General features: G+C 34.3%; 1 protein-coding gene and 1 pseudogene across 2 annotated transcripts; one reads left to right on the top strand and one right to left on the bottom strand.

Moving 5' to 3' along the window:
• Positions 1-5760: 5760 nt before the first annotated feature.
• Positions 5761-75696, bottom strand: LOC132699065 (uncharacterized). 2 transcript variants are annotated; one of them, XM_060665527.1, is made up of 4 exons: positions 75561-75696; positions 16501-16841; positions 12715-12925; positions 5761-12664 (listed from the first exon to the last, which is right to left on the bottom strand). In XM_060665527.1, the coding sequence occupies exons 1-4, from the start codon at positions 75581-75583 to the stop codon at positions 12580-12582; spliced, it is 660 nt and encodes a 219-aa protein (XP_060521510.1). In that variant the 5' UTR covers positions 75584-75696; the 3' UTR covers positions 5761-12579. The 2 variants fall into 2 exon arrangements, with proteins under 2 accessions (XP_060521510.1, XP_060521512.1); XM_060665529.1 differs by lacking the exon at positions 75561-75696 and adding an exon at positions 17003-17469.
• On the top strand, positions 24018-24893 carry LOC132698926 (uncharacterized; annotated as a pseudogene).
• Positions 75697-124080: the final 48384 nt, after the last annotated feature.

Raw genomic sequence — 124080 nt, 5'->3', positions numbered from 1 at the left:
TAAAGTTCGACCCCATATTTATGAGTTTTTTTGCTGGCAGGTATTGACGTGAAGTTCATCAATAACCAGGTTTTTCCCAGGTGAAACTTCTTGTTAATTGTTGACAAATAAGATTCATCACTCTTCTAACTTTGAAAAGGATCATCATTTGGATAAGAGTATTCGTTTTTACAGACGTTTTTGGGATGAGTCAGTTTTCAAACATCTGATCGCCGCTCCAATACAGGCGCATCTTTGGCAAGACGTTCATACCCATAATAAGCAAAATGCCCATAATTTTTTTTAATAGATGGACGACGAATACAATGCGTGGTGATATACTGAGATTCACACCGATTTGTTTACTTTACGATATCTAATACTTCATCTGGTACAAACTGTCTATATGTAACGTAGGGGTTGCTTAGGTCACGTGTTAGGTATCAATTTTGAAGAACTTGATAACGTTCTTCAAAAATATGGATTCAAAGCTATACAGCATGGATGGAAAGGGATACAGACTAAGTCTGCATCATCGACATTGCTAAAAAGCGAGTCCACCTGGTTGCTCCAGAAAATTGTACTGTTGCTACCTGGGCAAACGTATTAGGAAATGCTATACCACCTATGAAATTGTTTAAAGGGCAGAGGCTGAAACCAAGTTCTTGGTGACGGATAACCACCGGAATCTCAAGTGAAGGTATCCCCAAATGGTAGCATTAAGGACCACTACCATATTTAATGAATGGCTCCGTCATTTTGCCAAGTTTATCCAGCCTCCAGTGCCGGCGCTGCGTCACTCGAGGTTTCAATAGTTGAAGTTGCCGGCCAATAAGGAAAGATTTTCTGAAGTTTTTAAGCCAATTTGGAGGAGATGTATCATCATCGATAATATTACACGTGGATTCAGAGCCACAGGGATTTACCCAGTTGAAAAAAGTGTAAATCCTAACCATGCATATAGGCCAAGTTTTCGCGAACAGTAAAGATAAGTTTAACATGAACCCGAGATTAATGTTCGAAACGCTTCTGACTCAGACGAAGTTGTGCCTATTGAATCGTATAAAAGAAAACAGATTCTCGGAAATTCTTGTAACTCCTTCAACAGAAAGAAATAATTTAATTGCAGGGCACAAGAGGTCACAAGAGACATTTTTTATTCGATTTCAAATGAGAAACGTGTAAAGAAGGCATTCATCCTATAAGCAAAAAAAAAAAGCATCTTGAAAAAAAAAGGTCAGAAGATTCCTATGTGAACCATGACCTACCTGTCGCCAGCAGGAAATTTAAGGGGTCCTTATTACTTTCTAGGTTTGGAAATAATGCCCAATAACGAGTTTGCGTTTAAGTTTCCTTCTTCCAAATATTACAGCGTGATACTTTATGATAATACTAGCAATCACAATACTTTGGCTAAAAAGTACCATGATCAGAAGCAAAAAAGACTAGCTAACCTTTCGCCAATCATCCTGTTGGCTTCTTCACAGCTTGTCTGAAACTGGCTCACAATTTACTCTGTACCTGCTATTAAATTGTTTGAGGCGGAGCTAATGGAGGAGTATAAATTCCCATATTGGTGACAGGTAGAGACCTGAGTCGTGGTTAAAATTGTTAGGTTGCTTATAAATTTTTATAGACTCTCGGATTTTCCGTTGGTAAAAGAATTGAGTACATGTAAGAATTTGAGTTATAGCAAATAAAATTTTATGTCCGGTTTCGTGATTGTGTTCGGCAACTCCTGATGAGTTTATTTGTTTTAGTCTTAATGCTCTTTCATGTTCTTTGAGTCTAGTTATTTCTCGTCCGGTCTCTCTAATGCCGCATATATATGGAATGTGTAAACTCCTGGTATCTCAAATCGAATTTTGTTGAGAGATTTTTGGACAAGTGGTAAATATTTCTTTAGAACTTTTGATTTGTGGTGTGAACAGTGGCAAGTGTGGGATTGCTAACGGTTTCATTGGTATTGGTGGGTTGTGGTAAAGTGTATTTTGTGATGGAACGCTTAATATCTTTAATGTTGAAATTAGAGACAAGAGCAGAGGTAAGGTATTCTGAGTTCATTGACTCGGGCTGAGATAGATTTACGGCTCTGCAAACAAGAGAGTTGATAACCGATGATTTTTGGTCCGGATGGTGATGTGACATTAAGGTCTGAGTGCGTATGTTTTCTGTAAACACAAGGACCCAATGTTAGGTCTGATTTTCTATTGGTACGAATATCTAAGAATGGAAAGTTGTTATTATTTTCTATTTTTATGCCAAAACGTATGTTAGGGTGTATAGAGTTTAAATGTCTAAGAAAATCCACAACGGATCCCTGATCATGAGGCTAAATAACAAAAGTATCATCGATGTAGCGTTTTCATAATTTTGGTTTTAGATGGAAGGTGTCGAGAGCTTTCTTCTCAAAGGCTTCTATAAATACATTGGCGATGACCCATAGGTGTTCCCAACGTTCCCAGACAAGAATTTTTCAATTCAGGTCAGAAGTTTTATTTCCAGATTCTCGGATTTTAATATATCTGAAATGATGGTGAGACTTTTAGGAATAGTAACTTTAGTAAAGAGGGATTCTACGTTGAAACTAACCAGAATATCTTACGTATCTAATGTAATGTTTTTTTATTTGTTTAATGAAGTGAAAGGAATTAACTACGAAACTATCAGTTTTCCCTGTAAAGGGCTTTAATAAGGAAACTAGATATTTTGCTATAGAATATGTTGGAGAACCAATGGTTCTGACAATAGGTCGTAGAAACGAGGAATTTTAGAGTTCTGAGGGGTGACAGATTTCTTCACGGAGTCTGATAGAGAAGAAGCCCTAATGATATATTTAAGGTTGCGTTCCAGGATAGGATCTATTTTAAGTTGACGATTTGATCCGTCTGTAAGAATATCTTGAAACTTTTCCTGATATTCATTTGTGTTCATGACAACCGTAGCATTTCCTTTATCTGCTTTTAGGATTACGATGTCGGGATTAGATTGTAGAGATTTTAGGGCAATGGGCATTACAATATTAGATTTACGGGTTTTGATTTTTTAAGGATTTTTGAAGTTTCAAATCCAATTTCATTAGCTGTATGAGATGGTAGTTTGTTTAGGATAGACTCGACATTTGAAATGATTTCCTCTTTTGGTATAATTCGTGAGGCAAGGACAAAGTTGGAACCTTTTGAAAAACTATCGTCAACACTAGGGAAACCATCAAACTCTTCTCAACTACCAACCACTGTGATAAATTTTTCAAAAGGTTCCAACTTCGTCCTTGCCCCACGTATTGTTCCAGAAGAGGAAATTATTTCAAATGTCGAGTCTATGATAAACAAACTACCATCTCAAACAGCTAATGAAATTCGATTTGAAACCGCAAAAATCCTTAAAAAATCAAAACCCCATAAAACTAATATTGCAAAGCCTGAACGCATTGTCCTAAAATCAAGAAAGTTTTATAAAAAGTAAATAGTAGCCTGTAGAAGTTTCTTTGAAAAATTAGCAAAAAAGACGTATTGCAAGATTTCCTTTACTTTAAAAATGCTTATACAAAAAGTAAATAGTTGGGAGTTTTAAGAACCAAATTGCGTGATAAAATTTATTTGATAGACTGGGTCATAAAAAATTCCGGTGATATACCATCTTATTACTGCGATTTGAATCCTATAGAAATAATATGGGGCCGAATAAAAACAAATTTAGACGCAATAACATATAATTTGTCAAAATAATACGTCTCGTTTATTATTTGCTTTAGAAAAAAAAAGTTAAATACAAAGCTGCACATAGGACAAAAAGAAACAATCTGACAGTATTTTCAAATACACAAGGCGATTCATAAATATGTGAGAAACAAAATATTATTTTTTAAATGGAGCACTCTACTATTGCATTAGTACTCATTGCATTAGTACTCCTTTATATAACTCACAACCCAATGTATGTTTGTTATGGTCTATACTGAGGATTTTCGGATTTATGGCCACTTTTGAAAAACCCTCAATAATTCTAACGTGTTCGGAAACTATCCCGGTAAGAAACTTGAAATGATTTTGCAGCAAGAAACATAACCTAAATATAATTTTTTTGCGAGAAATTTTAATCCAATGAATTTAGTATTGCTTGTTGAAATTGAAATTTAAAGGTAAGTGTTAAATAAAATAGTTTTTTAGACTAAAGATAACCAGTACTAAGGTATCAAATCTTCATTTCCCTATAACGTTAATAAGCAGAAAAACAAATAATTTCTTTATAGACACTGTGTCAAATGCAGATGCAGAAAAGACTATTCCGAAAACTGTAACCAAAGAAAAGACTTTTTAACCAGCAGGCGTCAGACTTCGATCAGCCGCTGTTTGTCAAAAGTGACGGACCAGATCTTGGTCATATAGTAAAGGTTCCCGAAACAGATAAAGAAAAGACAAGCAATTGTGAGTTAAACAACTGCAAATAAAATATTATTTATTTATACATGTATAGATTTATGGAAATAGCTGTTTTTACTGGTATAATAGAGTGTATTATTGATTGTATAATTGTTCCAAATACTGCAAACCCTGAAATCTCCAGTTTAAATGTTCAAATAGTAGGCAAACATTTTAAACTTAAATATTAATCCCAGCTTTCCAGGATAGTGATGACACACCCCAACAGTAAGTAAAAACTTGACGTTAATTTCAACTTTCTTTTTTCAAGTCAAAACTCACTACAGCACACTAAGTTTTTCCAATAAGTTGGTTTAAGTTAATATTTATTGAAATAATTTCAATATTGACATTACAATCAATGTACTTAGTGTATAGCCCCTATTGACCGGTGACAAGTACGATTACAGCGCCATCTACCGAGAGTCAGAAAAACTTAACACTTGGCTTAAGACAAAACCTAACATTTTTGTGGTATAGAGTCCGAATCTGTAATAATATCCTTTCCCTACCACCGGTGGGTTGAGTTTGAGGTTCATGTTTCGTATTATTGAATAGTTTTTTTATTCAATGTTTGAAGGATTTTTTTTTGTTTATTGATTAGTTGTGTAGTTTTCGAGATATTCCACCGGTTCCATTCTTTTTGGAGAGCCGGAAGCATTTTTCCTCAATTCTGGAAACTTTGGAAATAATTCTAAATATTCTAAATAAAAGAAACTTTTCTTTTCATTAACGACCATTCTAACTGTTTCAGCCCTCAAGGCTTATCTAACTATTTTCCTTGACCATAACGCTTAGAGAGGTTCTGCGATATAGTGTGGGCAATCTGGTTAGGGAAATGGATCACATTTTACTGAATTTTTCTGTGGGTTCTTGCAACGAAAGAATCTATAGTAGCTTTAATTAGGGCCTTCCGGTTAAACGCTGGTTTCGTGGGTTGAATCTTGCCAGAAACGAAATAACTAAGGTGTGTAGACTAAGGAGCAACCACTGCTACTACTAGGCCCATATTTACCGGGTTAATCTGAGGGCATCTAACAATGGAACTAATAGAATTACTCCTAATCCCTTTATAGAGAGAGACCTATTTAATGCCCATGTCCCCTCGGTTATTTCCTTACCTCTTGATTTACTACTGCAAAGGCTTTATGTAGCTTTCTTAGTGATATAAATTACCATACATTATGTACCGAGCAAGGAAGAAGAAAATCTTGTGATGATTCACACATGCGCCTTGGGTATTCATCGCTATGAAAATTGTATTGTGCATGTGGGAATAGTCATAAAACCTTTATTCGTAAATGAAACTTGGTGCAGACCATCTCCTGGCTAATGTTTTGATAAATCAAACATTGTTAAACTGCGTTAACTGTTTAATTGCACTAAATTTGAAACATACAAGAATACAAAATGTTATCGTATTAGAAAAATACAATAATAACAATATAGAAAAAGTGTCCAATTTTTATTAAAATGAAATTGTGCCTACGATCCTACTAATAGTCTCTAAAACTGTGCCGAAAACAACCTTTAAAATTTGCAAAGGATTTTTCAAAATATGATATGTTAAAATTTCAAAACTATAAAAATTCCTCACGGTATTGCACTAAAATTAATCTCAAATAGCAACAGACTTATCTTTATCTCCTCTAAATCTAATGGGCGATTTTTTAAGTCGCCACTACGGCGTTGTTTAATGGAATGCCTTAACGTAATCAAATAATAAAAGCATGAAATACTTAAACAACCGTTACAAGTATAAAAAGCGTCAGTCTAAGAATATCAACGGAACAACAACAGGCGTGCAAATATTCGCAAAATGTTATGCACAACTAAAATTAAGTGACTATGAAACTGTTTTTGGAACTCATGAAATGGAGATTTGCAACCTGTAGCCCGAAAAAATTAAGTTTTTCCAGAACTTTCCCTTTTATTATTCTTAAGTTTCAATCTTGTGAGTATCAGAGGATACAGGTCAATTATTTTAAAATAACATAAAATAAACATAAAATGTTAAAAAACAGTTTCAAACTGTTACTTATCATTTGTATAGTTAAATATTTATAGTGTTTAAGATATTGCAACTTGGAAAGTTCCGTTTTTTTTTTATATATTAATTAAGTACCGATCCGTGCAAAATTATACAAGGTTGAACAAAAGAAAGCCGTTCAACTTTCTTTATACAGGGCATCTGTATATTATAAACATTTTAAATTACATTAATAATTCTGAAACTTTCTATGCAGCAGCTTGTTTGGAGACAACAATTACTTTTTAGAAAATTTGCCAAAATAATTTACGAGGAAAATAATTAGTTATTTAATAAACATTTCTTGCCAATAGGCTGCTGTATCATCATATTATCAAATGAAATTTAAAAGCATACAGGGTGTTTATAAAATTGATTGAACATTTCAAAGTAATACCTTAACTGAATATACAATTTAGTATTTAAGAGAAGAGAGTAGAAAAAAAGATGTATTTCTACTTAATATGAAACCAAAAAAGTAATAATGATAATAATAAGCAAATCTTATTGTTGGCAAATATCTTCTTGTGCAGGCGGCAGTTTCATTTACGATTTTAACATCAATATTATACGAATATCTTTATATACCAATTAAACAGGTCTTATTTAACTTATTCTGAACATCTCAGTAAAGTGCTTTTGCAGTTTGGTAATCTTGCTCTTTTAGATTTCCGAGAAATGTTGATAAAAGAAGGGATGTCCTAAAATCTTCACTAGACACTGGACCAATAGGCCCACTTCGCAAGAATAACAAGACAGTTTATGTTAACGGCAATAATTATAGAAAAGTGACAATTTGTCTTAGTCTACCATAACTTTTTTCAATTCGGAACAGAAAATGAAGGTTTAAGCCAATATCTGCAATTTTGGTGCCGTTTTCCTTACAATATGTGTCGGAAATGCCGATTTTCTCTAGAATGTATTTGACATGCAATGGAGGAATGTTGAAGTAACAATAGAAAAAAATTCAACAAAATTACCAAGAAAGTTAAGAAACAGGTATATTATAATAAATAAATTAAATATGCAATTGTAGCACGCAATCAATTTAGTCAGGGATGTCTGCAAAAAGGCTAAAACTGTATTTAGTTACAATCATCGACTTTAATCGGGCGCATTTTAAAACATTAGCATTAAACGTTTTTTTTTAACCATTCGGCTGACAGGTTCTGTCTTTAATGTTAAAAAAAATTGTGATTGAAAGAAATCTAATTTTTATCACTGAAAAATATGGGTGGTGTATGTATTTTTAAAAATATAGTACCAACGCCCATGTTTGGCAAACCTTTCGTTTACACCGGAGACCATACAATGTTGCCGAGTTAACAGTTTTAATTATTCCTGAAAATTTATGATCGATTCGCCTTCGGTTTAATGTGTTTGGATCACTACTAAAAGAGTTATAATGGCTTAAATAGCATTATTCTCGTTTTTTAAGTTAATTTAGAAATGGTTCAGAATAAATATGGTACCCTATAAAACTTTTAGATCAAAATTGATTGACATATTGCAAAATGTGCATAATTCATTGTGCACATATCCTGTATGCGATGATATCTTAAATCCAATGTCATAATATTTGTAAACTTTCCGATATTTAATTATTGTGATGATTAATGATTTTTCCAAAATTTTCTAAACAATAATTTTATCTCAAAAACATGAGACACAAAAAGTTTCAGAATTTTCAAAGAATCTAAAAACGTAATAACACACCGGGCTTTCTATTTAAAAACATGAAGCTGGTGTCTGATTCGAGTAAATGTGGCAACGCTGCAAAGACTGTAAGTATTTTCAAAATAGAGGTCGCCACATTTGTTAAATTGTTACTACATTTTTCCATATAAAAACAACATATTTTTTGTTGTTCTTTAACTTTCTTTCTCTAACTCACCGAACTCTTTATATGTTTTTGGATAACTTTCTGACTTTTACAGAGTAAACCAAATTCATTGTCACTCGAAACGCAACCCTCCGAACACGCTTCTCCGTTACTGTTACGCAACAAAATTCACTTAATAAAAAAATATTTCTGCATCTATTCGTCGGCTACTTAATATAACTACGATCCCGTCGTAATTACATAAGAAAATAGTTCCCTTTCAAACTTACATTAATATACATGATTTTGTACGAGAGTTGGTCTTCCACAGGGCGATCTCCTCTAGAAGAACCTTACAAAGCGCGGAAAATACAAGAGCGATTATGTTCGTTCTACGACACCTAAATTGACATTTGGTGATTTGAGAAAAGAGATTCGTATCACTGGCGACCGAGCGGAAGCTTTTTTCACTTTAGTCACGTACCACCGGAAATTAAATGAGAAACTTTAAACGTTAGTCCATGCGAAGACGTTTTCAGACAACCGGACTTTGTTGGGACCCCAACCGCAAAGTAACGCTTGTGGATGTGGATTATTTGATCTTCGTTCCAACATTCACTGATATACGGTAGAGATTCGATAAGTTGGATAAAAATATAAACTTCGATAATCCGGATTTTTTACTAGTCCACATTAGTCTACAGTATGTGCATATTTTTCGGTACAAAGTTGAAAGAAATAGAGCCAGTTTAAACTTTCAATAAAAGTTCGCTTTATATTTATTTGAAAACATTTTGGTGAGTTTCTGGGTTTATAAGACCATCCTTCTAAAAAATGATGGCAAATGCATTCAAAAGGCGACCGGTACATGAAAACCGTGGAGCAAGAAAAAAACACATGGATTATTGGAACTTCTAAAAACCCATTTAAGTCATCTACCGCTGGCATTAGAAATGTTCCGAAAAGGCTTCAGCCAAGTAATCTGCACGGTAGAGCAGTAAGAAAAATTCCTCTATTATCTTCAAAGAACATTAAACATCGTTTAATGGTGAAATGGGAATTAATATACCATAGAGCAATGAAACAAAAAGAAATTTAGTAGGTCCTGATGCCAGGCAATATGTGTGAAAGATAAGATAAATTTAGATAGAAATTACTCGATAAAAAACTTAACTGATCAAAATGAGTATGTATGTATGTATGTATGTATGTATGTATGTATCATGTTAGCGTTGGTAGAGGATAAAATGTCCTTAATATAGAAATATAACAGGACAATGTTCCAAAACATACTTCTAGAAAAGCAAAACAGTTTTTTTGTGAAAATTTGCAGTTCAGAATCTTTGGACTAAAAATGCAGGGGCAAAAAATAACCAAAAACTTTTGGGAAATAATTAAAGCACAATGGGAAGCAATACCAGTCGAATTTTGTTAAAGGATATTTGTTGATGTTCTATAATGTTTGTTTCTTGATAGGTTCTATGTGGCCAGATATTTTTTGTAGTTTTAATTATTCACTTGTTCAATATTTTAATAACATAAATCGTACGTTGGAATTGTTATTAACTTTTTCCGTTACTAACTGGATGTTTGCAATAAAATTTGTTTTTATTACAAATGCCATACTAAAAGTTTATTCGTCACAAAATATATTGAAATAGCTCTATTTTAATGATTACACTGTATACATGCAGAAGGTTTTTTTTTATAAATGCGTCTATTTACGTATAAAAAAATTGTTATATTTTTGACATAACCGTAACTTCGGGCGTAATTAACATTAAAAAAAAAAATAAAAATGGTTTGCAGTTAACATAAGCAACATTCCTTTTTTTTAGTTTAACGCATCATAAACATATCAGCAATTGGTTGGCTGCTAAGATTTGTCGATAAAAAAAAATTAAATAACAACTTGATAGTGGGAACACAATAACAAGAATCTGGAATAATGGATTAAATAGCGAAGTAAATGACAGTATAGGTGTTGATAGATAGATAGTTACAAGCTATCGATACTGAAATTTTGTTTCAGAATATTCGTCAAATAAAAGAAGTTTATAAATATCTTCTCACGAAAAGTTTGACAGGTGAGCTCACCTCATTACAAAGTTTGACACAGTGCAATTTCAACTCAAGATCATCTCTTAGCATAAAAATATTTCTTTGCAATGTTGTTCTTGGGTTCTGCAATGCCTAGTAAAGTATATCAACACGCAATTTCTTCTTGGTCCCTAATAGTTGAAAATAGGAATATTGTGTATATTTGGGGTATGGCTTTTTCCATTAGTAAAATATGCTAGGGAATGTTCTTGGCGCCTACATATGAATGATCCAGGGCATTTTAGTCAGTCTTGAATGTATATGGAATATTCCGTGGATAATTATAATGGACAGATGTATATTCCTGGAATGTATTGTAATTTTTTACAGAAATATTATTTTGCAATGGGAGTATAAAATGGTTCAAATTATCCTGCCACCAAAATGAAGCATTCAACAAATATTGCGAAAAGAAAATGTTTTTCATTACTTTTTAAAAAACTTTCAGCTTCCAAACTTGGTATGTATTATTGCCACTTAAGAAAAATTGCACAGATAAACTTGTTTTTGTGTAATTAGTGGCGTTCGCGAGGCCGTTTCCATTAATTTAAATAATAAGAAAAGTGACACAGTGCTCAATTCAAAACAAAAATGTTCTCTTCAGTTTTTCTGCTGTAACGAATGTTTTCGAGAAAAAAAAATATTTTCATGAGCACCTAGCTAGCATACCACTATATTTAAAATTATATAAAACAATTAAAAGGGTCTCACGAACGGCACTGGTCAAACAAAAACTTTTTTTAAGGGGAAATAATACCTACCAAGTTTAAAAACAAACGATTTTTTCGAAATATTTTTATTGGCTGAATATGCTTTTAAAGTTTCTAGACTACAATTCCGACCACCCCATACGCCTATGCGGCAGTAAAATTTTTGGAAACGCATATGTTATGTTTATTTTGTCCAGTAGCTTAAAAATATAGTTTAAAACACGTATTTACCTAATTTACACCGTGTAACAAACGTGATTGATAAATATACATAATTCATTGCATTTCTCCTTATCAGACATCATGAAGTAGTAGAGAAGAACTTGTTCCACGATGTACGTCAAAGTTAAAATTTGAAAATTTGTCAGAGCTATTTATCATGTTTCATCTAAAAAAATCTATATCAAAAACTATATCATGTTCAAACGCCATCTGCTGTATGGCGGTGGCACTTTTGACAGCCAAGTGTGGTGCGTCAGTTTCCCATATAATTCAGTGGCATGTGACTTTACTGATTATCTGCGACGTAACGCATACACGTAAGTCATTTGCTTTTCGCACTACTATTAAGAACACAAAAAATTTGGTGCGAATTTAAGTAAGTTATTTATGCATATGCAGTATTCACGTGAAAAGATATTCGAGGTAAACAAAAAAATGTACCTCGTTTAAAATGAATTCTTTCAAATCAAGTAATCGCTGCCTGTACAGTACCCCATCTGATTTGATAAATGGCACCAATTAAGTAAGCTCTTATCTTTTATAAGAGAAATCCAAGCACAAATATGAAAATGCATGTCCACGTCATGGAGTAAAATTTCTACGTTGAAATCAATACCTAATGTTAAATAAAGAAAACGTAGATTTTAATAATAAAATGAATAAGCTTATTCCATTATTTCAAAAAATATCAGTGGAAGGTCATCCTAAAGAATACAAGGTATGATGTTTTTATATTACCAAAGTCACTAAACTAAAATGAGATTCCGTGACATATGGAAGATAATACTTGTACCATTCCAAAGACGGACACGCAACCAATTTTTACAGTTTCAAATTCGGACTATATTGACATTTTCCTAAAATATCTCTCGTCCAAATAATGGTACAATCGCTTTTGCAGTATGTTAACCAAATTGTTGGAGTAAATTTGTATTGCAGGTATTGTATTTTAATACCAAAATAACTATTGATAAAACTGTACCTCAATGTTTGTTGCGTTTTGTTGTAGCACTAACCATATAACCATACATATAAAATCGTCATTAATTGTTCAATAATTAATTCGCCAATTTTAGTCACCAAATATGTAGAGCCCAAATGGACTTACGTGTTTGCGTAAGAATTGCACTAATTAATAAAATATGAAGCTATTTTACGCAGCTAGAAAATGTCGCAATCACTAAAAACTAACCTAGAGGCGGCAAATAAACTGAGTTTGCCGCTAAGTACGTCCTCGATAAATGTCACTATCAAATAATCTCCCTCGACAAAATAACACTCCTTTTTCGTGTTTACCTAAGTCTCTTCGCTCATTGGTGCCTTTAGGGGGCGTAGCACGATCCTCGGATCATTTTCGACCATACGGTCCGGGTCTTCGTTACTAAAACTCCAATTAATTACGCTTCTTGATAAAAACTCCCATTTACTTACTTTATGTCTTTATTTTCCTGTGGCATCAATTTGCTCTGTTCGGTATCTTCAGCTTTGGCAGGCTCATATGCCACTTCTGATACGGGAGCATACTGAGCAGCGACCAGCAGATCGGTAGATGGATTCACCGTTAGAGCTTGACTGCCTGACGCCCCGATATGATCTTTTACGTTCCTCCAGCACATGCGTCTCGTCAAACGCAGGAAAAACACTGGAAAATGATTCCCACTGACTCAATATGACAAACAAAATTTCTTGAGTCAACAGCCGCGAGGTCTGCTGCGACGAGGGGTGTTCCACGAACTTCTCTCCGGACCGCTCTTTTTTACGGTCTCTTAACCTAATCTCGTCCAATATAACGAAATATGTTTGCAGATAACCCGACGCCCAATATGTACAGCACCTTCTCACAACAATTAATTGCCTGGATTTCCAAATATTCCGCCAAAACGAGTGCTACTTTGTTTTCAAAAATTGATATAGACCAGTCCTCATTCGATTAATATTGGTCTAAACAACGTTAATCTCGTATGATATGACGAAGTCAAAGATTTACAGGGTCATCAGACATGAATGCAAAGGGCTGTAACTTTAAAAGTAATTTTTCACTGAGTGTAACAAAAAAATATATGTTTTTAAAAGCTAATTTTTATTCGAATAATTTTTATTTAACCCTTTTTTACGTATCTATCAAAATAAAGTGGTGGGAAGTGATTCAACCCTTTCCTTAAATAAACAGCTGTAACTCCAAAACGACAGATTTAGCGGAAATTCTTCAGACATATGAGACTACTTTTAGAAGTGATAGAAAGGTTAAGCTGCATTATTGGACCCACAACAATCCTCGCTCCAACATAGCGGTCATTGGAGTATCAATGTAAGCTGTGCCAGCCTGGGTGAAACTATTATAGGTCCCTATTTCTTTAATCAAGTACTAAATGGTGAGGTGCTTCACGATTTTCTAGTAGACTAATTGCCTAATTTACTATTTACATATTTACATATTTCTGCAGGAAAAATATTGTTTTTCTCCTTAAAAAATCATTTATGGGAAATATGTTTTTGCAACTAGATGGTTGCCCCGCATTTTCAAGAAATGTGCGAGAACATTGATGCCAAGTATACTACATTTTTATTGAAAAAGTCACACTATTGTATTTAAATTTTTATAGATTCTTACAATTTTCTGTAATATCAAAGAACGCACAGACATATTACAAATAAGATGTGTTTGATAGAGCAATAAAAGTCTTTATAAAGGGACCAAGTTTGTCAAAAACCGTTCAGTCGTTTTGGAGTTACAGCTGTTTATTTAAAAAAAAAAACATTCTTCCCACCACTTTATTTTGATAGATACGTCAAAAAGTGATAAACAAAAATTATTTGAATACAACTTAGTTTTAAAAAAATATATATTTTTTTGGTACATTAAGTGAAGTTATTTTGAAGTTTGAGATGGCTACTACGCTCTCTGCCGACAGTCTTAGAAATCTAAAAACATTTTGCATGCTTTTCTTTGGGTGTTTGACTTACGTCACTTTGCATTCTTATCTGGCCATCCAGCACATAGATAGAAAATTACGTGTTTGGTACTCTCTACATATGCTTATCTTTATATCTTTATATTGTATATGATCCTCTTCTGACAACAAAAAATTTTAATAAATACAGAATACAGACGGTGCAGAATGCTTGTGTTCACTATGTGAAGAATCTACTATCTATGTCATCATGGCATAGAAAATTTTTGGATGATTGTTTCTTGGTACGCTTCTAATAACCTACCCCTAAACACACAATCTGGATAACATATTGTTAAGAAAATATGACAATTTTAAAGACCTGAGTGTAACATTTGACGCAAAACTGTGGAAGTGCACTCCAAATGCTGGGATTTTGCAAGAGAACATACTTTAAAGCTTTTATACTATAGTTATGTGCGCTCGAAACTCGAAACGAGTACGGTTCAACGGTGTGGCAACCAATATTTGGTAAGTATATCACTCAAATTGAAAACTTACAGAGAAAGTTACTGAAATTTCTTCACGTTTCTAAGCGGCTAAAGGAGTGCCAGTGAGAGACTTATTACTTATTATGTTTAAGGTTCCCTCACTGGTGAATTGTAGGAGGTATCTTTCATTTCAGTTTTTATATAAACTTTGCAATTTATTAGTGGATTGCCCTAAGTTGCTGAGCCAGCTGAGCCTCTTGCTTCAAGGACTATAAGGGTAAAACCTGTATTTCATCTAGTAACACCAAAAACCTTTTTTTTATTAAAGGTGTTCTTTATCAGTTGATGAAATTATTTAATGACTTCTGTAATGATATTGACAATTTTTGTCTTAGTCACTCAGAGTTTACCACATTAAACGTAAATTTGAAATATTATAATGGATTGTATGTTTCACTATTACTTTGATGGAGTGAATATAGTTGACTACTTATTATAGTTATAGTTTTTAGGATCAAATTGTCTTCTAAGTGGATGTTAATCTGTTAAGAAATAAAGATTATTATTATTATTATTTTAAAAAAATAGGAAATAAAGATTATTATTATAAGAATCCGAGACTATATTTTTATATAGGGTGTCAGGTGGATAAAATCTTAAAATCGAAAGAACCTAGCTACTTAGCAGAAGTAATATTTGAAAAGAGTGCTGCACAGAGCTGGGGACAGGCTTTTTTTTAACATGTTTTTTATATTACCTTGCGCCCTAATTTATAACTGGTAGTACCTCATTCCTGTAAAGATTGTATTATATATATATTTAAAAATTGTCTGAAAAGATTTGACGATTGACTTTTCAGTGATATGTGGAATTTATGAACCTTTTTAATTAGTTAATAGAATGGTATTTATCACTTTTGGAAGAAAAAATCATTTAACCAAACTTTTCATTATATTTATTTTTATTTCACGAAAGGTAAGACAGGTAGGATTAGTTTCTTTCCTAGAATTCGGACATGAAAGAATATATCGGGTATGCTATATCAAAAAACTCCAAGCACAATTTGGAAACATACAACTTTCTATTTAATTGAACCACAGAACTATTAAGATTTCATCAAGGGTCCAAATTGTTTAAAAATCTAGGAAATTATTATTTAGTGATAGTGATAGGCCACCTCCTCTTACATCACCCTGTATAACTCGAAGTACCCAGCACATAAAAAAATATTTTTGCCTTTACAAACATATAAAAAATACGCCATTTTCTGGACTTTAAAATCACCAAAATTAAAACCGATACTAACCAAAACATAGGGACAAAAAATGCAAATGATAGGAAAGTTTTTTGCAAAAAAAACAATTCATTAACAATAATAAATATTTCTAGCACAGGCATATCTGTAATACATTTTCTTTGCAGAAATACATGTATAAGATAAATTAAATGTGATTACATATAGAGAACTGCTTTTAAAATTCTAAAAACAGATATTTATGTTTCTGCAAAAAAAATGCATTTTTATACCAATTGGAAATTGAAAGCAAAAAGCAATTTTAATGTAACTGATTTTGACTAGTCATTAAAATTTCATGGTAAAATAGAAATGATATATTTCTGCAGGAAAATTATTGTTTTTCTCCTCAGAAAATCATTTAGAATTCAGGCACATTTTATTGTAAACCTATTATTATTATTATTGTAAACCTATGCTAAATGATAGAATGTGGAATTCAAAAGTATTGTATATATTACTCCCCCAAAACAAGTACAAATTTATGTTACCTCATCGAAAAGTATCCCCTACCAACCCGTTACTTAAAAATTGTACTCACTGAACAGAAGAATCGACAAGGCAAAGAACAAAGCCCCAAATATGGTTATGATTAGGTATAAATCTTCCTTGTTTTCTGGCGTTTCCGAGTATCCCAACGCTCCCTGAATTAACATGACCAATCCCAAACAAAAGCAAGCCACACAGGAAGTTATGAGCACCAGAGGAAGAACATTTCTCGATGGTAAGCAGGATATTCCGCAGGGTCTCCTGGCAGTCTGCGAAACGGTGGATGCCAAGTAACTGATGGGTCTGTCTTGCCACCGGTCCCTGGGGCCATTCGACTCGTACGTGACGGTCGTGGGTTGATAAACGGCGCCCGACATCTTTAACTTACGAATTCTAAAAATACAATTGGAAAAAGTGAGGTTACAACATGTAAACTTCCATACAAATATTCAAAATAAAATCTTTCTTTAGCTTCACTAATGATCTCGTTGGCCTTGTACGATTATCTTCCACAGAAGGAAGCTGGATTTTCGAGTTTTTGAGTGAGTACTCACATTTATTCGCGGCGATCGATTTTTCCAGTATTAAAACGGCATTGCGGTACGAACACACTCTCGTTTTCTGTTCTTATTTATTTATTTAAGAAATAAAACCAGTTGCGATTTTACCAGTTCACAACAAAGAAGCCTCGTTTGTTTACGTCAACTGTCTATAAAAACCCATAGGCTATGGTTAAATGGAACCTCTCTCTGCGCCCGATTGCCTGTTTTGGTTTGCTTCCGCCAGCCACGCCAAGCCGTTCCGCTCCGTATGTTTAAAAGTTTGAGCAGTGGCGTAGCTTTAAAAATAATTCAGGGGTTTTATAATTCCTGTCCATTCGCTATCAAGCACGTCGTAACGATTTAATAACCATCTTTTGCTCTTAGATTTTCTATTTTTAAAAGGGTTCAAACAATATAGTTATTAAAATATGGAGCCGTAAGGAAATAATTTCTTGCACGCTTGCTCTTGAATTTCGAACACTAACCTGCACTTTTTTTATTACAATTGGAAAAACTTGCTTCTACCCAATGTAAAAACAGTGGACTAGGTAACGGAAACAGTTCGCCCAAAATACTAACCAAAACTAGCCGCAATATTCTGTGAGTCATTCGATTCCATGCCTTGCGAAAATAATTTAATTTAGTTTTATTTGTTGAGTTAATAAGTAAGTTATTAGACAAATATGCCTAATTTGCCAGACACAACCTGTCACAACTTAAATATATATAATGACTTGCGTGGATTGTTTTTGACATGCAGTCTTAAACAATAAAGGAAAAAGAAAAACCCACGACTCTTTTTAGGATAACTTAGTTCGTTATTTGCAGAAATGTAGAAACTCAACGGCAACTTTGTCCAACGGTTAAACATATAGTGGCTGGTCAAAGACTCGGTACTGTGCATGACGTAGACACAGCGAGGTATTGCCTCCTGGCGACAGGTGGCGCGACAAACAAATTTGTTTTGCGGCAGACGACAGAGATTAATTTTTAATTAAGAATTGTTGTAATATTATTGTTTTGCGGTGAGTTTGACAGGTGTTGCGGATAACTGATAATGAACTGAAAATAAAGGCGTTTCGTTTTTCAACGGAAGCTACCTCCAAGGCGTGGGTAAGGGCTATGCAACAGGAAGTTTTGCTCCATACAAATGTAGTAGAGTAGGTGAATTACATTTTGTCAAAGGGTATTTCATAAGTTCTACAGAAAACGAGAAGTCATACCTACTCAATTTCGCAAGTATACATCTTATTGATCTAACATTGCACCAAAGCCGTCATGCAAAATGGCCGGAAGTGGAAAATCAAAATTTTGCAAAAGGGATTAAAAAAGTGAAGCAGCGTTTGAAAATTATCAAAAATCATTCTTTTGTACAGTGTCTTGCTTGGCTCCGAAATATAAAATGGTTTTAATTTATAAAAGACTTGATTTAAAGACAACATTAATATCTAATGTAGTTAAAAATTTCCTTATTTAACAGAGAAAAAAACCTTTAAACATTGAAGCCAAAAAATGTGATAGAGCTTCAAAGCTCTTAGCCTCTTTACATATACGCCTGACTACGTTTTTAAATTATTGTCGGAGCATAAAAATATGCGATGTTATTAAAGGACAAAATTCACATTAAACAATTTCTATATTATAAAACTGGAACTGTTTATATTAAATTTTGTTTAGCAAATTCCGATTTTGTATTTATATTGTCCAGCGTTATGTCCAGGGTAAAAGAAGTCGTACATACAAGTCCAACCGATAAAATTGAGCACCTTCTAGTATTTTCATTAATTAACACAGTTATTGCTAAGCTAGAGGTAAAATTATTTTTCGTTATTAGCGATAATAATGTTGTAAACAGTAAAGCCGTGAGCAATTTTTCTGACAAGAAAGTATTAAGTAAATATTGTTTCTCACTCCATAATTGGTTTTATTCAACGCCAGACCAAGCATTACATTATCCCGATTTTGAGACTGGTATTGAAAAAGTGGCTGCGTTCCAATCTCTTAAAGCACTTAATCAATTAGAATATGATAAAATGTCAAAAGTTGGGTATTCTCTAATTTATTTTCTACAAATATGGGAAGACACATATTTATTTGGGTATAAGAAATGTTAATGATTTTGTGGCATAAGCGTTTTCCAATTTGGTTCCAAAATGGATAATTCAAAATTCATTGCTGATTTTTAAAGTCGAACTTGCTAACGTTTAGGTTTGGCTTTTGGCTTCTTCAGAGCTTAATTGGTATTAGTTATAATGAATGACAAAAATAATGAAACAAATAAATAATTAATGGTAAAAATATAGATTTCCCACTTAGAATCAGATTCAAATTAGCAATTAGCAATACTTGGAAGTTGAGTCCCTTCCTATATTCCTGCTTAACCCGCTATAAAATTAATATTAGGAATATAGTATATTGTCTGAAGGTTTTCAGTAAAATTGAATACGTAGGGCAATTGCGATTTAAATATTGCATTAATTTTAAAACCAGATGATATAGTAGAGATAGAAATTAATATAACAACAGAAGAGCAAGATATGAATTTCAAATCTAATCGCAAAAAATTAGAGAAAATGTAAACGACGATTCAAATTTTTAGTCATCAAAATCGATGGTAATTTCGCAATTAGCAAGAAATCCTCCTTTGGTGAATTGAATGTTGTAAAAAATTTAGTAATGATTAGTAATTGCTTTTAGCTACTTGCGATGACCAGGAACCAATGCGAAAGAGCATAATAAGAACACGAAGATACAGTGTTGGACGAAATTTCGTCTACAGAACATTCTGAATCAGAGGAATTGACCCTCAATAGTTCTTCAGCGTTACTTCGAAACTTTCACTGAAACTTGTAACGAATTTTTTTGTGGTGCACTTTTGTTTTTAAAAATGGTTAGAAAAATAAACTTCGAAACCCATATTTTTTGATTTTTAATAGTTTTTTTTTTTAATTTTACAAAAATCCGTGAAATCTGTAAAATCTTATGATTGTGTTAAATCTGGTGTTACTAGCATATACTAATAATTATGAAAATAATAGTCTTCTTTTATTTATTTAACTTCTAAAGTAAATAACTTTTCTAAATCTGATCACGGTTTGTTTTTCTCTGCTGTCTCAAAGGCACAAATAACAAGGATATTTGGGATAGCAACTTTCGATGGAAAGTATGCTGTCAAAGATTAATATTTTCGGTTGTAACGTGAGCATAAAAGTTTACTGCCTTCACTGCCACGCCTTGCAGATAATTCCAGACAACTTGGTGACAATTTTAAAGAACAAGGTGAAAAATTCCATCAGGACATGAAATTATGGTTATGATGTGATAGTCTCTACTGATTCAGCGCGACTGCACTATTAGACTTCATTCCAGAAAATCGCAAAAAATAAAATTTGTAATTGATTAGTGACTAATGTATGTAAATCTAATTTTAATAATAAATACTTAAATTCGTGTTTGTGCGTATTTAACGGGTAGTAATATAACAGTAATAATGTATGGTAATGACTTCTGCACCCAAAAATTACGAACACTAAATTGCTCGATGGCCTTTGTCATGAAATGTTTGGGTACGACCGTATTTTAAAGACCGTTATCCTTGAGCTGCTCGCATTTTATACAAATTAATCGAAAATTTGGGAAGCACATTTTCTATTTAGTTTGTGAAAGAATCCTATTCATAAGAGTGAATACCTATAGCAACGTACCGCCAATGCTTTATTAATCAGTGACTCATACAAGAGCAACACGACCGACATAATAAAAGGTTTACGAAGTGTGCCGTAAGTACGTGTAAAAAAAAAACAACGAATAAATCATAAAACGTTCCAACTAATTGGATCGTTTTCTGTATATAATAAAGTTAAATTTACGTTTAATTTTATGTACCGTAATTGTGTTTAAAATCATCAATATTTAAATATGCGATGTTTCGGGTAAAGTGATTAGTTTTCTTAGGCCCAGTGTTGTGTAAACCATCGGTTTTGGCAGTTAACCGATTTGACTATAGCTTTCTGACTCCAATCAATTTCAAGTCTTTTATACACTGTGTCCAAAATAAGCATATCTATCCTGGGTATATTGGAGACCATAAGAGATACGAAGTTTAATAACGTGCTGCTCAGAATACTAAAAGAGAGATATAAAAAAATAAATTTCACTTTTTTTGTGACCATTGTTTAAGCTCTACAAGCGCTGAGAGATTTTAAGTACGACATTTCGTTTCGACGAAGTCATCATTAACTTTATTTTATCATATGGTCTGTGAAAAATCTACATCGTACAACGTTGCACGACACAATATGATTCTACATTGTTTAAGTCATAAAAAAGGTTATTATATTTTCAATGTTTTGGTAGACTAGGCGCTCACATGATTAATAAATAAAAAAAAAAGATGAACGGATAGCGAAACTGGTAGATCACATCACATCTAACAAACTAAACAAATTACTTTAAAAAAATTTACTTAAATTTTCTGCATATAATGTCGTTGCATTGTCCATGCATAATAAATAAATTAATTAAAATAACATTAGAATATTGGTTTTAACGACAAAATTTGCACTACAATCAACAAAGAGTAAATCTTTATTGAACTGTCAAACGGTAAATGAATTATTTAGGATAAGTTGATTTATTCGATACGACAGCTCCGTTTTTAAAAAGAAATTTTTATTAAATGATGGACAGAGTTTGTGCTCTATGGCCGACAAATATCTTACTAACTGAACTACAATGAATAGATAACGATATTAAAAGCGGCCCATCGTTGCAGCGTCAGCGTCTCCGGCGTCAGAATTCCTAGATTTAGGTGATGACATAACTCCTTCGCCATTACAGATAATTATACCGTTAGGGTAGTTATACAGGCGGATGCTCGCGCTGATGGCTCTGGTTGCAAGTCTTCGTTTTCTTCGTTTCTGTAGATCAGGTAGCCACCGGAAATCATAAGCAAAATGTAGATCATAATTGTCTACGTGGAGGGTTTCTTCAAGAGTTCTTCAGGTGAAGTAATTGGCTTGTTTATAATTATACGATCCCTTATTTCTTGAATATCTTCGAGTTAAAGTTTTTCTAAGTGAATACTTAGATTTAATGTAGGTATTAAATCGTTATCTATATTAAAATCGGGAAATAGTATTGGCCTAAACGTGCTGTTTATTTCGCTTTTCGCTCCGTGGATGTGTCGTTGACCAACTGTCAACTGGCATTCAAATGGAACTTCAAACATGAAGGTTCCAAACAGTTTTAATTCTTCAATTTAATTTAGGCCGTAAGTATTAACGATTTTTTACTTTGGAAGTATCAACACTTACTGCACATGGGTTATTTACTTTAATTTCATTCAAATCTTGTTAATTGCAAAGATAATTTTCTAGTTCGACTTCTTGGCAGGTCTTATCTTGGTATACGTAGTGCAAGTTATTTTGTTAAGAGGAATTTATTACGTGGTAATGCAACCTTATGGAATAGAGACGGAAAAGTTCAACGTTTGCTAATAAAGGTATTGGAACATCTAACAAATATTTCATTATTTAAAATGAAGCATTTGATAGCAATTCGTTTTTTATACAGAAATGTGCTTTCAAAATCAACTTTAGTTAACATATTTTCTACTCCAACATTTTAATGTAATCGAGCTAATTCATTATAGAGATCTTCATTAATAATAATACTTGTTTTCAACTTACAAAAAGGTATAGAATTTTTTATATTTTGAAGTATAGAAACAATGACCTCATAAATATTAATAACAAACAAACAAACAAAATGGCTGAAATCGAGTCAAAATTCCAACAAGGTTTGGATAGCCTTAGAAAAGATTATTTATCGATCAAACAAAGGACTGATAGTGCCACCCGAAGTAGTTTTGAAAAAAAAATTAAAATGCACTCGCTTAATGTATTAAGAGGTGAAGTGGATCAGCTGCATAAATCTGTGGACAAAAACCACAAAAACGTAACAAAAATTAAAATAGAATTAAGCTACAAGAAGCTCGTTTTACATGGCACTGAGTTCAAAAATACGCAAGATTTAATAAACGACGTGTGTAACGTCATTAAAAATCATATGAACATTCAAATAAGTCCACAAGATACTAGCTGTTGCTATGGCATAAATAGTACACACGAAAACAATATCAAACAAAATCTCCGAAATAAAAACAAAATGCGACTGGTGATAGTCGAATTCGTAAACCAGTGGAAAACCGATGAAATCTTTTACTCTAAAAAAGTGGTATAATGGTGTGTCAAGTGTTAACTGGTGAAAATTGTGAGCTGTTTCTTAAAGTGCGTAACAGATTTAAAAACAACGCATGGACAAAGGTAAAATTTATATTTTACAAAACAATAAGAAAATTTGGATGCAACAAAATGAAGACCTAGATAAACTGTAACTACTATGTCATAAAGATATAGGGATGCGTGGGAGAACATTTTTTGGTGTGTCTTTATAATATCTGACTTTTTATTTTCGAGTGGAGACTGATTTTTTTTTGTTTGTTATCGGCTCCTCCGGCATTCTAAGTTATCGGCGTCAAGAAACTTTAATATGTTTAGCACATATGCATATAATATTCTTATACCACTATAGTATTTTTTTGTTTGTTGCGTACAATGTATTTTGCTTCATCTATCTGTAATAGTATCATAGTGCTGTTCTAAAATTATATTTTTTCTAAATTATAAACAGTACTAGCTAGTATTAATTTCTTTCAATTTTTATTTCTTTTTTTAAATTATATGAGTAACTTAACCTTCAAGATAGGTCATATTAATATAAGATTTTTAACTTCTAATTTTGATACCTTTAAAGACTTTATACTAAGTCAGGGCTTTGACATAGTCGGAGTTACGGAAACTTGGTTAACATCTAGAATAAGCTCAGAAAATGTTGATATTACAGGAGATACTTTCGTCAGACAGGACTGTGGCTCCAGAGGAAGGGGCGTGGGCCTGTATATTAAAAAATGCTTACGATATTCTTTATTGCCCAATGAATTTACAAAATCACTTTGTCTTCTATTGTTCCGCTCTGTGACGAGTTATTGTGTACAGGTGACTTCAATTTGAATCTACTAGATATTTTTTGTAATGACTTTGTAATTTTTAATCATCTTATTGATTCCATAGGGCTTACTCAATCCAACACATGTCTCAGCGTGTCTCAGCCGTATCTGCATCCCTTATAGATTTCTTCTTAACGTCTAATCAAGATATAATAAAAAACTGTTATATTCTACCAAGCCAAGCCCATAAATTTATATGTTGTGAACTTATACTTCCCAGTGTACAAAAGAAAGTAACTTTTCAACTGTATAGAGATATTAAAAATATTAATTTAACCGATTTTTCAGCAAATTTGCAATAAATTCCCTGGAGAAATATTTATGACTTAGACAGCATCAATCAAAAGGTGGAATTGACCAATAAAAATCTAAACAGTTTATTAGAAATATATGCACCTAAAAAGACTGCAAGATTTACCAGGTCAAATTATGCTTGGATTACCGAAAATGTCAAATGTTTAATAAAGTTAAGAAATAATGAGCTTTGCAGGTATAAAAAAAGTCGGGATAAAATTCACTGGGAATCCTACAAATTTACACGAAATTTTACAACTAATACAATTCGTCACGAAAAGAAAGTTTTTTTTTTAGAATAGATTGGCCTCCTTTAACATTTGGCAAGATTTAAATAAATACAATGTATGTGCTCAGAAAACACAAATAGAAATACCTCAAAATTTAAAGAATCCAGACGCGATAAACAATTTTTTTAGAGCTTCAATACCCAATGCAGTTGGTTCGCAATAATTACTAGATTTTTATGAAAGCAGCAGAAAATTACTTTATACGGAGAACCTACATTTTAAAACGATCTCAGAAATTGATGTGCTATAAATCATTTCTTCCATTGAATCCAACGCTAAGGGTGTTGACGGGCTAAGTAATTATATAATACAAATTTGTTGTTAACTTTTTTGATTTGATTTGAGGCCAATTAGTGTACTACCATGTATGTCAAAACTTGCTGAAAAAATATTTAATCAACAGCTTTCTGTTTATGTGGAACAATACAAAATCATGCCCGAAACCGAGTCGGGTTTTAGGAACAATCATGGATGCTCTGCCAATGTAAGCGATGACATTTTAGGAGCCACAGATGACAGAAAAATTTTCCTTCTTGCAGTTCTAGACTATTCCAAAGCATTCGATACATTAAACCATCAAATTCTGCTTGCAATTCTTCATTATGTTGGTTTTAGCGAGCAAGCGGTATTACCTTTTTTTTTGACTGATTTTACGCAGAGAGTCTGCATTGAAAATAAAATTTCCACGGAGGTGACTGTTGTCAGTGGCGTTCCGCAGGGATCAATACTGAGCCCGCTGTTGTACGCAATATATGCGTCAATTCTGGCTACGGCCCTTGAAAACACTCTTCTTCTTCTTCCTGTGCCTTATCCTCAGTGGACGTTGGCGATTACTATGGCCCATCTGATTTTATTTGCTGCAGCCCGAAATAGATCCATAGATGTCATTCCCGTCCATTGTCTTAGATTTCGCAGCCACGATATTCTTCGTCTTCCAGGACCTCTTTTGCCGTTAAGCTTGCCCTGCATAATAAGCTGGAGTAGGCTATATTTCTGGTTTCGCATAACATGGCCGAAGTATGATAGTTTGCGTTCCTTGATTACGTTTAAGACCTCTTTTTGTTTTCTCATACGCTGTAGGACGGCTTCGTTGGTTACGCGGTAGGTCCATGATATTCTAAGCATGCGTCTGTAGCACCACATCTCAAATGCTTCCAGACGTTTACATGCAGCGTCGGTTAGAGTCCAAGCTTCCACCCCATGTGTTAGTATTGAGAAAACGTAGCATTTAAGAACTCTGACTCTGAGGTGTAAGCCTATATTTAGATTGCACAGCACGCTTCTCATTCGGTTGAAAGCTGTTCTACCCTTCTCAATTCGGATCTTAATTTCATTTATTTGTTCCCATTTATTGTTAAGAAATGTGCCCAAGTAGTTTATCGATGTAACCGTTTCTAATTGGGAGCCATTTGCATAAAACTGGCCATCAATATCTTGTTTGCTTATTATCATGACCTTTGTTTTATTTATGTTTAGGTGCATGTTGTAGGTTTCGCATACTTCCGTTACTCTGTCTATTAGCCTTTGAAGACCCTCAGCTGTGTCTGCAATTAGGACTGTATCGTCAGCGTACCTTAGATTATTAATGAGTACGCCGTTTATTAAAATGCCGTCCTCTGCATTCTCCAGAGCCTCTCTAAACAGTCTCTCTGAGTAAACGTTAAAGAGCAGAGGAGAGAGCACGCATCCCTGTCGAACTCCTTGGCGTACTTCAAACTCTTCAGAGAGTGCATTCTCCACCCGAACACGAGCCTTTTGATTCCAGTAAAGGTTAGATATAATGCGGATATCCCTGTCATCCATGCCTGACTGTCTGAGCGTTTCCAATAGTTTCCTGTGATTTACTCTATCAAAGGCTTTCTCGAAGTCGATGAAACAGGCAAAGACATTGCAGTTAACATCGCGTGCCCTTTGTATTAGAACATTAAGGCTAAACAATGCTTCCCGTGTACCGAGTCCGTTCCTAAATCCGAATTGTGTCTCTCCGATATGTTCTTCGAGTTTGGGATAAATACGTTCATGTATGATTTTTAGGAATGTTTTTAGAACGTGACTCATTAGACTAATGGATCTGTAGTCTTCGCATTTTTTAGCTGTGATTTTTTTCGGTATGGGGATAAATGTTGAAAACAACCATTCTTCTGGGATTGTGCCGCTCTCATAAATGTAATTGAATAGCTCTGTAACGAGGTCTAGGTGGTTTTGTTCTATGAGCTTTAGCAAGTCTGCATAAACTTCATCGGGTCCTGCTGCTTTGTTGTTTTTAAGCTTCCTGATTGCATGCGCAACCTCTTCCGTGGTTATAGAGGGCCCAGTTTCTATGATTTGTTCCTCTAAAGTGCCTCGGTTCTCGTCATTATAGAGTGCCTGCATGTACTCCCTCCATCTTTCTATCTTCTGATCAATCTCCAGTAGTGCCTCGCCATTTATGTTTGTGACCATCCCTGTGTTTCTAGGTCTGAATAAACCTGCAGCTTCTTTGATTCTTTTATGTAGATTAAACGAATCATGTTGGTTTTCCAGTTGCTCGATTTCGGTGCATTTCTCTGCCAGCCAAGCCTCCTTTGTCTCCTTGATCTTTCTTTTAATCAAGCTATGGATTTGTCGATATCTTTCTTCGTTGTTGTTTTTATATTTTCTTCGCTCCTCCATGAGGTCCAATATTTCCTCGGTCATCCATCTGGAGTTTTTCTTCTTCCTTTCTGTGAGAAGTCTAGACTTTGCCGTCTCCACTATGGTGTTCTTTGTATCCATCCATTTTCGTTCAATATGGTTATATGATTTTTCTTTGATTTCAGCTATTTTTCTATTTAATTCCTGTTTTGTTTCGGTTTTAACATTTTCGTCTTTAAGTTTTTGTGTATCCACTCGTTCTGCTCGTTTTGATTTTGCTAGCTTCTTTAATCGTAGTCTTAAAGTGGATAGCAATAGATTATGGTCAGATGGGACGTCTGCACCAGGGTAGGTTTTTACGGTTGTTATCGAGTTTCGGAACCTCTTGTTCACCGTTATAAAATCAATCTGATTCCTTACTATGTGCCGTTCATTATCAGCGGGAGACATCCAGGTATATAGACGCCTGGGTGGTTGTTTAAACCACGTGTTCGTAATTATAAAATTAAATTCTTTACAGAATTGGACAAGTGCTTCTCCTCTCTCGTTTCGCATTCCTATCCCGTATCTTCCGACAACGTCATCATCTTCCCCATAGCCGACCTTGGCATTAAAATCACCCATAAGAAGGGTGATCTCTTCTTTTCGCGTGTGTTTAAGAGCTTTCTTCATGTCCATATAGAACTCATCCATCTCTTCCTCGGTGCTTTGTGTTGTTGGTGCGTAAATCTGGATTATATTTAACTTGCAGGGCTTTGCGTTGATCTTCATTATCGCTACTCTGTCAGAGATGGGTACGAATCCTAGTACGGCACTATCGACCTCTTTCGTTACTATTATTGCGACCCCATTTCGATGTTGAGGGCTATCTTCTCCAGCATAGTAAATCTGATGTTCCTCTATTTCGCACTTCCCAGAACCAGGCCATCGCGTTTCGCTAATTCCGAGTATATCAATTCTCAATCGCAACATTTCCTTAACCGTGTTAGCCGCCTTTCCAGCCTGAAACATGCTCTGCACATTCCATGTGCCTACTCTTCTCTTTGATGTAGCTTTTAGGATACTGGCTGACCGGGAGATTCTTAGCACCCTCTCCCCATTTAAGGGGTGCCCGGGACTGAGGGCCGTGGTATTTTCATTTTCAGCCATAGTAAATATCCTGGGGAAAATTATTGTACCTAGGTAGTTTCCCGTTGCTTTCCTAGGTTTAGGGATCAGCCGCCCAATGTGGGTCAGACGCTGTTGGAGTACCGCTCCTGACATGGAGATCCGTCGTGTCCTGTGCTAGTTTTGGTCCACCCCGGGTATTTTATTTCCCCGGTACCCAGCATATCTGCTGAGCGTTCCCCTATCCGCCACCTGGGGAGGCGCCCGATGGGGGACTAGCAACCCCGCACGGGGTTGCTAGTGAAAACACTCACTATTCTTAAATCCTAAGAAATGTTGTATTATATATTTTTTGGCAGAAAAAATGATCTGGATGGTTTGGAGGCTGAAGTTACAATCAACATTGGGGACATTACTCTACCTAAAAAAAATAACGTAAAAAACCTGGGAGTCTCTGACTGCGTCCGGATGCAAGGTTTAAACTGCTCTATCTCTCAAGTGCTCTTGTGCTTTCTGTGTTCAATCACGAAAAGTGCAGAATTCATGTTTGCAACTAATATAGGGTATTAGACGCCGAGAGAGAATATCACATAAACTAGTAGAGACTAAATGGTTGAACATGGAGAGCAGAAGAAAACTACATGAAGCCTGTTTTTATTACAAAGTTCTATACTACAAAAGTCCTCAGTATCTGTACAGAAGGATTGTGCTCAGATCTCATGTTCATAATTTAAATATTACACAGTTCTACAAATTACAAACGGTTATAGTGTTAAACTAAGTCAGTACTTTGAAACTTACAGTGAAAAAGCATCTATAACATCTAACCTGCCAGCAGGGGTCTTCGGGACGGCTAACACTTTCAAGAATATTATATGCCTTTTCCATAATTGCAATTGTCTTTGAAGTTTTTATTTGGTTCTGCTTCTTTATTTTTCGTACTTGGAATTTGTCAGAGATGTGTGAAATCTCGGTGGTAGGGGAACCCAAATGTGAATTTATTTCAGAGATAGGTCGACTTATATTAATGTCAGATTTTTCCCCGTTAAGCTCATCAATAGCGCCATCAACATGACTTCGTAGTTTCCAGGTTAATCTATACTGGCATTAATGCTTTGGGACAGACCTCCATCAGCAATCAGTGGATTGCACTCACTTACTCTCACATTTCTCCAGTAGTAAAAAATTTTCAAAACACTAGAAGCACCACTTTGTACTTAAGAGAAAAACAATATATATATATATATATATATATATATATATATATATATATATATATATATATATATATATATATATATATAACGGATTAATGCGATTGTCTTCGCTTCTCCGTGCCAAGTTTCCATAATTTTCTATCGCAAAAGGTTTCCGGATTAATATTTATTGCTGCCATTGTTTCTTCCACCTCATCTCTCCAACTGCGCTTTCGTCGACCACGTTTTCGTCTCTGCGGGGGAGTCCATTTTAAAATTCGTATTAACTTTTCTATTTCCTCTGTAATGTATTTTTTTACTTCCATTTCTCTTCTTACATCGATGTTTCTTTTTTCTTTCTAATCGTGATACGCCCAAACTTCTAAGGCCAAAAATCCATTTCCGTAGATAATAATTTATTTTTATTGTCTCTATTCAGATTGCAGATCTCCGCTCCGTATAATGTTTCACTTTCCACAAAGGAAGAGTACATTCGTTGTTTTGTTGTCTTCCGTATGTTCTTCTCCCATAGTACTGAGTTAAGTGATCGGATTATCTTTCTTCCTTTTGCTTCTCTTTCCCGAATTTCTTCCATGCTATCTCCGTCCTACTCCTATCATTTTTTCGTTTTCGAGTGGTAGATCTCTTACTTCGTCATTATCTACAATCATGTATTCTGACTTCGTCATGTTTATGTTCAAACCGGCATGTATATAATACTCGTTCAGTTTCCGTACCATATAGCTCAGATCATCTGCATCTTCGGCTATCACTATTTGATCATCAGCATAGAAGAAGGTCATATGGAGGTTTTCATCTACGGCTATTCTCATACCTTTCCATTGTTTTATCCACGTTCTAAGTTTTTCATTTATATATATCCTAAACAATGTTGGCAATAAGGAGCAGCCTTGTCGTAGTCCTTTATCAGTGGTAAAAGGTTCTGTTAGATGCATATTTGCTATTTTAACTCTCGCAGTGTTGTTCTGGTACAGCTTCTTGGTCGCCTCCATTAATTTTGGCTTGACTCCTATGTCTAACATTGTTTTCCACAGCTTGGGTATAGGGACGGTGTCATATACCTTTTCCAAGTTAATGAAGGCTAAGTGTGTCTCTAGGTTTCTCTGTTTCCTCTTTTCTACAAGGATTTTAAGAGTAAAGATATTGTCTATCACCGATATTTCGGCGCAGAAACCTGACTGCTCTTTCATTTCCCTTGTAGCTATTTGCTGTTCAATTTTTGATTTTATGACCCGCGAGTATAAACGTCCGATTGAACATATAACTGCAATGCCTCTGTAGTTTTTCGGCTCTCTCTTTGATCCTTTTTTATAAATAGGTGTGATATGACAAGTCAGCCAATCCTTTGGGACGTTTTCCCCATTTATGCACCTTCGGAAGAGATTTGTTCTCATTCCTAAAAGTTTTCCTGAACCATGTTTGAGAAGCTCTGATGGAATACCTCCCACGCCGTATATTAAAGCTCAGAAAGGGCGTTTATTAGTTTATAATAATTTAACCTTTCTTTTTGATTCATGTCACATAGTTGGTATAACTGAATTAACTCAATGACGAAAATTAGAACAAGAGCTATTTCGTGAATAAATTCACGAACAGCATCGTGAATTTCTTTGACGAGAATTCGATGTCCCAACACTCGTTAAATTTGTTAGTCAACCAACTTTATGAATTGTGGGTGCAAAACTAGTATAAGAAGTGCCTTAATTGAGCAAGTAACCTTATAGTCCCCAATAAAGATATTTGGAAGTGACCGTGTACAGTGATCATATTCAAAGCAACGAAAAATTCTCTATAAAAAACTGTATTTTCCCTTTCTGTTGCATTTGCAAAAATTTACAGTGCACGTTACAAGCAACTTAAAGATTGAATATACTAATTTAAGATTAGTTTATGGAAGCTATCATTGTCTGAAGGGGATACTAAAAAGCTTCGTGGCGATACTTTAGTGCTGTCACAATTTAATAATTGTAACATGCCTAGTCTAGGTAGTATAAATAAGTATTGTATTTAAAAAGTTCAGCTGTCTTAGACTGAAATGTGGAGTTCGACGTAGAACTTCACGCCCTGTTATTCTATTGCAAAATAATTCAATGGGCGAGATGAGCCTATCTATATAGGGCGAAGAAAAAATATGTTCGACCCTAATAATTTAGTTTTGTAATTAATGTTTCACAAAAAAAAATTAGTTAGAAGAGGATATTATAAAAGTTTAATTCTGCTTAATTTTGGATACACGAGTTGTTGCAGAAAATTCGCAATAACTTCTAAATTACCAATTTTTATAAAGCTATATGTATGGAGTGATACAGAATTAAACATCAAAACCAATAATATAATAATATAGGGTGATTCATGAAAAAATGAGTTTTCCTAATTAGAAAAAACATGTTTTATTGTCATTTTTGTATGTATAATATATTTTCGCAATAGGTAGAAAGGCACAAAATAATAAAAATTCCTCATTTTAGTTTCCAGAGACCTGTTTTCCGCAAAAAATGGAAAAGAGCATTTTTAGCAAAGACAAAAAATACTTAAAATCAAGCGAACCATTAGATTTTTAAAAAACATTCCTAAAATTCTATTTAAAGAAATAAAGTTGATTACTGTCCTGGCGCGACGGAGCACCTTGTATACCTAATAATACTATAACAAAATACATGCTTAGGGTTAAACACTTTTTGTATTTGTATTGTATCTTCCTCAATGTCGTGCTTATTATTAATTGGACCACCCTGTACAATAAAATTAGATTTCAGACGGATGTACGCAGTACCGAAAATCAAATCAAATGCAAGATTTCATTTTCGTTTCTATCTAATTAAACCTTTAATTAAATACTTCCTTGTCTGTAATTCGCACCTACACCTAATTTTGGACGGTAACATAGCTAGGAATATAGGAACATATTTTCCTTCTTATTAGGTCCTGATCACTATTGTCTATACGGTGAGTTTGAAAATCACAACGTTTATTCCTAGTATTCAGTTCTTTTTGAATAAGTCCTCTACTAATAAAAGTTTCATACACATTTTTCACAAGTTGCTTCGCATTAAGCGACAAATGATTTCGACGCGATATTGTTACATTCTTGGAAAATAAGTCTTTCGAAACGCACAGTAAAAACGATTATTCAACGCTGCCAAAAATGGTCAACACTCAAGAAATATATCGGAAAGGAAGAAAAATACCTGGCCCACCCCTGCCATGTCACTTAAATAAGAATAAATTTTTTGTATATAATAATATCGTTAAGTTTTACTGGGGAGTGTCCGTCGAAAGCCAACACGATGAAGATTAAGGCAGACTATACTTCTGAATAATGCCCTATGATGCCTTATTTAGGATCATTTGTAGATAGTTAGTTAAGAATTTTCAACGAAGCAGCTGGGTTGATCTGGATTTATTTTACCCCTATTATATTTTTCGTTCATTTTATTTTAATAAACTGCACCAAGGTTTTGTTTTGCGTTATTTTATTCTAAACAATATATACTTCAACAATTACGGGTGGGGGAACAGGGGGGTACACCCCATGTCCCCCAAGGTCCTAAACCTCCCACCCGAGTTTCATCCCGATCGGGCCTACGGGGGCCGAACTTTGTAACATTTTCCATCTTGACCTCAAAACCTGACGTCAATATTTTTTCTTTCGCCACCGTCCTGTTTCGTACGAAGACGGCTCCGAGTTGAGATAGAACGCGGAGCGAAAAAGATTCAAAAAAAGGAAAAATCCTAACCGACCTCAATTTTGAGGTAACTTCTGAGAAAAACTTCATATAGGTTTAAGGTGGTCCTCGACCCCCAGAATAGGATTTTCCTATCGAAATCGCGAATTTCTCTTCGTAAATGCACGCCAACATGAAAATAATTTTTTGAGGGGGAGAAACTTCCTCACTATATAATCGACCTCATTACGTACCGGGCCGGGCGAAAAGTCCGTCCTTCCTTTATCTAACAAAAATCAGCGCAACAGCCGATCCTATAGCGAGGGAAGAGGAAAAAATCAAAGGGGTCACCGAGGGAGGGTTTCAAACCTCCTTTTTCGACCCTTCCTATATCCTCACCGAATTTCATCCTGATCGGCATAATAGTTTCCGAGATAGCAAACTTTTTCAGATTCGCCCTCCTCAAAACCTCAACACAACAACCCCTCAAAACAACCAACCGGACGAGGTATCGCGCGTCGCACTAGCCCTTCAAATAACCAAAATACCCGCGACCCAACCTCAATTTTGAGGAAATTTGTGAGCAAAACCTAGGTAGTACTCGATCCTCAAAACCCGAAAAAGAGATGGAAATTGTAACACTTCTTTCGTAAGAGCGCCAAATCAAGAAAAGAATTTTTTGAGTGAGAGGAACTCCCTCCCTATGCAACAGCCCTCAACCCGAATCGCGTCAGGAGCAAGGTCCATCCTCCATTTATCAAAAAAAAATTCGGCGTCCCTCACGGCCTTATAGCGAAGAAAGGAGAAAATTCCAAAGAGGGCGGCGCACAAAATTGGTCCCGATGGCCTAAATAGTTTCCGAGGTAGCAAACTTTTTCAGTTTCCACCCCCTTAAAACCTCAATAAAAATCTCTACCTCAAAATCGCGCCTCCGTTTAGCCTTTCGAATTGTGGGAACCGGACGGCGGGTTGCACTTCAATAATCCAAAAATTCGCCGGCACCTGAACATTGAGGAATTTTTGAGGAGGTCGTTCGAAGCGGAATCCGATTCCTTCCGGCGTCATTCCGATGACATAAACGAAATTTTCGATTTTCGACTTTGGGAAAGTAAAATATTCATCTCTTTTTTTCGCACCCCTCAACGCGCTCTTCCTTGTTGAAGGACGAATTTTTTGGAACGGGCCGAAAGGTCACGGGGCCGGCCTCAAAAAAAACTTCACAGATGGGTATAGGATATTAGGATATCTAAGTTCAGAAACATGTCAAGTATAGGCGCTTCCACGTAGGACCGAATTTTTTTCCTCCGGCAAAACCTTCTCAATTTTGAGGAGGAAACTTTTCATCCCCAAACTTAGCCCGGTACCCCCCGATTCCAACGCCGCAAACCTCATCTCGATCCCACAATCCACCTCCTCACAAAAAAATATTTTCTGAATAACTCAATACCTCAGAAGGAGAATTTTTTGAGGTCGAACTTTACATAATTTTTGCTCCCGAATACGATGCCGAAATCGGTTTCGCCGTAGGTGTTACCATATTGAAGGGGAAATCTTTCAGTTTTTCAGTAGTTGGCCCGATCCTAGTATCCCATAAAATTTTCATACCGTTCCGATGAAAAAATCGTATTTCGTAATTTATCTTATGACGGCCTGGACAAGACATCGTAGTCCGGCTGGCTAATATTCCCGATTCGATACAATATGAGCTGGCGGGACGTGGGACTCCGACTCGCTTTATGGCGTTTTTAACGAGCATCAGGAAGTCCGTTCGGACGCGCAGCGACGACGTTCCGATCTGCGGACATTTCTTGCCGGAATGTCATCGGAGCATATCTCGGGAACTTGTGGACACGCTTGGGCCTGCCGGCGATGGAAATAAGCTCGGATTCCAGTTATTCCCTTACGTTTTATTTTAGTTTGAGAGTGATTTTTTTACTGCCTGTATTTTATTTTACTTATTTACTCAAAAGAATAACTTCCTTGTAGAGAGTGGAGTGGGAAGAACCTAAGAGATACAAGAACATATCTCTCTCTCTCTCTCTATCTATCTCTTTATCCCCTGCCGATGTCCGATTTCGTACATTTATGGGGCGGATAATCTTCTTTATGCTTCTCTGTCGTCTGATGACCTCTGACACTGACAAGTTTGTTAGAGCGTTTGTTGCGTTTTCACTCAACTGTACACTGGATGACCAACTTTTCAACAGCGTCACGTCTTATGACGTGGGCAAAAAATACCTGAAGAGCATAGAACGCAAAGAAGAAAACTGCACACCAAGAATTCCCCTTTGCACCACAGATTAGCGCAAGCGTTATATCTTTCGTGCAAAGGCAGTGCTGGAAATTCCGTTTTGTGCATTGAACTGATGTTAAATCTCACTTATTTTCGCGTGTGTAAAAGCACACTTTTATATTCCAAATTCCATTCGGATGTCCAATTGAAACACTATGTTGATGAGACTTTTGTTATTTGGCTTCATTCTTATAATACAAAAATCAGACCTAACGTTCGATCATCTTGTTTACAGCACAGAGTGATACCTTAATTCATTGTCACATTGTTAAGTATAAAAATCACCGGTTATCAACCCTTTTTTGTGCCTATCAAATCACTAGAACAATATTTCGCAATTTTAACTTCAGCAGTAGATGGTCCCAGACGTGCTCGATAATATTCATATTCGGATCTGGAGCAAGCCAATCTGAAACTTCTAATCCGACCTTTTCTAGGCGTTCACTTAATATTTTCTCAGTTAATACTTAAAAAAATAAAATATACTTTAATGACATGCAAAAACACAGCAAGCTTTGAAAAAAATCCCTATAAATACGGGATTCCACAATAACGCACAACCTTTTGCCAATAAGTTAATAGTTGTTAATTATACTTGGGCTCATTTTGTGAAGTAAAATTTTTTTTTATTATTTGAATTAAAAGACTTAAGATATTTTAGATCGGAATGCCACCATGATTAACCTCAAAAACTACTAAATTTATCAAAAATCGTTAGAATTTGTTTTTCTACATACACAATTCAAATAACATCATTCACAAAAATCAGTATCGTAAGTCGGCACTTAATAACTTAATTCACCAGTAATCTTTCTAATAGTCTGCTTGCTTCTTTTAATATCAAAGATTTCCATCTGTCCTCAATATACATTTAAGAAATCGGTTTCTCAAAATCAGTTCTTGAGTGAAAACTAATAATCTAAGTATAAAATGGCATACATTATTTTAGAGTCAAGCCACTTGTAAAAACCAGATACAAAATTTTAATTTCTAGAATGGATAACATTTGACTCAAGTTATTACATTTTCAGATGAAATTTAATCTTTAATATTAACACCCAAACTTTATTGAAAAAACTCGTGGTTTATCTCAATAAACGTTATTCTAATATGAAGAAGTTAAACTTTCTTAAGAATCTCTTGTATTCCCCTTTAATTAGTCAAATGGTAGTTCAAGAAAATTATTTTCAGAATTGAGGGACCCGATTTCTCAATGCGAGAGTACCGTTAAGAAATATATACAGGGGTTAAAAAAGCGGATCTTTACAACAAACATATTTTGTTTAAAACGAAATACGTAATTATAAACATAAAAAGAAACATAAACATAAAATAAACAAATTTTAATTTTAATTTTCAATTTTCAAAGCTTTGTCTCTCACATTTCTTAAAAAAAACATAAAATAAAGTAAAACTAAGTAAAAGTAAGACTTAGCAAACTTAAAAACGCAGGAGCTTGAAATATTAGAAAGTTACCAGATGCATTCCTTTTTTTGTAATATATAATATTAAATATTACAAACTTCCTTGACCTGTCAAAAGTCATAGGCAATGATGCTTGTAAACATATTTTTTAAAATACAGCTTGAGATTATATTGAACAATATAAAATAATGGAATATAGATATACCCTATCTTTCAGTCACTGAAAAGGTTTTTTTCAATATCTATTTCTCAATTGGTATGAGTTCCCAGTTCCCTCATTAACATTTTATCGGCATATAGCTTCTATATATGCTCAATTTCAATTTTGTTAACTAGAAAAAGATGCGTATTTTAGTCATTGTATGTCATATCCACAGTTAGAAGGATATATTTTATAAACTCAAATACGTATGCTAAATGTGAAAGTATAATCACAATTAGTGACCTATGTAATCCTTCTTGATAAGTATATTTATATACCAACATAAATAGTTTTTATGAATTTCTGTTTAAAACCAAAAGCAAAAAAGTTTTGACCCTATTCTGCTTTGGTCTAATTTGCCATGAAATTTTGAGAAAAGAACGAAAAAAGACAAATTAGTGGCATTATTTATTCTCCAAACAACTTCACCTGAAGATCTTCGATAGTATCATAACGATTTTTATACAATAACTAATCATGCATTAAAAAAGTTCTTTTTAAATAAATAGTAACCGCAATGTTCAATTATTGTTTCGTCAGGGGAAAATTGTTACAACTTCACTAATTAACCCACTTCGTAGCTTCAATAATGCCTAAAGAAGTTAACAATCGACTTGAATTTGTTCATGATGAAGTGATTTTTGAAGTATTGTAATAATAATATAAAAGTACTTATGTGTTATAAAATATGAAAAAACTTTAAACGATTTACTGTATACTAAAGATATTGACTGACCAAGTTGTCGATTATATCGAGCAATGCTTCGAACGTTTTGCTATAGTTCGTCATTACTGTGTTGTTAAAAATGGGTTTTACTAATGCAGAAAAACGAGATATGGTAAAATTTTATTATGAAAACGATAGAAACAGTTCAAATGTATTTAAACATTTGAACATATCCTCTAAGACGACAACCTCATCGAACTATTTTTGAATTATTGGATAGAAACCTCGCTGAGTTTGCTTCGTTAGAAAAGCTAAGATAAAATCATTAATGTATAATTAATTAGAAACTCCAGGAGACAATAATAATAGCTATAGGTAAAGATAATAAATAAATTACAAAAGGCGCTCAAAATGTTGTCCGTGATTCTTCAAAGACGGTTCTACTCTTTTCTGTATGTTATACACTGCGCGATGTGTAATCTCCAAAACAACAACGATGTTGATTTGGAGCTCTTCGATATTTTGGTATACACCCTGGCCCTAAATTCTTTTTTTAAGTGTAACAATAACAATGTGTCGAGGACACTGAGATATGGAGACCTGGCTGGCCGTCTTATTAGTCTATTATTCCCAAATCAATGAAATACCTGTATTGAATTGCGAGTTGGGGTGTCATGTGGCTGAAACCACATGCTGTTGTTGTAGGTAAATCATCTAAATAGTCTTCAAGAGTCGACATCAAAAATTCAGAGTGCCGTTAAAAAATAAGGACCCAAAATTTTGACCTTATAAATACCCGTCTGCACATTAAGACTAAATAGAAATTGCGGTCAAATTTATCGAAATTGCCTAGGGTTGTTAATGCTCCAGGTATTTTAATTGTTTCGATTAAATATTTCACGATTTGAAAGTGCTTTCATCTCTCCAAATCACATTTCCTAGGAAAGCTGCAAAAGCGAGTCTCATTTGTACAAAATTTTAATCGGCTTTCGGGATCACCGGGATATAATTTTTAGCATTTAAAATCACTTTTTTTAGGTGTCTTCAAGCACTCGTATGAGAAGAAGCACCTATATCAAACTTGGCGTGCGGATTTTTCCGGTCATATTGTTATGCAAAATGTCAACTTTCATTGAAATGATTAATGGTTTATTATGCAACAAGTGCGGTAAACGGCATTTGACTCACGAGTTTATTGGATACGAGCGGAGCGAGTGTTTAATATACGAGGGACTTAAAAAGTTTACCCAACGTGTTGCATGCTATAGTTTTTCTGCGACCGTTAGTTTTTCTTTACATTTTCGCAAAACAACACGAATACATTCACTGACATGGCCGTCAGAATTGACAAACGTCAAATTCCAGGCGTGGGAAATATCCCCGAAATCATCCGATTGTTCCCAAATCCGTGCGGTAAAATTCTGGAAATGTCCGAAGTGGCTCGGATCCGTGGGAAACGCAACTGACATAGTAAAATGAGACTTCCCGCACGCTTGAACGGTGTGTAATTTGGCATTTTACAGACGGGAGTAGAAAAAATATATTTCCGAAGTCTTGACACCGTTTCTATCGTTTTCATAATAAAGTGTTCCCATATCTCGTTTTCCTTCATTGGTAAAGTTCAATTTTAAGGACACAGTAATGCACTAGATTTGAAAATTCATAGCTTACTAGGGTTTAAAGGTTTTTATTCAATATTCGAATTTGGGGAACACGAATACCACTTGTAATACATCATGCGGGATATTCAACACTCCAAAATCCAATATGTCAACCATAGGAAAAAAATAAACTTGATGATGGTTGGAGAAAAACGAAACGCCGAAAGAGATTTTGGACCTGGCTATAAAATGAAGCCTAGAAAATTCCAATGAGAATGTATTTTCACATAAACACATAAAAAATAAAAACGAAAACCAGGAATTTAATATTTTCTGTCATATTTCCAAGAAAACAACAAAAACAACTTCAATTTTCAACTTTGCCCTAATTTAAGTCGAACTGTCTCGCCGTTACGTAGATCCTAATACTTTACAAACTTCATAACTTGACTGAAACTGAAGAGGTCAACAGGATGATTGGCGAAAAGTCAGCATGTTCGACTCAGCAAAAACCGACGCAGGGGGAATCCAGAAGTTTTGTAAAAAGTATTACAGTAGCCTCTGGAAGTTTCTTTGGAAAATTAAGCCAACAGGAAGATTAACAAAACGTCAGCAATTTTTAAATATTTGTTTTATATTATTCCCTTAAAGCGAAAAAGCCCAAAAATTTACCCCTTTTAACAAAATCATATACTGAAACATTTCCATGTGTTTCATTTTAATTTAAAATATTCTTACCCAAACAAAAAAACCCATTAAAAGAAAACTTTCCTGTGCGAGGTGATGCCTTTACGAGACTCATTTCCTGTCCCATAGGTAGTTAAAATTTATGGCTTGAATAACAATCCATAAATCTTTAAGTACTTTCTTCAAGGCAACGGTTATGGAAATAAAAATTGTATTCGCTTTTTTGTCTGATGCGACAGAAAAATATTAATAGAAGATTTCAGTGTTTACACGACACTCCGGCCCGACATTGCAGATCGAACGATGACGGGTCCATCCATCTTGTCCTATCCCGTTACACTGGTTAGAAGGGCAAAAGGGCAGCATTGGTTTTGGTGCTTGTTACACAAATGCAAAACGACACCGAGAGGAAATCCTTGCAGGGCTGGATAACCAAGAAATATTTGATTGTTGCTTTATTATTATTATTATGTTTATTAATATTATTAAATGAAATCATATCAATCAATACCATCATATCAAATACCAAAAATTATCTTCTTAATATATCAGTTGTAATATTTTGAAAGACTTCAAGAACTAGCCCCCAATCTCAAAAACTCGCTAGTGAACATAACTTTCGCATATAAGGGGTATTTTTGCAATAAAACAACGATGGATTATTCGATTGACATGAATTTTATTTATCCTAAAGATAATCTTGTGACATAAGATTTTAAATGATTTCTGGCATCTGACCGCCACGATGACTTCCTAGTGGGTACGGGTTTGGCGAACCCGAGGTACCCTATGTGAGCCTCATTCTGTTTCAACTTGTCTTGTTTGGGGCTCTCTGTCCATTTCATCTTTCCTATCAGCCCCCTGGGCCAACTCTTGGTATTTTTCCGACCCCGACGCTATTAGGTTGCGAGGGCTAGGGGTCTCTCCTTTTCACCTATTTATACTTCTACCTGGCAGATAGGTATAAAAAGCGCAAAAAAACGGATATGTCCAACGGAAGGCAGAAAAGTACGGTGCAAGGTTTCGGATGCCTAGTACCGGTCCAGAACAGGGGTGGTGAAGCAGGCTCCACTGAACCGTCAGCCAGCGACTGCGGCTCACCCTCAGTGGTATTCCAGGATGAGGAGAGTATTTTTGCTACTGGATACGAAGAGATAAACCCGTTTCAAAGAAGAGACTCTATTCAAAGAACACCACCGAGACGGAGAACCTTCTCGCTCCCAGACGCTATTGGCCCATCAAACAGAAGGCCCTATCACGGAAAATGCAGCTAAAAGAAAGAGACTGGAGGGAACCCCCGATAACTTAAGAAGCAAAAATGTGAACAACAAACAAAAGGACCTTGTCCACACCTTAGACAAAGTATTCGCACAGGTAAGAACTATGGAGAGAATAATCAAAGAAGCATATAAAAAAAAGGAATACTGTGAAATCAGTGGTAAACTATCCTTCTTAACAGAGAAGCTCCGTGCGATGGATCTCGAAAAATGGTTCCATGAAGTGAGTACAAATACTGAAGCAGAAAAGAAACTTCATCTAGAAAATGATGAATGCAGGTCAACGCTATGAAAACGGAACAAAACGGCAAACGACAAAAAAGATCAGAGACTATAAAATGTGACGCGTGTGCACGGGCGGAAAAAAGAGTCTTGAGACAACAGCAGCTCAAAAAAGAGACTTTCGAGTGCTACCAGTCCATCAGTGAAGAGGACTGGGAAGAAAACGTATTTTACGATTTGGAAAGTATCGAGGGACCAGCGCACGACACCGCAACGGAGTGGGACCTAATTCTGCCGTGTAATACTAAATTGGAGTCGCGCAACAAAGAGATCAATAGAACAATGGACAAATTTGGGGCCAAACATGGTCTTATGTCTCAAAACAAGAGAGAAGGTGAGGTTGCCATCATAGTGCACTCCGTGGACTTTCCTGACGTTAGTGGAAAATTAGCGCAGTCCACTAGATGGATATTCTACCCTATCTTGAGCGAAAAATCCAGTCAGTCAGAAGTGGGCGACTCGGAGATGTTCGAGGCTCTACGCAGGATCAAAATCCAAGTCATAAAGCAGGATAGAAGTAATGTAGCGATTCCCGATAACGATGAGATTACCGGAACCATAATGACACGAATGCTGTAGTTCTTATTCTGCGATACGCCAGTACGTATTGCAACAATTCGACGAGAACAGTACCAGCCAAGTCAGCATATAAAACGCAACAAAGAGACGAACCCGAGGAAACCCAAGGAAGACGCGCTGCTGATAGAAATGAAAGACACGAGCTTTGCGGACATCCTTAAGGCCGTAAAAACGGCTGTAGATCCTAGTGCCATAGGCGTCGACGTTGGACAACTTAGAAAAACAAGAAACGGCCAAGTCTTACTTACCGTCAATAATGGATCCGATCGAGCTGAACTAAAAAGGGAAATTGGTGAAAGGGTACCCGGTGCCACTGCACATTTGCTAAAAAGCAAAAAAGTTCTCTACGTTAAAGACCTGGACGAAGTTACCACAACTGATGAAATCAAAGAGGCTGTTTCCACCATAGTGACTGAATGCATCAGGATGAAAATCGGACAATGGAGAGTAGTTGGAACAGAAACGTTAAGTGATCACAACTACATAGCTTTTGAAGTAAAAAATAGTGACCCGACAGTGGTACGGCAAAGAGAATGCAGAGGCTGGTAAGTCAAAAAACTTGACAGAAATAAGCTTCACAATGCAATCGGGTCGCTTGGCGAAGACGGACCATCGGCAAAAGATTTCTCAGAAAAGTTGGCAACGCTGCGTGACATCTCAATGCCAAAGAAAAGGAGTTTCAGGAATAAACAGCCTGCGTACTGGTGGAACAGCGAAATAGCGAGCGGAACTTCGTAGAGACTGTATAAATAAGCGACGGAAATACACAAGAACTGTCAAGCATGGCATTATTCGAGATACACTAAGAACGTGGGAGGGATACAGAGAAAGCAATATAGCGCTCAGAGTCAAAATCAAGAAAGCAAAGAAAGAGTGCTGGACGCGGCTCCTTGACGACGTTGATCGTGACATCTGGGGCGATGGTTACAAAATCGCGATGAAGAGCCTTTTTAGATTTCCGCCATGACCTAACCTAAGCATGAGAAGATCGTACGACATCTATTTGTTGTGTCGTTTGCTCGCGACGATGATGCGAAGCCTGTAGTATTCACCGTGGATGAACTAAGCAACTCTGCCGCGAAACTTAAGAACAAGAAGGCGGCAGGCCCTGGGGGGGTCCCGGCCGAAATCCTTTAGGAGCTGGTGGCGACAAAGCCTAAATATGAATTGACCACCTATAATAAGCTAGCAGAAAAAAGCTGCTTTCCAACGGAGTGGAAGGCAGCTAGGATGATCCTGCTGAGGAAAGGCGACCACGCGGTGGAGAACCCATCGTCCTATAGACCAATCTGCCTGCTGGATGCAGAGGGAAAACTTTACGAGCAACTAGTGGTTGCACACCTGCACAGGGAAATTGAGCTTACTGGTGGTCTGTCGGCTAGGCAGTATGGATTCAGGAGCGGAAGACAAACAGTTGATGCCTTAACAAGGGTTATTGAAATCTCCAACAAGGCTTCAAATTTCGCGCACGCAAATCGTAGACTGGCGGTTATAATAACTCTCGATGTCCGAAATGCCTTTAATAGTGCCTCGTGGCAATTAATCCTGGAGGAATTAAGAAAGCGCCAAATGGACGAAGGCCTAATAAACTTAATAGCGTCATACCTCTCTGGCAGGGAGATCCTATTGGAGGCACAGGGACAGGCCAAGGGGATCGGCATAACAAGCGGAGTACCACAGGGCTCGGTCCTTGGACCCACACTGTGGAACGTGCTCTATGATGGGCTTTTTGCGTTGGAGATGCCAAACGGAGTGACACTAATAGGGTTCGCCGACGACATCGGCATAATTGTGGTAGCAAAGAACGAGGAGCTCCTGATGTGCAACGCAAACACGGCGCTACAGAGAGTTGCGCGATGGCCCGGGCAGAGACGGTTGGCCCTAGGTTGGAGAAAACCAAAGCAGTGTTGTTAACCACAAAACGGAAGATAGGCCATGTTGCTATCGATGTTATGGGTAATGAGATTGGCTTGAGTGATGCTGTCAAATACTTGGGAGTGAGGCTTGACACAAAGCTAAGTTTCGCGGAGCATGTAAAGCGAACTGTGCAAAAATCAGAAAAAGCGACTTCTGCGCTGCTGTGTCTAATGTCAAACATAGGTGGACCAAGATCATCCAAACGGAGACTTCTAACGAGTGTGGTACACTCTCAGATACTGTATGGGACCCCAGTCTGGAGCAAGATTACCGAGAATAAAAGACAAATAGCTGTGTTATCAACACTACAAAGAAAGCTATCACTGAGAGTGTGCAGCGCGTACAGAACGGTGTCCACGGAGGGCATTGGCGTAATAGCGGAGATCCCGCCGATAGCGCTATTTATAGGAACGGCGACCAACCAGCTGGCAAAAGAAATGGGACACGGGGACCTATGGCCGATGGACACACCAGTTAATCCCGGACATACAACAGTGGATTAATCGCCCCCCTGGGGAAGTGGACTACTTTCTCACGCAGGCTCTATCGGGGCATGGTTGCTTTGGAAAATATCTGTCCGACCGAGGGCGCGCCCAGACCAGAGACTGTCAGTACTGCGGCCTGTTGGACGACGTGAAGGATACACTGTTTCACTGCCACAGGCGGAAGGAACAAAGAACCATGTACTCATGTGCAACAGGTACCAACTTCAACGCGCGCAATATGATGGCAAGCCTGATGGGTGAAGAAAATACGTGGAGGGAGGCGTACAGAGTGGTTCGGAAAATTATCGAGACCAAGGAGAAAGATATTAGGGCAAACCGTAGTACATAGGTGAAGAACCTGGGACCGGCCCTTGTACCGAAGTAATGCGTAAGCGGTTTAAGGTACAACGGTGCCTGCGTGGTAGATAGGGTGGATTTTTTTAGTCGGTAGGCAGCCCCACACTCTGCCTACCGCTAGTATCGTCTTTCGAAGATTTTTTTAGCACCCTCCAAAAAAAATTTATATATTTATATATATATATATATATATATATATATATATATATATATATATATATATATATATATATATATATATATATATATATATATATATATATATATATATATATATATATATATATATATATATATATATATATATATATATATATATATATATATATATATATATATATATATATATATATATATATATATATATATATATATATATATATATATATATATATATATATATATATATATATATATATATATATATATATATATATGATGACAGTATATTCCGGGATATCATCCGTTCGCTGGTTGAACTCCGACTGGAATCCTGCAGACGTTTCGCCAAAATCTCACTTGGCATCTTCAATGCTCGCGCTCCGAAAACACTTCGAACACTGCGTTGTTACTGTTGTTAATGTTGTTAATTTATAATATTAAATATTATTTATAATATTTAATATTAGGAGATGGTGGGACACGACGGCCCTCCTAAGCTACTAATAAACTTTTTTGGTATTTAATTTCATCAAAATAAACCTCCAAACGTCGGGACAATTCTGTGAGATCAAGAGGTCGCGAAAATATTTATCCAAAACCAAAAAAATGGATAAAATCGTGCATATGTTGGAAAATACATTTTTCGATAAAATTCCAAAAATGTGCATCGGTTCTACTCAAGAAAAATAACTATAACTAAAAAAAATGAAAAAATCAGGAATATCTCTGGAAATTAATTCAGGAAAAAAATCCAAAAATTTCGAGCGGTCCTTCGTACCCCACCCTCCCCTATTTATAATGTTATATATAATAATTATCATTATTTATTAAAAAGTGTTTAATAAAATAACAAGTTAATGATTAGTAACTATTTTTCTATCGATTAAAACATTTGTTGTTGGTATTTATAAGATTTCCATAGAATTATCCAAAAAATAACAATTTCAATAAATTAATTATGATTCGGTTATAATAATATGGAACAGCTCTTTTATAGAATTTTTAAAGGCTCCATTTTTCCGCTGGTATTACGCAACGGGCTAAAAATGTATAAGTAACCAGAATTTATAATTATTAGAAGAAAAAAAAAATGGTTAATTTTTGAGGTCGGATTGTTTGCCCCAGGGGGGCCGCCTATGCCCCACCCCCCCTATACAATGTGTGGAGTTGCTCAGTTAAACGATTTAACATATGCTTAGAACATAATGGCAATTTGTTTAAACATCTTATGTAATAAATTTGAATTATTATTTGTTTATTTATTCAAATGTAGTTAGACACATGCACTGAATTTGTCTGTCGTTTTGAGTACTTCTTATTTTCTCATTAAACAAAAGTAATAAAAGGCAGTCAAAGTGATTTCTTTTTCTAAAATCACTTAATTACAGTTTTATATGGTAGATTTTGTTTTATTATAACGAGAAAGCAATATTTTTTTATATAATTTATATGTGATCAAAATTCAGAAAATTCACTAGAATAAAGATATGCAATCGATATACATAATAAAGCTACAAGCCCTAAGAAATATATGTTGAAACAAGCAGTGAATAAAATGCTATTTTACCAAAACTCTGGGATAATTGTTTTTCCATTTCTAAACATATGTTTACAAATAAATTTTCTTTAGTTATCAATTACTGCACAGAATAGTTTGTAAATTTCCAAATTGTATCTTTGGCAAGTTGCTATTATCTGAATGATCAGTTGTTTTATTATTACTAATATTTATTTTACTAAAGACAACTACAAAATCGAATTGAAATATACAAAACACATCATGGGAACAACGGATATTTAAAAAAAATTGAAAAACATTTAGTATTACGATTTGTATGCTGTGCAAGTTGCTATTAGATATCGGGATGTATCAGTGGTAATATTGAAAATAATATTTTGCGGCAGTAAGATTTTTAAGTTTTAGATGTTATATTTTGCAAATTTTTTTTTGGTGGGGAGGGGCAAAGAGGCCCACCTCAAAAATGAATCCATTTTTTTTTCAACTTTTCTTCGAATAATTATAAATTTTGGTTATTTGTACCTACATTTTCATCCCTCTGCGTAATACCAGGGGTAAAATGGAGAACTAAAAAATTCTATCAAAAGTTGTATTCATATTATTATAACCCAATCATAATTAATTTATTGAAAGTGTTATATTTTGGATAATTCTATGGATTTAGCTAAAAGCCAGCGCTATCGAAAATCTTATAAATAGCAATATCAAATTTTTTATCGATAGAGAAATAGTTACTAATCAGTAACGTTTTGTTTTTATTAAATACTTTTTAATAAATAATTACAATTACTATATGTAACATTATAATAAGGGGAGAGTGGGGCACGGCAGCCAGAATTTGGGTAAATTTAGTTAAAGTTATAGAAAAATAAATCGACTTGCCATAAAAATAATTAAAAGCTTAAGTGGCCCCACCTTCCCCTAAGTATCATGAATAAAAAAACGTTTGTAATGTTTTTTTTTTATATTTATTGAGAGAGGCATAGGCAAAAAATATAGAATTTCTAAAGAACAGGATTAGTTGTAGTGAAATAATTCTTGTGTTTATTAAAAATAACATTAATGTTCATAATTTTTCATATATTAAAAATAATAAGTTCAATTTTTTTGTTCATTTCGATGCATATATTCTGAAAATTGTAAGTATTTAAATGTACATGTACTGGGGTTTTTCGTGTAGTTTGTCAATTCCCGCCCGTGAGACCGGGCCACCGTACCCACGCCAACCATATCGACCCAACGAGTCCAAAACGTCAAGTCAACATTGGCACAAATTACAATAAACAAACGCGTCCTACATTCCGTTAAGGGATTTTCATCCGCCACCGTCGCACTTCGTTAAACGTGGCAACGTTGTCGCCCGACTCTGCCGCGTTTTCCAACGCCGTCCGCCGCCCCCATTCAGTTCGGCGCCCCTCACACTGGGCATAGCCTCTTCCCCAGAGCACCACTTCCAAACATACACACCAAAAAAAAAACCAACAACATCAACAACCGCGCACACATACACAAACACGTCCCTCTGTTCCTCCCTTGTAATATCGACGTGGCTCTATCAATCTGTAGTTCTATGTTATTTTACTGCTTATTTCCGATCATCAGACACGTTCGCGTTTCTCGTGCTACGATAGAAAAAAAAACGCTGCTGTGTGACTTGTATTGTGTTGTTTCTTCCATTTCTTCATTGATCTCTTCCGCTCAGTTTCGTTGGCCTAAGGTAAATCCCCGTTAACGGTAGTTGGCTGTGCCTGTTCGTTTTAGATGGTTGTCTTTTGTTTTTCTTTTTTTTGTTTTTCTTTTACTAGGCTGCATGGCCGAGATTCCCAGTTTTAAACGTCGAAACGAGAGCTGCAGACTTAGGTAGACCACGTAGGTTAGGAATTTCAGCACCGTGACACTATTACTCGTACAACGCTGAAAGAATTTATAGAACCTGCTAACACGTATTCACCTAGTAAGTCGAATAAATTTCATTCTCGCATTGGTTCCAAAAGTTACGAGAAAATGGTATATACAAAAGATGGAAAGATTGTTGGAATGCTCAATTTAAAATTAATTAAAGTATAGAGGGCGGCTCAAAGTGACGAATAAAACGAAACACGCTATTTTTAAATGTTGTTTTGAATTCCTTTTAAAATTCTTCAACTTTTTTCATTAATAATAGTACAGACGTAGACCTAATAGTTTTTTTCTAATTATTTTAAATTTTCTAAAAAAATACCAGTTTTCGCAATTGCAAAAAAGTTACTGTTGATATTAATATGTCTATTAATATATTTGAATCATTTTGAATTGAAAAATGTCGATTTTCTTAAATGGCACGCCACATCATTTTTTCCGCAACATCTTACAAAACCCTAACAGTTTTATTAGGTGTGTCATTATCATATGCGTATTTTTAATATTTTGCGTTTTATTTGATCTTTTCCAAACCCTTTTTTCTATTGCTAGCGACTGCTACAATATTGGTTGCTATTGCTACAATACGACATTTTCAAGTTTCTACATGTTAGCCGAGTAAATAGATTCATAAAAAATATAATGCGTTGTCAGTAAATTAAAAACCAACCAAGCATGGATTTTCCTAAAGCTGAACTAATGATGTGATTTATATACTAGGCGATACGTAAAAAATACTTTGTTGGTGGTAAACCGGAATGCAACCAATAAAGAAAAATAATTGGAAATTTTATTTAAAGTTCAATATAACGCTCAGGTCAGTGGCCATTAAGTAGTTACAGTTAATCGCACCACTAGAAAACACATATCGAACACCAAGAACTACTATACCATGATTTTGAACAGAAGGTAAACTTCTGCACAGTTATTAATGAAGCAATTTTTGATCCAAATCCGATTTATTATTCAACACTTAGTCTATTCTGGGTACGGGAAGTGCAAAACCAAAATCATTTATCACTTAATCTGTGGTGAGGAATAAAACACTTTAAAGTTATTTGTTAATATTTAAACATTTTGCAGAATGATTTATCACAATTTCTTCGAGAAGTTGATAACATTGACAACTAGTAAATGTGGTTTCAGCAAGATGGAGCTCTACCGCATTACCATCGAGAAGTTTGAGAGTTTTTAAATAAATATTACCCATAGACATGGATGGGTAGAGGTAGATTCATTGCATTACCAAAATTGCTAATAGCTGTTCCTTTATCTACCAGCTCCAACCAAGTTCTCTCTCATGTTCATTTTTTAGTCTTAACTGTTGGCTAATGGTTTTGTCATGTCCAGTTAATATAATAGCAATAGTCTTAGACAGAAGGAAAAGTAAATATTGAAAGAGTTAAAATAAATCTCAAAGGATAATAAATTTGTAAATGAAAGACTTCATTAAAGTTGTAAGTTGTTGTAAGATCCTTCAGAAAAAATTATAATATGTATTTAAGAAAATCGAAAGAGATTTCTCAATTTTAATGATGCAAAAATATTCCTTTATTTTGAACACCCTGTAGTATCTAATTTAAATTCCGTTGCATATATGTTTTACGTCATATTCGAATAATGCTAACCTTAGAAATAATGGTGCTGTCCAAAATATTTCAAAAACTTTAAGGTTAAGGTATGTATTATTATTAATAAAAAAGTGGAAAAATGTATGTTATATTCTTCGTGTTTTTTGAGCCACCTACCATACTCTTACAATATACAACTTTTGTATTTACCATTTTCTTTTTTTCTTTCTTTCTTTTTTTTATCTTTTTTTTTTGTATTTACCAATTAAATAATGAACTTCACTGACTTACCCTGTATACAGCACGGAGTTTTTTGACCAAAGTTCGAAGTTTCATTACAATAACGTTTTAGAATTTTGTTGTAATTTTTAAAAAGAATCTTAATTTTTTGATTCTGCTATCAGAATCAGTGTCTGTTTCAAATTTATTTGATAGAACGCTAATGTATTACTTACGACTTTAGTTAGCCCTGGCAGATTATTTTGAAAACAAAGTAGCACAGTTCTCTCAAATTCTGAAATTTTTGAGATTTGTTTTTGGTAATTTGTGTTACAAACTAAATATGGCGGCCAATATTAAATTTGAAAATTTTTAATTTTAATTAAAAGATTTAATTCACGGATCATTTTGTAAATTCGAAAACAAAGACATTGATGAAATTATCGTGTTGGCTTCATTCCAAATAAATCCAATTAGTTCTTGCAGCAAAGAAGAAAATTTTGTCGGAATTATTAAATCTGGTTCAAAACTTGCATAGAGGTTTGTTATTGCTATTTACATGAAGTAAATTTTGAACATTCCTTTGTATGGTTGTATTTCAAGAATGCTGGTATATTGAATCTACAAATTTCAAGAATTTGGTATCCAGAAAATCAGCGTGTAACATTTCCACGGGAACTTCAGGCCGATCTGGTTTTAATATTTCATGTTGTATAGTGGAAAGAATACATATATGGTAATGCAGTCTTACTGCAAATAAATTTGAGAATTTTCGAAAATATTGTCCCTAAATAGTAGGCGATGTGCTCTTGTCACAAGATTGGAACAGATATACCTACAAGATGACCAACTGGGTCTCCCGATTTATCGATTTTGGATTTCTTTTTGGTGACAATACCTACAAAATTAAATATATACCGTCGGGTATAGTCTGTCCCAATCTTCGTCGTGCTGGCTTTTGACCGCAACTGTGGAAGTTACCTGCCGACGGCCATAAAACTTGGGTCCGGAGGTATCAACGGACAGAACATTAGTCACATTGGTCATAAGACATTTTTTTAAAATTTATTTAGGTGGATATATTCTTATTAAATTAAATTCATAGCTAGGAATATCAATCCATAATTACATTTTTATTCTAAATGTCCAAATCTTTTTCACTATGGGAGTCGTCATTGATATTAATTATAGTAGGATTATAATAAGATTAAGATTGTTTTCTATAGAAATGTAAGAATCCTCAATTTTAATAATATGTTGTACTGAATTTTTCCGGCTTTCTATTGGTATGTTATTCATTACATTTTTTATCTAAGTTATAACTCTGGCTGTGGTGGCTTGCGTTATAACTGTTATTGGGAATATTTTTTAAAAGATTATTTTGAAACCAGTTTTCAAAAAGTTCCAAGCTAGAATTCTTAACATTTTTTGCAGACAACAGCAAGCAGTTCGTCTTCTGACCCGTGTATTATGGTGTCGTGTGTATCGAAACATGTTTCATCAATGTAAATGTTGGTTCTGTTGTCTAATCAATATCTTTTTATTTCTTGAAGGTAGTTAAAGATATAAGTGTGTAATCTGTGTGATTCCATTACTACTTGTCTTTTGTCTATTTTACGGTACTTAAATCCCATTTTACTAACAACTCTATTTATATTGGTTTCATCTTCTTCTAACTTCTTTTTCAGTTTAGCCGACGTAGGAACAACTTCACTTTGAGAAACACAATATATTTATCTTCTTATTAGGCCCTGATCACTATACGGCGAGCTTAAAATCACTCGTTTATTCCTTTTCTGCAATTCTCCACTATTAATATTATCCCTTATCCCTTATCGACGATATCGGCGTTTTTGTAAGTAAACAGTTTTATTTTAAAGCTTCTTGTTTAATAAGCCTATACTGATTAAAGCTTCATACACATTTTTCACAAATTTAATTTAATTTTTTAATTAATAAAGACCATTTTTAGTTCATTAGGTGTCATTATTTTAGATTAGATTTGGATCAGATATTTAAGTTGAGTTTTTTCAAATAACCTGTCATGGGAACTAACAAAAAGTGACTAACAGTAAGTATTCAAAATATAAATATTAACTGAACTTAACTTTTAAAATGTACAAGGTGACCCTTTAAAGAAATCTAATTGTGGTTTATTTGGCGAAAATTATCGAAGATAGAAAAAATCTGAGTGTGCCACTGAGTTCTGTATAAAAAACGACCAAAAACCCAATATTTACTTTTCTAATAAGCCTTAGAATGAAAGAGAAACGCATCCCGTATCTCGCGTAAGACACTCGAAAAATGACATCCGGTATATACCCACAACGAAAGGGACATTATTGTATGTGTCACACGTTGCTGCTTTATACAAAGAAGCCGGAAGTGACAAATACAAATTTTTGGAGGCCGATTCTACTAAGAAAATTATATTGAAGTTTACGCAGTATTGAAGAGTTACGCATTTCACATCAAACCTTAAATGACAAACTTTTTTTATTTTTTTTTTACGAATTTTAAAAGCCTATAATTAGATGATATTAAAAAAATATTCCTTAGTTATACCAACAATAAAATAAACAATATCTTTTATTCTACTCCAAAGGTAAAATTCCAATACAGTGAGGTCTACAGATCTAGCATTCCACTGAAACAAACTGCCTATTCCTATTCCACAGTTTGGATAAGACTGATCTAAATAATTCCAAAATTCATGATAAAAGTCTGCTGGACATTCATCGTATTACAGCCACATACCACTACTCGTTTTTAAAGGAACGTTTTGCAATGAAATCGGTATGTAGTTTCATAAAAAGTTCAAATGAATTTGGCTATTAACTTCACCATTAAATTAGAAAGGTTCTATAATTCGACCGCCCAAAACACTGCACCAGACATTCACATGACACCGATTTGATAATTCACTTCACGCATCCAATGCGACTAGCGACTAGCGACCAATGATGCGTATTATCCAAATTAACTTCTTCAGAATATTCGAGATAGAAAATGGGGACCCTCAGCTACCATAAAATTTAACCACAGTAGTCTAAGTGGTGGGTGTAGAATTCGGAGTATCGATGTTTTACTAATATAAAGTCCAAACTTGTTCTTCTTAAGCTTAAATGGAAATAACATTGATGACGGCATCCATTTGCAAGTTTAAGTCTCAATCTTGATCGTGCTATTGTTATTAGGGAATGTCATTAACATAAAAAATATTCTTAGTTGAGTGACAAGGCAGGGGTGGGCCAGATTTTTCGAACTCACCGTGTAGACAATGGTGTTCAATACCTATAAGAAGGAAAATATATTGTCTAGAAGCTAGACTCTCCATAGAGTTATTTGTAACATGAGATTCAAGACATTAAAAGCAGGCCCATAATTTACCTTGATGAAACATGGTACGATACGAGGCTGTACAAAAAGAATGGGTTGATTCTATTCAAAACTGTCAGACAAAAGCACTTTCAAATAAAGGAAAACGCATCACCATAATACACGCTGGGTCAGAAGACGGATTTATCCCACACTGATTGCTGTTGTCTGCAAAGAATATTAAGAATTCTAGCTTGGATTGTCATGAGGATGCAAGTGTCGAACTTTTTGAAAATTGGTTTCGCAAGAATCTTTTAAAAAATATTCCCAACAACAGCGTTAATGTCATGTATATATTGTCAAGTTACCACAGCCGTCTGCGACGCAAAGCACCAGCCTCATCAATTTACAAAACTGAAATCCAGGAGCATTTGTTAGAAAATGATATTTATTTTGAATTCAGTTACAAAAAAGCCTAACTTTTGGAAAGCAGCATGTATACGATAATTTGACTCAATAGGCTGGGTATACTGTTTTACGTCTTCCTCCGTGTAATTGCATGTTTAACCCATATCGGAACGAAGTAAAATCAAAAGTCAGAGCAGAAAATGTTACTCCAACTTCAAATCCCAGTGTTATAAATGTGATAAAAAATGTAATTAATATCATATCAATTGAGAGATGGAAAAATTACTTACTCTATACAAATAACATAAATCCAATTATAATTAATCTGAATGACAACTCTGATAGTGACACAGAATTAGATTTAGACATTTCGACTAAAAATGTTATTATTTATAGATGTTCTTAGCTATGAACTTATTGTATATACTTAATGTCATTGTTTTTTATTATCAAAACTTTTGAGCGTCCGTCCCTGATGTTCTATCGTTTAATACTTACCGGACCCGAGTTTTATTGCCGTCGGCAGGTAACGTCCATAATTGCGGACAGAAGCCAGCACGATGAAGATTGAGACCGACTATATGTTCCATTCGTTTTGGTTATCCTACAACTTTTTAATAAGGGGTTCATAGTACTCGCCTTCAGATGCAACAAGGTTTCCTGTAGTAGCATTAAAAACAGATCGAAGTACATTTATCAAACCCCTTTTCGATCTTTTCGGATGAGGCAGAATATCTGATATTTTATTTAGAGGTTTAATATAGTTTGGACTATTACCTTGGGTGGGTAATTATTTTTTATGTGGTATTCTCCCTATCCAAGTACACTTCATTAATTTCCAATATTATTGAGTGTAGGTCAAAGTATAGGTGTATTCGATCATTTTCGCGTTTCCTAAATGTACTGCAATAATTCCTGAGTTATCGTCCATTTTTTTTCAAAGTTAACTCGCAAACCTGAAATGTGAAACCTTGTGCTTGATTATTTTAATCATGTTACTGTATGCCGGTCTAAGTTTGAGGATTTTATTTCAGTGGATTGGTGAATTTATCTGCAAGTTTTTTACGTTCACGTTTTCGAACGTAGACCTGCTGGTCTGTTTGACAGACTGGCATTTTTGATTTTCGGAAATCAGCAATAGATTTTTCCAGTTAGTAAATTTCTAGAAATCTGCCATGACTGCGCCAATTAACTTCATTTTACAAGTTGTTCGTTACAACAACATCTCTTAACTAATCCTTGGAATATGACTCCGCTGGCTCAGAACTCTGGATTCTTCGCTGGTGAGATAACTCATGCGTTTTGATAATACTGGGAAAAGACAATCAACATGTCTTAACCTTCGGTAGTCAAATAGGACATTTTCAATGCAATAAACACAATCACAGTACGCCAACTCAAAGGCTAGATAAATTTAAACTATGACTACTAATTAAGACATTTTGTTAAATTTGTCAAAAGAATGTTTTTATGACAATCTCGATAATTAGGAACAAATAATTTCTATCAAAGGAGATGCTTCATTTCTTTTATGGGTTTCTACTTACTACTTAATACATCAGTAATAAATATACTTAGTCTTTGACTATCCAATGCATTTAATTATTTTTTCAGAAACTGTAAACCTCCGCTTTTACGGGACACTAAAAAAGATTTTAAAAAATATTATAATAAAATCTGAAAAAAAAATTTGCTACTTATTTTCTACATATAATAAAAATACTAATTAATTATTTTTATATGTTCTCAGCCTAAAAACAACGGATTAGCGTTACTTTTTTTTTAATTGGAAAGTGGAACAAAGGGTTACTATGCCTCACTTAGAAAAATATGGAATATTCGCTTGTATTCTTCTTGTTGGAGTGTATATTTTCTTTACTATTCCTCAGTGAATGTAAAAAAAAAAATATATAATTTACATTTTTTTTAAGCCAAAAATACGGATATAATTGCAAATAATGTAACAAGTACAAAACAAAGCATTAATTATTACATAAATTGTAATTTAAGTAGCACGTGAAATAGTGGTATAAGAACTTGAATAAAGCGGTATATTTCCTAATAAAAATGTACGTGGTTACCCGTATAGAAAATAGTATCCCGAATAAAAAAATATACACCTAACTAGTCAGCTAACTAGTCCTGTACCTTTTTTCGTTTAGGGCCATTTCATTTTAGCGACTTCTGCATTGAACTTATTATAACCCCATTATTGTCAAGGGAAACAATTGCAAATGGTGGAACTGTCCGTCATAAGAGAATAAAACATCCCACATCGCTTACAACTTCATCAAAATGGAGTCTATTTGTTTTGCGAAATTTCCCTCTTATGATCTTTTTTTCCTTTTCCTGCTTTTTTTTTATGATCATTCAAATTAAGTATAGCTTCCCTACTTTTTCAGTAGAAGGTTCTCTGTTGTCATAGGCTCATCCACTGTTCATCACACCCACTTTTCCTAGGTGATTTACTCAATTTTTTTTCGAATATTAGTATTGGTACTAAACAAGAATCTTTTTGAGTCAAATTATTTCAGGAAAGAAAACCCAACAACATCTATATTGTCTGGACTACTAAGCATGCCGGTTAAAACTTCTTCAACGTTCAAAGGAAAAATTCCGCATTTACGAAAACCTGTTACTAAATTTTCTATGATCATTTTTGTTATATGTGCTGTTTTACTATATTTGTCATTCTAATGGCGTCTTCCGTGTTTTGACAGTCTGATAGCACTTTGCTCCATGCTATTTTGACTGGGCGAAAAGATGCTTCGTCCAGAGTCTGCGTTAGGTGGGTACTATTAAAGGCTTATTTGATTATCTCGACATAATATAGGTGAGTAGACAGTCAATTGGGAAGAAAACTTGTCACATTTTAAAGTTCTACCCAGTCGACAGATATGTTGCTATGAAACTATCCAGAAGAACTAGCGTTGTAGCGACATCCTTTTTGTCCGTTTTAGATACTAGTGGTCTACAACTTGCAAACTCGATAAAACACATGTGGTGACAACAGTTCCCCAACCGCATTTCCTGAGAACATGAAGCATTCTCTTCTGACGATAGCCTTTTTTTTCCGGATCGCTCGTTAGGTTCGTTTCGGTAAAATTCCAAATGTGTGTTGAAGGGACATAAAATTCTCAAACAAGTTCCTTAACATCTATTACTGTCGCGATATTTCTGGGTATCTGACAATAAACGATGTTGTCCATTCTTAACCAGTCAAATTGTTCGGGAATATCTAAACGTCTCTTCCACATCTGTCTAAATAAGCAACAATGCACTGAACAAAATTCGCTTCTTCTGGCGAAGTAAACGCAGGTGGTTTTCCAGTATGCCTTTGAGTTTGTTCAAAATTGTCTTTCTGGGTATATTGTATTTCTTCTCGACTTTGCGATTGGAATCTTTTTGCTCTTATTGCATTTAAACATTCTTGCAATTTTTCTTGGGTGTGGTCAGCATATTCTCCTGACCCAAGCTTTTTATTATATTTTCTGGGCATGTTTGCTGAGGATACCTAGTATACTATCAACAATAATAGGGTATATTATAAAACATAAATAATAATACATAATTCTTAAACATCAGTATGTTTCGGGGTCACCTTGTTACGGAGCAAAGTAACCCAAAGAACATGTTTTGAGGTTACGTTAACCGGGGGAAAACTAACCTCAAAATTGTTCACATGCCTATTTACCTTTTCGGAACAATTTCATTAGGTGGAAAACAATTACAACATAATTCAGTGCAAACCTAGAAATACTTATTGTTACACTGCACCCGAGAAAAAATTATTGGGCATTTGCATTGAATTGCTATTGACCATGCTAGAATGCACGTGAAACAGCAAATATGACCTCTTAATTAAAGGCACATGATTTCATTGCGGATTAACGCACCGTCTGAGTTGGAAACTAAAGTGAAGTTTCTTTTCGCATTGCACATTTCGAGATTCTACCCTGAAGGGTAGAAAGGTAGCAGATTTTTCTGCAATACCTTATTTCGTTGCTCATATAACTCACAATAAAGAGGAAAAGGGGATAAAGGGGTAGTCAAAACATTGATACAATTAGGTGTTAATCACAATAAATGTATTTTATTTCATCTGAGATGAAGCCGAATCCAGAAATACTGAGGCTATGACACAACCCTTTTCGGTCTACGCTGCAATATACAATAACTGTCTTCGAAACAAATTCAGTGAGTTAATCAGATTTAAGCCGCAAACGCTTACGCTAAATATAGGTGTGTTAAATAACCATAATAATAAATTTGTAAATATGTTGTTGGTTGTATATTTGAGGCATCCGGATTAACAAATTAAAAAAATATCACAAAATGATGGCTGTAGAGAAGCTATAATTTTATCCATCAGGATTCACTTAACTTGCTTGAGATACAAATTTTTGGTGTTATCAGGTAAGTATCTGCTACCTTTTGTAGTCTTGAATTTAAACCTAAATTGCGATATAATAAATAATAACAATTAATCAAATATAAAATATAAACATTTTAAATAAGCACAATAAAAAAAACTAAAACTAATAACAGATATACGTAACAAAATTATTCTTAAGGCATTGCTGAACTGAATAAAAACAATTAACAGGTAGTAATAAAAATAATAGTAATATTAAATTATTATTTATTGGTTTAACAATTAATACTAATTAAATATTAACAATTAATATCAATAACCTAGATCAAAGGGTCAAGGGGCCAAGGAAGTCAGACATGTGGCAGAGGTAGAGACTACGCTTGAAGTGTGAGCGACAGGGGAATTAAGAACGGGAAAGTATCTAAGATAAAGTTTCATTGGGTAGAAACGAAACTAAAATGTTGGTAATATCCATTTTTCTCGCACAAAAAAAAGCTATTAATACTAATACTAACGTATTGATTAATCATATCTACAATTTTGTATGACAAGCACTTTTTCAGATGCTCTTTTTGCATATTGTGGCATAGTTATGAAAACCTGTCTACAGAGATTCAAATTCAGCCAAACCAGATATATGAAGTGAAACGTTAGTTCTACGTAGAACTGAATACACCAGGAGACAGGAGTTATCAAGTTTTTCAACACGATACTTCTCTATATGTATTATTAAATGTATACAAGCCATGCTGTAGAATGATTAAACTGTGATGGTACTAGAGTATCGCATAGAAGCCTTTCACTATTATCTATGTAACCTTTAATTTGCTTAATTGTTACAAAAAGGCAAAACAGGGTTCTTTATAGAGAATTTTACGTTGCTTCCAATATTGTTAATTTGATTGACATTTTCAAATAATATTAGTGACGAGATCGTAAAATCTGTTCATTCCAGAATTAATAATATTGCTTGCTTCGTTAAGGCATTTCTCAGAAAGAGTACAGTTGAATGTCATCGGCATGATAATAACAAAACTATAATGATGTAAAAAAAGGTGTGTTCAGTTTATTACAGAGAGTGCAATTTTAAAAATCAGAATGGCAATAATGATGGTCTGTGCTGCAGTACTGTATATTCATAACGAAATGGCATAGGAAATTTTTGAATGTCTTCTTCTTCTCAAGTGAAGTGAAGGCTCTTATTTCTGGTTCAGGATCCAAGTGGCAGTTTATCCAAGTTCCAAGATATTTGAAGTTTTCGACCACTCCGATGTCCTTTCCATTTATTGATATCCTTGGTGGAGGCTCTCGAGATTTGCTAATAACCATTACTTTGGTCTTGCCAACGTTTATTTTGAGGCCAAGCCTTTCTCCCGTTATACTTAGTTTTGTTAGTAGCCCTTGGAGTCCTTCTGGCGTGTCGGCAATGATCACCGTATCGTCTGCATATCGCAGATTGTTAATGATCTGTCCATTGATCTTAATACCATCAGTTTCCTCCTGCAGGGCCTCCGCGAAAATGCTTTCCGAGTACATGTTGAATAATAGGGGCGATAATACACATCCCTGTCGTACCCCTCGTTGGATGTCCACCAGGTCCGTTACCAGGTTACCGAATCTAACATACGCTTGTTGATGCCAGTACAAATTTTTGATAATCTGGATGTCTTGTTTGTCTAATCCCTTTCTTTCTAGCATTTTAATGAGTTGTACATGTTCCACTCTATCAAAAGCCTTTTCAAGCAAACAAGCAAGCGTAAATCTTCCGTTGTCGATCGTTACATTTCTGAAAAAGGACTGTCATGCTATATAAGGCTTCTCTGGTTCCCAAGTTTTCACGGAAGCCGAATTGCGTTCAATGTAGTAGCGCAAATTAATTTCGAGGTTATCTTATTAGAAACATGACATTTAATAAAGCTTCAGAGAATTGATCGGCATGCTGCTAGGGTTGAACAGCAGTGGAAATATAGTGTAAACTATGAAGGAATTATCTTGGAACTTTGTGGAATTGCAAAGAACTTAAGCATCAAAATGCATTTCGCGTTCCTTGAATTACAGACATTACTTCGGACATTTGCGGCATTTTAGTCTGGTGTTTGAGAACGATCGGTAGATTTTTGTCATAGTGTTTTGTCGTTTGTGAGTTCTGACAATCACTCAATAAGGATCCAATCATACACTGATCACGGGTACGCAATCTGTGACTTAAAATGTCATTAAACACTGTCGCTAGTCAATCGAGTGTTTCCTGCTACGAGGGTTGAGATTAATTTTTTTACAAAAAGTGAAACAAATACTGTAGCTAATATTGTAGAAACATGGTTTTGAAAGTGCCCAACAATAGTTTCTGGAGGTGATGAAAATCGCTGTTCGAGCATTTTTTGTTTGACAGTAGGAAACCAGAAAAAGTCACTAGGCGATAAATCGAGTGAATAAGGACAACGAGACATTAATTCGATATTTTAAGGACAACGATGTTTTTTTCTTTCAGATTTTGAGTTGTGTTTTATGGGAGTTGAGATTGTATTACATCATAGATGTTTTCTGTCATGGTGCTTTATCACCAAAAGTTTCACGAAGCGATTCTATGCATTGTTGTTGAGTAATAAAAAAAAATTATCCAACGTAAGCGTTCACGGGAGATTCCCTCATTTCCTCAAGCGATGTCTTAATTGCCGCTGGCTTCGCAATAACAAACATCAATGTTCTACAACTCATCAACGCTAATTATTTTGGTAGTAACATTTTTTTAGTTTTATTTAAAGTACCTAAATTAATTCCCACTTTGTTAAGCATTTTAAAATTCTCTACGGACCAACGTCAGCTTCAATCGTCTTTAATGAAATACAAATTGCAAAGCTCATTGAGATCAAAGCAAATTGATTTTTGAAAAAGTCAATTAAGTTGGGTACCTAGAAGAAATATTTACAAAATTATCACTAAAACACTACACCATGAACTATTAAGTCCTATTCCCTTATTTAAACATAGAAATAAAACAATAAGTCTGTCCATGCCTCAGTCGACTTCATTTATTAACGTTTTTTATTCTAAAAGTCGGACATTGATTATTTGGTGTTGCTCAATTTGATCATATTTTTATAGTTAAACACAACAAAAATGAAAAAGTATAATTCTTACCAAACACTAAAAACTAATCGATTAAAAATGGTATGTTTTGTCTGTGTAAATTAATAGTGTATCTATTTATATGTGGTCAACTTGAAAAGAAACTTATAAAGCAATCTTAGATTAAACTCGTGAAAATAATGATATCGAGCCAAATTAGTGAAATGGCGAATTTTTTGAAATATCGACACGAAAACTTGGATTCGGCGGTTCTTCGAGATGATGGAAAAGATCAAATTCTGTTTTTTCACACAATATGTAAAGGGCTTGGTAACACTCTTTAATCTCCCTATTTCATGCCTTAACTTTCTCTTATTTCCATGTCACTAACTTTAGTTCAGAATTTAATTTGGGCATATACAGGGTGCTACAATGAGCGACAATTTATTTTTGATTCCGTTTTAAAAAAACGGTTAAATATATTTTATTTAGATTAATGATTGTCAACGCTTATATCAATATGGATATGTTCAATTCTGTCCCAGAGCCTACTTATTTTTAATGAAGTGTTTTTGATTCAGCAATTTGCTTGTACTAAAATATAATAAAGCAAATATCTCAGAAAAAAGTAGTATAACTTGTTTGCGTGCAATAATCTTGCAAAAAAAGTAACGGAGTGACACTAACGAAAAAGCATGAAGGATTATATGATGCAACTAGAGCCCTCCACATGCTATCTGATAAAATAGCAGTTTCTAAATTATCGACAACCTATAATCTCGTTATTTCATGCAATGAATTTTTTGTTAGTATCGTCCCGTTACTTATTTTTAAATTATGGTTTCTACGCAAAAAAATTCCAGTCAGAGTAATCGTAATACGTATCAATTTTGATACGTCACAACTGCCCTGGCAGGAGTATGCAATATTTATTCTTATAAAACATGCCGTTTTCGAGATATTTGCACCGTAATTTTTTATTATATAGAATAAGTAGGCTATGGATTAGAAATGGACAAATACATATTTAGGTGGCTTTTGGTTCGTTTGATCTTTGACAGTGGTTTTAAAACTAAATATAAAAATAAAAATAAAAAAAAATACTGGTTAACATGCTATAGATTTAGTAGATTTCACCCTAATTCGGAAACAGGTTAACCCATTGGTGAAACAAGATTTATTAGATTGCTTAATAGTATCTTTAGACTAAAATTATTTTGATTTTAATGGACAGATTTATAACTCTAAAAAAGGTTTGATTATGGGAAACCCACTTAGTCCTTTGTTAGCCGAGATTTTATGGATAATTTGGAAAATATCATACTAGAACATCCTTTAAGTAAAAGTTTTTTATGGTGGTATAGATACGTGGATGATGTCTTTGCTTGCCATGTTGGAACGGACAGACAATTGAATTCTTTTTTAAATTACATTAATTCATTACATAATCGTATAAAACTCACTATCGAGATTGAACAGGATAACTCTATTAATTTTTTAGACTTAACTATTACGAAAGCGCAAAACAAATTAGATTTTTCAATATATCACAAACCTTCACAAACGGATACAGTCATACATAACAGCTCAAATCACCCTTCTACAAACAGACTTCTTAATACGTCACTCTTAATAGAAAATTTCAACAAAGAACTTAATATCATTAAACAAATTGCACTGAACAACGGCTACGACTTGTCCATTATAGATAAAATTATAAATAAAAAACAAATACAGACAACAGTAAACTCTATTTATCCGAAACCTAATACAGAACACGAACAATTTAAAACAATTACATACGTTGGAGAACCTAATGAAAAAGTTTCAAAACATTTGTCCAAATGTGGTGTAAAAATAGCTTTCAGAACTAACAACACAATAGGAAAATATTTAAAAAACAATAAAACGAAATGTCTAAAATCCCAAAAATCAAGTGTCTACAGGTTGAAATGCGGATCTTGTCCTAAAATTTATATTGGACAAACAGGTAGGTAGATCCTTCAAGAAACGCATTAAAGAACATAAAAGAGCGTTTAAAAACAATAGTCTAGATTCTAATTATGCTACATACTTAAACATAGAAAAACACATTTTTGACGACAATTTTGAGATTTTACATACAACCACAAAAAGTAGAAAATTAAATTTATTGAAAGCCATGGAGATTAAGAAAATGAGACATTCAAATGTATTGCTTAATGATCAATTAGATTTAAATACCTCTAGTTTATTGAACTTAAATTCTCACAACAACATTAATTAAAGTTTTAAGGTCATTTTTCGGTATATATAGTAGCAGCTAGTTTGTAAATATTACATTTGATAAAGACACGATGTTGTCGAAACAATTGTCATGTCAAAATATATAATTTCGTGAAAATCTGAACTTTCAGTTCTTATTTATTTTGCCATAGGCATAATGACTGAGGACAGATAATACAAATGTGAGTTGATAAAATACCGCTGTCTGTTGCAACCCGTATATGCCCAAATTAAATTGTGAAAATACTGCTTTGCATTGATTTTTAGCGCATTCATCAGGGACTGCCATGTATATTTCATTATTTGTATTCACTCATTTTGAATTGTAGGTATCTAAATATTGGTTTTGTTTACACCGGTCAACACGATTTTTGGGTCCTACATGTTAAATTTTAATTTCTCCAACACTCAAAACAAGTGAAAAATATTTTTTGAATTAAATTTTGCTTTTCTAGAAACTAGAGCCAATTTTAATTTTTTCTGCAATAATCACTAAATTTTACTTATTCTTTCTAGCTTTACTTTAAGTTATAGTAAAAATGTTTTTTTTTAAATATTTTTTATTCCAAATTTTTCGATAATTCAAATAAAATTTTTTTTAAAGGAATTCCAAATAATTTCCGTGGAATTTCCAACGAATTGCGGTGGAATGCAGTGAAATTCAGTTGGGTTCCGTGGAATTTAAGTGGAACGGCTTGGGATTGCAATGAAATTTCGTAGAATTTCAAGAAATTATTCCTAGAACAGGATTCACTGCATATATCCTTAGCTCTGCGGTTTACCTCTCGGTATGCTGTGGCCAGGACAATTTGTCACTATAATGAAACTCGATAGTTTTGCGCGGTTTCCCACCGCTAACCTCGAGTTATTCGATATTTTTAAAGTTTGAGTATTATCTTCGTTTAAAGAAGATTATTTTCAGTATACCATCTTCGCTTTGCTTATTAATTAATTATCGATTTATAAAAAAATAATTAATTACTAAACGTAATAAGTTAAAATTGAAACCTTTAAGCATATAGGAAGTTTGTTATAGTTTATTTATTTATATATGTTTATATATTAAGAACGAATTAAGAACAGGATTCAGTTCAGTCGTGGTATGAATTTCAATACGGATAGTGTGTAGACTCGCTGTAACAAGGAAGACATTATTCTCCTGTTGTGGCTCCTAGATAATAATTAAATATCTAATATTATTTGGTTGATTTAATTTATTACTATTATTATTATTATTATTATTATTATTATTATTATTATTACTATTATTATTATTGTTGTTGTTGTTGTTGTTGTTGTTGTTGTTATTAGTAGTATTATTATTATGCATTATTATAATGGATCAACCCTGTACGCGGAGTAAACAAGCGATACCCAACTTTTGCACCGGTTTCAATATATACAACAATACACAAAAGCTGATACTGAAATAATATATAATATAAATATACAATATAAACATCGTCGATGAAAATAGTCAACATCGTTTTGATGATGTTAACACTCATAATTAGTTAAACGCTCTGAGTGAGCACGGATTATTATCTTTAAGCAATGTTTATACGCGAATTGAAAGTGACAACGTGTCTGAATCACAAATTTGATAAGGAACTTTTAAGCCAGTTGTATTACACTCCCGCATTTCTGATGATTTTCCAATGCAACTAATGTTACTAATAAAAATATCATGAAAAGTAAAAATAATGAAGAATATGTTATATACAAAAAAGTATATATGCCTAAATAAAAACTCTAGCTGAAAATGAAAACTTCATTTCAGTGTTTTGTAAGGCTGATCCTGATCACGCGGTAAATGAATACATCCAAGACGTTCTAACGATGGTACATCATGCAACTAAAATAATTAGATGTAAAACCAGAAAAAAAAAGAATGGATAACCGCGGGACTGTCAAAAAACAATTAAATTAATTTGTATAAAGACTATATCAGAACTGGTAATATAGAAAAAATTATCAAATTTATAGAATACAGAAGTAAAATATTAAATCTTAAGAGGAAACTAAAAAATAACTAAATAACAAGGCAGGTGCTAGAATGCTGGCGGTATCGTTCGATAAGTATTCTATCAAATATGTAAGTAAAATATTCGAAAGAGTTATAAATATGAAATTGATAAAATTTCTTTTACATAAACAGCTTATTTTGTAACAATCATTTCGGTTTTCCACAAATTGCAATTGTATTAATATCCGGATAGACCTGGGCCTTTGATACAATTTGTCATAGGTTTTTAATAAACAAATTAGGATCAATTGGTGTCAGGGATCTTGCGCTAGATCTATTGAAGAGCTACCTCCATAACAGAAAACAATCAGTTAGAATTAAGAACATTGTAGTAGCCAAGAAACTGTTAACTGTGGAATACCACATGAAACAGTCCCAAGTCCCACTTTATTCAATATCTGCCTGAATGATTTACTTATCATTTGCGCATGATACAGTCGTAATGAGGGAAGCCGACGTTTGGAATAATGTTGAATTACTTAAAATAAATTTGCAAAAAACTCTACCAAGTAAAAATATTGTGGCAAATACAAATAACATACAGTGTCAAATATCTTAGCAGGCAATTGGACAGCCACCTGAAATGGTATATTCACATTCAATCACTAGTTAAAAAAATCACATCCCTAGTATATATTTTTAAGCAAACGAGATAAGTTCTGCAAGTGCATATAAAAGTAATCTGAAACCATTAGAGGTTATTCTCAGAAAAGACTCCTGAAAGTTATATTTCAACTTGATCGACAGTACCCCTCAGATCAGCTTTTTAAGCATTGCAGGATTAACAGAACCATTTGCTAAGAAAAGGATAGGGCAGCGAACATTGGAAATAAATTATATAATATAATTCCTGCTGAAATGAAAAATATTATAACATCTAAAGCGTTGCGCTATCTATAAATTGAATAATTGGTTAGTGAAAAATTGTCCCACAGTTATTGACTAAGTTTAAAGCTATGGAATCCATTATTTTGGTTCCTCTTCCCTTCTTTTGGTCAGTTTGTTTTTCTTGGCTAGGATTGTATATCTTATTTTGTCTGCGTTATTTGTAAAATAAATAACACTTAAGGTAGCAGACGAGTTCTGTAACTCAACCTTAATTAAGTGTTATGTCTTCTATCACAAATGTTAATAAATTTCAATTTAAATTTAATATGCTATTAAACTAAAGCGTCCTGTATTCAGTAGACTCTAACGTTATTTTGAGGCAAAAGCTTGTATCTTAGTGTCAATAAACAGTTTATTATTATCATTCTTATTATTATTATTTTTATTATTATATACTCTCGAGACCTTCACTTTTATATTTCGTAATGGCAAGATGTCATTTTCGGCTAACGGTTCTTTGTCTTTTAGGTTAGTTTCTTTTTGTAAACATCTATTGAAAATACAAACTGTCGTCTTCGTATGCAGTGGATGTGGAACGGTTTCGTATTCAATTTGGAAAACGTCGAATGTCTGTGACAGAATCGGGTTATTTTGTTGCCCTACTCCGGAGTTTCACGTAAGCCTTATTTCACCGTAATTAATATTCACTTACGAACGAAGCCGCTCGCGTTCGTATGAACAGTATTATAGTTTCGTAATCTGATAATCAAGTTCTAGTTTCCAAATCAAATGAGGAGCTTTGTTACAGCGCGTGTTCAGTACACAACGCAGTTTTCGTTACATCAATTCTACGATTTTGTATCAGTCAACATTGATCAAACATTTGATCTTGATTTGATCTTAGTTGAAAATTACTATCAATTAATAACAACTTCTGCATAAGGTAGCATTCAATGTAATATTCCAAATCCTATTCTTAAAAACGAATCCTGCCATCAACTTAATAGAGGTCGTACTTCATCTATGAAACGCAACGGCAAATCTACTATTAAAAATTCTCTATTAGAATTCGTGAAAATCTCTATCATCAATAAGGTTCACAAGCTATGATTGCTGATTTATGGTTAGCAACATTAGTCTTCCAACCTATTCTCTAGCGAAATATCAAAATCCACAAGGAAATCTGATAATTTCGTAATTAATACCTTCCTTGGACAATTCAAAACAATTAAATTAGGTCAAAACGATATTTTGCTTAGTTTCGTATTCCTGCAACTGTCTACATGATTTTAGATATATTAAAATCTATAGGCAATCATCAATCAAACAATTCTCTTAACTGAAAAATATTTGTCTGAAACATATTTTCTTCTACCGGTGAAACTTATGAACACATATCAGGAATAGCTATGGCTACTTCATTATCACTCGTCATTGCATATATACTTACGGAGGCTTTTGAAAAGGAAGTTCTCGATACTTTTCATAGAGAGGCCCATTCTTAGATATTATTACTAATAAAAAATTAACAAATAACAGACATTAATGCAATATGACATCACTATCATTGGTTCTCAACTCCCTAGTTTACAGGGTCATTAAACTATCCCAACCCTAATTACTGAACCTAGATGTAAAACATCTAACATCTGCTGTTCTCTCAAATCATTTCCACATGAAAGATATTAAGTATTACCAAATACACTGCATCACAATCTCGCAAAGAATATGGGTTTAAAAGCAACCCCATACCTGTCACGGTGGTCCTTCCTTACATTCAGAGGAGGAGTTAACAGCATTCCATGCAAATTCGGTACAAAATACATTGGTGAAACAGGACAAAAAATATCAAAAAAATATGAAAACTCACCTGCAATTGCCGAACGTATTCATAAGATCACGCATCAGAGATGAAGATAAAGATGAAGATAGCTTTATTTTCATAAGGCTTGAGTTACAAGTGCGAATACATAAATATAAAATTATCTTAATAATAATAATAATAATTAACAATGTAGATGAATAACAAATGTATAAACAACTATCGATAGCCAAATTATTATAAATTTTTATAGTCAAAACAAAAGGACTACTTGATGTAAGAAACAGTCGATGTGTAAGTATAATTATATTAAGATTCGGTTTTAAATTGTACTGAATATCTGGGTTTCTTGAGAGTATATAAAGGTTAGGGTTGCTTTTTAAATAAGTGGCACAATTGTGGAACAATATGAAAAATTTCACGACTTAAACAGTATAGTTCGTAAAATGTGTTTCTGCATCCTAAAACCTTAAAATAGTACATTTTTAACAAGGGAAAAACAGCAGTAAACAGGCAGTTTTTTGAGAATATGATACACCTGTTCTAACCAGGAGAGTCTCGGGTCTACATAAACTCCGAGGAGCACTTTTCTGTTGGATTGTGGTCATTGAAGCGTACTAATAAACTCTTGGTTAAATTCTGTGTTGAAATGGCGATAATATTAGTTTTACTTTCATTTAATATCAATTTGTTTATTTCTGCATAATGTTTCATTTGGTCAACAGTTGTCTTGATTGCAATGCTAAGTTGCTCAAACGATGCTGCAGAAAGGGTAGAAACTACATCATCCGCAAAAAGGGAAAAGTAAGTATGGGCGAAAGATGAAAACACATAATTTATAAACACTATTCCTCCTTCCTTGAAGTACACTGCAATTCACTGACCTGGAGTCAGAGACGTATTTAAATTCTAAGGCGTTTCGCGATTTGACCAACTGCGTGCGAACCCCAAGAAAAGACCTTAACCAATTTAAGGCTTTTACCTCCAATACCATATGAACAAAGCTTGTCCAATAAAATATCAACATCGACCAAGTCAAAATGTAGATCGAACAAAACTAATACTGTCTGCTGCCTTTCTTCTAACTTGCCAACATTATGCTTATATAAAGAGAGAATTGAAAAAAAGAGTCTTGAATACAGTGATTTTTCGAAGATTTTTGAAAAACGGATAATTTATAGGGTAAAGCAAAGCTTTTTGATTTGGTGTATATATTATTTTTTTTATTTGTAAACATTATTATTTACAGTTCTACCACAAATACGTCATAAATTTAGTATGAATAGTCTCTGACTAGACAGTGTCTGTATGTACAATTCAATCTTCTCAGGTATTAGTTCGGCGTTAATCCTGTCTAGATGTTGTTTCAGTTTTTCTTGATCTCGTCGTTCAGCTGTGCGTAACACCTCCTACAAGCAAGTGGTTTTTGTGTTTGAGGTTATGTCTGATTTTTGCACTCGAATCGGCTTTGCATAACTACTTTAACGACTTTTCTTATCTTTTCATTTCTAAGTTGGTCCCTTCTTGTACATTCTTCCACTCTTCTTATAAATTTCATTTCTTGAGCCTGGATTATTCCTCCTTTTTGTGTTGTTAAAGCGAATTCAAGTTTTTGTTAATTGTCATGTTTATAATCATAGCAGATGTGGCATCCGAGATACCGAAAGTCTTTAATTGATTCCAAAACTTTATTTATGAAGATTTTTGAACATAATGGTTGTGTTTTCAATAACTCCAGCAATTGCTGTTTTTATTTTGAAATTTTCACACAATATTGAATGTATTGATCACATTGTTTTTGTAGTCTGTTATACCTCTTTAAAATCATCCTCATTTTTGTACTAGAAGTGTCAGATCGTCTGCGTATAATATTATATTGAGTGTAGTATTAATTAATTAATAAACAAGTATAATTCATCATTGAAGTCAGGAACTGGTGACGAAGACGCGCATAAATCAAATATGCCGACTCTTTTTTGAAGTTCTAACCTCCAGTTTAGATTTTAAGCATGCGACGACAGGTTTCACGAGCGTCTGGCCCGCTCATGAGCTTGGCTCCCATAGTGAAATCATATGCACTAATCACAGAATAAGAGCTTAACCGAGTTTATTTCTTGATTTTTGAAAGCACACGAAACTGAGAAAATACGGGGAATACGGAGCACTCGGTATATTACGGTAGCCACGCGCCACGCGATGTTTACGTGCAAAAACAAATGAACGTATTCTATTTACGGAAATAATTACTCTAATTATGTGTTGTTAAACAATATCTTAATCAAAAAGCAAGAAATTATGGAGCGCTAACTGGAATAGAATGGAATATTTTATTTGTTTTTTGACACTCATTGATATATTTACTTTTTCTATTAATTTAAAATTTGGACTTTATTAACACCAAAATTGCTAATAAACCTCTGTTGTTTAATCTACCGCTTCAACAAAGTTCATTCTCCTGTTCGTTTTTTAATAATAACAGTGGTGGCTAGTAGTTTTGTTATAGCCAACTAATATTATAGCAAGAGTCTTAGACAAAAAGAAGTCACAATATTAGAAAAATTAAACTATATCTCGCAGTATTAAAAATAAAAATGCCATTAACCAGAGTCGGTATGTATGGTATGTATACTTGTTGCGCATCCTAATCCAATCTTTACTTTTGTATTTACTATTTGCTCATACCTTTTGAACGCAGTGAGAAAATCAACTTTACTCTATCATTGACTCACCCTGTAGCAAGAAGAGAATACAGGGAATTAGTTGGCGAACCATGATGATGGTTCAAGCACATTCAGATATATAGAAATGAACTTCAGGGAAAGACAATCCTTAATTAGAAATCGCTGATAGTTCAGGTCGATGAAAATGAAGAGCTAAGTATCATATTTATCATTCAACCCTTAAGAAATGCCGATTTTACCCGTTTAAGAATTGGCAATTGGAATTCGGTTTTGCGAAAACATGATGGGACAATTTCAAGAAGATCCTGATATTTTTACACCCAGAATCCTCGAGGTATTGCGGAGATAAATAAATAGGAACGACAAGCTATCCATGTTTGATGTGCAATCTTTAACGACACACTGACTGGGTCAATTATTTTTCGAATTGGACTCACAGCGGAAAGGTACTTAAACAAAATAAAATCGGAAGATTAACCGTTGAGGCAATTTAACACCACAATTTGTCAACAAGACGGTGTTCCGTCACGACACGGATCAGTGCCACCAAATAGTCCAGATTAAAATCACATTTTTATGACGGCATCCCAAAGAAAAGTCAATTCAATTGTTTTTCGGTCGCCATGAAGTGAAGTGCAGTGTTTTTTAAAGTGTGTGATATGACGCGTTGACATTGGTTAGGGGGGCGCTGGTAGTAATTGTAATTTCATTTACTTCATATTTTAAATTTCACTAAATTTTAAAACCTACCTACTACACAATAACGAATAATTAGTGCGGCGGGTTCATCGATCCTTGTCCAAACTTGCTCAGTACGATTGAGCGTCGAAAGAGATTAAATATCCCGTCATGTCAAAACCTTATAGTTTTGATTTACTTCGTGAAAGAATTCATCATATCCGTAAAGAAATATACCAAACCAATAAGACCCATCTGTCTCGACATCTTAAAATTGCTTCCATCTTGTCCCCTTCCGAGTTCGATAGCCCTGCAAATATGATTCATGACAAAGCTGAAAATTTTCGTTTACTTGCTACCTAGAACCACCTTCAAAAATTTGAAAAACTAACATCAACACTAGTGAAACCATCTTCTCAACTACCAAACACTGTGATAAATGTATTATCGCACCAATTTTCGGAAAAGGTCTCAACTTCATCCTTGCCCCACGTATTATCCCAAGAAAGGAAATCATTTCAAATGGCGATACTATCCTAAACAAACCGGACTGTTAATCATCTAATGAAATTCGATTTGAAACCGCAAAAATCCTTAAAAAAACAGTTCAAACCCTGAAGGCTTGCTCCAGTAAGTAAAGTAACACAGTAATCCTCAAAAGCAGATAAAAGAAATGCTACGGTGGCAATGAACCCAAATGAATATCAGGAAAAGATTCAAGATATTCTGACAGATGGATCACATTGTCAACTTAAAAAAGAACCTACGTCATCTTTGGAACGCAATCTGTTAGAGCTTCTTTTCTATCAGACTCCGTGAAAAAGTCCTGATGACTTTAAAATTTATAGTCTCTACGGACTCCCTAAGATTCGCAAACTAGGATTACCCCTTCGACCTATTCTCCAATAAATTCGCTAGCAACATATCTAGCTTCTATATTAAAACCCTTTACAGGGAAAACTGATCGTTTCGTACGTAATTCCTTTCATTTCATTGAACAATTAAAAACCATGTTTTGGATATTCTGGTCAGTTTCGAAGTAGAATTTCTCTTTACTATAGTCCCTATTCTTGAAACACTCAACGTCATTTCAGATATATTAAAATCCGAGAATCTGGAACCAAAGCTTCTCATCTTAATTATAAATAAAATATTGGGTCAGCAGCAGCAAGCAGGTACGAGAAAAATGCGAGCCAGTTTCAGTTAAGTTCTGAAGAAGCCAACAAGATGATTGGCGAACTGTCAGCAGAGGAATCCAGAAGTTTTGTAAATAGTAAACAAACGAGACAGGAATTATCCTGTCGGTGCTTGCTGTATATAATTCCTAGATAAAAGCTATTAATTTTTGTTATATCTTCATTAGTGGTATCGCGCGCTATCCTTAAACAAGGATTTAAGTTCAACACTTTATTTACATATTTGTGAAACCAGTGGTATGGGGGAAGCAAAAAATAAAAAACGGCAATAAGTTACACAACATGGATTCATAGAAAATTCAACAAACCCATCTTTGCCTTTGCGCCTTTTTTGTTAGAAAACATTTTCGAATGATGCGATGAAACCTATTTTTCAGATATTTTTCAGAACTGGAAAACCACACACCATCGAAGAAACATACATTTTGCCGACAATACAAAGAAGTTAAAACTCTGTGCTCCATAAACCGGGGGCAGATGTAATTAGAAAAATTCCTTTGAGTAATAGTCCTCTGCAAAGACGAATTGAAGAAATGGCTGAAAACATTGAAGAGTCATTATACAATCATTTGAAGACTAGCCAATCCAATGGGATGAGTTCACTGTACTAACTAATGAAGCATTGTTGTTGTCTTACGTAAGGTATATTATAGATGGAAAATATATCAAGAACTTTTGTTTGCTAGAAATTTAAAGACAGACGCAAAAGGAGAAACCGTATTTAAAACACTGGGAAAGTTTTGTGATGAAAAAGCCATTCCCTTGAAGAATATTATGTCAGCTGCTGCAGATGGTGTTCCAGCTATGACGGTGGTCAAAAATGCTTCATATAGTACTTAAAAACAAAATTCCTGATGTACTTGCTATAGAAATTTTATTGAACGACTGTTTCAATCATTGCAGTCAATAGAATCCGAAGCAACTCTTTAAATGACATATTATTTAACCAGCTTTGTGTTGCTAATAATGACGATTTCAACATATTGATCTTTCACACAGAAGTGCATCGATTATCAAAAGGAAATTGTTTGACTTGTTTTTACAATCTGTTTGACTCAGTCATAGAGTTCTTGGAAAACAAAGATACAGGATTGCGCGAAAACCTCATCACATCAAAGAAATATATCGGATACCTGACAGACCTTTATTCATTGCTTAAGGATATGAATCTCCAATTTCAGGGCGGATACTTTACCTTAATGAAAACAAAAAGCTGCAGCTGCTTTTACACAATGACAATATCGACAGACGTGAGTTCCATAATTTTCCCGATTTATTAGTATTCTGCAATGACGACGACTTACTCGTCTACTGCCAATATTTGTAAGATCTTCACAGTGATTTAATTGAAAGATTCCAGGACATTTTGGAATTATAACTACCAGACTGGGTGTTAGATCATATTTCAAATGTCAACATGCCAATCTCACCCCAGCTAGAAGAGGAATTTATAAAACTGACAACGAACAAGGAAATAAAACAATATTTGATGACATTACCATCGTCATATTTGGGTTAACATGTATTTACTGCTGCAACAACGCTGCTTACCAAAGCTACGACTGTTTTTGAGTAAAATCGAACCTGATATCCAAACTTGTTAAAATTCATCAAATTCATCCATTTCATTTCATTAGATTAGTTCACAAACTAAAATTGATTACCTTGATTGATTAAAATATATTATTAGTATTATATAGTTGCGTTTTAATTACTGCGACTGCTAAAATGTACGTTGCGTACGCTAGAATGTACGTTTGAACACCAGAACCGGCTAATATAGCACACTATAATCAAAATAATTCAAGTAATGAAAGTGAGCTTTTTAAGTTTTATGATTGCATAAAAAATGAGGGTCGCTGAAAAATAATTGATTTTCAAAGGTTGAACTGAGGTGGCTTTTACTTGATGAAAATCCATTTATCACACTAAATAATTTGATTTAAATACCTCTCCTTTATTGAACTTAAATTCTTACAACATTAATTAAGGTTTTATGGTCATTTTTGTAAATAGCAGTAGGTAGTTTGTAAATATTACATTTGATAAATATGGGTGCTGTCGAAACAATTGTCATGTAAAAATATATAATTTCGTGAACATCTGAACTTTTAGTTCTTATTTATTTTGATTTTCAAAGGGGTGCTAAAAGAAATAAGTTTGATAATCACTTGTGGATTGGATGGGAGAGGATTCGACATTTTAAAAATTTTAATTCTAAATTATTTAAAAACCCATCAAAATGAGTTAACAATCCCAATATATTTGAGAACAGAAAAAAAGATTTTTCTTTCTGTAATATTGTAGGTGTATCAAGAGAAAAATATAACTCTTGTTCGTATCAACTTCGAAAAATTAAGAAAAATTTCAAAACTTTGTTTCAATTTCTTCAAACAAAGAAGTTAAACTTCTCGTTAAATAGATCAAATATGTACTGATGTCGTCCGCTTTTAGCTTTGATGAACCTCTCCAGATGCTTACATCAATTAAATATACATCTTACTTACGTGAAATATAAATCATTTTCCATGATCTCGAAATACTGGCTTCACACTTCGCTCACTATATACCGACACATTACAATTCGCAAAAGCCGTCGATCTCATATGCTAGACTGTTTAACCGAGAAAAGGTGAAAAGTCCAGAGGACGACCGAAAACACGTTTATTGTCTTGGCAATTTATTATTTTTTACAATTAGCATTCGAACATATTACGTTGTTAATGACATGATCGTTATTGTACCGACTGGTGGGATAAATTAAAATAATTCGAACAAAATTGTGCGAATTTTGCACTCTTTATTTATTTGGGGTGCTAGTATCACATACTAGCGAAAATGCAGAAGTGCCGTAGAGAAGGTCATGTATCACGAGAAATGCACATAAGCAATACACAGTGCAATTCAAGCATATAAAAACATTTAAAACAGGAACAGCAGACAATATAAACAGGAGGATAGATCACTAAGAAGAGAGCAGAAACATATAATTAAAAGAATTAAAGACAACATATGGAACAAGAGTTCGCAAGAGGAAATAAGAAAATTCTACAAAAATACAGATGTTTTGACTAAAAAGGAAAGAGGCAATAATGTGTTATGTAGGTATTTTAGGTTGGCTTGGTTCTAAGTTTAAAATTTAATAAATTTCCTATACTATAATTTTTGTTAATGTCCGTTGTGACTGTCACTTATTTGTTTTCAGAACTAAACAATACAAACAGGAATATGTTTTAAGGTTACAGGTGAATGTTGATTGAATTTGGGCTGGTATAATCAGACATAGGACTCAGGAAGGATTGTGAAGAATTGTCTCGCTCAGCTTACTGCACTGAACCAAAATACAGAGCCTTCCAGAAAATATTAAAGATATTGGAACTTGATAAATGCACCGTGCAGCAATAATATTCTGCCAAATGGCTTTAGATGTAACAACGCTGAAGTTAAACTAGGTTCTGGCCTAGCGAATTTATTTGCGGATTATGTCAAAGCTATATATGTCAATAAAAGCCTCAGTCCTCCTGTACGGTCTATATTTCTGAGATCTACACCGAACTGAGTAGATTCAATTCAACCTGACCCTGAAGGAATATCTCTCTGATTTCTTAGACGCTTTGCCTTGGCGAGACATCTATATCTCATTTTTAATAAATCACCGCATTTGGGCATTTTTCCAGACGACTGGAAAGTATGTTTATTTATTTATTTATTTAACCACAGGCCAAGTGCCCAATATCAAATAAAATTCACATAAACAAAATAGTAAAAAACAAAATAAAATAAAATAAAATAGAATGAAATAGATAAATATATAGATAGATAAATAGATAAAGACCCAACCCCAAGATGACAAACATTGGTTTTCCAAAATATTAATATTAATATAGTTAGTCGACACGGCAGTGTCCAACGACAGGCACCAACATAATGTTATACAGTACTATTCAGAAGTCAGACAACGGAACAAATTTACTGACTGTCTTTAAGTTCTTTCTTACATATTCTTGCACTCTGGAAGCAGTGAAGTTGGTCCGAAAAGCGATTTGCTAGTGCGGCTGACCTAGTAAGAAAAGAACTCTACCCATAGTTAGTACGATGTAACCCTACCTGGAAGGAGTGGTCGACGTCCTCAAGTCCTTGGTGCTCCTTAAATGGTATATACCGCTATGTTGCACTCTTTCTATGGCCTGTATATGGACGTTAGGCGAAGGTGACCACACACAGGAACAATAATCCAGGTGGAAAGAGGGAGCAGAACAGCAATCTGAGAGACGGAATACGCTGGAGGTCCACTGTACAATGATTAATAAAGCCCAAAATCTGAAGTGATTTAGATACAATTAATTAAACTTGGTGTGTGTAAGTCAATTTAATATCGAGTAACACTCCAAGATCCTTTGGCTACAATAACGGTGACCCCTTTATGTTATACGTATAATGTAAAGGGTTTCTGCTCCGGTTGAAGTTCATTGCTTAGATTCAAATTGAACCATAGCGATGGGTGATCTAAATCGGATTGGAGTTTTATACAGTCATTCGCATTTTGGACTCTCATATAGAATTTCAGGTGGTCAGGAAATAATAGAAAAAAGCTTGATGAAAACATGAGGCAATGTCATTCACATAGACATTGAAGAGTATGGGTCCAAGGTGTGATCCTTGCGTAACACCAGAAGGCACTTTAATTTAGGTGGATTGGAAGTTCTGGAAGCGCACAATCTGCACTCTTTCAGTAAGGTACCAGCCCAGCAGAAAATCTGTAAATGTAAGTAAGTTAGTTCAGTGGGGCGATGGGGGTGAAATTCAAATTGTTGGTCGATAAAGCAACCTTCCAGGTCAGCAGACTAAACATTCATACATTTTAGGAATACAGCTCAGGATACCGATGGGCCTATAATTGATGGTTTGCGAGTTATCGCCGGATTTTAGGACAGGAGTTATGAAGCTTGATTTCCAGTAAGTTGGAAAAGTTCCCATTTTTAAAGATTGGTTAAAGATAACATAAAGTGGTCTAGAAAGTATGAAGCTGCAATACTTAATAAGATCTGGTGAGAGGGCATCGGGATCGGATCCTTTGTTTTTATCTAGAGGTGACAGTTTCACGTTAATAGATGAAATCGAAATGTTCAAGTGTGAGAGGCTGACATTTCCAGAAGGCAGTGCACCTTCAGAGACCCAGTCCCCGTCGCTATACTTGTTTCGAAAAATAGTCTGCAAATAAATTCACAGTATCCTCACCCACAGAACAGGTCACCTCGCCAAAGTGCACAAGCCACGGAATAAAGTTTCTTTTCGTTTTAATGTTAGCAAACTTCCAACAGGAGAGTGGTGGGTGATAAAAGTCTATTGGCAGCAGGGCCTCAACCATTAAAATTCCATCATGTGCGAACACTAGGTCCAGAAGGTTGTCGTTAACGTTGGTGACTGTGTTTATCTGAAAGAGGTTGTGCTATGAGTAACTGAGTATAATTCTTCCCTGGTCCACCAACTTTTGCGCAGGTTGAAATCGCCTAGGACGTACAACTTATGACTGGGGTATTCTTCAACCAGTTTTTCCAGGTTCTCTCCAAATTCTGTATTTTTCTCAAAGGAACACTTCGGTGGAAAGTAGACTGCAGCCAGTATAAATTTGTTGCTATAAATGTTCAATGCTTTTCGAAGCTGGTAAAACGTTACTTGAAATAGTCTTTCAGACTGCTATTAGAACACCGCCTCCCCCCTCAAAGGTACGAGTTTCAGCAGATCTATCTTTACGGTATATATTGTAGTTAAACATCTGTAGTTATGCACTGTCTGTAGTTAGCCACGATTCATTGAAGACTAAAATGTCATATTGGGAGTAAGTATATACATTTTGGTAGTATATAAGTAAGGACGACCGACGGGTCAGTTAATCTGGGATAAAAAGGCCTATCTAGTTTTTTGCAATGAGTTTAGGAACTCCGTTTACATATTTTAGAAAGAGATTAGGTTCTCTATATCGTTTTTTAGTACATTCACTTCCGAGAACTGATCAGGTGTAAGTTCGGCTTCTTGGAATATTTTGCGGCTTCTGTCCATATATTTATTACTCCTCAGCACTCTGCGAACTATTTCAGCTGGGTCTAGAGTCAGGCGCAATGACAGGCGACCATTTTTATTACGGTTTCCTATTCTCTATTCTCTATTCTTACTGCACTAGCAACATTAATTGGTTAGCCAGTAAGATCTGGAAATTAATTTTTGTTCTAGAAAAATCGTCTTCTTCTTTAAGCTCTGGAACGTTTAACAGCATCAAGTTACGCGAACTCTCTTGCCGCTCAGACACCTCATGCAGAACCCCCACTGTATTGAGTTCCATATCTGGTTGTGCACTGCTTTTCGCTGACGTCGCAGAAGTGATCTGTTTAATAACAGCTAGATCCATTTTTATGTCGTTGAAACTAGTCTGAAAACTTGTTGCTAGACTTAGTTCATCGTAAATCACATGTATTTCTTTTTCAAGTTTGTCGATTATCTGACTGCTAGCAATTTTAACCTCACTAAGTGTGTCTTCGAGAGCACTGATGCGATCTCTCAAGGTAAGTGGACTCTTAATCCCCGGTATACAGTGGTTGCACAAATAAAGAATTGTTCAAGTGGACAGCATCAGACATCTTATTTCAGTGGAACCTATTCCTGAATAGCCCTTGCACAAAACCTTAATGCTAAAATCGCATGGAAAGAAAAAACCTCTCCAGTATTCTTCGGCTCGTTAAAAACACAATTTGTAGAACACTTGTAGCATGTGGCTGGCATTGTGAGGTTAGACCGCACTCTATATACTTCAAACTGTCTAAATTCGAGCGAGTCGCTTCGAAATATTTGCCGTGCGGAATTATCGATTGAATAAACGACCGTCGCAGCAAATTATCTTTACGTTGTTTCAACGCGGATGAACGCGGAGTAGATATTCTCGACAATCCAGCAACAGCAGCAGTGGAGCAGATGTTACATTGTAAAATAGGAGAACTTCCAGATGTTATAAATTATAGGCCTGTATCCACATTAAATGACATACCAACGTTGTTTGAAAACTTGATAACACAATTTTCAACTCATTTTTGTAAAAACAGATCATCAATATGGCTTTCAATAGGGAACGCCAACAACTTTGAATTTAATTACAATCGCTGGTGGTTTGGAAGCGGGATATCAGGTTAACGCTGTTTACACAGATTTTTGCAAAGTCTTTGCTAGGGAGGACCATGCCATTGTTGCTCGGTAAACTGGGTGGAGAAGGCATAACAGGTAAACTTCTAGAGTGGATCGATTCATATCTCGGGGGAAGCAGTCAGGTTGGAAATTATTTGTCGGAGGCTTTTCCAGTTACTTCGGGAGTGCCTCAAGGCTGTTACTTAGGGCCGCTGTTATTTCTCATATTTATCAATGATATGATTTCCGTAATTCTTGGCTTTTTTTGCCGATGACCGCCATTATTCGACGTCGTGAAGATCAGGTTCGTTTAGAGGAAGATGAATCCCAATCTCTTAAAATGCCCAGGTGCCAAATAATCTAGCTTTGCTTTATGTTAAATGTCCATTTTTGAAACACTACAATATTGTCCTTTATATAGGAGCTGAAAAGTTCCAATTTTCAAGTGTAAAAAGTTAAGGCGATGCTATAAATGGCGTTAAAAAATTGCGTTTAATATATTGTGTACGACCGAATTCAAGTTTTGTTTTTTTTAAGCACGCCAGATTGAATTTCTATCATTTCAAAATCCTCTTTAAAAATGCTTTTCAACCATTTTAAAACATTTATGTTTGGTCAAGATAAATGGGAGAGTATAACAAAAATAAGATTTCAGGATAGTAGGATTTGATATTGTTAATTAATTTTAAAACAGATTTAAATAATGAGTGGACAAGAAAGGAGTCAAAAAAATTGAAGGGAGAATATCGAGAAAAAATGTCCTTAAAATTTTCATACATACTTTTAAAGAATCTTAACTTCTTTGACGCGCATAAAAAAGAAAATTTTAGAATAAAATTATAATAAGTGTTCAAGTAATTTAATAAAAACATTTGCGGAGTAATCCTGTTAACAGCTTGTGTAACAGCTTTTCTTAATTCTCCAACGTTTCCACAGGACCTACTGTATACTTGATCTTTGAGGTGATCGCATACAACGACATCAAGGGATTTCGTAGGCCGCCTGACTCGTCCCAGGTTGCCTAACCACCTGTTGGCAGATTCAGCATTTAAAAAGTTCGTAATTATTTGTCAATTGTGTGACGGTGCGCCGTCTTGTTGGAAAAACATTTGTTGCAGAGTCGCTAGTGCATGGTTCATAATATCTCCTGTTTGTACAAGGTTTAAATATCGCTCAGAATTTATTTATTTATTGTATCATCGAAAAATTATGGTCCAAATCCCCTCTTCACTTGATGCCTAACTTCACGAGCTAGCTGTGGATTTACATGGGCACTCTTCCGGCTAAAGTACTTTTACGAAAAAGTATGGTATCTCGTTATTTTTCTTAATAACCACTGCAAAATGTCATTTTTTTAACAATATTGCCATCCAGAAGTCCCTTGCAGTCCCTTCACGACAAGGATGATACCTGTGGCGCTTTAAAATACTGTTCGCTGTTGACCGAGCAACGCCTGTTGTCTCTTCAATCTAAAGTAAAGATCTACAGGTGTTTTAACCACGCTTGGGAAGACCAAATTATCTTTATTTTCGTCTAGAGGTTTGTACCTTTTTACCTTAGCAAAACTCCCAGACGCCTAAACTAACCGGCTGACGTCTTTCCGGATATTTATTTAAATACATTTCTTCGCCTTTTGCTTAGTCTCTACGGCAGAGAATAAAACACTCTTCCATATCATACTTGTAACTCTTTATAAAGTAATTTAAAACTCATAATTTATTAAATTCGCACAAATGAACTGACTGTTGACAATAATTATCAATCACCTGACATGCACTGGCATTGCCAACTTCATGGAAAATAAACGCAGCAATATCAAAGCCTACTATCTTGAAGTCTTATTTTTGTTATTTTTTTGCATTTATCGTGACCAAACATAAGTATGTTGAAGAAATTCAATATGGTGCTCATAAGAAAAACAAACATTGACTTCGGCCTTACGCAACATAGTAAGCCTAAGTTTTTTATGCCACTTTTAGCAGCGCATCGCATTAACGAAAATATTGTTGTTTTTGAAAAATTGACATTTTCCTTTATCATTCTGTGTGTAGGTAAGGGTATCGTTTTTAAATAAAACAAAGCTAGATTTTCCACTTTCCTTCCGTTTAAGCGACGCTGTATCTCATACAGTTTCCGATATCTCCATATAGGTACATCATCTTCTACTGGACAAACTGTATATTTGGATTTCAAGTATTTAAAAAAAATTAAAAATCCCTTGTGAAAGGCTCTACAAAAGAGACCATTTTTCAAAAACCGTTTACAAGACCTAAAAAATTCTTGAACCAGAAGACGCAGAGGATACGGCTCCATAAACGTTTATATTCTTGACAATTTTTCAAAAATATACAGAGTGCGCCGCAAATTAAAAAAATATTAAAAATGGTTATTGAAAATTAGCAATAATTTAAAATCTGTGATTTAGATATCAGTTTCTTTGACATGACAATATAGCCCATATAGACAGCTAAAACTTTGGTATTTAAGGTTTTTAAGTATTCTACAGGGTGTTCGCGGTATTCTGTGCAATATTAAAAAACACAATAAATGCCCCAAATTTGCAGCTACCGACTTCAGACTTCAGAGAGAAGTAGAAGTCTGGACCCGCATTTAGATTCTTTAAATAGGGGGCAATAAAATAACGCGAAGTATTTTTATTTAATTTTTGAATATTTATTTTGGTTAGTTTGGCATCCCGAAAAACATCTTTTCCTCCAAAACCATTCATCCGATCGGAAAAATTTTACACCCGTAATACATGGGAGACCCGGTTATAACTTTTGTTTCACGCATTGTTTTCGATTATATACAAAGTGTTTTAGTTATGGAAAAAAAACTAAAAGACCTTGAAAATTGTTCTAATTCGTTCAAACAGTGTTATAGGCCATATCAAGGGCTACAATTTTTGTATTTACGGTTTTCGTCTATCAGATACGTTGTTCGAGATATTTGAAAAAATCCAAATGAAAATCACCATTTCTCTCGCCCTCAATCTAGACGCGATGACGTCATTTACTATTACCACGTACTGCATGGTTTCAGAAAACAAGTAGTTTTTTGAGAACTATTTACTTTATTGAAAAAATTCGTATACCAGAAAACTATAGAATATATTTCGAACAAGGTAAGTCGTTGGTGGGCAAAAAATTCTAATAGATCCTACAAATTTCTGCTTAAGTGGGTGAATTATTGGCGATGGATGAAAAACCTTTAAAGATGTGATAATTTGATATGAACAGTATCGTAAACTGTGTCGAGAGAGAGAGAGAGTTTAAGGCTTCGTCTATAATACAGGAGGCGCGAGAAAAAAAACTCCGCCCCCCTCAAACAATATAAAAGCAGGTACAGAGTAAAATGCGAGCCAGTTTTAGTCAAGCCTGAAGAAGCTAACAGGATGATTGGCGAAACGTTAGCTTAGCTAGTTCGACTCAACAAAAACCGACGCAAGAGGAATCCAGAAGTTTTACAAAAAGTATAACAGTAGCCTGTTTCTTAGTTTCTTAGAAAAATTATTAATAGAAATAATAATTAATTAATATTAATTAAATATTTAATAGAAATTAAAATCATGTGTATTAGAATTTAAGGGTGGCGATCAAGTTACCTACTGTACACAAAATATTTTGCATGCATTTCTTTTAGACGAATGTATTGTTGAGTGTATGAAGTTAAATTTAAATTGGAATTTAAAAAACATATTTTTATTAAAACTGTTGCTTCTATACTCACGGTATTTTCAGCAATAGGATCAGTCATTTTCTTCTTTATTTTTATTGCAGTCTTCTTTGCTCTCAGCCTTCTTCTTCTTTTAATTTAACAGTACTGAAATATTCCCAAATTTTGCTTGATTGGTACAGCATGGATTAGTAAGTATTTAAACAGGCTACCATTGGGCAATTCGCGCCTACTAAAAAGAAACTAATGAAGCTGCTTTTATTAAATTTAGCGTGGTCAGTTTGTTAAATGTGCAACCTAAAAAAGCTACCCATATCCAAATAATTGTACTTTTCATTTTGTGCCGTGTCAAAAAATATGTGGAATATGAAAATAATTATGCCCTCCTTAAAATCACTGGGCAGATTGTATTTTTTTGGCCGTCGAAGGTGTCGAAAAACACATTTGTATCAAAAAATTTGATATTTCAACATGTAGACGATTTTGTGCCGCGTCAAAAATATGTGGAATATCAAGTTAATGTTTCTAATTTGAATGTTACTGATTTTATACATTTCTTAGCTAATATCACCATTATTTCCACAATCCACCAAAGCTAATTTACCATAACTAAGATCGTCATTTTCTTTTTTCGCTACTTTTTGATTTATATTTCCAAAATTTTTAGTTGTTATTGACATTTCATTTACCCTTGAATCCTCGCCTTAAGTAGTTTTCTGTTAGTTGGTTTATCTTTAATAATTAAATAAATGCAAAATCGATATAAAATCTCGTCAAAAAAAAAATGTAATGAAGAAATTGTTTATCCAAATAGTCCACATTTACTGACTGACTAAAATAACCAATGTATGCACGCTTTCCTGAGTAAGTTCTGAGTAAACGTGATACTCTTATATGATATACGGAGGAATTAATATTACCAGTTGACATTTTCAATGCGATTGGTTAAAGTACACCAATTTTATACAAGACCTTGGCTAATATTTGAAAACAACTACATATATGCAATGCTTGCCAATATGCGTGACTACAATTTATCCGACAAGGATGAGGATTACGAACTAACCAATGTCACCAACACCTGAAGTATTGAGGTATTCAGTATATCATCCATAACCAGTTCAAACTTATAAATTAAATAGGTAAGGTAATGCAAAAGTATAGAAATATGAACCAGCAACGAGTGCTACTTGCTATCTAGTCTTATTAAAGAGAGTAAAATTAACTTCATATTCCACATATTTTTGAAACACACAAAATCGGCTACAGGGTAAAACAAATTTTTTAAAAATTAAAGTGTGTTTTTCGACACCTTCGACGGCGTAAAGATTACAAGCTGACTACTAGTTATATTAAAAAAAGCAAAATTAAGTTCATATTCCACATAATTTGGGTTAGTCGTCTATAGAATGAAACGTAGGTTATTTGGATAAGGGTAGCTTTTTCAAGATTGCACATTTAATAAACTGACCACGCTAATTACATTCAATAAAAGCAGCTTCATAAGTTTTTTTAGTAAGGGCCAGTTGTTCAATGGTAGTCTGTTTAAACACTTTTGGTAATCCATGCTGTACAGAGCAAGCAAAATTATTTTTTTTTACATTTTTACAATATATATCTTCTAACATATACCCCACATGCAATTATTTGTGAAATTAAAGTCAATTTCACAGATAACATATGTAAATATATTTTGTTATAATCTACTCTTAATTACCATTTAATTGATGCCCCCATGTCATGGTCTGTGTGAATTACGATATTTTGATAAACCCCCTCCCTTATGTTCCGAATGAATTTTAATATTATTAAAACTGAACGTATTACAGCCCATACCCATGCGTATTGAATATCATTGAAATCGTACAAAAGTTTTCGTTTTTAGGTATATGTAAATTTGCTAGGGACATCCTGTGGAGATTTCCTTGAGAAACATGAGAAATTTCGTTAATTTTGCTTCAAAAATAAGGTTTATACAACATTTTTTAAATATTGACCAGAATTTGTTTGGTGCTCTGTAATTTGACGCAGATTCCTATCCCAATCCCAAATTAATTTCAGCTAAATCTACATACAAGGGTACAAAAAATCATTTTCGCGTACATTGAGTATACATAATTCGTTGCATAGAGATGCTTAGAAGTTAAGTAAAATTCTTTAACAAGGTGTTCAAAACATCTAAACTCAGATATTTTTCTATGCTATTATTCAAATTTGGTCGCCTGGCAAAATATAACTCTGGACTAAATTAATAGGAAAATTGATGGTGACCAAAATGCGTATTGAAATTCGTTTCAGGATTCCATTTGGCAAAATCATTGATAAAGTACAGGATCTTTCCAAATCTCTCTTACAAAAGGAAGGAGAAGAATTTTCACCTAATTTTAAGACGAGTATGTAGTACAAAATTTTTTGGAATGTCGCTTCGTTTTTTCGTTCGTAAACTATATTCCAGAGATATTTGTTACACATAGTAAAGAGTTTTTACTTTGTGTCCATTTTAAAACTTTGTTTCAAATTTAAATTCTATTGTTGACGGGTTCTAATTGAATTAGAGCAACGGTTGTTTATAGAGAATGCGAGAGAAAATCTCAATTTGTTGCTAAAATTGTCCAATAATGCCTTACACTTTATAAACAAATAAAACGGTTTTTGGGTTTGCCATTCCGAATTAAATTGCACTAATACAAATAAAATAGACCTAAAAGCAATTAAAAAATCTTCATTTTAGGAGTATTTTTAAGTACATATCTGTCCCATTGAAAAAATTACTTAAATATTTTAGATCAAATTCGTGGTAGTTTCCCATGGGGGATCGCCGAGTTCACCTAATCGTCACTGATCTTTCTTCGTAGCCATGATCAGAATACGATTTAATCTTTCAGACATATTTCAGAAGGTTACACGGGTGTTACAGGGTATGCTGGCGGTAAAACTAAACTAATACTATAATGATTTACTGGAATTCAGTCTGCGTTTTTCTAAACGACGTTGCCGCTTTTTGGATGTTTCAGGTGAATATGGATATACTGAAATATACACCCATCAATTGTTGAATGTCACAGAGTAGGCAGTGTCGTAGGGTTGTTCTGGTCTATACTGAGTTTTTGTTTTCGGATATGTGGCCATTTTTTGGTCAGAAATAGCCTGTGTTTCCGACAGCTGTAATTTTATTAAGCCAACAAGTTATTTATCCTATACTTGTCTTGAAGTTAGTTCGAATGGTTTATACAGGGTGAGTCAAATTGAAAAATATTAATTTTAGTATATTGTACTTCTTTTAAGGTATAGATTACAAATATGTATTAGGTATATTCTATAAAATCTATTCTATAAATGTAATACTGAAACAACTGATTATATCTGGGATTTAAACAAAAATTAAATTATGTACCACGCAACTTTAGAAAAACATTTTGAACAATATTTTACGCTAGGGATAATATTACAAATGCAATATTCATACTGCTAATAGTTTCAGAAAAAACACTTAAAACACCAAGGACAAAACTGCAAAATAAAAAAGAATAGTTTAATTAAGTTTCACTTATTTATTGCACTACATGTCTCCCACTGATCGCCTTTAAACCATTTACCAACCAACAAAACTTACATATTCATTAAAAGATGCGACTGAAAATGTTATTTGTTCAATAATATTTCGGGCTTTAACAAAGACAGAATTTATAAATAAATCAATTTAGGATTAATTTTTATTTTCCCTGCCTTATTCGCGAGATTTTCTCATAGTTTGACAAATTTACGGAGTTTTGTTCGTAAAAATGTATATACCTAAAAAAATACTAAGTTTAGGCATGGAAAATGCATAATAAAATTGAAAGAGCATTAACAGAAGTATATGAAGTATAATATAGAGAGTGTGTCATTTCATTCTTTTAGGAAATTAATATTTTTTATTTTGACTCACCCTTTGCAAACAATTCAAATTAACTTTAAGACGGTACTACTATAAAAAATTGTTGGTTTAATAAAATTGCAGCTGTCGAAAATAGCGTCACAAACGTAGAAGGTTCAACACATCATTTTTGACGAAAAATGGCCATAAATGCAAAAACACTCGATATAAAATAAAAATAAATTTGGTTCGTCACATATTTTTCAATCACCATGTATATTTAAAAATAATTTTAAATTGTTTCCGTTCTTCTATAACGTTTGTATTTAACATCTTTTTGTAGAACAAATAATAAACGAAATGTATTACATTGACACGCTACTTGGACACCTTGTACAAAGGACAAATTTATTTATTTTTTTCAAAAAAGCGAATAAACTCTTCGGACTCCTCTTGTGGCCCGTGCCTCCACATATGAAAATATATCCTTTTTAACCTCTTTCAGTAACCAACAACAACAAATTTGTGACGTCGATAAAATTCGCGTGACCAAGACCGCCGTCTAGTATCAGAAATATGAATAATCAATTCCTGCCCCGTCCCATCCCTTCTTGTCCCTTGTATTTTCGGCGGCGTTTCGATCACCTTTCCGGTTCCCCTCGAGAGAGGTTGGAAGTTTATGTGCGTTTGTAAAAAAATCCGATTTTGAGCGTGTCAATTATTTATTCGCATTTTCCACAGCAACAAACTATATTAGCTTCTTCGTAGCTTCTTCTTCAGCGTAGCAATGTGACAATAAAGTTGTCTAAAATTTGTTTTAACTGAATCGATTATTTATCAAATATATTAGGTCAGTGAAAGCAAAATTTTCAGGAGAAAATTGTTCCTGTCAGTTGTTTACTTGAATTTGTCAAATTTATATAACGGATTAAATTAAGTCTCAGTAACGATACTTACAAAATAAATTTCATATATAAACGATAGATTTATACCGTTGGATACAAATGTCGATTTGGAGATATTGATGAATTAACTTATTAAGAATTTTGTTTTTGATGTTGACCTTTATTTTTCGGTTTCCATTCATGCTTCTTCTGTCGATGATTTAAAAGAACAAAAAAGAGATTCGTTCACATTTAGATATATTGAAGCTCCAGAGCGATCTTGACAGGCTTATTGGTTATTAAATCCTGATAAATATCGATATGTTCTATTTGCAAGGAAAAAGGATTTTATTGATATTAAATGTTGCTTATTTTGGAATAACTAAGACTCCTTAATAATATATACTGAGGTTTAGCCAGCTTAGCTTCAACAATATGGGATACGACTTCATCTGGATTAACTATTTGGTGACTGTTGCTGTTCGAAGACCTTCGTAATGTATTAACCACAGAGTTATCGTTGACAAAAATTTGAGAGAGATTTCTATGTTGGGAGCTTCGACCATACTCATCAAAACATTCCTTTGGTCTTTTGCACGCAGATGGTTTGTTGACTTAAGTTGATTTGCATGCCTGTACGCTAACCAACATTTCATCGGCCTTTACTAACCAACTAGAAAAAAATCTTTTTTGCTCCTGGTTTTGTCCAGTACTGTGTTATCAAGAGGCATTATTTAGTGAACCGGACGTACAAAATTTCACATGCATATTTTGATGGTAGGCACTGATTTCTTTTAAAATAAAAATGATTCCTACAATCTTCAACGATTTCAAAAGAAATTGAAATTCTTAATTTTTTCAACATATTCTCTGCATGGTCATAACAGTATCGTTAATATAACAGCACGCAGAGAAATTAGTTTTCATTTTTAAGTGAAAACTATGCGACGCACTAAAAAAAATAAAAGATGAAATCTGGTCATAAATGATTGCAAATGTCATTATTTTTTTAAGGAAATCTATGACGTTCCAATGACGGTCTATGAACAAATAATATTTTGGTTAGGTGGCAACAGCACTGGTTAAATCGAGAACTTTTTTTGTGAAAAATCAAATATCAATCAAACACAAAATATCTAGTATTTAGTTACCAACTAGTGTCCTTCAGAAGAAAAAATTAGAAGACTTCTTTTTATTTTTAGTTTTATTGACATAGCATCCTAACAAGCTAAATAATAAACGATTCTGATTTAAACATAGAACATCGAAACTAGATAAGTTGTTGAAAGTAAAAAGTGTCCACACACTTCAGTTCTTTTCCTTAGGTTGCCATGTTGAAGAAAGCTCTTATACGTTCCTTCAGCTCTTCTGCAGTCTTGACTAGAATACGACCAACCAGACTTTTAAGATTGTCCTATAAGAAAAAGTACAAACTATTTAAATTTGGGGACCTAAGGGGCCCTGGTTGAGTGAGGTCCGTTGCCACCTACTCAATGGTTATTAAACGTGTGACTTTAATATTCACTTTTTGCAAGACTAGATTTAGCAGGCATGCTGTCATCCACGAACCATATTCTGTTCTTAATTAAATAGAGTACTTATTCGACCATTATTGATAAATTTTAAATCCGGCTATAATTATGGCCATTTAGCCTTTCTGGCAGGAAAAACGGTCCAATTAAGTAATTTACAGAAATTTCAACCTAAACATTTACCGAAAACTGCTTTGATGTTTAAATTCTACAACTACATGGAGCTTTTCAGCTAAATAGTATTTTTTGGTCAAACAATAACGTCCATTTTTGTCCAAAAAGCATTGACAATAATTACCACGCAAGGGAAAATCTCTTAGAAGTAACGCTTGAATTCGTTGAATATGATATGAGTAACATTTAAGTAGTTTCCAACAATTCCAGCCCTAACACTTTCCGAAAACTGTTCAACTGCATGGGCCATTTCATCGGCCCAAATATGGTTATTGTAGAAATTTCTGATTGCATTTCTGAAAAAGTTAGCCATTATTTTCCAAATAGAGACGTGCGAGGTATTCAGATTATTTGCAATTTTTCTAGTATTTAGTTCAGTGATTTCATTAATATAATTTAAAACCGCTTCTTCAATTTCTGAAGTTGTTAGAGGCCTATTAGGAAAGCGCTCTTGATATAAAATGCTTGGATATTTTAAACACCAAATTAATAACATGCAAAGAACTGAATTTAAAAAACTGATGTCAAGCAACTGGCAAACTGGTCTTGATAAGAAAATTGATAACACAGCCTACTACAATTATAAGAAATAATTATAAATATTTCAAAAATACACCTCAGAGTTTACGTACTGGGTATTCATACTTCCATTTTTGAGGTATTTTAATAAAACAGATAGATAATTACTTACTAAGAAATAATAATGATAGTAATTCTCTCCATGCTGTCATATTAACGATATCGCTATGACCATGCCGAGAAGAGGTTTTAATTTTTTTTAAACGAAAACCGTATATCGAATAGAAAAAATCAAGAGATTAGGTTTTTTTAGAAATGATTGGAAATTGTAAAAATAATTTTTATTTTATTAGAAATGACTGGCGTACCATAAATATCTGCCAACATAGACATGTGAAGTTCGGTACACCCACCACTGGTGTATATTACATGTGTGCCAAATTTCATTTAAATATCTAAAGTGGTATTACAGATATTAAAAAAAAGTATTTTTTTCTTTTTCTTCTTCCTTCTTCATACTAGGCTTCAGACTGCCAAGTTGTCGCACCAACGTTTCTGAGGACGTCCTAAACTTCTGCGACCAAGCCGTGATTGGTCGCGTGCAATTCTTAATATCCTTCTGTCATCCATTCTGCTGATGTGTTCGTTCCATTCCTTCTTTCCACTGTGTATCCAATGATTTATATTTTCTACCTTGCATGCTTTTTTTATACTCTCATTTCTCTCTCTGTCTAACAGGGTTGTTCCAGCTATTCTGCGGTTGTTTCTAGCAGTTGTTTGGTTTTTGCTATATCAGATCTAGTTTCGTGCTGTATAACATTTCCTTGCACTTCCAGTTTGCATCTCAATGGTACTTTTGATGTCGTCACACATGTAGTTTTCTGGGTTGATATTATCATATTAAGTGTTTTTGCAGTGCAGTTAAATCCATGTAATGGACTGTGTCCCTTTAGTAAACGTAAATTTCTTATTATTTCATCCATTGCGATGTTGAAAAAAAGGTGACTCAGGGAGTCACCTTATCGGATACCTCGACCTACACTTATTGGTTCAGACAGAACCCCATTAATTTTGGTTCGAATTTGATTCATATATTTTTTCTATGGGTTTTAATGAGGTTGTGTGGGATTTGCCTATTGTAGAGGAGATGTACTACGTCTCTTAGCTACACACGGTGGAACGCGTTTTCTAAATCAATAGAGCACATAAATGCCTAGTTTATTGTATTTAATTCATTTTTCTGCTATCTGTTTTATGACAAAAACGGCGTCTACCCGATCTGAATCCCTGTTGTTCGTCTGCTAAGGATGTTAATTTTGTTTGTTATCACTTTTGCTATAAGCTTCAATGTGGCACTTAAGAGATTTATGCTTCTGTAGTTTGAAGGCAATTTTTTATCTCCTCTTTTGAACATCAGTATAGTGGTGCTCGTTCGCCATTCATCGCGTATCTTGTGTTGGTAGAGAATTTTAAGTAGTTAATTTGAAAAGTCATCTGGCCCTGGGCTCTCCCTGTTCTTTAGCTTTCTGAGAGCTGTATTTATATCCGATGCCTCAATGTGTACGTTGTCGTGTGTCACTATTTCAGGTGTGTTTACATCAACCTCAATTTCTTCGGATTTGTATAGTTCTGACAAATAATGAACCGAAGTTTCTCTTGCTATATGATTTGTTCAACTAATTCGTTGATCTTTTTTCTTTGAGTTTCAATAAAGCGCCAAATTTGTTTTTTCGAGAAAATTTCCCAATGTTGGTTTTTCATTTGTATTACTAGTGCTGTTGTTTCGTTTCGGATTTGTGGAGTTTCGGTTCTGCCAGCTGTGGTTCTGTTTCACTTTTTTCTTGGGAGCTAACCTAGCTTGACAACCTTCCTCCTTTTTCCGGGCTTAAGCTCGGCAACACGATTACTGAGCTTCTCAGTCCATGCAGGCGGCGTTAAAAAAAAATGTATATTTTATTTTTGAAAACTTTACCACTTTGTATCTCAAAAGCTGACTTTTAGGAAAGAAGTTTTCTTTTTAAAATAATTATTGAAAATTAATTATTGACATTCAATTAGATAACACCCTGTATTACAGTTAGATTGCAAACTTATCTTCCAATTGATTTCGTGGAGACTATAACTAACTTGACAACAATATAAGTGGAAAGTGGATGAAATAAATTCAACTTTAGAAATTATAGGCTTGGTTGTTCATCCCTGGTCTACAAGATCTCAATGTATTGTTTCTAGATCAAGTAAAAAGGTATCGTTATTTGGTTGACTCGAATTTAAGTGGGGAAGTGTATATTCAATAATTTTTGACGCCGAGCCATAAATTGAAGATGCGACTTTTCTAGGAGACATTTGGCAACGTCCGAGCCGCTAACTAATACAAATTCGGCCTCGCCTAATGCCTCGCTCGATGTATATTCATAAAGGCCCCAGCAGATCCATTATTTCTAATCGCCAATCGATAATTATAATCCTCCCCCTTTCAACCCACGGTGCTTTTAGAAATTCGCGTCGCTTCCTTTCATATTCGTAAACTCGAAGCCCTTATCGCTGGTTCATTAAAGCATCAACTTCTTATCGTCTCGAAGGCGATACATTTGGAGGCTTTCGGGGATAATGTGTCCTGAATGTGTGGAACCTTGAGATCCGCTTTGGGGTAACGCAATCGTTATTTTTTTTTGTTGGTAATTAGCTGCGTTTGTTTTTTCTATAATTTAAAATAAAATAAATAATTTTAGGACTTAAACGATTCGTTGCTTGATATTGACTGGTATTTGTTTTTTTATATATTTATATACAGTTGTTCGCACGAGATGACTGCCATGGCTTGGGAGTGTGTTGCTGGGGTGATTTCAAGTTAAATATCTCAAATGAACATACCGGGTGACAGAAGAAAGTTTTAAACGGCTTGAGATAGCGATTTTAAATTTGGAAGGGTTAATAAAGGCTGAATGTTCAATTTTTTGATAATATGTAGTTAATCGTTGAACTTCCGGTTTGTGGTTGTTGTACATCTTTTGCATTTTTGAATTCAGGATAAGACGGTTTATATCTTTTTCTTTTTTAATTTATTTTTTGAAAATTGTGTCTAAGAGCTGTGACCATCATAAATACTATATACCGGGTCACCTACTCATCGGAAAAATTGTCTAATGGAAAATAGCATTTAATGTAATGAACTATTATTTTTTTAGGATAACCTAGTTTTTTCAAACAGCACCCTAGTGGGAATAAAAACTTTTTAAAGCCGGTATTTTTTTTTTCAACATTTTGACACCCACATTTTCAAAAAGAGAAACACAGATTAGCATTTAAGAACATACAATTCAGAGAGAGCTTCTTCTGAGATTCAACTATTCAAGTATTAGGGTAAAAAGTTGATATGCTTTTGGAATACGGCGACAGTCAAAAACTAACGCAAGTATTGTAGGTATACGTACGTCATAAGCGACATGCACTTTTTACTGGAAACTCAGAAGAATAAGAAAATAGAAATATGTCACTTTTTTTGATAATTCAACAAAATAATTTGAAAATCTGTTAGAAAATAAAACCTTAACAATCTCGGTAGAACTGACTTAAAAGTGGTATATCAATGTTTTTACTGTAAGACAAGTTTTACATTGACACAAAATATCACATTCACTTATTTTGGAATTGGAGTTTTGTATTTATTGGAATTAAATGAGTGCGATAGATATTTACTTCATGAGAAATTTATTTTAGGATAGAATAGGATAGAATGTTTTCAAAATGTCCTACTTCTTGGCTCTAGAAAATTATATTCGCTGTAACCCTTCCTAACATTTCTGGAACTATACTATCAAATGCAGCCGATATTCTGTAATTCTTGCAGGTCGAACACGGAAGTTACATAAACACGATCTTCCAGGTACCCCCAAAACAAAAAAATCTAACTGCGTCAAGTCCAGTGACTGTGCGGGCCAATTGACTGGACGGTGTGTTGAGATTAGTCTATCCCCATAAACATCACGTAGTGGTTCAGTGACATCTCTAAAATTATGGGGAGGCACGCCATCCTGCTGAAAATACACATTTAATGTCAATTTGTTATATTTATTCTTTGATTATTTCAATATCAGTGAATTAGCTTAACGAAATTATGATTCTCGTCATGTTTATCTAAAAGACAATTACAATATCGAAGTCAGCTTCATAAAGATGTCGATGAAGGTTATACTTAAGAGAATGATATTCGTTTCCATTTCTTCACTTATAATAAAATTTCTATGTCGATTATGTCGAATGTGCAGGAAGGCGACGTCCCGGATAGCGGGCTGCATACAATGCATGGACCTGTCGAGAGTTTTTTCTGCATTCCCCGTATATCAGAAACATATGAACTTTTTCCGCATTGGTAAATTGATTATTGTTTCCATGATAATCCAAATCGACAACACAATAAAATCGATAATCAGACAAAAACGTATAAACTGTCAGAATTTTCAATCATGCAGACTTGATGATAAATAGAATCAAAGCCACCTAAGTAATAATTCGTTTTTAAAAAAATGTATTATCCGTCAGCTTATTTTGTTTTATTTTATAACGGATTTGGACAATCTTGGTGACAAAATGTTGCAAAAAAAAGGACCGGTTTTAAAAAGTTTTTGTTTCCACTAGGATGCTATTTGAAAAAACTAGGTTATCATAGCCTCCTAGGCACAATTTTCAAAAATAAATAAAATTTTTAAAATATAAGAAAAATAGTCCTATTTTATGTAGAATGATGAAAATATAGGTTATGCCATTTAAAATTTGAAAGTTACTGTCGTTTCCGCTCAAACCGGAAGTGTAGCTATTGACTACATATTATCAAAAAATTGTATACTCAGCCTATATTAACCTATATTAACGGTATTCTAACTGAGCTACAAGCATTTTAAATTTAAAGAAAATCCCTTTATTTTTTTAATTATTTGTTCACAATGTCCACCCAGTTGCTGTATAGATAGTTTAGCTCTTCTTAAAATTGAAGTAGTAGCTCTGCTAACAGTCTCAGGATCAGCACGAATAGTTTCTGCGGCATCCATAATTCCAGCTACCAGTTGTTCTCTGTTTTCAACGATTTCTGCATAAACTGAAATTTCTAGTCTTCCCCATAAAAAGTGATCTAAGGGATTAAGGTCAGGTGACCTTGCTGGCTAGGGAACTTCTTTGTATAATTTTGATTAAGAAAATCTCTTACTTATGGATCAAAGAGGTGCAACAACGTGCTGAATCCACATTCGTTGTCTTACATTATGGGGAACATGATCCAGTAATATTGGAAGATGATTTTCAATAAAACGTGAATAACGAATGACCTTGAGACGTTCTTCAATTCTAAAGATATTAATGAGGCGGCCACGAATAACGCCAAACCAAATATTGACCGAAATCTGCAAAATGCGATTCCTGAGTTTGTCATGGATGAATGTTTCGCATCAATCGTATTAAGCATTGTCTCTTCTTGGGCAAGTTTCTGTTGAACTGGACGTTCAGAAGTAGTAGTGGCAAACTTGTCGCTAGACCTTGTTAACAACAGTTTTACAAGGCACTCTAAAGGTGGAAAACCGTCGACGATCAACTGCCGCTCTTCCGTTTTCATTACACAAGAAGAGTTTTTTATGTAATACACAAAAACAAACCCGCAAAATGAATTTAATTGAAGTTTACTGTCACAAAACATAAGATACTGGAGCAACTAATTCAATTAGGATAGCGTTCCTTGTATATGTTCATTTGACATTTTTAACTTGAAATCACCCCATGATTTTACAAATAAAGCAGTAAACTTTACGAAACACATCAGATCATTTGATCATTGTCCAATCTACGTACTACGTACTACGTAAGTGATAAATGCTACTTCTTTCTGTAAAATACCTAATTATACACCTATCTAGCGTCCGAGCCCTTTCGGACATTTGTGGGATATTGCCACACGGGTTTGGCTCAGATGTTTTCGGAGAATTCTGACGTTAATGTTAGTGAATTCATTAGTGTTGTTTTGAAAAAATTAACCCAGAAAAATTGTAGTATGCAAAACGTTCTGTATTTTTTTTTTAGATACTCGTTTATTAAATACTCGCTCCGCTAGACATTTTAATTACATACGTACATGCTAAATTTCACAAAAATGATGAGCAGTATGATCCGTCTGTTCAACTAAACTATTACATACAAATTGTTCTTAAACAGCATATTACTTTAACACTGTTAAAAACTGTCTTTTTTTATAACTGTAACCATATCTTGTAACAAATGTTCTTCAATTTGGTGCTTTTGTTGTTTTGGTTAGTTAGCGCCTATGATAGCTTGCGTTATCCATTACACCGACATCGTTTTCCGGAATATTCTTTAAAAGAAATTTTTGAAACCATTTTTCAAAGAGTTCTGCAATTGTATCTTCATGATGTTTCACGTCAGGGTCCTTATTATCTTGGCAGATTACAAAAAGTTTGGAATCAAGCTCTCTTTTCAACCAGCGTTTTCTTCTTTTTATCTGGCAAATAGCATATCTTATAATTAAACCTCTACGTGCGCAATCTGCGCCATCCCACTATCATTTGTGTTTGTTTTGTTTTGCGGTATTTAAATCCTATCTTAGAAATAACTCTATTTAGAGTGGCATGTCTAATAATAGCTTCCTTTTTACGTAATCAAAAGTGGAAACAATCTGATTTTCACAGAGAGAATATATTTTCCTTCTTATCAGATCTTGTTCACTATTATGGAGACGGTGACATTGAAAATCATTACGTTGGGTCGTTCAATATTGCACTGTTTGTCACCAGTCCAGGTTATGGCTAAATAGAGTTTATCATACTTGTTGCGTTGTATAGTGTTTTCGTGTTTTCGATTTTTAATTCGATTGTCGCAAACGATTAATTATTATCATCAGAATTTATTTGGTTTGAAATTCAATAATTATTTCGGAAAGTTTTTACCCATTTCAGTTACTAAAAATTTAAAATAAAAATATATAAATAATTACATATCTTAGAAATTCAGAATTATGTAGGAAATTCTGATTTATTAGTGAAAGATTTTCCCAATTAAACTAAAACCAATATTTTATTTTTTCGTAGTAATAATATTGAAATTAAGCAAAACCGAGCCTGTAATTCCCGTGATATTCTTCGTGTATGTGGCCAATATAAAGTCCATTTCACGGATCGCGGCATTTTCAAATAACTAGGTAATAGAATTAGGAATACATCAATGACTCGGTTTTGTTTCGAAGGGAAGGGAACGAACGTACGAGTTTTGTCAGTCTATATCGACTGAGATCAACAGAAAACTGCAAGACTAGTGCTAGCCGCATGGTATCATTAAAGAAAAAGCATTTATCTCTGAATGCCAGCAATTTTTAGAGATTTTTTTTTAATAGAGGACTTAAGTTAGTTTTGGTTAATATATCTTGAAATTCTGTGAAAATAATCAAATCCGTCTAAAATAATATTACTTTGGAAATGTCTCTGCCCATTGTTTTTCTATCGTGCTCCTGCGGACCACAATGGACTTTCGCAAATTCGATGTAATTTTGTTGTGCATGCACCCTGCACAAAGTGTCTGTCACGTTTCGCTAAACTTACGCCGAAAGTTACGACAAACTTAAGTTATAATAATAATAATATGCTTATTCTGTAGACAGCGACAAATATAAGTTTAGAATAATACATCACATTTTGTATATTCACAAAAAAATCATCATAAATTTACCCTGCCACATATTGCAGAAAGTGATGTTAATAATTGTTTACAGGAATTTATATAAGATACAAAGTCTAACCTACATAATATAAAAATTTAAATTTGATATTGAAAACAAGCAAATCTTACATGTGTACAACAGAAAGTAGACTCGTGACAACATCACCACCGAGACCAAGGTCAGAATGAGGTTTATTTTGAGAACCACCATATGGAAGTGAATAAAATAGGTACCCATCAGATGAAGAAAGGCGCCAAAGCTTGAAGCCAAAATGAACTGACTTACACCTTATAAACATTTTGCAGGAATGGCGGCCAAAGTGAAGTACCATTTGTTCATCTACGGATAAGTTGATATGCCAAACTGAAGATTTTTTTTATTTCTGACTTTGGAAAATTTATCATTTTCAGATTATTGTCAGATAAGTGCAAGTTTTCCTTTATCAATGGGAATCTATTGCGACTCATACATTTTTTTATAAGATCAATTTCTTTGTCTTCATTAATATACCAATAAAGCTAAATATGTGGCAATGAATGATAACCCGAGAACAATAAAATGCCTACAAAATTTAAAAGTACATTTTTTGACAACGAGAATTCATGGCGGATATTACCCTTAGCATGTTCTAAGGGAAATTTTAAAATCAAATCAATCATTTCGTCATCAAAAAAACATTAAATATATTTCAGGCGGAGTTTTTCTAGAAAGCCTATTTTTTAGTTCCTCATCTAAATCTAAATCTAAATTAATCGGATATAGGTGTGTGAGTGTACTCAATCTGACCTTTCTTCAATTTGACAGTAGAAGCAAGCCTGTCAGTTGCAGAAAGCATACGTCTTCTTTTGAATTCCAGGGTTTCATCATCTGATGAGTCCCATTCAAGGTTCAGTAGTTGATGAATTACAGGACTGTTGAAGGACAGCTATATCATTCGGTGTATGTAACTCGAAAGTTCCAACTATATCAGTTGGTTCCCCAAACTCTTGTAGATTTATGTTATCGTTCATATCGTCTTCGTCAGTCAAGATATCCACGTCGGGTGGAATATAGACCGCATCAATACGTTCTGTAAATATTTTTTCACGTTATTTTTAGCATAAATTTCCAAGGAATATTATTCTACAATACATACGAATACATAAATCCAAATAATACTTAAGACTTTAATTGTCATCTCCTCTATAGACGCCTCTAATTCCTTTTGAGTCAAATACCATGATTTTACGAACTGTAACGTTCAGTGCACAAGTCACAAACTAATACTAAAGAACACGCTGATTGTTGGATTTTTATTCTACATGCGCTGATTTGTCTAGACTTGCAATAACAAAGTTTTGTTTCACAAATAAAACCAGTGGTGCATTCACGCACCAGTAAATATTTTCAAAAAATAAAGTATAATCAATATAGTTCCAATGTATGTTTCCTGCCATGTAATCTACATGACTTAACAAAAATGGCAATACAAATCCAAAATATTTGTTTTTTACTTTTTTGGCTTTACTTGAACATGTTTGTTTGTTAACTTCTGAAGTCATATATAAGGTCTTTCCTTTACACATAAATGTGCGATTTCTACGGTTTTATGTTCTTTAGTAGTGATAATAATAAAATTTCTAAATGGATGTGCAAAAATATTTTCTGGATGTGACAAAAAAAATCCTAGTCCCCGTGGTGTATTAACGCACCACTGGGACAAAACGGGTTAACTAAAAACCCAGTAAAATGCCAGTATTAATCTTTTCTTTCCGCAGCCCGACTGCTCTGTATCCTTTTAATTTGCTTGCTTGTATCTAATGAGCCTGAAACAGCTCCACCAAGTTGTAACAAGTTGCGACTCCGCATTTTGTGACAACAGTGTAATTTCTTGGCGGTAAACTTTCTTTACATGAATAATGTACTATATTGCTTGTTTCTTCTTGTAGTCTTATAAATATGTAACCTTCAATTAAAAGACAGAATATGTTACGAATTGCGTATATTCAACGAGGGGTACAGACAACCCGCGGCAGCCTAAACCTAAGAACGCCTTAAGCATTATGCAATGTATAAGTGTATTAAACTTTTGCATTTCATTAAATTAATTAAAAACTCAGTAAAACGCAAGCCCTATTCTTTTTTCATTGCTCATTTTGAGCATGTTTATTGTCAACCGTTGTATTCAATAAGTCTCGAACAACCCTACCAAGTTGTGACAAGTTACAACCCCGTATTTTGAGACGAGAATTTAATTTCTTGTCACCAAGCAGTCATCCTTGATGGCTTATAATTATGATCATTTTAATTAAAATACAGAATAAAAGTTACAAATCACTTATATTCCATTGGGGCTGCAGCTAATTTATGGTAACTTAAACCTAAGAACGGCTTAAGCATTATGCAACGCATAAATGTGTTAAACATTTGCAATACATTAAATTAACTACAAACCTAGTAAAATGCCAGTTTTATTCTTTTCTCTCCTCAGTCCGACTCTGCATTGTGCCTTCTAATATTGGTCATTTAGAGCGTGTTTATTGTCAACCATTGTATTCGTCAATATAGAACAAACGTACCAAGTTGAAACAAGTTACAACCCTCGTATTTTGTGGACCAATTAACCATATTGCCATGTTCTTTTTAATGGCTTATAACTATGTTCACTTTAATTAAAAGACAGAACGTAAGTTACAAATAGCTTATGTTCAATAACGGGTGCAGCAACTTTTGCATTTCACTGAATTTACTAAAAACCCAGTAAAATGTCAGTATTATTCTTTTTTTTCCTGTAACAGCTCCACCAAGAAGTCGCAACTCCGCATTTTGTGGGGGACCAATATACCCTATCGGTGTGTTCTTTTTGAATGCATATAACTATGTTCACTTTAACTAGAAGACAGAATATAAGTTACAAATCACTTCTATTTAATAAGGAGTGCAGCTAACGTGTGGCAACCTAAGAACAACTTAAGCATTATACAATTTATAAGTGTGTGTTCATTGTTAATCATTGTATTCAATAAGTCTGGAAGAGCTCCACCAAGTTTTAACAAGTAGCAAACCCACCTTTTGTGACCACAGAGTAATTTCTTTGAAGAATCAATGTACCGTATCGCCATTATCTTTCTGAAAGCATATAACTATGTTTACTTTAACAAAAAAACAGAATATAAGGTACGAATCACTTATGTCTAATAAGCTATGCAGCTAATGTGTGAATGTTTGCCGCCATGAAGTTATACTGTCGTCACAAAATGTGGGACTGCAACTTGGCAGAGCTGCTCCAAAGTCAAAACCATTTCTTTCTTTCTAAACATCCGGCTAGTCGCTTTTAATGACCAGAGTTGCCAATCCGTTTCCATTACAAATACGAATGTTGTGTATTTCTTATAGAGACATTTGGGAATAGATTTTTTCGAGCGAATATCTGTTTCGCATCAGTTAATTACTTTTAATGTCTGCCTCTCGCATGTCGGATGCGTCCGTCACAGCACACGGTCTGCATTTTCACGGAAAACGACCGACCCGTTCCAATTATGCAAATCAAATTCGGCGAAAGGTGGAAGTTGCGAACCGTTCGACCGGTGTCTGACTAATAACAAATGCCGCGCGTTATTGCCACCCGGTTGTGGTGATGGCAAACGATGTGATCGGAAGCTAATATTAGATCGTTTTTTGATTCCGGTAATAAACCGGTGGGAATAAATTCTGGGAAAAATCATTCGGTACCGTTTGAAAATTTGATTATTTTATATACAAAGCTTAATTATAAATGTGTCCAACCGTATTTCGAATGGGAAATACTCTTATACTTTTCACAAAACTTCTGGATCCCTCCTGCGTTGGCTTTGGTCCAGTCAAACTTGCTAACTTTCTTTTAACAAACCTGTATCGAGAGGATATCAAACGCAAAAGCAGAAAGTTAGCAAGTTTGACTCAACAAAAGCTATTCTAAGTTTCTAAGCCACCCAGTCTCTTTATAAAAATTAGAAATATGAGCAACGCAAACGCTTGAAATTGATAGGAAGCTAATCATTTTAGAATGTTCGAAGTATACATAATAAGTAAAAGAAGAACCAAAATGGACCCCTGTGGCAGCCCGGCCGCCCTGATACGAAAATTTGTCACCTGAGAATATTATTTGCTTTCTATTATTGACTTAGGATGACATAATGTATCATCCAATACATTAAGCAATGCCTGTGTCCCAATACCTGTGACCCAGGCGTCTTTTTAAAACATTGCGTAAGCGGAATAATATTATTAGCAATAAAAAAATCGTACATTTGATTATATAATATTCTTTCATAAATTTGAAAATACCGGAACAATGCTTATCAAACGGATATCATTATAAGTTATTAGATTAGAAACTTTGGGTGATGGTTTCCATATCGATATCTTCCAACTCATACGGAAAGTTATTTCGATACAGCAGTTGATTAATAAGTTTATCAATATGTGAACTACAGTACATTATCATTAACGATGATACGTCATCCAGACCAGTTGCTTTTGTTTTAATACATTTAAGCGCCTTATTTACTTCTGTTATTGTTGAAAGCTTAAAGTAAAATTGAAAATTATTATTGCAAAGATTGTAGTCATATAAAGTAATTTTTTGGTTGCAATCGGAAATGTTCTGAATAAAAGTGCCAAAATAATTAATTAAATTATTAGGATCAGAAAGTCTGTTGGGTATAGTCCGATTTTTTTTTGCCTTTTGCCACTGCACTTGAGATCACCCAAAGTTTCTAATATAATAACGTATAATGACATCCGTTTGATAAGCATTGTTCTGGCATTCTGAAATTTATGAAAGAATATTATAAAATGAAATGTACGATTTTTTTATTGCTTATGCAATGTGGTTTTAAAAAGAAGTCTGGGACACAAGTAGCATTGCTTAATGTGTTGGATGATATTTGTCGAGCGGATTATAAGAAAATTATCACCGTTTTTAGATTAGTTACATTTCTCGAATGTTGTCGATACAAACAATCATCAACTTCTAATATCAAAACAAAAATATTATAGAATTGCTGATGAATCTTTTACTCTTATGTCAATCCTGTCTGAATAATAGAAAGCAAATAATACCCCCAGGTGACAAATTCTCCTATCAGACGCAAATACTCTCTGGGCTGCCACAGGGGTCCATTTCAGGTCCTCTGTTGCTTATTGTGTATGCTTCGGACATTCTAAAATTATTAGCTTCCCGTAAAATTCAATCACGATTTACGAACTTTGAGTGAACTCTCCAAAAGCCATAAGAAACCCTACAAAATAGGATTAAAAATTCTTTAAACATTTTAATGCTTAGGCATTTGTTTAGATAGTGAGCTAAGATTTAAAGAACATTTAAAAAGTATATTTCAGAAATAGATAAATTATAAGTTAAAAGTTCAAGAAAAAGTCGTGCGAGTCCCTTGTCTTACCAAATTTTAATTATTGGAATGTTATATATGGGTTTTGTTCAAATAATGATAATGAATAAAAATTTGATCATATTTCTAATTTTTATAAACAGATTGGGTGGCTTAGGATGGAGTCTAGTAGAAGACTACATTTACACTTTTTTAATAAAGAGTATGAACAATCCCGAAACTCAGTCCTGGATTCGCGAACGAATAGTGTGTGGGCGCGAAATGCATAACAGGAATGTTAGTGTCGAAGAAGTTTTTCGAATAACGCCGTAAAATATTATATTTCAATAGCTAATAACCTGATAAATTTCAATTGTAATTCGTTTAAAATTAAATATAAGAAGGAATTGTTGCATCTAGAGAATTTGGTGTAAAGTATTTTATTTTTAGTAGATGGGATAACGCCGTAATCTTGTACCACGCACTGGTCCAATAAATTAGCTAATTCTAAGCTAGTCTGTGCCAATGGACGGTACAACTAATTGGTCTCTGCATTCTATGTTTATTATGCTGTTATCTAAATTAAATGTCCTTTATTATTATTGTTATTATTATTATTATTATTATTATTAAATAGTTGGGATTGGGTGACTTGGCAATGAATTTCTTCCAAAGTGAATGTCTCTACATGTATACTGTTTATACCTACTGCAGTATTTTCAATGTATTGCAATCAAAGAATAGAGAAAAATGTATACTTGTTGAGGCATTTTTAATTCTTGAAAGAAACTTCCACAGGCTACTGTAATACTTTTTACAAAACTTCTGGATTCCTCCTGTGTCGGTTTTCGTTGAGTCGAACCTGCTGACGTTTCGCCAATCATCCTGTTATCTTCTTCAGAGCTTAACTTAACCAGTTTGAGTTTGAAAATAGAATTTAACATAGTCATCACAGGTGTTTTGCTAGATATGAACTGAACAGTCTTTGCAACGCTGTTTTTTTTTTTTTAATTGGAATTGCTGCATTTTTGTTTTATCAAAAGAAGAACAGAAGTCTGTTTGTGAATTGCCTTGAATTTTGACAGTTAGGAATTCTGTTTTGGTTCGTTTTAGTTATTTTTTTCTTGGAATGTTGATTCACCATCTAAAAATCTATATTTCAACAAACAAAACTAGACAAATAGTAATCTTATTAACAGTAATTTCAGCCAAGTCACATGTCTAGTGCAAAGTCAAATCGGTATAAGCTCAAAAACAATATAGAGGAACACTACACCTATAGGGTATTTGTAGGGCAGAGTTTCCCGATTTCATTTTTTTTTGCATCACAAAAAAAAGAAACATCGAAATTTTATTTTTTGTGCAGAGCGTTACAAGTAAGTAGACTAATTTGTCAATTCTTTTGCTAAAATAATAGGTGTTTTTCTGTTTTAACGTTATGTTTTCGATATGGCATGGTATCAAAGTGAGCTTTTTAAAATTGTTGTGCTTCATAGCCAATGAAGCTTCACAGTTAATGTACCTAACTGACGGCTTCGCAATTATATATGTCCTTCAAATACTTAATAATTTGAAAATGAAGTTTTTTTTTACGGGATAGAGTTGACCTTGATAACCTTGCTAATTTCAATATAAAAATAAAAAGTTTTTGCCCTTTCTATTACGGCATTCATAGCAGTCCAATGCGCAGTGGATATCTTCTAGTGATCATGGTAATGAAGGCAGCTCGATCGGTAGACACCTTTTCTGATGATTGGTTGTTCAATTATCCTTGGGTAGCTTTTGGTTTTCACTCCATTTTCTAGTTTCTTTACTTGAAAGTTTTCAATGCATGACTGGTAATGTTGACCATTTTGTTTAAGTAGAACTTCTTTTGTCTTATCCACTGATATCCCTTGAATGTTTTATTTGTGCATCTATATGAAATATCAAATTTTCGCTCTTCATCCTTTAAAAACATATACTTTTCTGCCACATTCAATTTCTTACTACGAATGCTTAACATTTTCAAAAAAAAAAACTGATTTTTGAAAGGTAGAAACGTAATAAACATAAAACAAGAAACACGTGAAGTCTGGGGTATCATTTAGAATAGAGTAACAAACAAATATACACCAGGGCTAAGTAGCAACTTATGAAACTGCTCACTAAGTGCAAACTAACCAAAACTGCAGATGATTTTAAAAACTATGAAAGACATAAAAATGTGGTTACCGTTGCAGTTAGACGGGAAAAGAAAATATATCACCCTAATAAATTAAAATTAAATAACTCTAACTCTCGGACAACCTCCCTCCTGAAATTATAAAGACAATTGCATGAACAAAATACTGTTGAATGGAGAATTTCCTAGAATATGGAAATTGGCGCGACAAATCCTTATAGAGAAACCAGGTCAGGATAAGAAGTATAGACCCATATGCTTGATCAATGTAGCTAGTAAGCTGCTGGAACATTTGCTGAGAAGAAATTGAAAGAACTGGCTGACCGCCAGAAGAACAGCATGGGTTCCGGGAGAAGAAATCAACTTGAGAAGGATCCGAGAAAATGCAGACGACGTAAAACAGATACCGCGGGGAAGAAGGAAACTATGTGCTCTCATCACGGTAGACGTCGAAAACGCCTTCAACACGGCACCATGGTGTTGTATATTGGAAGAGCTTCGAAATCCAAACATAGCCATATCTGTATAACATGATAGCAAGCTACTTCGAAGAAGAAGGCGTTTAAGCATAGGTGAGGCAGCGCAAATGGATGTCACATGCGGGGTTCCGCAGGGATCAGTAATAGGTCCAACTCTATGGAACGCGTATTACAACGGTGTGTTCCGAACTCCCGTTCCAAATGGTATTACCCTTGTCGAATATGCTGACGCAGTACCCAATCATGCCCTTCACAATGTTAAGGAATGGATGAAATGCAAAAACCTGAAATTGGCAGACCTACTTGTTGCTGGAAGAAAGGCTAAAAGTATTTCAGTTAAAGTGGGAAACATAACAACTCAAAATCAGGAAGTAGTCAGATATCTAGGTATAAAACTAGACAGGAACATACCCACGTCAGAGCCGTAACAGAAAAAGCCAACAAGGCCTTGAACAATATCAGTCGCCTTTTACCAAAAGTTAATGGACCTCGTGAAAACACCAGGAGGATATTATGGTAGCATGCGATTGAGAAGAAAGTCTATAAAAGGATACTGAGTAGCGTTCAAAGGAGGATAACCATAGGAGTCTCCAGAGCATACAGAACAACCTCCACCACAGCACTTATGGTGATAGCTAGGATCCCACCTATTAATCTCCTAGTTAAGTGCAGAGCCCGTATAGAGAAAATGGACCAGAGGCTAAAAGGGAAGCACAAAACAGGATGATGAGAGTACAGCGGAATGGAATAAAAAGCTAATTCCAAATATATGACCCTGGTTTGAGAGAAGACACGGTGAAGTACACTTCTTTCTGACACAAATACTCACCGGGCACGGCTGCTTTGAAGCCTACTTCAAACGTTTTAATCTGGCCGAAACCGAGGAGTGCCTTAATTGCTTAAATGTGGATATGGTTGAACACACTCTATTTTTCTGCACAAGATGGAACATGCAGCGAAATATAGCGGAGCAAATACTCGGTCACATAAGCCCAGAGAACCTAGTTAAAAAAATGTTAGAGTCGCCGACAAATTGGGACCAGGTCTACGAAAAGATAAAGCAAATACTCTCTACCAAAAGAATAGAACGGAAAAATATTATGAACTTCAGTCAATCGGAGACCTTCTTCTTGATGTAATGCCCGTCAGCAGTTCCAAGAAGACAAAAGGGTAAAAGAGGGAAGGGTTTAATCGGTCTGTGTGTGTACCACATCGTGAAAATCAAGAGTTCTATGAAAATAATGTAATACTAGATATTATGCAATTCACTTAAAATTTGAGAAGAGTGTAAAATGCTTCAAATTATTAATAATATTAAGACCAAAGCTACCATTTTTGCTATCACACTTTACTCATATCAAAAACTTCGGAATTATCTAGCGAATGGAAGAGAGCACTAATTTTGCCACTACTCAAGATCCATAAGTATTCTACCAACGTTTTCAAAGGTCGTAGAAAATAATTTTAGCTACTAAAGAGTAACTATTTTTCTGTTGTTTCGAAAACTGCCTCAAACCTGCTGATTCCTTCTCAATTTCGATCAAATTCCAGTCAAAAGCGGCTTTTTCGCGACTTATTGTGCGAATATAATACCTATAGATATGAACTAAAAACCCTTCTTTCTGGGACAAATTATTAGTTTTTGTTGTTAATTTTAAACAGGCTATATATAAAAACTTCTTTTTGACCCCCTATTGTTACAAAAACAATATCGTACCTGTCGATAACAACCAGAAACTTGACTTTCTTACTAAAATAATTCCTTTTCTTGTCCATTTCGATTAGATTCTAGTCAACTTCGGCGTTTCCCCTACTTATTGTAAAGCAATCTACAATAAACCCGCAGATGTAAACTCAAAACCGCTCTTTTTGGGAGAAATTGTTGGTTTCTCATTTTGATTTAGAGCAAATTTCAGTCCAATTCAGATTTTTGGCCAATTCACTGGACCGAAATCTACATTAAACCTGCAGATATCAACTTAAAAGCCCACTTTTTTAGCCAATAGCACATTTTTCTTCTTGATTTCAAAGATATTTCGATCAAATTCCAGGCAATATTGGCATCTTCGGCCCTTGTTGTTACGAAAACATCAACAAACAAGCAGCTGCTGATAAAGTGACGCGGTAAAATGTCACTTTTAACACGCAAGATCAGTGAAAATTAGGCATTTTAGACAAGGAGGTAAGAAACTAATTTAACATATTTCCCGAAAAGCAATGGACCTATTTTCGAACTATATTGGTTTGAGTGGAATCTGCAGGAATGGTTGTTATAAATTATATTATCAACCGTGAGTAAGCGGTGGTTTTTGCTGGCATAATATCAAGTTAATTTTTCAAAGAAATTTCCACAGACTACTATTGCAGATACTATTTACAAAATTTCTGGAATCCTCCTGTGACAGTTGCTGTTGAATTGAATCAGAAATCAGATCTAACAACTAACATGTTGTTTGTATCGTATATTGCCTGCAAAATGATATCTGTAGACTGTATTTTTGATTTCAGAAGTCTTTTTATAAAATGAATAATATTTAATTTTCTCAGCTTATACATTGGAGATGCAAGGTGATCAACGAAAGAATCAAAATACAAACGCGAGTCCTTGCTCGCGGAGCAACCAATTATACTTGTGTAAAATTTCGATTGGGTCAACATTTGTTTCATTAATACGTAATAAAAGCAGTCGAAACGGACTTTAACACGAAACGTTCGAATCGAGCTTAAAATCCAACGATGCCGTTAAATTATGTATCCCGAAAGCCGAACGGAAATTTGGCTAAAATTGATCAACATTTACTAGGGTTGCATGTGCCAGTTTCCTTCATTGATTCAAAGCGTAGTTTTCTTAAGCTCTTCGAGGTATCCCTTTTAATTTATTGTTGTCTAAGTGACCAACCGGCTTGAAGTTACGCTTATTCAAAAAAATGCTTTCAAGCTGAATGAATAAATTTTGTGGGAGTGAATATTTTATATTAATTATTATTATAATATTAGAATAATAATTATATTAATAAAAAATGTTATTATAAACATTTAAGAAATTTCATCTTTCTTAGAGATTTTGTGATAACTTTGATAATAAAGGCTTTTCAGTTTGGAATTGGCATAATTTTTAACTATGCCATTAGGTTAAAATGAATGATGAATTGTTCCGACAGAGATGTGACTGTTTATTGGGGATCTGCTTGATAATTTTCATAATTTCTCTTCTTCAGTAGTAGGTATAAGGAATTTCTGGGTATAGTGTCCCCCTGTTAAACCAAGATTTACCACTTTTCCGAAAACTAGGCCAAGAGAACATAAAAAGGCCTTAAGACTAAGACGATTATTTTTCTACAATTGAAAAATCCGTGAATCCAAAGAAATCTCTAACCAACCAGCAGTTTTTTGTTTTTTAGATAGTTTTTTAAATTACTATTTTAAATTATTAAATTATTAAATTATTATTTATTTAGTTTTTTTAAATTTGTAAGACACAATAGTAAATCTAGTCTGCAATCACAAAACTAGGTAGTTTATGAAAATGAATTCAGCATTTTTCAAAATAAACTTATTATTTCTCAACTGCGCATTAACTGCAATAACTCTATTCGTTTTTTACATTCGACAACTACCTTGTAGCGTTCTTTATTAGATGATAACAAGGTTCTAGTAGCCACACTAAAATTAGAGGAAGCAAGGAGCTGTTATATAATTTTTCTTTTTTTTTATAACTGAGCACAGTTTGGACGCCACTGTGTTTTATTGATAAAATAGCAACAATAAGATGATAAACACAGAGACCTATACTGGGAATAATCGAACATATAATGTAAAAGAAAACTTGCAACTAAATTAATTCTCGCAGTTATTAATTAATCATATTAATCATATTTTTTGTATATATAGACATGAATAAGGGTGTTTTAACCAATAGTCTTAAATTTTTAGAACAGCAAAACAATAGAAATGAAGGCCGAAATCCGCATTCTACGATTAATTAGCTAGCGGTGAAAGCTGTGCTAGTTGAAAATAAGATAGATACATTGTATATTTACTTTATAGCTCCAGCTAAAAATGTGGGAAGGTGAAAATAACAAAATGAAACCTAAAGAATCTCAGACAGAGACGAGTCCAAATTAGATAGCTTATTTAATTTTTCAAAAAACAAGCTGAAGGTGCAAAAATAAAATCTTTTTTTTTTTATTTGTAGCCTTTGAAATGCTACAACCTTTTTTAATAAGATTGCACTGAAGACACCACAGTATCTATATAATAGAATTAGCTTTCATACTGACATACTTAGTATCAAAATTAAGTTTAAAGGTCACGTCCAGCTCACCCATTGGAATTTTTTTGGGTGACAAAAGTATATAATAATCTGCCAAATGAACTGAAAATATTGAAGACTAAATATGTTTTTAAAAGGCATCTGTACAAATTTCTTCAAGACTATAAGTTTTAATTTGAGTAATCGTTTAATCTTGGTTAATATAAAATATCTGTATGGTGGATTTCTTTTTATTTTTTAACAATTTGTGTGAATGCTTTAAAATGCATATTTGCGATTGTCACATGTTTTGTTCAATGTATTTTTCTTTATATTTCCTTGTCAGATACTACGTTTGGTGCAAGAACATTACTACAATGCTCATCTAAACTACATCTGTGTGTCTAAATTTCTTATAAAATGTGTATTTACCTAATTCAATAATTATTACTATTATCTCCTTCATTTCAAGGTTTTATGAGGCCGTTTTCCTACCAAGCTGGGCGATCCAAATGTCGCAATAGCAGCCGCGGAAATCTACCTTCTATTTAAAGTGAGTAAAGTTCTAGAATAAAAGTGAATATGACGCATCTTAATGAAACTCGGACAATTGAAACCGCAATTTTTATTGGATATAGACACTAAACAAGAACTCAAGGCGAAATTTGTTTAACCAATATCCACAAAGACCCATTACTAGATCCACAGTGAAACACGGCATGTTCGAGGTCGCCCAAAAACGAATGAGAATACAAGATTTAACATTTTGTTAGTAGTTGAGTATAATCTGAAGTGGCACTAGGAATTCAGATATGTTTAAATCGATTAGCATAATTTGAAGAAGTTAATGGTAATAATTTCTTTAACATTCCCTGTTTTCATAAATTTTCTTGTAATGGGTCTTTCCAGATATTTTGCGTTAAATAAATTACAAACTTCTTCTTGAGTTGTGCCTTCATGTCCAATTAGAATAAAAACTTCCATTCAGACATTCACTTTCTTTGTGACAATTTAAGAACTTTACTTGTTGATTTTAAAATTAAATTTGTGTGTTTTATTCTTTGTATGTGTGTATACGTCTTCTGTAGCGTACCAGATATTTGCAGCATTGGCCGTACATTCCTCTTTCCTGTGGTTGTATTCATAATAGCACTCTTGTATATATAAAAAATTGGGCAAATACAGCAAAGAAGTGTCCTGGTCCGGAGTTCGAAGCTCAGGTTTGGGTTTGCTAGAAGTGCTCTAATGTTCTCCAGCAACATTCACTTGCAGGCCTATATTCTCTTTTCTATCGTTGGATCCATGGTCAGGAGTTTCAGGCTGGTATGCCACAAGTGCACACAGGGTATTTTAGGTATGACATCTTAAGGTGGAGTGTTCCTGTGGATATCAATAGTTTGGTCTTAACCGTATTGATACAAACACCATACTGGTCACTATATTTTGACCATTAGAGACCAAAGTTTTAGTTGGCTGCTGGCTATTCGCATGGTATCATCTCCTCAACGGAAATTCTCGGTAATGTTGCCATTGAGATTTATACCTGCATTTGTGTTTTTGAGAGCTTCGTTGTATACTGATACCGTTGTTACCACCTAAAGTGGGAGTGAGAGAGAATTAAGAGTGAAGAAGTAGATAGGTAAAGGTTGAATTAGGTAGAAACTCTAGCATGTATTATACTTATCCAAAAGACAATTTTGAAAGCTATTTTTTAGGGCAATAGTCTCAGAGAAAAGTGTATTAAGGAGACATATCGGTTAATCATCAAAATTTAGTATGACGACCTTTCCAATTTATTCATCCTTTCAACATTTAATTTTGTTCTGCATATAGGGAGGTGTCAAACATTGAATGATTCTGCAATAGAATAACTTGGCGGCCGGTAACTCCATATATCAGTCTAAGGCCGCAGTTTTGAACTTTTTTAATATAACACTTCTCTATATTATCTAGACAATACGCTGTTACAATGATTACAGTTCTAGAGTATCGCAAAGAAGCCTTTTAGTATCCTGTGAAAGACATTGACGACTTCTACATATTTTAGAATAGATTACTGTATGCAATCCTGTTTGTAAGGTGCTCTCTAAATTTTAGCGGAGAATCTAAAGTAAATCTTAAAATGAGTGTAGCACTTAAACTTTTGTAGCAGCAACGAAAAAGCAAAACAGACTTCTTACAGAGAATTGTCGTTGCTTTTAATATTATCGATTTGATCTCCAATTCCAAATATCATCGTATTTACAGTTTCAATGTAATCGGCACAAATATGATAATCACAAAAGTGAAATGATGTTGTAAGCCTGAACGTAAAAATCATGAACTCCAAATCTTGTCGGTCGATCACACTGTGATACGTTGTTCCTCTTTGCCACAATGACAAAAATGGATCTTAGCTAGGCTGAAGGTACTATTTAGACTGCAGATTAGGTTGAATCATGTCGGAATGAGAGTTAGACCAACTTGATCATAACAGGTACGAGTTTAAAGGTTTCCGGAAGTACATTGTCATGACCTACAGCTTCGTTATTTTGAAATTGAATTGCGTGTTTAATGATTTTGGGACCCACTTTATTGGTTTAGTCTGGATCTATGGGAATCCTGGTCTTATGTCGTCGAAAAAATATTCAGTATAATCTTTCCACCGTTTTAGTTTCTCGTCTACTCCTATAAGTATTTTTTAATAAACCAGTTTTGCTGTCCACCCGTTATAGTCCAGTATACGATGGTCATAACTTGTCTGGAATATCACAAACGGAAGGCCCTTTAAATAAATAGAGCAATAAACTAATATAGGGCTCATTTACAAGCGTTCATCAGTACACGGAAGTGTTTTTATTTTAGTATTGTGGCACTCTAGAAATTTTTAAATCACTCGGGCTTTACCATTAGGGGTATTATAGACATTATTTGTTATGTTTAGAAATTTTTGATTACTTAAAGAAGGAGAGTAGCGAAGTGTCATTTGAATAAGTGCTGCAAAAAAAATTGTTTTGCGAGTATATGATCGGTCAGTTGCACATACTGAAAAGACATCAGTCAACGTTTACTATAACATTGCTGATACTTTATCATAGCCAATAAAAAAAAATTTCCTATGATGTATATTGGTCTACAAATGAAAATGCATTTATACAGTTTATGCGATGTTTGAGAGTAATCGGATTCCGTCACTTGAATCATTGCAACAGAATGGATGTATAGTGTTACTTTAACGCACCCCATAGGTAATAATGTAATGGCGCGAGATCGGGCGATGTTGCTGACGAATCCCACGGCCTCAAACGTCGAAACCAATGGTCTATCAATAATTAGTATCATTCTTGTGAAAATTCTTCATTGAAGTGATCAGGAGCCCTATCTAGTTGGTACCAAGAGGTCTGAAGTTCCTGACGGCTCTTCTTAATATTTGAAGTTATTTTGCAGCTTTGTATGGTTCATCATGGATTCAAAAACCTACTTTATTATTTGTTAATACGCAAACATTTAAACTAAATTTTCTTTGAAATCCCATTTTTTTAGGAGGATTGTCGACATATCGAAATGAAAAAGTTGCTTCGTTGGTCCAAATAATTTTTGACAAAAAAGAAGGTCCTTCTGAATGCGGATCGACAATATATCACAAAAAGACACTCTCTTGGTAAATTTAAACGGAGCTGTTTGCAATACCCATGCTATCTACTATCCTACGAATCGAGCCATTTGGATGGGCATGAAAATATGCCAAAACATTTATTACATTTTCTTCATTTGAAGTAATACATTTTGGTAAAAATGGAGATACACTTAGTTTCGAACCATAGTTCGTAAAGTGTTCCTTAATTCTTGCAAATCTTCTCTTGTTCATGTGTTGCAAATTAAAATACATTTCAATTAATTGTCTGCACGTTCTGGCTACAATGTGGTTGCATTGTCCATGCGTAATAAACAAATTCATTAAAACAACATTAGAATGTTGATTTCCGAAAAGGTTTGTCCCGCAATCAAAAATGAAAATGAAAAATCCAGTTTTCAGACAAAGTTGCATTTATTTCAGAAAGCAAACGATTTAGGTATAGGAACATGATACATCATTCGAAAATGAATTTAATTTGTGAATATGTGATAAGGTGTGTATTTTTGTAACTGGTTGGCTGGTTGGTAAATCATTAGTTTCGTCATAATCTAGAACTAATTTCAATATTGAGGAATTGAAATATCCTTCCTTACTATTACGAGCAGGTAGAAGAATATTATGCAACAAGTGCGGTAAACGAGTTTATTTGGCACGAGCGGAATGAGTGCTTAATAAACGAGTGAGATAAAGAGTTTACCAAATGTGTTGCATACTATACTTTTTCTACGACCGTCATGAAAAAATCACAATTTAACAAATTAAAAATAATAGCAGATTATCGGATTACTAAATTTCGTACCATTAAAACACAATATTTGCTAGTTGCCATTAACCCTATTCGTTTATCGTTCCGAACGGTTCTGCTATTGTTGTCTCTTTTTAACTGTGTACGTTAGACAGAGAGATATATATTTATTCGATATGTCATATAAACGGCGGATTAAATACAATTTTAAAACGTTATGTTGTTAGTTTATTTAAAGAAAAAGTTTGTAATTGTAAAAGCAGGGCCTAACCTTCAATTTTGTTTTGTTTGTACTGATGGGACATGGATATTTGAAAATGGTACAATTGGTTAGATATTAATTATAAAAACTGTGAAAACCACTAAAATTCATGCGGCAAACGGCATTTGACTCACGAGTTTATTCGACACGAGCGGACCGAGTGTTTAATAAACGAGTGACTTAAAAAGTTTACCGAACGTGTTGCATACTATACGTTTTCTATGACCTTTAATTTTTGGGTACATTTTCGCAAAACAACACGAATACATTCTCTGACGATTCTGTGGTGGAACATTGCACGCGGCGGTTTAACTTCCGTTCGTTCCCTACAGAATCCTTTGTAATCGTCCAAAAATTTTGAAATCGGTCTCCACTGAGTGGATTTAGTGTTTTCAGTGTTTTGTGAATGTTGCAAAGTGATAATCTTCGCCGATCCCTTCGTTTTTCCCCGTTCACACCGGTATGGAGGCCGGATGGGTCCGGATGGTCCTTTGCGGAAGCGGGGGGTGTCGGTTTTTTTTTGGTATCGGTCAAATTTGTTTTTTGCTAGTTAAGCAAATATTGGTTATATGTCTTCTTTGTACGTGTTGGTCCATGACCAAAAGCGAAGATCCTCGACGGAAGTCGGCAATGGGCGAATGATCCTAGCAGTCGAGCCCAACATTTTTTGTGAAACGCATAATTGAATTGAATTGAACATTCTCTGACGGATTCTGTGGTGGAACATTGCACGCGGCGGTTTAACTTCCATTCGTTCCCTACAGAATCCTTTGTAATCGTCCAAAAATTTTGAAATCGGTCTCTACTGAGTGGATTTAGTGTTGTCAGTGTTTTGTGAACGTTGTAAAGTGATAATCGTCGCCGATCCCTTCGTTTTTCCCCGTTCACGCCGGTATGGAGGCCGGATGGGCCCGGATGGTCCGTGGCGGAAGCGGGGGGTGTCGGTTTTTTTTGGTATCGGTCAAATTTGTTTTTTTGCTAGTTGAGCAAATATTGGTTATATGTCTTCTTTGTACGTGTTGGTCAATGACCAAAAGCGAAGATCCTCGACGGAAGTCGGCAATGGGCGAATGATCCTAGCAGTCGAGCCCAACATTTTTTTGTGAAACGCATACTTGAACTTGAACTTGAACATTCTCTGACGATTCTGTGGGTGAGCATTGCACGCGGCAGTCTAACCTCCTTTCGCTCCCGACAGAATCTTTTGTAATCGTCCCCAAAAATTATTTAATCGGTTTCCACTGAGTGGATTGAGTGTTTTTAGTGTCTAATGAGTGTTTTAAAGGTGTAATCGTTGTCGGCCCCTCGGTTTTTTCCTGTTCACGCCGGTATGGAGGCCCTGATGGTCGGCGGGGGAAGCGTCGTTTTTTTGTTATCGGTCAAAGTCCTATATTGGAGGCTAAGAATAAATGTTAGTAATAGCTTTTTGTTAACCGTTGGTGTGTGACCAAAAGTAAAAATTCCTCGAATGATGTCGGTAATGGGCGAATAGCCATAGTAGTCTCACCCAACTGTTTGTAAAGAGCAAGGAGAGAGAGAGAGAGAGAGAGATTCTCTGACATGACCGTCAGAATTGACAAACGTCACAATTCAAGGCGTGGGAAATATCTCCGAAAACATCTGATTGCTACTAAACCCGTGCGGTAAAAGCCCAGAAATATCCGAAGTGACTCAGATCCGTGGGAAACGAAACTGAAGTGGTAAAGTGACGCTTCCCGCATGTTAGATCGGTGTTATGTTACACACGAAAGTAGAAAAAAGCGTTAATAGAATTATTACATTTACGGACAACACGCAGTAGATGTGACACATTTAGGAAACTAAAAAATGCTTGATGTACAGCATATTTTATGGTGTCATTTGTCGTCGGCTTTAGCACGTCCACCTCAATGTTTCCAGAATTCATTTCATTAATGTCCCAAGTTGATGTTAAAAGTTACTAACTTACCCTTCGGTGCGCCAGCGCGCTCATAACTCAAGTAAAAAAATTAATCATATAACAGTTTTCGGATCTCCGTGTACTCGCTTACTCTCCTGTATTCATTTCCAAGCTAAATCTATCTGTGGAAGTGGTATTCCCCGCGTCTCCATTTGTTAATCCGAACGCCACGTCGACCAAATTAAAATCTCGTTTAGCGACCCCACAAGAGTTGTTCTAACGCTTATTTTCTCTTCCATTCCTCGCATTAATTTTCGTTGTATTAGTGTCGGCGATCTGTATAATATGACGAGAATGGAAATTGGAAAATGCCGACAACGCTCCAGGGCCGGACGACTGTCGGGGGTTTAATATCGCCCCACATAAGTACGCTTAAACGCCGAGCGATTTTCATTTGGTTGTGTAGCCCGTATATTACGAGTTTCTATCTTATGTTAGAACCTGTAAAAATATCAAGAAATCTTCATATAATCTCGACTCTACAATGATGTCGAAGGGACATTTTCCATAAAAACAAACGTTAACCTAATCGGCTCAGCAGCATCAGACTATGACTATAATGATGCCTTCTTCTGAAACTGGTTTGCGTTCATAGTCATATTTGTTTATATTTATTTATTTATAACCAATCCTTTTCTACAGATAGACGCAGCTGTTCAATACAAGGAAAGCACAAAATGTCAAAAAAAGATACTTAGTTTACTAGTTTTAATTATTTTTTACAAACTAAATCAACTTAAGAAGTAATTAAAGCTTTTTATTTAATTGGTATGCGTCTTAAGTGTCGTTTAATGATAGAATGTACAGCGGCATTCCGGCAGGGCGTATGAGGCACAATTCTGATTCGTAAAAGATTCCCCTTCAAGCGCATTTTTGAATGACATCATTATCTGAATTGAGTCCGATTTTATAGGAGTTCAAACTTGTCGATTAGTTGCTCATGAAAAATGGAAGTGGACAGTCGAGTTTTTACACCCGCTACGTTTTTTGATTCGAAACATGATAATTGTTGAAATAAATCACAGTTTGTTGATCAGTCGCAAACCTCGGTGTGTTATGGCGTTGTGAAAAAAAATTTTAAAACAACAAATATGCCATTAGTAAAGTGGGAATTAGATGGAAACCAAACAAAAATTAGTTGCAAACATCTGCGACTTGGTAATAATGGTAAGTTTTTATTGGCTTAATTTTGTAATTTTGTAAGCTAGTGGAGGATTATTTTGATGGAGCCCCCGCAGTCGATACTCACAACCATATTCGTCAAAGCGGCTTAGCTCTGGAAACTACATGGAATACTTATAAGTGCCAGCATAGAATGTTTGCTAGCATGTTTGGAATTATAGAGGCAAATGCTTTTCTAGCATATAAATATTTTTAAAAAGGTTTTAATAAAAACCACTGCGATTTTACTGCAGCTTTGGCACTAAAACTTATTAATAACTAATGGACAGGTGCTGCAGTAGAAACTCCGCTAGCTCCGCGCCAAGTACATAATGAAGTACGGCTACCCCAGAGACAAGATTGGCTTCCTGGAGAACACACTCTCACTGCCCTAAGTAATATAAACGGCAAAGAGTGCAAAGAAAGTGTATTATTCGCAGTAGAATAAGAAATGTGCAGTGTGTGGAATCCGAGCGGTAATGTGTTCTCCAACTACTGGAAGAAATTGTTTTACATATCACATTCAGCATGGTATACCAGCCTAATTACATATTATAAATTAATGTCATTTGTTTCATAAAGTGTTCTTTATGTTAAGTTGATGAAAATATTAGTTATCGTTTTATTTAAAATGTTTTTTACTTTAGAACTTACTGTACTGTTCGGCGTTTGAAAACAAAATTTTTTATTAACTTCAGGAAGTACAAATATGACTAAATATGAGTCCCGCCAGCAGAACATGCACTGATTAAGACGATGAGGCCACATGTTTTATTTTCTAGTTTGCACCTGTACTGCCAGGAGGACGTTTGGTGCTGCCTGCAGGCTAATATTATGAGCGGAAAGAAGTCCTGCCGGCAGGACATGTGTCTCTGTACAAAAGTACTTCCAGAAGCAGGACAAGCCTCTGTACACTCTATCATTAAAGGCTTCAAAGCTAAGAGCAACCAGGTCAAGATCCGGAAGCGCGTTCTCTACCGTGTAATAAGTACGGGTACATCTGAAAATTGGATAGTTAGAAGAGACGTTTGACTGATATCTAGATGCAGCGAACGTTTGAATATTTCGAAAAATGTAAGGATTACAGTTAAAGTATCTTTTTCCAAAACGAAAGGAGATTGAATCAAAATTATAATGGAATAATAAATCAAAATTTGTTTTAGGATTTACAAAAAACTGCATACAATAGAAATGATTTTTTTCACTATAACTAAAAAAAATAATTTATAGCATTTACAAATTTTCGTTGTACACTGTCTAGCCGTTTTATATATAAAAAATACCTTGGATTCCAGACTGTCGTAGCATATTCCAACACGGGTCTGACAAGAGCGTAAAAAAATATTATTATAAATCTTTTAATATTAAACCCATTAGTCTGCAACTTTTATACCCTGATTTTACAATAAAACGGTCATAGTTTTATCCCTGTTATTCTGGTTGGAAGGTTTGCATCTACTTTGTACCTGCTTGAGTGATGCCTAGCTAAAAGAAGCAAAGGAAGGAAAATGAATATTGTCTCGGCTCACTGATTTCCATATTTGTTTCTTAATAATGTCCGGCAACTGCTAATGTGTTTTTGTCGTAGGCTCTTTCATGTTGCTTTAACCTAGTTGATATTTCTCGTTCTATCTCTGTCACGTATTCTTTATCGTATATGCTTGGAATTCTATACGTCCGGACTCCCAAACGAAATATTGTCTTTGATAGATCCAAGATGTTGAGAGCATTTTTGACACGTGGTCAATCTGGGTTGAACAGGGGGAGAGCGGACGCCGAACTTCTTTATAACTAGTACAGACGAAAAATAAAAATTATGAAGATTTGCAAATAAAATATGTCTCATGAGTTAAATAATACACTAGAGCCTTTATAATAGGTCTTTTACTAACCAAAATTATTAACAATCTGACTCCTACTATTAATTATCAGTTAAATGAAAAGCAAAACAATTGTCCAGTGAAGTAGAAAATTCCTACTTACTTTTTAAAATAAAACACTAATATACAGCATGTTCGCTACCGTCGGACCAGTAACGATTATTTTGCAACGCCAACACTATCAACAATTTTTCAACAAGAATTTGTAGGAGGTATTATACGTTTTTGGCAGACCTTTGCGAGAAGATCCAAAAATAATTAGGTTGGTTTTAAGTCAACCAAATATTCTTTTATTGGTCTCTTTTGGTTCTGGATACCTATACAATATTTTTGTAAAAGTTATATAAAAGTAAAAGACACTTTATTATCTATTAAGCCTTTGCAAATTCAGTACAAATGTTTCATTCGTATTTTCTTCATCGCCGACAGCCATAATATTTAGTATAATTTAAAAACAAGTTAAATGTCTTATAGTAAAATTATCGAAGCAATGTTCAGTTCCTTTTATAACATGGATAATTCTACAGAAAACGCGTTTTTTTGTTTGTTTCGGTTATTGCCAACTCTTTAAAATAATTAATTAGCACAAAAATTGCACTTTCACAACTAAAATTAAAAACAAATGGTGAAATCTTATACAGGGTGTTCAGTATAAGATGATGTGCATGAGGAAATTCAAAACTGTAAGAGATACAGCGTTGCTTAATCTAGCTTTATTGTATTTTAAATCGATACTCTTAGGGTGAAAAATTAAAATGACAATTTTTTGAAAAACTTTTTGTAAGAGCTGAAATATTTAAATTTTATAAAATATCGTTAAAAGAATGGGCAATGACAAAATTGGACCATATTGGACCAAAAACCTAACAGAGCGTCTTATGAACCTTCCAGTACCGGCTCTGCAACAAATGTTTTTCCAACAAGACGGCTCACCGCCACACAATGCACAGATTATGAAGAACTTTTTAAATGCAGAATTTCCCAACAGGTGGATAGGCAACCTGGGATCACTCAGATGAGTTCTTTGTAATTAAAAATCAGAGAAGCCGTTAACAGTCTCATTGCGCAAAAATTAAGATGGTTCTGTGAAGCAGTGTTGAGAAGATGTACGTATGTGTGCAACAAAAAGACGGATTATTGAAATACCTACTTTAATTTTATTGTAAAATTCTGTGTATTTCCTTTGTTTTTTTTTGTACTGTAAAGAAGTTAAAACTGATAAAGGTATGTTGAAAATTTTACATCTTTTTTCGATCCTCTCTCTCTCTCTCTCTCTCTCTCTCTCTCTCTCTCTCTTCAATTTTATTAACTCCTTCTTTGTCCACTCATTATTTAAATGTGTTTTAAAATTGAATGAAATATAATTTTGGTTATTATTAGTTATATATCTTGACCAAAAATGTAGAAATTCAATATGGCCGCCATAAGGAAAATAAAAGTTGACTTCGGCTGTACGCAACATAGTAAAATATAGTGTTTTTTTTTAAAAAGGTCATTTTCCTTTTTCACCCTGCATCTACTGTATCGATTTAAAATAAAAGAAATCTAGATTATTTTCTGTCATTCAAGCGACGTTGTATCCCTTACAATTTCCAATATCCTTGTGTACATCATCTCATGGTGGACATCTTATATATTCGGAAAGCCCTCAGCGGATATAATACAATGACGTAAAATTATACATTTAAAAAAGTTCACGACTTAATATCATAATTTAAAAAATTTTTTGAAAAAAGCTAGCTACCCCATATTTTATGTAAAAAAAGATACATATACGTGTTTTTTATTTTTTCAATAGTTTAAGTATTAACGTAGTACTGCTGCAACCAGGTATTTTTAATTTTCTCCTCTTCTATAAGACGGCGATTCGATTCAAAAAAATTAATTTCCTTTCCTTTAGTTTTTCACGCCAAGTCTATAAGACAAATACTTTTCGAGATAGGCTCCTCTTAATTGGTCATCCGATATACAGGGTGTTTTTAAAAAGAAAACTTATGTGAACGTATTTCCTAAACGTCTTAAGTTTTGATATACAGAGTGGTAAAGTTTTCAAAAATAAAATATATTTTTTTTTAATATCTGTAATACCACTTTAGATATTTTAATGAAATTTGGCACACGTATACTATGTATCAAGACCCATTATTTAATGTACCATTTTTTTTTTAAATACACCAGTGGTGGAATTTCACATGTCTATTTTGACCGACGTTGATGGTACGCCAATAGTGTCTCTTAACTTGAAAATTATTCTTCCGATTTCGTTTTTTTTTTGTTCTCGCTTAAAAAAATAAAAACCTCTTCTCCACATGGTCATAACAATGTCGTTAATATGACAGCAGACGAAAAAAATACTAAGAGATCAAATCTGCTCATAAATGAATGCAAATAACATTTTTTTTAAGGAAATCGAGAACTTTTTTTGTGATAAATATAATATCTATCTATCTTAATGAAATAACATAGCATCCTCACAACATAACATTATTAATAATTTCTAACAAAATTGCCTGTTAATAAATTAATTACAGCGTTTTTGAAAAAAAGGAAAACATAGAAACTAGAAAGTGTCCTCCACCTTGAAAGATGCACGCTTCAGCTCTTTTGCTCATATTACCCAGCACTCCTTGAAGTCTATCTGCAGTGTTTCTTATTAAATCGCAAGAAGCTGTTATTCATACAATCCGTAAGCTCTTCAACAATGTTAACTGGGGAGCGATAAATCACAATTTTAAAAATAATTGTAGAGATTTTAAAAATACATTTCAGAGTTTAAGTACTTCGTAATCGTGATAATAATTCTTTGCATGCTGTCATATTAACAATATTGTTATTACCATGCAGGGAAGAGGTTTTCATTTTTTTAAGCGAAAATCATACATCCTAATGAAAAAAGTCCAGTTATTAAATTTCTTTAAAAATGATTAGAGAGAAATCATACCTACCGGACGGCCCACTTAATAATGCCTCTTGACACATAGTATTACAGATATTAAAAAATATTTTTATATATAGGTTAAGACATTTTAAATGAACCCAACACTCGTCTCCATATTTATGGACATTCAATTAGAAAACACCTTGTAAACGAGGGCTGCCTTTTATATTTCGGGATTTTCTTAAACTAGTCCTACCATCTGGCGATTAACGTGTTTATAGGGAAGTTTGACATTTTGATGTTAGGTTTACTCAGCCAGGTTTTGTCGGAAGAGTGTCGTTTGTGTTTTTTGTGATAAATTAAAAAAATTGTGACGGTTAAAAATGGAACTTACTCTGGAGCATTTTCGTGTAATAATTTTTTACAAGTTTGGAAGTGGATTAACTCAACAACAATGCATCGATGAACTTAATTCGACTTTTGGAGTTAAAGCACCATCTAGAACTACTGTTTATCGCTGATTTTCGGACTTCAATTGTGGTCGTAGTTTTCTTAAGGATGAATTTCTTGAAGGTCATCCAAAATCGGTGGTTGTCCAAGAAAACATTGATGCAGTGTGGAAACTTATTTTGCAGGATCGTCATGTGATCTTGGGGCATTAGTGACATCAGTTCAAAAAAAGGCTGGTGTTGATTGGTCGAAGGAAATGCTAAAAAATAAGATCGCGGTGCTTCCCAACACGTCTGTGATATCGTGACAGGTGATGAATCGTGGAT

Source organism: Cylas formicarius, unplaced genomic scaffold (genome assembly GCF_029955315.1).
Source record: "Cylas formicarius isolate icCylForm1 unplaced genomic scaffold, icCylForm1.1 PGA_scaffold_3__17_contigs__length_32017465, whole genome shotgun sequence".
NCBI classification, from domain to species: Eukaryota; Metazoa; Arthropoda; class Insecta; order Coleoptera; family Brentidae; genus Cylas; species Cylas formicarius.
The sequence above is the reverse complement of the archived record's forward strand: the minus strand, read 5'-3'. Positions and strand labels throughout refer to the sequence as shown.

Bases quoted from the DNA above. Each gene is read 5' to 3' on its own strand.
- LOC132699065 (XM_060665527.1), bottom strand. From the start codon at position 75,583: ATGGAAAATGATTTATATTTCAC. The intron at 16,842-75,560 runs GTAAGTAAGATG...TTGTATTTTTAG, and splicing joins GAAAATGATTTATATTTCAC to AATTCGTAAGTTAAAGATGT. The intron at 12,926-16,500 runs GTGAGTACAATT...ATCATTTTCCAG, and splicing joins CTTGTCGATTCTTCTGTTCA to TGTTTTTCCTGCGTTTGACG.